General features: G+C 42.5%; 4 protein-coding genes across 5 annotated transcripts; 2 read left to right on the forward strand and 2 right to left on the reverse strand.

Annotated features, from left to right (window-relative positions):
* Positions 1-28,935: 28,935 nt before the first annotated feature.
* LOC133364348 (uncharacterized) lies at positions 28,936-49,037 on the reverse strand. Of its 2 annotated transcripts, XM_061584743.1 has the most exons (3): positions 48,933-49,037; positions 34,142-34,363; positions 28,936-30,718 (listed from the first exon to the last, which is right to left on the reverse strand). In XM_061584743.1, the coding sequence occupies exons 2-3, from the start codon at positions 34,332-34,334 to the stop codon at positions 30,288-30,290; spliced, it is 624 nt and encodes a 207-aa protein (XP_061440727.1). In that variant the 5' UTR covers positions 34,335-34,363; positions 48,933-49,037; the 3' UTR covers positions 28,936-30,287. The 2 variants fall into 2 exon arrangements, with proteins under 2 accessions (XP_061440727.1, XP_061440726.1); XM_061584742.1 differs by lacking the exon at positions 48,933-49,037 and having other exon boundaries at positions 34,142-34,449.
* Positions 49,038-52,430: 3,393 nt separating this feature from the next.
* Positions 52,431-69,375, forward strand: LOC133363745 (uncharacterized). Its single transcript, XM_061583073.1, has 11 exons — positions 52,431-52,483; positions 54,511-54,584; positions 55,845-55,874; positions 57,437-57,496; positions 59,894-59,929; positions 61,730-61,765; positions 63,115-63,153; positions 64,211-64,246; positions 66,522-66,548; positions 67,109-67,135; positions 68,671-69,375. The coding sequence occupies exons 2-10, from the start codon at positions 54,525-54,527 to the stop codon at positions 67,115-67,117; spliced, it is 333 nt and encodes a 110-aa protein (XP_061439057.1). The 5' UTR covers positions 52,431-52,483; positions 54,511-54,524; the 3' UTR covers positions 67,118-67,135; positions 68,671-69,375.
* A 10,349-nt stretch (positions 69,376-79,724) lies between these two features.
* LOC133363743 (estradiol 17-beta-dehydrogenase 11-like) lies at positions 79,725-92,162 on the forward strand. Its single transcript, XM_061583071.1, has 7 exons — positions 79,725-79,991; positions 83,277-83,384; positions 83,776-83,907; positions 86,392-86,498; positions 89,945-90,082; positions 91,650-91,766; positions 91,930-92,162. The coding sequence occupies exons 1-7, from the start codon at positions 79,782-79,784 to the stop codon at positions 92,018-92,020; spliced, it is 903 nt and encodes a 300-aa protein (XP_061439055.1). The 5' UTR covers positions 79,725-79,781; the 3' UTR covers positions 92,021-92,162.
* Positions 89,944-113,181, reverse strand: LOC133363744 (estradiol 17-beta-dehydrogenase 11-like). Its single transcript, XM_061583072.1, has 7 exons — positions 112,907-113,181; positions 107,915-108,022; positions 100,210-100,341; positions 98,135-98,241; positions 97,043-97,180; positions 95,759-95,875; positions 89,944-95,462 (listed from the first exon to the last, which is right to left on the reverse strand). Exons 1-7 carry the CDS (start codon positions 113,114-113,116, stop codon positions 95,372-95,374), a joined length of 903 nt encoding a protein of 300 aa, XP_061439056.1. The 5' UTR covers positions 113,117-113,181; the 3' UTR covers positions 89,944-95,371.
* Between the last annotated feature and the right edge of the window lie 11,416 nt (positions 113,182-124,597).

A 124,597-nucleotide genomic window follows, 5' to 3' on the forward strand; every position in this document is an offset into this window, starting at 1 on the left:
CAGTTTGCCCATTTTTCCAGAAAGTGAGAGTTCAGTAAGTTTGCCTTTAAATGAAAACTGAATCAACTTTCTCCCTCATCCCCAATGCACACTTTACATTTAAAGACTATTTAAAGCACATCCCCCACCCAAGAATCCTAGCAAGTGCAGTTTGTTAAGGGTGCTGAGAATTGGACTTCCGGGAAGGGTGACTTCGCCTGTGCCTGCTTTTGGGACGGGCTCCCGCCTCAAAAGAAGCTTATTCAGATATAAATCAGTCAGAACATTTTTTTTTTTGACTGATGAAATTTCTCCCGGGCAGGGAGAAACGTAGAGATCAACCTCAAAGCCTGTTTTTGTTGGGAGGACTGGATTTCATTAATTTATGAGATAAGGTCCAGCCAACAATGCCGGACGGACTTTCTAACAAGCTCTATCTGCTTAAGCGATACGTTTATCTTTTCTTCAAAGAGAGAACGGACTAACAGGCAAGCACCCTTCTTTCTATTATTTTTTTTACTTGGTTTAAATTGTTGCAGCAAAAGGAGATTTGTCAGATTGATCGGCTTTGGACAACTTCTGGGTGAGATATAGCTCTTCTCTGTTATTCACGAAATTAACAGCTTATCTCTGTTTCTGTCGCAAAAAGCTGTCCTGGAAGTGCATTCTAAAGATAATAAACAGAAGAGGGATTTCTATTCCTGATTTCTATTCCGAGGAATATTATATTGTCTGGGACTATTCTCTTTTTGGTCTATTTTATTTTGACGAATCTGCTTCTTCATGACGCCACTAACTGTTTTGATGCTGGGAACTAAATTTGTTTTGCATTCTTGCACAAGAGAGATAAGGCAGGTTGCTCTGTTTATACTGTGATGTCATCAAGCCTGGAATATTAACCCAATTGTTGCTGAAATAAGAAGTGGTTCTTCTTTATTTTTGTTTTGCTTTGTTTTCGTGGTTTTAAAAATGGCAATCAAGAAAGTGGCTGAGAATCTGGAAGTAATTATGTTTCAGAAAATAATGGATGAGATTGAGATAACGAAACAAACCCTGCGACAGGGTAGTAAGGAGCTGAAAATTGAACTGAGCAAAATGACGCAGGAGCTTAAAGAAATAGGGGACCCTGTGAGAGAGGAGAATGAGATCAGAGATGAGAAAAGAAAAAATAAAGGGAAGATACAAGCCCTGGAGATTGGAACAAATGTGGAATTGGAAAAAGATCTGGAGTTTATGGATTTTAGAAATAAAATCTACTGTTTGGAATTTAACGTTATCTCTGAAGAAATTAATGAAGATATTAGAGATAAAGTTATCAATGGCTTGGATAATCTTCTGGACTGGAATGATGTGATGGAGCTTGATATAGAGAAAATCTATGGAATTAACTGCAGCCATGTGACAATGGAAAAACTCTTAAGAGATGAGCCAGTGCATTTTGTAAAAAAGAAGAACACAGATATGACTTTACAACAGTATTTCAGCAACTTATTCAGAATCGATGGCAAGAAAATATTTGGGATAGAGGAAATTCCCATCAGACTCTTATTATATGACTATGGCTACAACAGCAAGATTATTATGGAATACTGATAATGGAAGATTGGACACTGAAATTACTGGACTTAACAGGATTATTGAAGATGGAAGATGGAACTAATAGGGATAATGGAATAATGGCTATTGAAATTATTGGACCTAACAGATTCTGATGAGATGGATTAATCGAAATGTTTATTTGGACTATGGTTATGACAATAAGATTATTATAATTATTAACGAGATGGATTAATTGACATGTTTATTTGGAGAAAAATTGATAGATATATTTCTTAAAGAATTGAAACCTCTCTTTGACTTTTTGTGGAAAGAATAAAGTAATGTTTATGAGATTTGATGATTAATTAAGATAACTACTGGAGGAAAGTGATTTTATAATATGATTTAAGAGACAGGATTGTTATATATTGTAGACCTATAACTGATTTGATATGTGACAAATGGGAAGTCAACATTTTATTTTATTTTATTTTATTGTTTAATCATTTTTGTTTTGTTTTGTTTTTTGTCTTTGAATGTTTTATGATTTTGTTTTCTATGTTTTATGAAAATTTGAATAAAAATTATTGTAAAAAAAAAAAAGGGTGCTGAGAATTATAGCTCTGTGGTGGTAAACTTTGGTTCCCATGCTGGGAAGGCTTATTTGCAATGACACCTTTTGCCCTAAGTCTCCTAGCCTTGCAATGGGGGGGGTGCAATTTCCATTCCAATCTTCATGGGGGAGTGAAAAGATAAGCCTCCCCATGAGTTGCATTTGGCGTAATAATTGGGTTCCCTAGTTGTTTAACTATTTAAGTGTGCATCTAGTTTGGGCCTTACTAAGAGTGTATGATTTTGAATTTATGTCACAGGAAATCTGATACAAATTTGCAGAATCAACTCGCACGGAAAGAAATTTTGCAAAGATGAACTCACCTGATTTTCACCGAAGCTTCTGTCATTCCTTCGTTCACTCTGTGAGAGCTTTCAGATCAGAAAACAAAGTTGAAAAGGCAATTTAAACAAACTAAAAAAAAATCCACAGAGAAGATACAGAGCAATATTTGTCTGATCTGTAAACAATTTACGTGATGACATAGAAACATCTGTAAAATGGGGGCAGGAAAAGATTTTAAAAGAAGCTGCAGAAAAATTACCAATTTAATTTGGGGATTTCCCAACAAAAATAATTTGCATTTGTACTATGAGTCAATTCTTTTGGCACTTTATTATTTGGTACTTAGGGCATTCATGTTCCCTCTTCCTCATCTAATAGTTTTAATTGACTAATTAGCAACTTTCAAAAACAAATACCCAGAACCAGCAAATAAACAACAAATTGAACAAACAATATTCTACTGGACAATGAATGACCAAATAATTAACTGCTCTTGCACATGAACAAGAAGACCTCTGAACAGATGTGGCATGAAGACATAATCACACCACAATAACGTAGAGTAGCAGCCTTTTGCACATGCTCTGTGAGCTCTACTGCAGCATGAGGGAGTTTCTATGCCACAAAGTGCCTTACATGTGCAGATTTGTATATGCATAATTCTGGCATCTGGCCGAGTCAATGATGCCATTGCCCAGACAACACACTGGAGTCTTCCGTGCATGGGAAGGGCTATAGCTCAGTGGCAGAGCATCTGCTTTGCATGCGGAAGGTCCCAGGATCAATCCTTGGCATTTCCATGCAGGGCAGTGAGAGATTTCCTGTCTGAAACCCTGGAGAGCCTCTGCCCATAAGTGTAGACAATACTGAGCTAGATGGACTGATGGTCTGATTTAGTATAAGGCAGCTTCCTATGTTCTTCAAGGACTTCCATGCACTGTTCCATTCCATCTGTCTTTAAATACAGTGCATGGTGAGTTCTTTCTACATAAGGGCTATTGCTTTTCACAAAAGTATATATTCCTTTCCATTTTTGCATGCACACATTTGAATGCCTGTTTGTGTCAATGAACAGACCTGACATATATGAAAGCCATTAAGAAGGACTTACTGGGGCTGCCCATGCTATGGCAACAATGCAAAGAAACACAATTGTTCTCTTCATCTTCATCAGCAGGCACAGCCTGACCTTACAAATAGGCTGCAAATAAACAGATCATTTAATGAATTATAAATTCAACTGCACAATACTACATACACAAAGGTGTATGCACTGTTCAGTGTCCTGTTCAGGTGTGATTTAATGGGAGTTAGAACACTAAATTATCTTTAAAAAAAATGCACGCCTTACACTGAATCAAATATTGCTTGCTTTAAAATACAGAATAACAGAGCCAGTGTGGTGTAAGGGTTAGAGTGTCACACCAGGACCTGGGAGACTAGAGTTCAAATCCCCACTCAGCCATGAAGCTCACTGGAGATTTATTTATTTATTTATTTATTTATATCCCTCCCTTCTTCCCAGCAGGAGCCCAGGGCAGCAAACAAAAGCATTAAAAACACTTTAAAACATCATAAAAACAGACTTTAAAATACATTAAAATAAAACATCTTTAAAAACATTTTTTTAAAAAGCTTTCAAGACATTCAAGACATCTTTTTTTAAAAAAAGGTTTAAAAGCATATTAAAATGCCGTTCCAACACAGACGCAGACTGGGATAAGGTTTCAACTTAAAAGGCTTGTTGAAAGAGGAAGGTCTTCAATAGGCACCGAAAACAGAGGTGGTGCCTATCTAATATTTAAGGGGAGGGAATTGCAACTGGTAGGTGCCTCTGCACTAAAGGTCTGTTTCCTATGTTGTGCAGAACAGACCTCCTGATAAGACGGTATCTGCAGGAGGCCCTCACCTGCAGAGCACAGTGATTGACTGGGTACTGTATATAAGGGATAAGAAGGTGTTTCAGGTATCCCAGTCCCAAGCTATATAGGGCCTTGTACACCAAAATTAGAACTTTGAACTTGGCCCTGTTTGTTTATTCACACTGGAGTTTAATGTAGATTTCAAGCTGCTTCTGTTCCTTTTGTTTCGCTGTGTTGCGCTATTCACATGCATCCAAGTGGCAGCCAGCACTTTCCCCCCACTAAATATGGATTTTTCCCAATCTGCAAATAATCAAACAAGGGAATAAAGTCCAATATAAAACTGCAAGTTACCCAACTGTGTGGGCAGGTTTTTCACATGGGTGGTAACATTCCACTGGGTATCGCCTATCACCACACCCCCTGCTTCCATTTTGTTTCTACCTGTCCAAAGGAAAGGATGCAGCCTGCCTTTTTCTACAGGCACATTCATGGTATTTTTGTTTTTTAAAACAGTGCTTTTGCACAGAACTGTTCTTGCAGAAAAGGGCTCTGTTAAAAATGAAAATTAAAATGTTCCCTTTTAGGTACAGAAGGTGGGAAAGGAAAAGATGAGGAAAGGAAATGGCAGCCATTTATGCAAGAGACTTCAAATCCTTGCCAAGCTTGGAGTGACACACTTTTAAAAACTTTTGACTGCTCTTTTGTGCAAATCTGGTATATTAAAAACTTGATGATGATTATTTTTTTAAGTAAGTGTATGCAATGCACACAGTTAAACAAATACTTGCATGCATGCCCACAATGAACTTCAGATTTCCTGGCTTAAAATGGCACACTTTTTAAAAAAGTATTTTTGACTGCAAATTTGGTAGATCAAAAAACCTTGCATTTCAAAAATAATAATTTCATTTAAATGGTGTGTGTGCACAGGTAAACAAATAAAAGCACCATCAAGCACCACCCGCTAGTGTGGGCAGGAGACATCGCAATAGATTTCAGAGGAATAATACTGAAAGCGCTTGTGTGTGGATGGAGGTGCACAAGCACACACATGGAAACAGCGGACAACGTCTGCATTAACACTCTAGTGTGAATGCAGCCTGGGTGGCCTTGGATCAACCGCTGCCTCTTAGCTTAAACCACCTCACAAGATTGATGTGAGGATAAAATAGGCAGTGGGAAAACACGTACACCACCTTCAGCTCCTTGGATGAAAGGTGGGATATAAAAGTAACAATAAAACGAATGAATGAATGAATGAATGAATTTTATTTATTTATTTATTATTTGATTTATATCCCGCCCTTCCTCCCAGCAGGAGCCCAGGGCAGCAATGAATGAATGAATGAATGAATGAATGAATGAATGAATGAATGACCATTCAGGAGTGGTTGGTCAAGAAAGCTTAGTATTGTCTAATCTTATTGGCAACCACTCCAGGCAGGGAGTCTTTCCTAGCTCTGTTACCAGATATCTTTTTTTCTGGAGATGCTCAGGACTGAGTATGCAAAGCATCTGCTCTTAACACTGAGCTCCAGTCCTTCCTCCAGAAACTCAAGCGTCCCTATGGCTCTGAAACATCCAACTGGGCTGCTCCAGCCCTCCTTCTCTAACCTCCTTCCAAGAGCAGCTGAAGGCATGACTTACAACAAACTTATAATATTGTTTGACAGATTGATTCTGTTTGGGATTCTAGTCTGGATTACTTTTGAATGACTGCTTTGATTTTAATGTCTGTTTTAACTATAATTGATGTACTTTTTTAAATATATATTCATTCTTGGTACAACTGTTGTTGTTATGTGCCTTCAAGTCGACTATGACTTATGGTGACCCTATGAATCAGCGACCTCCAAGAGCATCTGTCATGAACCACCCTGTTCAGATCTTGTAAGTTCAGGTCTGTGGCTTCCTTTATGGAATCAATCCATCTCTTGGTTGGTCTTCCTCTTTTTCTACTCCCTTCTGTTTTTCCTAGCATTATTATCTTTTCTAATGAATCATGTCTTCTCATTATGTGTCCAAAGTATGATAACCTCAGTTTCATCATTTTAGCTTCTAATGATAGTTCTAATGATTTGTTCTTATTTGTCTTTTATTCTATATTTTTTATGTTTTTATTATTTTCTGAACAAGATATGACATGACTTGGAGACTGGTTGTCCCCAGTGGGCAGGAAGATGCTCAGTTAAAATGGCCTTTTGGTCTGTTTGAACAGGACTCTTCTCACGAGCCAAAAATGTATCTTGACCTGAGCCCCAATACTGCATACATCCCATTCCATTCGTTGGGATGGAAGCAATCTTCCTGCATGCAGGATTTCTGTCTTGGTTTACTGATAAATTTCCCCAGAAACTGCAGAAAGAAAACTTTTGAGATTTGTTCCAGCAAACTGTATGGTGTGGTCAGGGCCAGTGCTATCATTAGGCCAACTAGGCAGCTGCCTAGGTCGCAGACCTCAAAGGGGCGCAATACTGACCTTTGAGGGGCACAGTTTTATACAGATTAGTTTTTTTAACCCTTGGAAAAAATGCAACTAAAATAAATTTAGCAGTTTCAAGTTTTGTGCTTTTCATTCTTTCTACAAGATGTCTGTTTTTGAAAACGGGGGGGTGCAAGTAGTTAGCCTTGCCTAGGGCACAAAATAGCCTGGCACCGGGACTGGGTGTGGTCTACTACATGAGATAAAATGCCACAATGGCACATTCCATCTGAATGGCACCTAATCCAGCCTCCCCTCTGGGTTATGTTTTTAGTAGCTCCACCCTCTGCTCCAAGCAAGACTTGGATGAGTTCCTGGACTGTACTTACTGGGGATGGGCAAATGTGTCAATTTCAGGTTTTATTTATTTATTTATTACATTTATTAATCGCCTATCTGGCTGGCCATCAGCCACTCTAGGCGATGTACAAAGCAAAATGATACAGAAGTGATACAGAATCTAAAAAACTAAACAATAAAATAATACCTAACCAGCATTAAGAATAACATAATACAACCAACCAAAACAATAAGAACAAGGAATCTTCCATTTCTGTTTCTATTTCTCATTTTTCCAACCTTAACTTCAGTTCTCCACAGTTTGCCCTTGTTTGTTTTTAAACTCATGCCAATTCATCAGAATTTTGGTGCAAATTTCTTCTAACATGCACATGTTTGTATGCCTGATACACACATATTTGCAGAGCAATTTTCACTGATGTATGCATTTTATGCACACTTTACCCCCAGTATATGCAGTTTTGTACTCTTTACTTGGTTGGAGAACTGCATTGCAAACTTTGGAGAATTCCAAAGGATGGCTGTGTTTCAGTTCTCATATTTTTTCAAAGCACTCTTCAAGTACTTGAAAGGTTGTCAACAGAGGAGGGCCAGGATATCTTCTTGATCATCCCAGAGTGCAGGACACAGAATAATGGGCTCAAGTTACAGGAAGCCAGATATCAACTGAACATCAGAAAAAACTTCCTAACTGTTAGGAACCAGAGCTTGGAAAAGTTACTTTTTTGAACTACAACTCCCATCAGCCCAATCCAGTGGCCATGCTGGCTGGGGCTGATGGGAGTTGTAGTTCAAAAAAGTAACTTTTCCAAGCTCTGTTAGGAACAACAATGGAACCAATTATTTAGGGAGGTGGTCAGCTCTTCAACACTGGAGGCATTCAAGAGGCAGCTTTAAATTGGATTTCTGCATTTAAGTTGGATTCCTGCATTGAGCAGGACTCAATGGCTTATAGGCTCTTTCCATCTCTACTGTTCTATGATTCTATGAAAATGCAAATTAGGTAGGTTTATCTTTAAATGCAAATTGCATTGAATTTCTCCCCATCCCTAGTTCTTACAAAGCTTTGTGATATAGGCTTGGGCATTGCCTTTCCTAAGCATGGAAAGAGTTGATAATTCAAGACTCTTATCTGTAAGAAAATGAGAGTACACGGCATATTTTGTACTTGTCATTTTAACATGCGCATGGACTGGAAAAGATAAAAGATCTAGAATGTTTTCCCAAGAGGGGGAAGAAGAATATTAATATAATTTAGGAATTTTACATTTAGACTACAATCTGTTACTTGCAATCTTTTGGTTCATGAGTAGTCCCAACTAGGAATGGGCAAATATGTAAGTTTTGTTTTCTCTGTTTCTTCCAATCTTTTCAGTGCTCCACATTTTCATATCAGTTGGATTTTTTTAAAAAAAATTCCTCATGAAAATTCATCAGCATTTTAGTGTGAATTTCTCCCAATATACACATTTTTGCAAAGCAATATTCCCTAATACAATGCATTTTTGTATGTTATTTTCACTTATATGTGCATTTATATATACACTTTACCCTAGAATATGCATTGATGTAGATTTTACTAGCCTAGAGAACTCCACTGCAAAATTCAGAGAAATGCACATTTTGAAGGATAGCTGTGTTTTGGTTCTTGTACTGTTTTGCAAAGTGCAAATTAGGTTAAATTCACCTTTAAATGCAAACTCAATAAAATTTCTCTGCCATCCCTAATCCCACCAAATAGATTGGGGGGGGGAACCCTGCACACTTCAGTGTTGTCTCACGCTTGCAGCCATCCAAATGATTCCAAGCGGTCCTTCATCTTATATTTTAATTCAGGTGGACTCTTGTTCATGAAAGCTGATGTCACAATAAACCTGTTAAGCTTTAATGAACCACAAAACCTATTTTGGTTTCAAGCAGAACAAAGTAGCTGACAGTGAGCTCTTACCTTGACTTCCAAGACAGGCTCTGTCTTCCAGTCTTGAATTCACCACATCAGCTCTGTTTGAAGCTTTGCGTCTCACCTTTGAACCTGCTGAAATTTAAACTCTGCTTGTATAAGATACTAACCAATCATTGCTCTTGGGGCGCTGTAAGATGCAACTTTGGTGGTGAAGTACATATTAACCACCCACGTTTCCTTAACAGGACAACGGGATTTCATGGGCCCAAAAATCAACTTGGTTCCAGTGTGACTAGACTGCTTGCTTTCCACTTAATTAAAAAGCTCACATGAAGCCAGGATAGCCTCTCTTAAATATATAGAATCAGCTGGCTAAAGTAACCAGCAGTGCCTGCGGACACGGTGACCTAGACATTTCTTTTCCCATTGTGGTCATCCAACTTTATAATCTCCAACTTTCTCTGGTGAATAGCCTTTCTCGGTGAATAGCATGCTTTGCTTGGGACGGGCATTAATTACTCCAACAGCTGTGATAAAGCATTGCACCATTGGGGTGCCCTCATGACACACTCAAACTTTCCTTGTGGCAATGGTTTTAAAAGTCGTCAAAAGCATAACAGCAGGTGGCATTCAATTGGTTATCCAGAAAATCTGCTTGTATAGGAAAGTAAATCCCTCTAGCTTGGTAATAAAGTTTCTTCACGGATGGCTCTTTAGAGCAGCCATCCCCACCTCCAACTCCCATCAGCCCCAGCCAATATGGCTAATGGGTCAGGGATGATGGGAGTCGTAGTCCTCAACTTGGGGAAGACTACTCTAGAGGGTTTGACTTTCAATAAAATCAGAGCCCTGCTAGATCAGATGAAAGATCCATCATCCCCTAGTGCAGCACCCCCTTTCCCCCATTCCCAGTCAGTTGGCAGTGGGAAGGACACAAGCAGGTTGTGAAGGCTACAGCCCTCCCCTGTTGTCTCCCTCCAGCAAAGCGTAGTATATCCCCTGTGCTTGTCGCATGAGCCCTATTCAGGTGTTATACGAATGCAATGTAGGAGTGGGGACAAGCCTGTCTGCCGTTACTCATCTTCTCACAGATGAATTCCCCTTAGCTTCTGAGCTGTCCACAGTTTAGTAGAACAAAAATTGACAAGCAGGGTCAGGGCCGGCCCTATGATGCAGATTGAGGCAACTGCCATAGGTGGCACAAGCTGGGGGACCTCCTGAGCTGGAGGACAGAGCTATGCGTGCCATGCAACCTGTCCTGCACTCCTATCATTAACCTGCTGACCTCAGCTGTAGCAGAAGGCACTGTCCTGTTGCCAGCAGTAGTGTAGTGGCACATTCAGAAGTGCAGGGTCCCTTCATTATAGTCGCAGCCACACACCTCCCTTTTTTTGCTGCTGTGTGTAGAATCAGATCCTCATTAATGGTGCACAGCCGCACTTCACGTTTAACTGATACCACTTTAAACAGTCATGGCTTCCCCCAAAGAATCCTATTAGGAAAACAACTCTATTCTCCCTCACAGAGCTACAGTTCTCAGAATGCTTTAACAATCAATCCCTCTTCCCAGGGAGCTCTGGGAAGTGTAGCTCTGTGAGGGGAATAGGTCTCCTAACAACTCTCAGCACCCTTAACAAACTACACTTCCTAGGATTCTTTGGGGGAAGCCATGATTGTTTAGTGTGGTATCATAGCAGTATACAGACATGAGAGTGGCTGTATACTACAGTAGGGCCCCACTCATACGGCGGGTTACGTTCCAGACCCCCGCCTAAAAGCGAAACCTGCTGAAAAGTGGAACTCATTCAATAGCATGCTGCCCAACGCCCAAAAAACACAGTAAAAGCGGAACAAGCACCGTATGAGTGGGGCCTTACTCTAACTGAAAGCCGCTGTATTAGCAGAATGCTGCAAAGTGGGCCACCAAAAAGCGGGCAGCCAAAAAGTGGGGCCCTACTGTACAGTCAGCATGGATTTTTCATATTCCACAATGTTAAATTGAAAATACCCCCATGCCATTGTGATCCTTCCCATAAGCTCATTTCAAAACAAAACCTTACAAAACTTATAGTCCTGAACTCAGAAACGCTTGCTTAACAACCATCTAAATTTTCATGGCGATACACAATACAGTCAGGGAGAATTGAGAGTTCAAAGTGTAAAAAGAGAGAGAGAGAGAAAGATCCCTTTTGGAGTTCTCATAATCTGTTGAAATTAATTAAAAATCAGCCATGTTCACAGAGTACCTGCAATCCTAATACTGACCTTGCCCCATGCTCTGACCTTCATCTTCTGCAGTTTAAAAGTTAAAAAAAATGCCTGGCTGATTTTTAATTAATTTAAGAAATTTAGCATTGAACTCGGTGATAAGGCCGTGCATGCTCAGTAAGAACCAACTGTCAGTGTTCTAAAAGCCAGATTCACAGCTGCTTGGCTTGCCTAATCAAGGGGCCACACCCACACCAGAATTTGATTTCATGTGAGACAGTCATGGCTTCCCCCACAGAATCCTGGGAAGTGTAGTTTGTGAACGGTGCTGACAGGAGACTCCTATTCCCCTGACAGAGCTCCAGTGGCCAGAGTGGTTTAACAGTCAGCCGCTCTGAATGAAGCTCTGTGAGGGGAACAGGGCCTCTCCTAACAACTCTTAGCACCCTTCACTAACTACACTTCCCAGGATTCTTTGGGAGATGCCATGACTATCTAAAGGGAAATAAAGGTGTGGTGTGGATATTGCCGAGAGCCAGTGTGGTGTAGTGGTTAGAGTGTTGGACTACGATCTGGGAGACCAGGGTTCGAATCCCCACACAGCCATGAAGCTCACTGGGTGACCTTGGGCCAGTCACTGCCTCTCAGCCTCAGAGGAAGGCAATGGTAAACCATCTCTGAATACTGCTTACCATGAAAACCCTATTCATAGGGTTGCCATAAGTCAGAATTGACTTGAAGGCATGTCATATGTGGATATGGCCAGGGACAGCTCTGGTTTAAATTTGGGTGGGAGGCTACATGTGCCTGCTGTAGAATAAAAAGGTGGGGAAAACCCTGGAAAAGAATGATACTGTTCACAACATTTTCCTTCTGGAAAGGAAAGGGGCTTCCCCTCTGCCGAGTGCCCACCCATCCAATCTCCTCCCCTCCCCCTTCCTCCCTCCCCCGCCCCTTCCTGCCCTCCTCCTCCCCTTCCTGCCCCTCAGGTCAGTTTCACCTATCCCAAGCATGATTGCACAGGAGTAAATCCCACTGAACTCAAAAAGCATGCAAATGATCAAACCTGCCCTCCCCTCCTCCCCCTCCTATCTCCTCCCTCTTGCCCCTTCCCTCTCACTTCCTTCACCCCTCCCTTCCTCTCCCCATCCCCTTCCAATCCCCTTCTTCCCTCTCCTCCGCCCTCCTCCTCCTCCTTCCCCATGGTCAGTTTTACCTATCCTAAGCATGATTGCATGGGAGTAAATCCCACTGAACTCAATAAGTATGCAAATGATCAAACCTGTCCTCCCCTCCTCCTCCCTCCTATCACCTCTCTATTGCCCCTTTCCTCTCCCTTCCTTCACCCCTCCCCCTCCAATCTCCTCCTTCCCCCTCCCCCTACTTCTGTTCCCCTCTCCCCGTTCCTCGTTCCCTCTACTCTCCCCTCCCCCTCCTCCTCCCCCATTGTCAGTTTTACTTATCCTAGTCATGATTGCATGGGATTAAATCCCACTGAACTCAATAAGCATGCAAATGAGCAGACCTGCCTTTCCCCTCCTTCCCCTTTCCTCTCCCTTCCTCCTCCCTTCTTTTTCTCCTCCCCTCTTCCTTCTTCCTCCTTCCCTGCCCACTCCAGGCCTCCTATCCTAAGCATGATTGCATGGGAGTAAATCCCACTGAACTCAATAAAGAGGCACACGTTACCCAATTCTTCCAAGCTACACAGGAAGTGGATTAGACTGTGAAAGACCAATCCAAATTGTGTTTGCATTTTGACAAATTTGTAGGGCAGTACAATATCTCAGAGAGGAGGTCAGGTCTCCTGTTACCCTGGTGCATTCACTATAGCTGCCCAATTTCCCTGCTTTTTAAAGTTGGATAGAAATATCTGTGGGCTATAGGTATGTTCTTAAACTGCAAGGCTTTTTCGCCTATTAGTGAATGTCTCTGCTTTTTAAGTAAGAAATGGGATCCTCTGCAAGTTTGCTGATAATGGATTGATCATTTGCATGTTTATTGAGTTCAGTGGGATTTACTCCCATGCAATCATGCTTAGGATAGGAAAAACTGACCATGGGGAGGGAGGCTTGGAGTGGGCAGGGAAGCAGGAAGAAGGAAGAGGGGAGAGGAGGAAGAAGGGAGGAGGAAGGGAGAGGAGAGGGAAGGAGGGGAAAGCCAGGTCTGATCATTTGCATGCACCCAAAAAGCAACATCTTGGAGGAACAAAAGGACATGAAACAATGAAACAGCATAGGTGAGATATTCCCCCACCCTCAGTCATTTGTTTGAATATTGCTTTTGAAACAAACTAAAGAATATTTGTCACAGCCTTATATTAAACAGCCTAATCACCAAATGCATAGCACATTTTTCAGACATGAAGATGGCTCTCAAAATTGCAGCAAATCTTCAAAGCATGATATGAGAAACTACGTCTCATCTCTGGAAATCCTTGCAAAAAAGCAGGAGGTGGTGGGAGTTTCAGGTATAAAACATTTGTATGTCATCCACTCTATGGGCACAGTGTGGTCAAGTGCACAACAATTACTGGACCACACAGTTCCTTTACCAGAGGAAACCAAGATCTTGAGGAGCAAACTGGTACATTAGAGCAATGATTCCCAGTTTTCCCCCATAGACCACTTGAAATTTGCTGAGGATCTTGGCAGAACACTTGATAATTCTTCTGCCTGAAGCAGTTGGAACATGCTGTGCTAGAAGCTGTATGATTTTTATTATAATTTTACAGACATGCCACAGATCACCTGAATGCAGCTTGTGGACCACTAGTGGTATGCAGATCACAGTTTGGGAACTCCTGTCTTAGAAAATCTTTGTGTTTTGTTGTACATGGTGCTTGAGATGAGGAGGGTGGCCTGAGGGTTCTCTAGACATCTTCATCAAGGGCTATGATGTCAGTCAGACAAACAATTATTGTCTAACCACTTAGGTCAAGGGTGGGGAAATGGATCCAGTCAGCAGGCCAGATCCTTATCCTCCCCCTCCCATGGGCAAAGTTTGATAGGTGGGTGACTCTTGCAAAAGGGGTTTTCAGGCATTTGGAAGTCTGGATGGGGGATAAATTTGATTCAGTTTACATTTAAAGGCGGACCTACCTAATTCACACTTTTGAAACAATAGTATATATATACTATTGTCATGGCCACTGGATTGGGCTGATGGGAGTTGTAGTTCAAAAAAGTAACTTTTCCAAGCTCTGATATATATATATATATTTGACAGGTGGCTGGGGTTGCCCATCTGTCAGTCGCCTGAGGGAAAGTATGAAGAGGGGAGTTTGTGTGGGTTCCCAGCACATGGAGCCTGTCAACATGATTTAGAACCCCAAATGTCACTAACTTTTTGAATGAAAATCTTCAGAATCGAAATTCAAAATATGAGTGCTTCAGATTTCTTGGCTGTGGTTTGTTTTTACAGTCATCATAATATGAAATATAAATTGTGGGCTGCAAACATTGTCAGAATCTAAATAACACTGCATAGTATTTTGAATGTCAGTGATCCAATACTGACTGATATCAAACATCCTTTAATTTCAACTATAAAATACAATAAAATACTAGATGCAACTGCAAATACTGTCTGCCATATACTAGATACCAGTCTGTACGTGTTCAGTGATCACAAATGGCAAAATCACAGAGTTCCATAAAACGTTTGGTGGGTTTGTGGGTGGATTTTAGAAGAAAGGTGAATCAGAACTAGGGAACCACAACACAAATAATTAAAAACATGAATTATGAGCTTAAAATGGATTGTATCATCTGAAACACAAGCTACGCTATTGCCTGAGAAGGTTGTTGACATTAGGTATACCACTTTCCCAAGCTTTGAAGTGGTGTGTGGTGATACTTCTTGACCTGCTACATGTAGAACTCATATATTTAGACAAATTGGAGGCATAATTATAGCAAACAAAGGGATATTGGTTTCTTTCTATGAGAAAGCTTTTGGGCATTCTATAGACTTGTTCCCTGCCTTCTAAGAATTCCTATGTTTTCTTGCATTTTAGACCTTCTTAATTTTTCCATCTGTTGTGGTCCATCTGTTGGTTCCATTTGTTATGGCAGCTCTTTTGTCAAGACTACACAAACAGATCATATGGCAGAGGTAACCAACATTGTGAAGTTCAAATGCTGTTGGACTACAACTCTCATCTTCTCTAACCATTGGCCATGCACCACGATGGGATGTAGGAAGCTGTCTTATACCGTCAGACCATTGGTCTATCTCAGTATTGTGTAGATTGACCAGTAGTGGCTCTCCAGGATTTCAGACAGTGCCTACATGGAGATGCCAGGGATTGAACATGGGACCATCTGCATGCAAAGCAAATGCTCTACCACTGAGCCACCTCTGTAATATGGTAAAACTGTTCTGGACTGAACCAGTGGCTGGCACTGCCACAGCATCCTCAGTTTGTCTTCAGGCAGCCCCTACGTGCCTGCCTTCTTATTTACAACCAGTCCAGGGAATGGCACTGTCTGTCAGTTCATTCCTTGTCCCTCAACCCAGTGTAGAATACTCCTTGTAGAACTCAGCAAGGAGGAGGATGGAGATAAAACTAAAGTTAGTTGGCTCCCCTTCCAGCAATCCTTAGTGGTACAGACTGGGAACAATTGTACTACATGTTCTGCTGTTTGTGTTGACATGCCCTATGTTGAAGAGTTATTGCTGGAAGTGTACCAATCACATGGCCAAGTAATTCAAGCACTTCTCTAAGTAAGGATGGGCGAATTTGTCACTTTGGTTTCTCACATTTCCCCCCCCCAATCTTAAGTTCAGTTCTCTACATTTCCACATCAGCTGCCTTTTTTTTTTAAGTCAACACAAAAATTCATCAGCATTTTAATGGACATTTCTCCTAATGTACACATTCTTGCAAAACAATTCTCACCAATGTAAAGCATGTTTGTATGTTATTTTCATTAATATATGCATTTTATGCACACTTTATCCTTTCATATGTACACATTATGTGGCTGGAGAACTGCATTGCAAAATTCAGGGAAGTGTGAATTTCAAAAGATGGCTGCATTTTGGTCTGTGTGTTGTTTCTGGAAGTGCAGGGCTGGCGCCAGGCATGACTGGGCCCTTGGGCATGAGCCTGCCTCGGCCCATGGCACCGTAGTCCAACACCCCCCACGCAGGCAGCATGGGGCTAATAAGCCCACCTGCATGCCCCACCTACCTCTCATGTCATGTGAATGACATGTAGCATGCATGCTTGCCAAGGTGGTAGTGGGGGTGTCAGCTCCTTAGGGAAGCCCCTGCCACCATCTTGGATGATGGAGGCATGCACACACAGAGTGCATGACATTCACACTGATGGGAGAGGTAGGTGGGCATGTGGATATGCTTATTAAAGCCCATGCTGTCTATATTTGTGGGGGGGGGTGCCTGTGAGCTTCCTTTCTGTGATCTGTGGCAGGGTCAGGTTGCAAGACCTGGTGCTGCTGTGGATCACAGAATAGGAGCGCCACCCTCCACCCTAAGGAGGAGCCCTTGAGGGGCCCCTCTGGGTCACAGGGTCCCTCAGTCAGGGCCCAACCTGGTCATCCTCTGGCACCAGCCCTGCAGAAGTGCATATTAGGTAGTTAACCCTTAAATGTGAACTGAATCAAATTTCCTCCCCAACCTTAGTTATTTAAAACCTGCTCATTGGTGCATTGAAACTTCCCAGAAGGCGTTACCTTCCCAAAAGAAAGATGGCCATTGTGTCACCAGAGTGAGCTGGTTGCAGCTGAGAAAGATGGGAGCTGGGGAAAAGGGAGCTGCCACACCTGTGTGTGCTTGCGATGTGCTGCTGTGCATGTTTGAAAGTAGACTTGCCATCCAACCCTCCAAGCTTATTCCACTGGCCAATACCACTCCAGCAGTCAATATCATTGCTCCTCCTATGAGAACAGTATCAGAGCTGCACTATTCCACGTTCCTGCTCCACTACACCACTGGACCGTAGATAAACATAGCAGACATAGGAAGGTACCTTATACTGAGTCAGACCATTGGCCCATCTAGCTCAGTATTGTCTACACTGACTGGCAGCAGCTCTCCAGGGTTTCCAACAGGGGTCTCTCCCAGTCCTACCTGGAGATGCTGGGGATTGAACTTGGGACCTTCTGCAGGCAAGGCAGATGCTCTACCGCTTAGCATTTAAACTTGGGTCTCCAACGGTGTAACTCAGAAATGGAAAACCTGTGCCTGTCTAGATTTGTAGGATTATTATCAGGGTTTAGTCTAAGCTTTTTTTCCTACAGCACAAGCAGCCAACACACTGACCGTTCCCAAACCTGCCAAGTAATTAGTCCAATAATATACTAATAATTTAAGGGTATGAAGATGTTAAAGTAGCAGTGTCCAACAATTTTTTCACATTTTGCCAAAAAATGTGGTGAATCTGTTAACATTTTTGCCACATGACAAAAAAAAATAACTGTGTTTTGAGGGCAGAAAAATACACAGTAATGTTTTGAATTATTTATTGATAGAATTAGTGAGAAATCTGACGTATCTTTTCATTACGTACTGCAGGGAAATCGGGCATAAAAGTAGGTAGACTACATCGCAACTCCACCTCCAAATTTTTGTCCAATATCTGTGACCTATATTTTGATTTCACCATTTTTGCCACAGAAAAAGGTGATTCGCAGAGCCAAGTTGAACCAAAAATTGAAAACAGCTTTGGAATAACTGTATTTGGAACCATGAACTCATTTTAATTAAAATATGAGCCTACATCGTAACAATTGAATCATCTTTCAAATGTTGAGTGCTTCAAAGTAAAATCACATCCATCTCAAAAAGGTCACTTTCCAAATAAAGACGCCCCACAAGTTTTGAAGATAGTTGAGAATTGTGGGTGCCCAAGTGAAATGTATCTTGCATGAATTCAAAAACAATTATGTACTTTTAAAAGGCAGAAACATATATAGGACCTAAGGACAAATCTGTGATTGTTAAGGATGGAGAGTGGACACATTTGTGATGTGAAAGCATCAGTTTGCCACAGTCCAATAGCCGTTTTGCCAGATATGATGAATGGTGATCGCGTTAGACACCAAGGTGTTAAAGGAACCAATATTTATCTTCATTTTCTATTTCTTTTTATCTGTTTAGTTTAATTTAATTTAATTTTTAATGTATAGTTTATTTATATACCACTTTTTGGCCAAAAGGCCCCCCAAGTGGTGAACAACATATTAAAACATATTACAAAAAAAAAATTATGTAAGAAATAACCAGTAAAAAGTATACAGTAAAAATACCATGCAACAAGAACAAAGCAAATACAATGCAACACGAACAATGCAACAAGAAGAAAGTAAAAAAAAGTTGCAACACAATGTTTTCTTTGTTTTCAAATGATGCACACAGTTACCACAGCAGACGTGGTCTTAGGACAGACGTTCCTTCTTTTCTCAGAAGTGCATAATGTCATCGGCCAAGTTGTCCCTCTCCACCTCCACGCAGCCCTTGTTGTTGATGAGCTGGTCCACCTGCCTGGGCTGCGTGGAGGATGTCCAACTCCCCAGGTGGTGTGCTGCTCCCTCACGCCTGGCATGGACACGTAAAGGATGGTGTGGAGCTCCTGGGCTGTGAAGTGGTAGCTGGGTGGGCGCTGCTTGCAGTCCTGAGCTCCATCGGGGTTTCTCTTCTTGGGTGAGGCTCCCTGGGGGTTGCGTTTTGGATTGCAGCTTAAGCCTTGGTCCCAGGCTATGGTCTGCAGGCACATGAGGCCACCCCCTTGCTGGGTCTGGGTCTGGTCAGTGCTTGGATGGAAGACCGGCTGGAACCACATGTATGCCCCCGTGAGTTCTTTCATTTCATTTCTCTGGAAACGACGCTAAACCACAGCTCAGAACAGACCTGTTCTCATCTATTTCTATTTTAGAAACTACCTAGATCCTTATTAAATCCCATATATCCAACTGCACAAAAACTTATTTCACACTGTACAAATTTATTTTCTGACACCGCACAAAATGCATCTAGCTACACATCAGAATAAGCCCTTTTATTTATTTATTTAATTTATATCCCACCCTTCCCTCCAGAAGAAGCCCAGAGCAATTACCACCCCTCCTCACTTCACTCTCCAACCCCGCCTACTGTCACCAAAGCTCCCCTGCCCTGCCATGGGTTGCCAAAGTTCCCCCCTCCCCCACACAAAGGTCCCCCTCCCCCCATGGGTCATCAAAGTCATCTCCCTCTTCTCAGTGGGTCACCAGAGCTCCCCCCCAGGTTGACAAAGCTCCCCTTTCTGTATGTGTGACACACACACATATATATAAAGCACAATATAAAATACATTATTAAAAATAGTTTAAAAGAGATTACATTCACAACGAGAGTGAGTCCTCTCCCTCTCTCTTCCTCTTGCTCTCTGTATGTAGGTATGTATCACGTGTCAAAAATCCAGGGGAAGATGAAAGATGTAGAGTGAAGGTGCCAAATGCACCTCTGTTGGGAGGGAGTTCCACAACTTAGGGACTACAATTCCCATCAGCCTTAGCCAGCATGGCTCAGGGTCAGGAATGATGGGAATTGTAGTCCAGCAGCCTCTGGAGGGCCACAGGTTCTCCCATCTGTGCTCTAACCACTATAGTACACTGGATTTAATCCACTGCTTGTGTAAACTGGGCCTAACTGTGTAGGCAGATAAAGGTAAGCTGATGGAAGGCTGAAAACAATGAGTTATTTTATGAAGTTACCTTTTTGGCACTCAGCAGGGTCAAAGAAGGTGTGTAGTCTAAATAACTATGTTCATCCCAGTTATTATCTGTCTGGCAAAACAATATTCTTGTGGGAAGAGTCTGCCTTTAAATAGATAAACCACAGTATATTAAACACAAAAGGGGAAGTTTCTTCTGCAGATCATTTTGGAAACGAGACATAACAGCTCCAGCAACCACAGACGCATGGAAACACACACAAATTGGCTTATCAGAAGACTATGCATGGTTAGTTCTTTCTTCCAGCTAAATTCTCTGTATTAAAACCTGTAGCTATTTTATCTTGTTGTGGCTAAAGTTGGTTATCAGCTCACAAATGTAAGTCTTCTAAAGTTACATTTGACTCAAAAAAGTACCTCTATTCTGTTAATGTTACGTTAAAAGTAATTTTCCAACTAATATCCAACTAAGACAGGGGTAGGGAACTTGCGGCTGTCCTCATATTGCTGGCACTCCTCCATGTTCCTGCCCCACTACATCACTGGGCCAAGGTCACCCACTTAACATTGAACTTGGGCTCCACAGTCTAAGTCCAACACTAACTCAGGCCCCATCTACGCTATAGATTTAAAGTTGTAACATTCCACTTTAAAGGTAATGGCTTCCCCCAAAGGATCCTGAGAGCTGTAGTTTGTGAAGGTTCCTAAGAGCTCTTAGGAGACCCCTATTCCCCTCACAGAGCTACAATTCCTCAGAGTTCCCTGGGAAGTGGGATAGATTGGCAAACCACTCTGAGAATTCTAACTCTGTGAGGGCAGTAGGGCTCTCCTAGCAACTCTCAGTACCCTTAGCGAACCTCAGTTCCCAGGTCTCTGGGGAAAGCCATGACTGTTTAAGGCAGCCTTTCCCAACTAGTGGGTCACCAGATGTTGTTGGACCACAACTCCCATCAGCCTCAGCCAGCATTGCCAATGGTCAGGAAAGATGGGAATTGTGGTCCAACAACATCTGGTGGCCCACTAGTTGGGAAACGCTGGTTTAAGGCAATATGATACTGCTTTAAATGTATAGTGCAAATGGGGCCTCAGAGATGAGAAACCTGAGTCAATGTAGATATTTATTGGACTACTACTCCCATTGGCCCCAGCCAATATGGCCAATGATTAGGAATGATGGGAGAGATAGTCCAGCAACATCTGGAGGGTCATAGGTTTCCCATTCCAGAGTGGGGTCCACTCATGAGGCTCCCTCCCTCCCTCCCTCCCTTACACACACACACACACACACACACACAGAGAGAGAGAGAGAGAGAGAGAGAGAGAGAGAGAGAGTAGTTTTGCCTGGTTGTATTTTTGTTTGTTTTAAATTGTTTTTTCTCACTAAAACATCAAGTGACAGTCATTCCCCTCACTCTTTTCCATTATTTATGTTAGTCTTCTTTTGGGATGGGGAGAAATTAAATTCAGTTTGCATTTAAAGCCAAAGATATCAGATTTCGACTTTCCAAAACAATACAAGAACCAAAACACAGCCATCCTTTGAAATTCACACTTATCCGAATTTCGTGACACAGTCCTGTAACCAAAGAATGTTTATAAAAATGAATATATTAGGGGAAAGTGTGCTTAAAAATGAATATAATAGTCAAAACTACATACATAAATGTGTTTGTTAGGAGAAATTTGCACTGAAATGCTGAAGAATTTTCAACAGTTTTTTTAACGCAAATTGCTGCAGAAATGTGGAGAACTGAATTTAAGATTGGAAAAATGAGAAACTGAGAGACCCAAAAGTGACAGATCCTTCCACCCCTACTCTTATTGCATAGCATTTATTTATTCTATTTATTTATTATTTGATTTATATCACACCCTTCCTCCTAGCAGGAGCCCAGGGCGGCGAACAAAAACACTAAAAACACTTTAAAACATTATAAAAACAGACCTTAAAATACATTAAAACAAAACAACTTTAAAAACATTCTTTTAAAAAAGCTTTAAAAACAACTTAAATAACAAGGGTTAAAAACATATTGTTTGGGGGGGGAAGGTAGCATTCAGCTACTTCTTTTTTTGGGGGGGGTCCTTTAGTTAATTTCAGATTTGGGGAGGCAATTGTTATTTGGACCGCAGTGCAAAGGGTAGGAAAGCTTAACTTTTCCCGCCCCATCCATGACACACACAGCACAAATGATTAGGTCAAATGGGAACTTCTTTTATTAACCCCTGGAGCTGCGGGGGGGGGGGATTTTCGGGTATGTGAACCTTCCCTTTTAGTCACACTCCCATGCCTTTAACTAATGGAGACAAAACTTTATGCTATGCATTAAGTGCAATGTGTACCTTGGCCCTAAGCTACACATGTAGGCAAACACTGATTTTACACTGAGTTGGGCCAGAACCCCAGACCTACCATTGAAGCTGCTATGCACTGCTCAACCCACTGGCACTGGCACTGCTTGCTCTAGGCTCCGCCCCAACCCAGAAGTCGGAGCTTCCAGGCCCCACCCAGCTACCAGAATTCTTCTTTGCAAGAATTGGCAATCCTATCTCTGCGTATATATGTGAGGTTCTTTGAAGAAGGGCTGTAGGTCAATGGTAGAACATCTGCCTTGCATGCAAAAGGCCCCAGGTTCAATCGCTGCCTTTTCCAGGTATAGCTGGGAGAGGCTCCATGTCTGAAACCCTGGCAGTCAGTGTAGAGAATACCAATGGTGGACCAATGGTGTGACTCAGTATCTTATTACTACACAGAAGCATTCACAAGTCGTGTGACACTGCTAAGGGAGGCAACAGTGGCAGTGCTCGAGGTGCCCAGTGGTGGCACTGGCAGTGATGGTGGTGCTTGCGGCATCTGGTGGTGATGGCAGCGGTACACAAGGTGCCTGGCAGCAGTGTGCTACTTACCTGGTGGCAATGCACAAAGAGCCCCGTTGCAGCAGCGAAGGAGGGGCCCAGTGGCAAGTGAGTGAGAGAGAGAGAGAAAGGGGGGTGGAGGCAAGTGAGGTATCTAGCTGTGGCAGCTGGGCTGGCTAGGCCTGGCCCTTTGTCAGTCAGTTGGTTGGTGGGAGGGAGACCCATGGGGAGGGGAGGGGCAGAGGCAATCTGTGGAGAAGGGGAGGGCTGGTAACATGAGGGGGAAGGGAAGGGGAAGGAGGGCTGGTGACCCATGGGGGGAGGAAGGGGAGCACTGGCGACCCTGAGGGAGGGAGGGGGAGCACTTGTGACCTGTGTGCAGGGAAAAAGGGAGGAGTACTGGCAACACTAGGCAGGGTTGGCAAGCAAAGTGAGCAGAGGCGGAGCCCCTAGCAAGGGATATGTTCCTATGAAGATTCCAAAACACTATATACTGATTAGGGTTGCCAGGTTCAATCCCTGAGACTGATCCTGTATCTTTAGGAGAAGAGAAAGTCAGCCAAGTGCAGGTGTTCTTGCAACTCTGTAATGGGAAAAACCACAAGGTGCAATTCTCACTTCTCCCTGCACAACTTTTAAAGATACAGAAGACCTTTTGGTTGCCAGGCCTAGCCTCCAAGAGGTCTTCTGTATCTTTAAAAGTTGTGCAGGGGGAAGGGAGAATTCCACCTTGTGGTTTTTCCCATTACAATGTTGCAAGAACACCTGCACTTGGCTGACTTTCTTTTCTCCTAAAGACACAGGATCAGTCTCAGGCCATGAACCTGGCAACCCTAAGGATGGTGGTGGTTATTTATTGCTTTTGCTCAGGAACAAAAGTCAAACTGCTTTGATATTTGTTGCCTGAGCTTTACGGCAGCCAGTTTTTTAAAAAATCCCTTTAGAAGAAAACTCTGTTCATTCTCCTATAAGGGGGAAAAAAGGGCTACACACCTTTGATTGTCCTTTCACTTTCGTGAACCACCTTTGACAAGCTGCTGGAGCTGTCTGTGCTGTGCTTGAAAATAATGACACAGTACTGGTTGTGGTTGTCTTTAAGGAAACTGAGTAACTACCACTGTCTTTGGACAGACATTCCTTAGGCAACAATAACAGCGGGGAAGGTAGCAACCATATAAGGACTTCCTTTGGGTGCCCAGTGTCGTTCTCCCAGATTAAAATCCAACATTAACTGAGCGCTTTTCATGAAGGAATTGAAGTGAAGCCTTCATAATAACTAGGGATGGACTAATCTGTCCATTTTGGTTTCTCATTTTCCCAATCTTAAATTCGGTTCTTTGCATTTCCACATCAGCATGCAATTATTTTTATTTTAAAAGTCCTCACAAGAAATTTGTCAGCATTTCAGTGCACATTTCTCTTAATATACAGAAGTGTCCAGGAATGGAGAAACTGAGGCTCGATGGCCAAATGCAGCCCTCCAGGCCTTCGTGTCTGGCCCCCTGAACACACACTTCTCACTGGACCTGCTTTGCATCCCGAGTGTATTTGCCTGGCTGGTACGTGCCCTTGAATGCTGAGAATGCCTCTTGCCTGATAGAAGGTGCAGAGGGGCTTGTGAGTGTGTGTACAAAGTAGTCTGTGGTACAAAGGAAAAATATACATATGTTGCTCTGCCCACTTTTGACTCTGGTTCTGCGGCTGCCTACCCCTGGCATGTGACTCTGAGAAAGTTACTCAGAAGAGAATGTGGCCTTCAGGCTGAGGGTGAAGATTTGTTAGCGCTGCCACATAGATGCCCTGTAAAAAGTGACTGGAAAGAAGAACGCTAATGCATACCGTGGGCACACCTGGGATGGTTAAAGCAAAACAGAAGACAAACTATTCACAAAATGGCATGACTGCAGGGGTGGGGCAGCATTTCTGATTGCTACCTAAAAAAAGAAAAAGACACAGGCAAGCGCTCCATTGTAGGGATTGCAATGGAGCATGCAGCCAGCAAACGTTTTCAGGGAGTTCCGTAGGTAGATGTTTCTTGAGAGTTGTTTGAAAGCAGGCTCGCTGAACAGGATCTTGAAGGGCATAGATATTCATTTTATGCCTTGGTTTTCTTCCTTGGAGCCTACGTTGAAGAACAATATTAATGGCCATAGTGGATTGAATTAATCAGTGATCTGTCCAGCAGTCATCGGCACTCGTCATGGCCCTAGTGAGGAGTACATCACAACGATCTCTGGCACGCACAATTACATCATCCAGGAGATGCCAGTGTTTTGACTGAGGGTGCTTCCATGATGTTTTAAATTTATTTTTCTGGTGAAAGAGTGTGTTTGTAATAACAGGATTATGCTCTGAACATTAAGTCAGAAGTAGAATTCCATTCAGGTTGCTGTTGCCAACTCCTTCTTTCCCAATGGTTTCTGGCCATAAATCGAAATCACTCCCAACTCTTGCATTGAAATCGCCCAAGAGGACAATTTTATCCTTCTTGGGTATCTCTGATATGATGGTGTCCAGCTGGTTATAAAAATGTTCCTTGATGTCTTCATCAGCATCTAATGTTGGTGCATAAGCATTTAGAATAGTTGCCTGCTGGTTTTTGGCAAATTTTAACAGGAGAGTTGAGAGTCGTTCATTAATGCCAGTAGGAACTTCTGACAAGATTATTTTTAATAGCAAAGCCTACTCCATGTATTTGTCGTTCTTGTTCAAGCAGTCCTTTTCAGAAGAAGGTGTAACCTCCTTTTTCTTCCTTCAGTTGTCCTTCTCCTGCTCTTCGAGTTTCTTGGAGCGCTGCTGTGTCAATATTAAAATCTCTCAACTCCCTCGCGATGATGACAGTCCTGCGTTCAGAACGTTCACTATCTGTATTGTCCAGCAATGTCCATATATTCCATGTTCCAAAGTTCAATTGTCTTTTGCGACTGCTAAGTAGTGACTCCACTGGACTTGGTAATCCAGTCAGGGAGAGAGATGAGGCAGACTATGTTTAGGGCACTTTTTCTAGCCCCCTCCCCATATGGGGTGAGCAGAGTGGATCCTGAATAGGACTGCTCAGTCATGGATATAGCTGCCGAACTACTCAACTGTCTCAGTCCTTGAGCCAGGACAACTGAGTCTGTATCCACCGCCCATGTGCTGGTCCATGACTAGGGGCTTCCGGATTTCACAGCCCTGCCCCCGTTGCCATTCACCGATGGCCATGGGACTTTTGGTTTGGTTTGGTTTGGTTGGAAGATGCCTGTGCATGAATTTGTTTTATGTGGGGAGATCAGTGCACAACGATCAACACACAATCTTGACAGAAAAAGGCTTTGATCCAATGGCATGGATACCATGACGATTGGAACACTTTTATCTCCTACAGCCTTCATCTGCCTTCACAGCCATTGTAACATACACATTGTTATCCTCCACTTGTTCTGCTGTTGAGGACATTCTTGGATTGTCTGGTTCCTCTCTCTTGACCTTACCGCCATGGGTGACCCTGCTGGGAGTACATGACTCCCGACGGCATTGCTCATAGGGTTCATTGGAACACACAAGGCCACTCACCACTACAAGGTGACGATCCAGCGAGGGGTAAACAACCTCTGAATACTGCTTACCATGAAAACCCTATTCATAGGGTCGACATAAGTCGGAATCGACTTGAAGGCAGTCCATTTCCATTTCAATAACATGATGGGAGCCTTGAAAATAACAGAGATACATCAACTTTCTGGCAGTGTCACTTTTGATTTTTCAGGCATCTCTTGAAGACTTTTTTATGCAAACAGGCCTATGCAGTTAAAGCTTTTTTGACTAGCCAGTCATTTTAATGATGGTTTTGTACTGTTTTTAATGATACGTTTTATTGTTGTACACCACTCTGACATTGCAGAATATAATAGCGGTATATAAATACTTTTATAAATTGTTTTGAAAAGTGTGAATAAAACCTTGTATCACAGAATTTACACACACTTTCCAGGTTGTATAGAAAGGACTATTGCATTCCACATTATTTTGATTCTAGTCACAAGCTGGCCTGAGAAATGTTCCCCTAAATATAGAGTTTTCTTAGTAAAGCCAAGTTGACAGGTGGGTGGGTTTCGTGTGGCTTCAAACTAGGCCATGAACATTCTGCACAGACATCCTGTTGACACAACGGAGAGAGCCTCCCTTGAAGCACATAGTATTTATAATAGGTTGGGATTTTCAGGCAGTAGACCCTAAACGTCTAATTTTCCTTGGGAAGGAAAATAACGCTCACACTGTTTTCTCCACTGTGATACTTATGCATCATGTTCTTTTTTTGATTCTTCCTTCCTTCAGGGCATATAGATATGAAAAATTCTACCCATGCATAAAATAAAAGGGGTGTGTGTGTGTGTGTGTGTGTGTTTCCATCACCTGGTTCCTGTCCGCACTACCACATTCTGAAGTGAAACTATAATTTAATCACAAGTTCATTTCTTTTCCCACAGCTATTTTTAAGGCAATGGGGTTTTTTTTTAGCCATGATTGATCCTCTTTTCTGGAACAGAACAATCTCTCTAACGTGGCTGAATAATTTATTTCTACTTCTGTTATCATCATCATCACCATCACCATCATCATCCTTGATTGTGAGGGAGCTATCTAGTAATCCACTCTGCATAGTCCTGGGGTAGAAATGTGAGATACTCCCTATCCCTAAGAATGGTGAGAAATTAGATTCAGTTCGCATTTAAAGCCAAAGCAATGCAGTTCTCCAATCAAACGTGTTTACAAAACTGCAGCTAAAGTGCATAAAATGAATATATTAGTTAAAATAATGTACAAAATGCATTTATATGAGGAATAATTGCTTGCAAAAATGTGTACAGTAGCCAAACTGCATATAAAAAATGAACTTATTAGGAGAAATTCTCACTAAAATGCTGAAGAATTTTCTGAGGACTTCTAGGGTTGCCATAAGTCGTAATCGACTTAAAGGCACATAACAAAAACAAATTGCTGCAAAAATATGAACAACTGAAGTAAATACTGGGAAAAATTAGGAACTAAGAGAACCAAAATTGATAGATCCCTCCATCCCTACTCCTAGCTAAGTGTCCATAGTAGGGGAGGGGGTGGGTTTTCAGCCCGAGAGCTGCATCCACTCATGTGCAACCTTCCAGGGGCTGCATGGGTTGGAACCGGAGGCAAACATGAGCAGAGCAATGGATGTGCCTCTTGCCTTTATAAGAGTCAGCTACATTCTAGACAAGCAGAAGTTAAAGGTTTCTAAATAGAGTGCTCTTCACCCAGGAAAGCAATTCTCATACCATCCAGGCTGAAAAGCACAGACCAGGGCCGGTGAGGGCTGTAAACTGGGGAGAGGGAATGGGGCTAGTCAGGACTATGGCCTGGTGAGGAAGCATGGCCTGGTAGAATCCTGAGGGCAGTAGTGGCTGGCAGTGGTAGCTTGTGCACACTGGGACTGGTGGGGAGGAAGCCAGAGGTGGAGCCAGAGTAGGTGGAGCCAGAGGCAATGACAGGCAAAGCCATCTAACTCTAGCGTTTGCCCATTCTTCTCTTCCTCCTCCTCCCTGCTGAGTTCCCCAAGAGCAAATCTGAGACTAAAGAGGAGGAAGGTTAGGGGATTTGGACCTGGTGCTCAATGGGGTACAATTGCCCCTGAGAGACCAGGTCCGCAGCCTGGAGGTCATTCTTGACTCCCAACTGTCCATGGAAGCTCAGGTTTCAGCTGTGAACCGGGCTGCGCTGTATCAACTCCATCTGATACGGAGGCTATGCCCCTACCTTCCCAGTCATCTGTTCCCATCGATGGTACATGCCCTGGTCTCCTCTCGCCTAGGCTACTGTAATGCGCTCTATGTGGTGCTACCCTTGAAAACGGCCCGGAAGCTGCAACTGGTACAGAACACAGCGGTGCACCTGATTAAAGGCAGCCGCCAGCGAGATCACATCACTCCAGTGCTAAAAGAGTTGCACTGGTTACCAGTTGCTTGCCGGGCCCAATTCAAGGTGTTGGTTTTGACCTTTAAATCCCTACATGGTTTTGGCCCAGTCTATCTGAAGGAGCACCTCCAGCATCATCAGCTATGCCACCCAACAAGATCAGCCTCAAAAGACCTTCTCTCCATCCCGTCAGTCAAAACAGCCAGACTGGTTGTCCCGTCCAGAGCCGGAACTACAAGGCTGAGACACGGGTGCAATTAAATCTCGTTTTATTAAAGTAATGGATACATCAAAGGCATTGCGCTTCATAGAAAAACCTGCACTAACTCATTAAAAGTCCCTAACTACACTCTAGACATGCTCTGCGGCGTATGAAGGAAGTTGACACAGCAGCTCCCCACTGTAAACGGCAAGCTTAAGTAGGGAACATTTTTGATCGTAATCTCTGACTCCTTCGCAAGTCCTGTCTCTGCCCTGTCTGTTTCTCGTGGCGGCAGGAGTGAGGTGACGGGGGGCGTGTCTCTAATGGCTCATCGGAAGACACCTGCTCCTGAGTAACGGACTCGAGGTCAGGGGACTGCGTCGCGCTGGTGGCATCCTGGGAACTGCTTGGTACGGGAGGAGTTGGCACTTTTGCTGGAGCTTCCCCCAACAGGTCCTCAGCAGCAACTGGGGGCGGCACGCTCTCCTCCTTGGAGATCGCACCATCCGTGGGAACTGGCTGAGATTCAGGCTCGCTTCCCCCCCCCCAAGGTCTCGCTCAGACTCAACAACTCCCAAGTCTTCCGTGTCTTCTGGCAGCAGAGGCACCTGAAACTCATGCCTCCCCCCTTCCTGTCCCTTCTGGGAGAGCTGAGGCTCAACACTGGTGAGGACTAGGGAGAGGGCTTTTTCAATTGTGGCCACCACCCTGTGGAACTCCCTCCCAAATTATCTCTGCCATGCCCCTTCTATGATGAGCTTCCACCGGGCCTTCAAGACCTGGCTCTTCAGGCAGGCTTTTGGGGTGGGCTAGATCTTATTGCCACCCCACAAGGAAGACTCGTGACACAAGATTGGAATAATGTTATATTTATTAAATATAACATGCTAAATCCAAAACCAGACAGCCAAATTCAAATATAAGTACTTCGGGCAGGTGAGGCTAAACCTAACTACGTGGGACTAAACGCCCACCTTCTTAAGGCATCTATTCACCTCATTGCATAACTCCACAGTCAAGGATGCAGGTGAAATCCCCCCTCCTTGCTTTTGGAGCCAGGTGCGTGGTTCCAACCTCCACACCATGGCCCCGCCGTACAGGCGTTCACCATGATGCACAAGCCAGTCCCACAAGGACACCATCCAGATCGCCACCATGCATGAAGCCCTGATGGTTCCCTGGGGAGTGCCCCTTTCTCAGGATGCCTTAACCGCCTAAATATAATCCCCATATACCTCACCTGCCCGAATTCTATGCCACAAGAGGGGATCAGCTTAAGCTTGTTCCCCTCAACCCAATGAAGATAACAAATCCCGTAAACCCTTCATAAGATCCTCCAAAAACAAATCACACCCCTGCTCCGAAAGATGAACCCCATCACCCCGGAACAAATATGGGGCATGGAACTTAATCCTATTATGGGGAATGAATGCCCCACCAAGCGACAGAACTAATGCCCAGATTTTCCTGTTAACCCATTTCCTAGACCTATCGATCCGATTGGGATAACAGCACCCCTCCACACCCTTCTGACTAGCATGTCTGACCAAACAATTATAAGTTGGGTGTACGAGCTAATAAGCCACTTGAGATCGCGCGTAACCTTGAGCAGCAAGTCCAATCCTGGACGCTGCACCAAATCATTTTCCCCCAAATGAACCAACAAGATATGTGGCCGATCGGCTGCCGACATAATCTGACACACAGAAGGTAAAAACGCATCCCATAGCATGCCCCTACGGGCTACCCAATGGACCGTAGCTGTGGCAGAAAGCGGCAGCTGAGTTCCGGGAGCAGACGAAGATGCCCGCCGATGAGCCCAGAACAAAATTGAGTGGCCACACAAGACGATCCTCACAGGAATAGGAAGGCTTAGCAAACCTAAGGAAACAAAAACAAAATTCCTATTATTAAAATCTGACATAGGATTTAAATGCATCGGAACGCCATCGTCCAATCGCCTGTATATCACTGACGCACATGCCCACGAGGGCTGCGGCCGTCGCCGCGCCAATCCGGAAGGAATGCAGCCCATAGACTCCAGCTTCGCGACCACTGGCCAACAAGGCCCGCCGAACAACGGCCCAAAATTGAAATTGAGTCAGGGCAGAACCATCAGCATGTATGAAAAGATAACGCTGGCCCGCTGGCCGAAGAGACAGAAATTGACGTATTGCAGCCACAGGGCATAATTCTGAGACCTGGCAGCTGCGTAAAAACACAAGACAGCCACGGCCTTTTTGATCGGTCTTAGAGACACGCAGGGAAAACCTCACCATATCTGCACCTAATGTGCAATCGCCAAAGCATAAGGCTCTATAGGTCACATCGCGCTTGGAGGGGGCCAATACTTCGCTAGGGCGAAAAGCACCGTAAAACATCATCAGAGTTACTGTGGCGAACAGGTGCGACTCATACACAGATGAGCATAATGAATGAAACAATGCCAGGATCTGGAGGAGTACATCGGGCGTGATTGGCCTCCTCCGGTCAGCGGGCCTGGGAGCGGAACGCGACCAACCCTCAAGGACCTTTCTGACCCTAAAATCTACAGAATGATCCGGCAGCCCCCGAGCCTTAGATATAAAGGCAAGCGCCGAGAGGTGGCCGGCAATAGTGGAAACAGCATTATTTTGCCCTTTTAGAAATATCATAAACTTCAATAGATGATCCACAGGTATAGGCCACGCCAAAGGCAACTCCTTGCTGATGCAAAAAGTCTGGAACTTAGCGAATGAACGCTCATACACATGTCGAGTACTGGGAGCAAGCGCAGCGGCAATTGCAACCCCAACTTCTAGTTGCCAAGGTTCCACAGGAAAGGTGGGATTGGTATAGGATCCAGTACCGCTCCAGGTACAAGTTGCCGAAAACGCGCCATCTGAAAGCGGGAAAGGGCATCAGCAACGGAGTTACGTAAACCTGGAACATGCTTGGCTAGAAATAAAATATTAAATCGCAGACATTGCAAGACAAAAGCCCGCACCAAGCGCATAACACGAGGAGACCTAGAAGTTTGGGCATTAATCACGCAAACTGTGGACCAATTATCGCACCAGAAGCGCACAGTTCGATTCTGAAATGCCAATGGCCAGAGATGCACCGCAACAACTATTGGAAAAAATTCCAAGAATGTCAAATCGAAAATAATTCTGTTAGCACGCCAACTGGAAGGCCATTTCTCAGCGCACCACTGGGATCTAAATATTACTCCGAAACCGATGCTGCCGGCAGCATCAGAATGCACCTGCAATTCCGCTTCCAGCAGTAATTCGTCCCGCCAGAAGGACAGGCCATTGAACTCCTGCAGGAATTCAAGCCACATGTGCAAATCCGCTCTCATACCTGCTGTAATCCTAACGAAATGAAAGCGAGAGCGAACTCCCTTCATGGCGTCACATAAACGCCTAAGGAATGCATGACCGGGGGAAATGACTTTAGAAGCAAAAACTAAATGACCCACGAGCTCCTGCAGCCGAGCCAGTGATAGTTTTTTAAGTCCAATAATGTTGTTAAGCAGTTGTCACAGTACAACCAACTTATCCAGTGGCAAACGGGAAGACTGTGCTACCGTATCCAACTGGATCCCTAAGAAAACTAGAGAAGTAGCAGGGCCCTCAGACTTTTCAGGAGCTAGCGGGACACCCAATTCGTCAGTTAAAGCGGTAAAGGATTGCATCAAATGAAGGCAGTGAGAAGACTCAGCTGGCCCAACAAATAAAAAATCATCAAGATAATGAGCAGAGAAGGAGGAGGAGGCTCTCCTGCGCAGTGCCCATTCAAGAAACGTGCTGAATGCTTCAAAAGCAGCACAAGAAACAGAACAACCCATTGGCATGGCCCTATCTACGTAAAATTGACCCTGAAATTTAAAACCCAGTAAATCTACATCATCCGGATGCACAGGCAGGAGGCGAAAAGTGGATTTTATATCACACTTTGCCATTAAGGCGCCCCTGCCAGCTCTCCTAACTACTCTCACTGCCTCATCAAAAGAAGTATACTTAACTGATGCATGTAAGGGCGAAATGCCATCATTAACAGATGCACCTTTCGGATACGATAAATTATGAATAAGTCGGTATTCACCAACTTGTTTCTTAGGCACAATACCTAACGGAGAAATCCGCAAATTTTCCACAGGAGGACATGGAAAGGGACCTGATATACGGTCGGCAATGATCTCCTTATGAAGCTTAGCTAACACTACGTGCGCCAAGTTACGAATAGGGGGCTGATTAACTGAAGTAGCGATCCTAGGACCGTGAAAAGGGATATGAAAACCCAACGTAAAACCCTGAAGTATGAAACTAGCAGCCTGCCTATTGGGGTAACATGCTAACAACTCAGCCAAAGGAGCCAGCTTGATCGGGCTACTGGCTTTGCGACGTACTGCCGCTGTTGCCAAAACCCCGTTTTTGCTGTTGGCGCTCCCCTGTGCTCTGACGAGGCGTACGTGCCCGCTGGCATGAGGAACTGGGGTGGTTGCCACCACACAGTGCACAGGCGTGTCTAAACCTACAGGGGCGTCTAAGGCATCTGCCAGTACTATTGAATGTCCAGCAGACTTGCTGGGATTGAACCCAGTGCCCGCCTTGGCTAGAACCAGAGGCGGAAATCTGCGCTCGTGCTAGCAAATGCCCGCTATCAGTCCTATCGCCCAGAGTGGGCCTGGCTGGGGTCATGGATCGCAGCCAAAGACCAGGGTGCTCGATATCCTAACGAAGGGTGGGATCCAATGCCGCCCTCTGTCTGAAATTCTCATCGTACTGTAGCCAAGCTGTACCTGAGAATTCGCGGAAGGCACGGTGAACAATGTCCTGATATTTTATCATGGACAAAGCCCGAGACGGGTAAGCCTGAGTCATTACGCCCACATAAATGGTATAGGCGTTCAACCAATTAGGCCACACCCGATCCACTTTCCGTTTAATAGCAGCCTCACGCTCCTTGCCCTCGTGCCCTTCCTTAGGTTTTGTTTCGTTTTCTCGAAACAAGAGAGAAAACAGGTCTATGTACTCTCCTCACCAAATTTTCTCTTTGGTACCTAACAATAAATGGTCCCCAAGAGGAAGCGAGGTATCTCCCTGTGGGTAAATACCTTGAGGTAGGGGCAAATGACCAGGCGCTAGAGAAGAGGAATCAGAAGTCGGTTGCCAAGGGGACACTGCAGCAGCAGGCCAAGGGAGCTGTGGGTGCTGAGGCACCAACACCCCCCCATGAACACCACTGGGTGCCCAGGATCACTATGAAAGGCACTAGAAGCAGGTCCATGTATAGTATGTGGGTGTAGTTGTTGCTCACCTGTATGAGCTGCAGGAGAAGCTACGACCTGCGGCGTTGGGAACCCAGGAGCCCCAGGAGTGAACGTGGTAAAGGCTGAATGAAACAGAGGCTGAACTTGCTGGCGCTCAGTTGCAGGTGAATCAAGAGCCGTGGGAAGCACTGCAGGCAGACCAACCTGAGGCGTATGCCCTGTAGGCTCTTCAATGGGCATAACAGCTTCCAGCACACCAACCCTAGAAGCTAAATCAGCAAGAATACGAGATTTAGTCATTTTGGAAGCCAACCTAGCAGATTTTTTACCTACAGGTCTGGAACTGGGACCCGCTTCGCCATCCGTAGACTGCCTGCGTTCTTTTTCCAGCGCCTCGATTCTAGCCACCAAGGCACGGATGGTCCCCAAATCCTCTTCATCAGAAGATTGAATCTGCAATGGTGGAGGGTGTTTTTCAGCCTGCTTCACAACCTTAACCCCTTTCTTCTGTTGCACCTTCCTGGGCGGCATGGTGAAAACCAGAAAAATAATTACCCAATCAATAAATATGAAAACACCACCAATTTTCTGAAGCAATAAATTTGCAGTAACTGACACACTCAAAATGCCAGATAGAATTAAACCAAATTAAAAATATTCAATTTATTGTATTTGATTTATGTATATTTTAATTTATGAATTATTATTTTTAAATTAATTATTAAATTAATACTATTAATTTATAAACAGTTGTGGGGGGGATAAGGAAAAAGGTAAGGTGGAAGTGGGTCAGGATTCAAACAATTAAAATTGAGTGCAACAAGCTGATAAATATATTCAAAACCAATCCAATACAGAACAATCAATATAGTAAGAAAAACTACTACATATGAACGTATAAACTGTTTAGGGGTGGGGGTGGGGGATAGGGGGTGGGGGTGGGGGATCGAACAAACGAACGCTGGGGCAGGTAGAATAAACAAATTCACCACTAACACGGGAACATATACACCACTGATTGAAAATCCAAACACCAAATTCAAAAGGCAAGTGAATAAAACAAGGCTTATATTCAAGGTAAAAACAAACGGGAATAAAGCGCCGGCTAAAAAGCCGCCCGGGGGCGGGGGAGAACGCCTGCCGCCCAGCTGATTGGCGGGGAACACAACAAGGGAATGATAAGACTAAAACAATACAGGGAAGGTAACCAATCAATAAAAAACTTAGAATAGAGCAAACTGTAACAGCGATACGCCAACGGAGCCGCAGGAAGGTAGATCCAACCGCATGTGCCACGAGGTGAAAAAGGCAAGCGCGGGAAGGAAAGGAGCAGCCTTATATAAGGTGCTCAAATGCCCTTCCCTATTGGGTAAGCGATCTCACGTGGCTTCAAACGTACATAATTCAAACCCTCACGAGTCCTCCCTATAATAATGGCGGCGGCAAATACATCCCCTTTTAATAGGAACGACATTATCATTGTTTTTAGATTTTTAATGTCTAATGTATTTGTATGTCTATTTTGTACGTCGCCCAGAGTGGCTGGATAACCAGCCAGATGGGCGACTAATAAATTCAATAAATAAAGGAAGGAAGCAGATAGGTTGGACAAGTTGTAAATAAGGAGGCAGGCAGGTGGCTGCTAGCTGAGAGCAGACTAAGGTCCATAGGGCAGTGCCCCACTTGCTCTAATGGTGACTGGTGTATAATTAGTTCTTTGCGGCAGATTTACCCTGTCCTCCTTGCAAGGAGCTCAGGGCGGTGTACAAGCTTCACCTCCCATTACATCTTTAAAACAACAAATGTATTAGGCAGGAGGAGAACCTGAACCCTGAAGACATCAATATCACATGGTGTGTATGCACGCTAATGAAGTTAGGGGAGGAAATCCATGGCATCTGTGAACATTTGGAGCTTTTTAGTTAGAAAAAAGGTGAGTAAGAGGAGACATGCTATAAGTGTATAAAATTACACATGGTGTGGAGAAAGTGAATAGAGAAAAGTTTCTCTCATAACACTAGAACTCAAGGACATCTAATGAAAGCTGACCGTTGGAAGATTCAAGACAGACAAAAGAAATTATTTCTTCACACAGCACATAAAACTGTGGAATTCGCTCCTACATCAGTTCGGGTGCCCATCTGGATGGCTTTAAAAGTAGATTAGACAAATTCATGGAGGATAAGGCCATCAGGGGCTACTGGCCACAATGGCTATGTTCTGCCTCCATTGCCAAAGGCAGTTGCTGGGAATCACAAGTAGGGAGTCCTGCTTTTGGGCTTTCCATAGTCACCTGATTGGCCACTGTGGGAGCAGGATGTTGGACTAGATGTCCTTTGGTGTGATCCAGCAGGGCTGTTCTTATGTTCTTCTCTACCAAGAGAAAATAGGAACAGTGGTTTACCTGGGACAGACACAAGAAAATAGACGTTGTCCCCTTAAATTGCTTGGAAAGTTTAAGTATATGGAATAAGGACTTCCTTTTTGCATCTTCCCCATTTTTAAAAGGCTCACAATTGCCTTGAAATGAGGCCGGGGGATGTAGCATTATCCCACATCACAGTTTCTTCCAGAAACATTCACTGTGTGAGGCCTGAGAGAGGATGCTGACTGATCAAGGGCTTTTGTGTACTTGGCCCATTTCCAAATTGGTGGAAACTTCTATCTTTTTAGCCTGTCCTTGTTAGTTTTGTATGTTCCCAAGTATGATATAATATAATTTTCCAAATTATAACCTACAAGAACATTATATGGTTAAAATATTTTTCAGGCAATTTTTGAAGAAAAATAAAGGATAATTTAAGGCACACACACACATACAAGAATGCGTACAGAAATAAATGCCGTGGAGTTTATTGCAATAAAAATATAGAAACTGGACAATATATATATGCAACAGTGAAGAAACATGCTAAAACCGTTCTTTTAAGTCATTTGGGTTTCCTTTCAAGTTTGGGGTACCTATTATTGTTGTTGTTGTTGTTATTTAGAAGTTTGCTATCCAAAAAAGTCTCCAAGTGACTTACATTTAAAAACATATACATAAATAAATACATTATACCATGGAAAGGAAGGGAATCATATAAAGCATTAATTAAGCCTGGAGCTGTATTGGGGTTGGAAAAAATAAATTGGTCAGATCATATAAAAATCACAAGTTGATATAAGGTCAGGAGAAAATGAATGGTTCAAAGTTTAAACATGAACTATGGACCTCTGCATATGTGGATCTGGCTCCAAACATCCCTCTAGTGGTCTTACACTGTAGCACATCCAGTAGTGTTGTGTGTTTGACTGGCTTGATCCTTGCAAATGAAGGTAGCAGGACCTTCGCAAAAAAGAATGCTAATATTTCCTAATGACTGTAGATGTTTCCCGAATGGGCAATTCACGTGTAAGAAAAAGAACAACTACAGGTGTGTGTGTGTGTGTGTGTGTGTGTGTGTGTGTGTGTGTGTGTGTGTGTGTGTGTGTGTGTGTGTGTGTGTGTGTGTGTGTGTGTGTGTGTGTGTGTGTGTGTGTGTGTGTGTGGAGAGAGAGAGAGAGAGAGAGAGAGTACTAATAATGTCCATATTTTCCAACTTTCCCTGTTTACTGGACAGTTGTACAGAACCTCTCTTATCTTTTGGTACCTGCCAAGGGGCAACAGAAGGAGTTTGCATCATCAGGCATCTGCTGAGTCCCACATCTCAGCAGGGGGATAGGTGCCAGCCTCCAGGGTTTCCATCCCAGTCCTGATGCTCCCCCTCCTCTTTGATTTTGCTCTTTGCTTACATGCCTTCTTCAAATGAGTGAGCACTGAGAAGAGTAAAGAGTAGAAAAAGAAGCCTCTCCTTGCCTTGACCTTTGTATGGGCGGTGGAGTGGACTGGAACTAGGGCAAGCAAATGGGCAGCAGGGAGGGAGCCCATCCCTGAAGTCCTCTACCTCAAGAGCCTTCCAAAACCTGGAGTCAGCATTCTCCTTGTGCCTGGTAAATCACTATTTTTATCTTCTCCCAATTGTTATTGGTGATGCCGTGTCAACTTTTTTAGTGTGCGTTGCTAGTATTGTTATTCTTCAGGGCTCCCTTCCCTCTCTAGAGTCTCTAGAACAGGAGTGGGGAATCTTTGGCCCTCCAGGCAGGCCTGTAGCAGGAGGGGGGCAAATGGGGGCACCACCCCACCAGAGCTGTGCTCCCCCCCCGAATATTGGGGGGAAATTGCCTTGTTTTAAGAACAGGAGCAATTGAAGGATAGGACCTTCTGAAAAATTCAGTGAATAAGGCAGGCAAGTGCACAAGAAAAGCATCATCTGGAAGAGCTCCCAAAAGTCTGCTCACTCAAGGCTTTCCCTGACTGAGGGTGGGTTTTTCATGATCACAATCACCCTATAATTACGTAAGTGATCCTGGGGGGAAAACAGCCTGTGTAATGAATGACATGACCCTTAAAAGTTAGAACTTTGTATTATGGGCTAGAGTTAGACTCCACCCCTTAGACTTGCCTTTGCTCAGCTTTTCCGTTTCAGTTGTGTTTCCTACCCAGCCAGTAATAAACAAGCATGTTAGCTTTCCTGCATCAAGAAGTAAAAGTTTGTTTATTCTGCTGTTATTATCATGAGTAGAGCAGGATTGGGTGCTTATTGCTAAAGGGTGAAATAAAGAGATATCTTAAAATGATCTGAAAAAGTTACTCTTTATTCTTTTAAAGCAATCAGTATACTCACAATCATGCTGGCTAATTTTTTTCATCTTTTTCTTGATTAATTGATTAAAAAGGATGAAAACAGCCCTAGAGGAATAGGAATGTACGCTACAGTTAGCTCACTGGCTGGCTGGATACCTAGGCTGTAACTCATGCCTGATATATGATTTTCCCAATATGTGTAATCCAGCATGAGGCTTTTTCAGGGTCTCTGGACAGAAAAATCAATCCAGCACCCAGTAAAAAAATTCCAATTGCTTTCCACAATTAATTTCCGATTGCTTATTTCATCTTTTATATAGCAGCCAGTTTAAAAGTTTTCCCTTAATTGTCCAACAGGAAGGAAAATCTAAAGGCCAGGAAGAAGACTAGCAGGAGGGACTCTCAAGGAGGAAGTAACAAACACACCCCATAGCATTTATTTTCTCTCTGCCCCTCCCTAATCTTGTAGTATGGGCAAGTTTGTTTTTCAGGTGGAATCTAAAACTGAGATACCTAATGCAGCATCAAAGCCAAGCTCATGAGCTCATTGTCTTTACCAAAGTAATTAAGTTCTTGAAGAATCAGAACACAAGGACAGATCACAGGTGAAAGGGGACTGTAGCTATAGGCAAAGTCACACTTTTGAGTCTGGTATTCCTGGGGATCTCTCAAAAACGGGTGAGACAATTCAACAGATTAAGCTTCATTAATGTAAATTAACACACTCTCTGGATGGAGAAGGAATGACGAGGAAAGTCACTGCTTTTCCCTTCCTTTGGTCTTACCCTCACATCCCCTCCACCAGTGGGGGGGAGATTGGCTGGCACTATGCGCCTCTCCCCAATGAATGAGCAACTCCCTTATGAGGAAAGGTTGCAGCATTTGGGGCGTTTTAGTTTAGAGAAAAGGCGGGTCAGAGGAGACATGATAGAAGTGTATAAAATTATGCATGGCATTGAGAAAAGTGGATAGAGAAAAGTTTTTCTCATAATACTAGAACTCGTGGACATTCAAAGAAGCTGAATGTTGGAAGATTCAGGACAAACAAAAGGAAGTACTTCTTTACTCAGCGCATAGTTAAACTATGGAATTTGCTCCCACAAGACGCAGTAATGGCCACCAGCTTGGATGGGTTTAAAAGAAGATTAGACAAATTCATGGAGGACAGGGCTATCAATGGCTACTAGCCATGATGGCTGTGCTGTGCCACCCTAGTCAGAGGCAGCATGCTTCTGAAAACCAGTTGCCGGAAGCCTCAGGAGGGGAGAGTGTTCTTGCACTCGGGTCCTGCTTGCGGGCTTCCCCCAGGCACCTGGTTGGCCACTGTGAGAACAGGATGCTGGACTAGATGGGCCACTGGCCTGATCCAGCAGGCTCTTCTTATGTTCTTGTGTTCTTAATGCATCACCTAGAAATGTGGCTGCCCCACCTAACATGGAAAGCTGGCTACAGGGCTGCCTCCAAGTGTTGTTGGACTACAGTTCCCATAATCCCTGACTACTGGCCGTGATGGTTGGGACTGATTGGACCTGGAGTCCAGCAACATCTGGCCACAGGATTTCCCATCTGTGCTCTAGAAATTAAATCTCTGTCTGTGGGTGTATGGAGTGGGCTAATGCACATGCATATAAATATAAGCACATGGATGCTGAGAGAACAAGAAGCACCAGCTGCTCTTTCAACATATTTCAGCTGTTGAGGCATATTTTGAATAATTGATAACCAGTTTTAATTAGAATATTCCAAAGATACTATTGGTCAGAAAGGAAATGAGAGGCCCATAGACAGCCATCTCCTTGACGGTAACAATAAGATGGCATGAGAGTGCTACCATTTTGGATAAGGGAAGGCACATACAGTATTGGGAGAACAATAGATGGTGATGATCACAGCAAGCAGTATAGACACACTCCCTGCTTGCTTTCAGTTCAATATGTCATATTTTGTATTCAAGGAAGCCAACATGGTATCCCTGTTTGTAAGACTCATCAATCTTTTGTGGATATTTGTAAGGATCAAAATTGAGGTGCCGCTGATCTTAAATTTGAATTGTAGACAAAATCCATATAATATGCATCACTTTTGAATAGAGCCCCACATCATTGAAACGAGAATAGTAATGCTCTAACGTGAATATGAGCAAGATATTTGTTTTTGTTTGTTTGTGTATTTATTTTATTACACAGCATAAATCACCCGGCAAGTGAGAAGATGTTCTATACATCCTTTCAAAAAAAAAAAGCGCTACACTTGTTTTGCCCTTTTCCTTCTTTGAGAAAACAACACAAGCTATTGCAGTTATCATAGTGCTGATGATGAGACAAGTTCTTAAGTATTTTTGTGGGAATGTGGGCATTGCTGTCTAATCCAGAGGATGCTGATGTCAATGGAAAAACTCCCAGTGGTTTCCATGGGTTTGCCCCGGGAAAGCATTTAAGTATATGCAGCTTAACTTCACTTCTTCTTTAGGCTGTTGTTCTGTCTGTGCCATCTGGGGTGATAAGAAAGGAGTTATACAACCCTTGTGGCTGGGGTAGGCGTCTGATGAACTGGGTTTGAGGTTTGTGTTTGGAAGGCAGGGGGGTTGGAGACTACCTGGACTGTTAAGGTACGTGGGAGGGAGGAGTTTACAGGACTATGGAATGACAGGTGAGGTGATGGTGGGAATTTTGTTAGCTAGCAGTTGGGAGAGGGGAAAGGGTGGAGGGTAGGTTGGGTTAGCAGAAGAAGAAGGGGTTTTGGACACATGTTCTCAAACTGTGGTCTGCGATACTTAGGGATGGGTGAACCCATCCATTTTGGTTTCTCTCCTTTGTCATTTTTCCATTCTTAAGTTCAGTTCTCCCCCCCCATGATGAAAACATGTTTTCTAAAATTAAAAAAATGTATGAACTCCCTTATGAGGAAAGGTTGCAGCATTTGGGGCTTTTTAGTTTAGAGAAAAGGCGAGTCAGAGGAGACATGATAGAAGTGTATAAAATTATGCATGGCATTGAGAAAGTGGATAGGGAAAAGTTCTTCTCCCTCTCTCATAATACTAGAACTCGGGGACATTCAAAGAAGCTGAATGTTGGAAGATTGAGGACAAACAAAAGGAAGTACTTCTTTACTCAGCGCATAGTTAAACTATGGAATTTGCTCCCACAAGACGCAGTAATGGTCACCAGCTTGGATGGCTTTAAAAGAAGATTGGACAAATTCATGGAGGACAGGGCTATCAATGGCTACTAGCCATGATGGCTGTGCTCTGCCACCCTAGTCAGAGGCAGCATGCTTCTGAAAACCAGTTGCCGGAAGCCTCAGGAGGGGAGAGTGTTCTTGCACTCGGGTCCTGCTTGCGGGCTTCCCCCAGGCACCTGGTTGGCCACTGTGAGAACAGGATGCTGGACTAGATGGGCCACTGGCCTGATCCAGCAGGCTCTTCTTATGTTCTTATGTTCTTATAAATATTGTTTTATTCTATTCATTCCATTCAGTTCCATTCATCCAGTATGCATTTCATAGGGATAAGTCAGAGGGTATTACCGGTGACTAGTCATAGGGAAGAAATTTGATTCAGTTCACATTTAAAGGCAAATTTGCCTAATTCATACTTGCCTAAACAATACATGAGCTGAAACATACCCATCCTTCCGAAATTCACGCTTCTCTGAATTTTGCAGTGCAGTCTGCAGCCAAATAATGTGAAATTACAAAATGCATATACTAGGGTAAATTTCACATGTATGTTTATGGGGTCTGAAGTGGTGGTAACTGATCAAAAAGGGGGCCTTGGAGTTGTAGTGAATAGCTCTATGAAGATGTTGACCAAGTGTGCAGCAGCATGAAAAAGGCAACTTCTATGCTAAGGTTATTAGGAAAGGGATTGAACATAAAACTGCCAGTATCATAATGCCATTACACCAATCTATGGTGTGGCAGCACTTGGAATACTGTTTAGAGAAAAGATGAGCAAGAGATGACGTGATAGAAGTATAAAATATTAAAAAGTATAAAATTATGTATAATGTGGAGAGAGTGGAGAGAGAGGCTTTTTTCTCTCACTCTCTCATATAACACTGGGACTCAGGGACATCCAGTGAAGCTAAATGAAGATGCAGGACAGACAAAAGAAAGTACTTCTTCACGTAGTGCATGGTTAAACTATGGAATTTGCTCCCACAACATCTTGGATGGCTTTAAAAGAGGATTAGACAAACTCATGGAGGATAAAGTTATCAATGGTTATAAACCCTGACAGCTATGTTCTACCTGCACTTTTGGGAATACCAGTTGCTGGAAACAACAGAAGGGAAGACTGCTGTTGCCCTCAGGTCCTGCTTCTGGACTTTCCAAGGGAATCTGGTTGGCCACTGTGAGAACAGAATGCTGGACTAGATGCGCCACTGGCCTGATCTAGCAGGTTCTTATATTCTTTAAGACTAGAAAAATGAGACACTGAGAGAAACCAAAACTGACAGTCACCCAGCCCTGCTGGTGAGTAACTCTGTTGGTTTCTCCCTTGTCTCAGAAGATTGACCACACTGAAGACAAAGTATGATGAAAGTCCAGAATGGAAAAGGTTTCAGAAGCACATTGATGTACCAGCTTCTTAATCCTACAGAAATAGAATAAATCCCATGTGGTTATTACACATAACAAAGTGAAACTCTGGAGTTAGTAGTCTGTGATTGAGATTAGTGTAAGGGGCATTCACAAAAGCCTGGTGGAGACATCATGCGAACTCCTTGCTTAACTCTATTATTTATTTATTTATTTTATATTTTATTGCATTTATATACCGCCCCATAGCCGAAGCTCTCTGGGCAGTTTACAACGATTAAAAACATTAAAAACAAATATACAATTTTAAAAACACATTTTTAAAAAGCAATTTATAAACACATGCTAACATTATTATTTATTTCAGGCATTCAGTTTTTATCCATGATGAAAATCACACAAGAGAGAGAATGGGGGAATCCTGCCGAGTCCCCACCAGCATGTCACCTTCTCCTTTTTCCCCATCCCTCTACTGGCGAGAGAACTTGGGGACAAAGTTTGGTATGAGACCCCCAAAAAAGGATATTGAAGAGCTGGAAAAAGTGTTAGAAAAGGGCATCCAAAATGATCAGGGGACTGGATCAATTCCCCTATGAGGAAAGGTTACAAGGTTCATTTGGGTTTTTGCTTGCTTGCTTGCTTGCTTGTTTTTTAGATTAGAGAAAAAAGTGAGTACAGAGAGAATGGATAGAGGTGTATAAAATGGTGCATGGTGCAGAGTCCTCCCCCACCTCATAATACCAGAATCTGGGGTCATCCAATGTTGATGAACAGCTGGAGATTCAGAACACACAAAAGAAAGTACATGTACACAAAGCACACAGTTAATAACGTGTTATACAAATGTGTGGGGTGGCCACATTTGGAATACTGTGTACAGTTGTGGTCATTGCACCTCAAAAAAAGATATTGTAGAGCTTGAAAAGGTTCAGAAAATGGTAACCAAAATGATCAAGGGGATGGAGCAATTCCCCTGTGAGGAAAGGTTACAAGATTTGGGGCTTTTTGGTTTAGTAAAAAGATAAGAGGGAACATGATAGAAGTGTATAAACGTATGCAAGGTGTGAAAAAAATGGATACAGAAAAGTTTCTCTCCCTCCCTCTCTGTCTCTCATAATACAAGAACTTAAGATCATTCAATGAAGCTGAACGCTGGAAGATTCAGTACAGACAAAAGGAAATACTTCTTCACAAAGCAGATAATTCAACTCTAGAATTCATTACCACAAGATGTAATGGCCACCAACTTGGATGGCTTTAGAAGGGATTTATTCACATTCATGAAGATATCAATGGCTAATAGCCATGATGTCTGTTTACTACCTCCAATGTTGAAGGCAGTACGCCTCTCAATATGTTGATGGAAATCTCAAGTGGGAAGAGTTCTTTGAGAGCCACTGTGAGAACAAGGTGCTGGACTAGATGGGCCATCAGCCTGACCCAGCAGGGCTCTTATGTTGTTACTTAGGCTATGGAATTTGCTACCACAAGATGTGGTGACAGCTACTAATTTTGATGGCTTAAAAAAGGGATTCAACAACGTCATGGATAAGGTATCAATGCCTAGAAGACATTATGGAGGCAGCATGCCTCCAAATGCCATTGCTGAGGAATACAAGTAAGGAGAGTGCTGTGGGCTTCCCATAGTCATCTAGTCGACCTCTGTAACAACAGAATGCTAGACTAAACAGGCAGAGCTGTTCTTACATTCCTAATTGAAATGTACAAATGTGCCCCTATTTTTGTCTGTACTGCCTTCACTATTCTACCTGTCTGCCAAGGTAAATGTTAGATATAAGCCAGGAGCTGAACCAAAAAGTCCCAGCCAAGGGGCCAGGCCTGGTAGCCAGAGTTAAGGGAGACACAGAAACATTTGATGACCTTGTTGATCAGGCAAGTTCTCAACCCCACCAGTAAGCATTTTATAGCCCTTCCTGTCCTACTCAGTGGGCAGAGCCAGTCCACAGCCTACTTTATTGTTAAGATGATGATGTTCCAAGCCGCAGTAATGAGAGCTTGCCACATAGGGCAGCTGCACGTGGAACTGAAGGGTCTTGGGTCTGTACCAGTGGTAGCTGGTTCCCATTGGGACTGGTAGGGTGGGAAAGGCAGAGAGGCAACAGTAGGTGGAGCCAGAGTCAAGTTTAGGTGGCGCCAACTAATTTTAGCTTTGTCCCCATCCTCCTTCCTGCTGAGTTTTCAAGGGCAATTCTGACGCTGAGGAGAAGGCTAACTGCCAGTGCCATCCACTGGATTGATTGGTAGGAAAGTATAGGCAGGCTAAGGGCAAACTGAGGTTGGTGGGGCAGTGTCCCATTCATCCTAATGGACTAGCCTCCACTGATATGTACCTAGCAAGTCCTGACACTGACTCTAGAGCTGTTAACCTGGTGCTCTTCAGATGTTTTAGACTACAGCTCCCATCACCTCAACCAACATGGCCAACAGTCAGTGATTATAGGAGTTGTACTCCAAAACATCTGTAGGATGCCAGGTTGGGGGAAGATTGGTCAGATCCTTAATAGGCCTTGTCTCTCTCCACCATTGTCGAATGCATACACAGTGTTTGTGTTTGTTTGTTTTTACAGCAATTTGGATGACACAATGGCAATTCTACTCAGAGGGACTCAGAGGGATATGGAAGACTGAATTAAGGAGATAATTACCTGTGGTGAGTGATGTTACAGATGTATCATTGTGGGGTTTTGTGCTGTTCATGTATTTAAAAGAGGGAAGATTACTGAATGAAAAAAATTAAGAGAGTAAGGTTTCAAAATAAGCAGGCTACTTAACAACAGACTGGGTCTTTGACTGGGTGGATCTTGACTGTGAGCTGGTTATAAGTTTTGTTGTTGTTGTTTTATATAGCAGGATTGGGTAAGTGCCTACTTTCCTGAACTTTGTAAAGAAATGAATACTACTGGCTCGACATAATTTATTAATGAATTATAAGCCTATTTGTGTGATCCAGTGGACTAAAGGGTGGACAGACAAAAGGAAGTACTTCTTTACTCAGCGCATAGTTAAACTATGGAATTTGCTCCCACAAGATGCAGTGATGGCCACCAGCTTGGATGGCTTTAAAAGAAGATTAGACAAATTCATGGAGGACAGGGCTATCAATGGCTACTAGCCATGATGGCTGTGCTCTGCCACCCTAGTCAGAGGCAGCATGCTTCTGAAAACCAGTTGCCGGAAGCCTCAGGAGGGGAGAGTGTTCTTGCACTCGGATCCTGCTTGCGGGCTTCCCCCAGGCACCTGGTTAAGAACATAAGAAGAGCCTGCTGGATCAGGCCAGTGGCCCATCTAGTCCAGCATCCTGTTCTCACAGTGGCCAACCAGGTGCCTGGGGGAAGCCCGCAAGCAGGACCCGAGTGCAAGAACACTCTCCCCTCCTGAGGCTTCCGGCAACTCGTTTTCAGAAGCATGCTGCCTCTGACTAGGGTGGCAGAGCACAGCCATCATGGCTAGTAGCCATTGATAGCCCTGTCCTCCATGAATTTGTCTAATCTTCTTTTAAAGCCATCCAAGCTGGTGGCCATTACTGCATCTTGTGGGAGCAAATTCCATAGTTTAACTGTGCGCTGAGTAAAGAAGTACTTCCTTTTGTTTGTCCTGAATCTTCCAACATTCAGCTTCTTTGAATGTCCACGAGTTCTAGTATTATGAGAGAGGGAGAAGAACTTTTCTCTATCCACTTTCTCAATGCCATGCATAATTTTATACACTTCTATCATGTCTCCTCAGACCCGCCTTTTCTCTAAACTAAAAAGCCCCAAATGCTGCAACCTTTCCTCGTAAGGGAGTCGCTCCATCCCCTTGATCATTCTGGTTGCCCTCTTCTGAACCTTTTCCAACTCTATAATATCCTATATTGGCCACTGTGAGAACAGGATGCTGGACTAGATGGGCCACTGGCCTGATCCAGCAGGCTCTTCTTATGTTGTTATGTTCTTACTTGAATTAAAGGGACCTGATATCAGACCTTGCATCACAGATGAAATGGTGGTCACATGGTAAGGCCATCACATGGAAACTGAACCACAACAGCCTAGAGTGGGGCAGTCATACTCATGGTACCATCCCCAACCATCACTAACAGTGTAGTCCTATGCATATATATAGTCAGAAGTAAGTCCGCTGTGCTCAAATGCACTTACTCCCATGTAAGTGGGTCTAGAATTGCAGCCTACTTGAATTTACCTTCATTGACCTTTGACCTGCCAGCACAACATTCCAATGGGTTGGTTTGCTGTGGATGTGGAAAGTGAGGCCAGAGGGTTGCCACCCAATTCTGTCAAAATTGGCCCACCAGGGTGAGGGAGATAAAGATCTGGCTGACTGGGCCAAAAGGTTTCCTCACTCCAGATGTAAGGGGAATAAGAAGTTTTTATAACATTTGTAGAACTCCCTGGAGAACCCATCCAGTCCAGGGGATTTCTTACTTTTTGACTTAGTGATTACTGCTTTTATTTCTTCCAGAGGAATTGGTGCATTAAGGACTTCCGTATCATTATCAGAAATGGGAGTAATTTGAGTCTTGCCTAAGACACACTGGATTTTGTCTTCTGTTATTTGTGTGTTCCTATAAAGTTCCTCATAATATTTATTTGTTTGTTTGTTTGTTTGTTTGTTTGTTTGTTTATTGCACTTGTATACCACCCCACAGCTGAAGCTCTCTGGGCGGTTTACAGCAATCAATAATACCGTGCAAAATGTTCACAAATATATGTATATACATTTTCTTGCTGTCCACCTTTTGTAACACTCTTACTTCACCGTTTTGTCTTCTACGTTTAAGTTTGTAGCTTAATCATTTGGAGTTTTTATTATCAAGTTTATAATATCTTTGCCTAAAGTAATTTTTTGGATTTTTTCTGTGTTTCTAATAATTCAATTTCTTTTATGTTGTTTGATAAATCCTTTGTGAACCTGAATGTTTATATTCTGGCAATAAAGTTTTGATCTCTGTTTCCAAGAAGCACATGTGTGTTTTATTGCATCTTCTATGGGTACTTATTTAATGCATATGGCATGAACTACTGCCTTTGTGGTTTTCCATTTCACGGTAGGATTTATTTCTTCTGATGCATTGTTTTTAAAGTATTTAGACTCTCTCCAGTGTTTTGTCTGCAGATTTGATTCACTAATAGCAGTGGACTAAATCTCTATAGTTTAGTTGTTGGAGGGATTGCTGTGATAATATTGCACATACTGGGCATGATTGGTAATTTTTATTAATCCACTGTCTGCTTCCACTTAAATCCCTCTGATACAATTATGCTGTTCATTCTGGAGTGTGATTTGGGTGGAGCAGAGTAAAAAGTGAAAGTGTAATCAGAAGAGTTTCTTTCGCCCCCAACCTCATATATCACATGTTCTAACATTTTTATAAATTTTGAATTATGTAAAATTATAATAGGTTAGATAGTTGGATGTGCATAGTTTTGCTCCCTTTTTGGACCAATCGTGTCATATTTATTCCTGACAGGTTCCAGTTTAGATCTCATCCAATGGTTATTTCCCCTGATGTGAATTTCTTTAATTTGTGAAACATTTGGAGTATTCCAATTGCCTCGTATTAGAAACTTACAAAATGGGTTACATGGGCTGAAAATGTTACCACTTACCATGTTCATGATTACAGGCTTTTCATCATCATGACAACATACCAGATAGCATTGTCCTTGGATAAAATGTGGCTTTCTAAGTTGCGATGTCAGAGAATTAGCCAGACAGCATACCTAAAAAGAAAGGGAGGGAGTTTCCTAACCTTGCCTTTGCATGAAATGAAGGCACTTTCCACTCACTCAGGTAACCTTTGAGCCCTTCTGTTTACTGTTTGCTCACTGGGAGAACAACAGAAAGGCTGAAACCCACAAGAGCCACTGGCTGGCAAGTTTGTGGGTTTTGCTCTTTCTTTTTTATTCATAATCTGAGACAGTCCAAATCAAATTTACTGGAATATTAAGGAATGATATACAGGAGATGGAGGCAAAAGCATAACTCACAGATCAGGATACATCACCCATCACTGATGGTGAGAAAGCATCCTTGGGGTAAAAACAGAACAAATTCTAGATTGAAGAATTGAATAGTACTCTGGAAAATGAAAGGGAAAGTGGAGGGATAAGATGTATTACACAGAGTGGTTGGAAAAGAGTTCACCAACTTTTCATTCACCAACTTTTATAAAAAGACTAGCTCTCTGGCTGAAAGAAGGTAGGGAGGACTGGCAACACTGTATATATGATCTATATCTTTCTTTTTTGTTTTTACATTGGCCAGTGGTTGTTACATGAGACAGGAGTGTGGAACCTCAGCCCTGAGCTCAAAAGTGGCCCTCCAAGCCTCTCTACCTGGCCCTTGGGACTCTTATCAGGTCACCACCACCCTGTACCTAGTTCCACCGTCCAGGCTGGAATGTGTCCTTCAGTTCTGAAATATCTCTTGGGTGCCTGGGTGGAGGATAGAGAGAGGTATGTAAGTGTGTAGTAAGTGTACCTACTGCATAAAGGTAACATTTATATTCATTTCTCCACCCACTTTTGCCTCTGGCTCTGCCCACCACTAGCAAATGGCCCCTGGAATATGGCCCAGAAGAAATGCAGCCCTTGAGCTGAAAAGTTGCCCCGTCCCCTGATATAAGCCATGAGCTAAGCCTTCCAGGTAGGATTTATGGGAGTCTTTCAACCCACATCATGTTCTGTTTATTCTGTGGGCCAGATGCTTCCACCATCAAGAATCGTACATGCACTCGCACACAACCACTGGGAAATCTTGCGGAGATTCTATGCAGAGTTGGGATGGTTTAAAATCACAGGCAGGGGCCACAGCTCAGTGGAAGAGCACATGCTTTCCATGCAAATGATCCTAAACTGAATCTTTGGCTTCTCGTGTTGGAAAAAAAAAAGATCAGGTAGCAGGTGATAAAAAAGACCTCTGCCTGAGAGCTGCTGCCTGCTGCCAATCAATAGTTGACTAGATGGATAAATAGTCTGAGGCATCTTCCTTTGTTAAATGATGGACAGGAAAATGCAATCTATACAAGCATACTCAGAAACAACTCCAACTGAATTTCCCAAGGCTCATTTCCAGCAGTGGCAGCTGGGGCTCGATGCCAGTTGAAGCACCTTGGACAGCTCCTTGAAAGTTCAGTCTAAAATCCAGAATGGAGTCCACTGCGCCACTGATATGCAGCCACTGGCCAGCACTGATTTCCAGGCAAATGTGTTTAGGATTGCATCCTTAATCCTAAATACAAGACGTTGAAATAAATCCCATTGAGTTTAATGGGGCTTGTGTGTTCCAATGAACCCTATGAGCGATGCTGTCGGGAGTCATGTACTCCCAGCAGGGTCACCCATGGCGGTAAGGTCAAGGGGGAGGAACCAGACAAAGAATCCAAGAAAGTCCTCAATGGCAGAACAGGCAGAGGATAACAATGTGTGTGTTACAACGGCTGTGAAGGCAGATGAAGGCTGCAGCAGATAAAGGACTTCCAATCATCATGGTACCCATGCCATTGGATCACAGCCTTTTTCTGTCAAGATTGTGTGTTAATCATGGTGCACCGATCTCCCCACATGAAACAAACAACCACACACAGGCGTCTTCCATAACAAAAGTCCCATGGCAATTGGCAAATGGTGATGCGGGCAGGACTGTGAAATCCAGAAGCCCCTAGTCATGGTCTGGTACATCGGTGGTAGATACAGATTCAGATGGATCCATTGTTAAAGACTGTATTTCGGAAGACAATCTTACTCAGTCACGAGTGATCGCCAAGAAGAAGAGAAGAAGAAGGTATGCAACATGGGCTGCTTCCACTTCAAACTGTTGTTTTGTGGATGGCATTCAGTTACATACCGGCAAATTCAGATTGTGCAATTAAAGAGAATTTGGCACTCTTGAGCAAGAAACCTGCTCCCCCTGCCCTAAATGGGATTGTCTCTGGTGAGGAAGTGAAATGGGGAAATGCAATAGAAAGTGTGGGATGACTATTGCTTGACACAAAGTCAAATAACCTCCCTGCAAACAAATGAGATTGAATGTTCACTAACAGTGGATATCATATATATAACCTGGCTGCCATTAGCTACTGGACTAAGGTCAAGGTGCTGATTTTGGTGTATAAAGCCCTATACAGCTTGTGACCAGGATAGCAAAAAGATCGTCCCACCCCTTTTTTGCCCAGTCAGTTACTGTGCTCTGCAGGTGAGAGCTTCCTGCAGATACAATCTTATCAGGAGGTCCCTTCCACACAACTTAGGAAGCGGACCTTTAGTGTTCCGGCACTGACTCTTTGGAATTCCCTCCCCTTAAATATTAGACAGGCACCATCTGTATTTTTTTTTGGGGTGCCTACTGAAGACCTTCTTCTTTCAATAAGCCTTTTAAGTAGAGACCTTATCCCAGTCTGCATCTGTGTTGGAACTGCTTTTTAAGAGATTTTTAATTTTTTTTAAAAAAAAGATGTTTGTTGTTAAACATGTTTTTACAGATGTTTTGTTTTTAAAATGTTTTATGGATTTGTGTGTGTGTGTGTGTTTTATTGCTTGTTTGCCACCCTGGGCTCCTTTTGGTAAATAAATAAATAACTTCCCTGAAAACTTTGTGCAAACAGATCAGGATGAATGCTGAATTAACAAGCTGTATGGAAGTGATCATGGTTACAGTCCTTATTTCAAGCATTCTCATAATTGTTCTCGTAAGTATGGTAATTTGTAGATAAACAAATCTAATTACCAAGAGAGATGAACAGAAAAGATTCCAAGGAGTCTTTGAATGAAAAAATAATAAAAAAGGTAGGGCTCTGTCTCACCTTGCCTTAGTGATCAGCCTCCATTGTTACCTTCAGGCTATACGTTGGATACTTGGCGTTGACTAAAAGTACATAGTTCATCAGTTAGATGCAGTTCCTTTGACAATACCTTCTTGTCACAAGAAAGGGTTATTTAGTCCAGGGGTTTCTGCAGATAAACCACAGATACAAAACCAAAACTAATCCATTGGGTATTAATGAGCTGTGACTCATGAAGACCTGGGTTGTTTTTTAAAAAAAAATTGTTAAAGCCAAATCATTGCACCATGACTATGATATAAATACTTACTCACATAGAGTTGCTAGATCAAGCTGACTTCTTGATTCTTCTTCAGACAGTCTTGAAGCAAAGCAAAGGTAAGGCAAGTTTCCAGGCGGGGGATTAATGTTGCAAATGGGTTACTGGCAACAGGCTTTTTTCAATTTAGTGGATTTTCCCTGGAATGGGAAAATCTGGATTGGGAAAGGTGGTTAGGAAAGAATACAGGCTGGCCTTTTGATGCCAGTGACGTACTGTGGATGCTGCAAAAACTGCATGAATGAAGAGCATCAATCCCATAATAAACACCCACCGGGAAGCACCCAAAGATTCCACTGTAATTTAGAGTACCTAAACTATTTGGATGTTCTATAATTGTACTCTACAGGTAGTTACATATATTAGTTATGTCTTATCAGGGCTGGCATCAAGATTAGGCATCTTTGGGCACCTTTCAAGGCCCACACCCCTGAAGGGGGCTCTTTCCACATTCTCACTGCTATTGGTGCCTGTGGTCACCTGCCATATACAAGCATGCAACCAATGACAAGAGTGAAGGGACAGAACAGCAGCTGAAAGTAAAGCTTGTATAAATGCCCTGAAATGGTAGTTGTGTTTGTATTTTTCTGTTGCAGACAAAAACTTATTGGTATCTGATTCTTAAATCAGTCAATGCAGATCATGAAAAAAAGATTTCTATGCTGGGTTCCTCCTCCAAGGTTTTGGGTAATTATGGTCTAAAGAAGGCTCAGTTCCTTATTAACCTAGAATTACACCATCTGATCATTTGCAGCTGATACATTTTGCTCTCCACTATTCTTATAGGATTGCCAGGGCTTCGTCCTTGCAAAAATTAACTATATACAAATATAGGAAAGATGTTTCCTTTGCTAACTGGCAATTTAATAAGATTCTGCATAATGAACATCCTTGTCCCTGTGGGATCTGATACAATCGGTGTGAGTCATGTCCACTTATACCGCAATTTGAATGAAGAGTCCAGAGAGTCTAATTCTTTCTTTATTAACAATTGTATTTTTAAAAAATTATATCCCACCTTTCTTTCAAGGAACCCAAGACAGCATACATGTGGTTTCCTATCCAGACACTTACCAGACCTAGACCTGCTTAGCTTCAGCAAAGTGGTGGCCTCGTGTGCCTTCTCATGTGCCTTACCTCTTTTCTGCTTCTTAGGACCTTTATTTGTTGTCCATTGTTTATTTTTTATTTGTTTATTTTTGAAATATTTTTTTTTAAAAAAAGACCATATTCTCGGACTGTAACTGGAAGGCCCACTAAAACTCTAATACTTTTCTGTTTATGTGATGTCTTTGCAATGTTTGCTTTATTTATGGATATTCAAACAGCGCATAAGAGGAAAGAAGTGGGCACTCCTACAGGGCAGCAAATCCACTAGCCCTGCATGAGAGTCCGAGGGAGGAACTTGAGCAGCCCCTCTGATGCCAGCTAGAAACCAGTGCTAAATCAAAATGCATATCTAGTTGTCTCAATGAGTAATTCCAACAGCTGCTTCCTCCAAAATGTCTTAATGGTGCTAAAATATATTTCTTTGCTAGAAGTAACTAATTAATTTCAGTGAAATTTGTATTCAAGTAAACTGTCTATACAAAAATTGCCCTCTAAGGATGCATGGAGGGGAGAGCGAGGCTGCACACTGACCATGCCCACAATATCATCGTCCTTGCCAGCTCTGCTTGCAGACCTTCCTTCGTTAGGTAGACATTCTGAAGGGGTAAACTGCATGCAATCAGGAGTCTGCATATGTTCTGGCCAGATACACATAGGTGTCCTTTCAGACATAAAGGTCTGGGGGTGCAGCCAGTGGAGACTGGGATGCTGGGGCAGTGACAGCCCATGTGCCTTTCCTTCGCTTTCCACACATTCTTGGATAACTTCTGTACAGAGATTAATTGTGCTAACAATCCCATCTTCAGCAACCTGGAAAAGCATGACATCAATTGCTTCTCAACTATTTGAGAGGTGGCTGGACAGCCACCTTCAGGGTATGCTTTAAACTAGATTCCTGCATTGAGCAAGGCGTTGGACTCAATGGCCTTTCAGGCTCCTTCCAATTCTACTATTATATTATTCTATTTTGCTTCAGGTTCCTCTCTCACAATGAAACTGCTGATTCTTCTTTCCTGCATTCTGGGCATAACAGTTGCTGTCCCAGTCCGTGTAAGTAGCATTGAACAGAAATATGGGGCATCTGCTGGGCCATCTACAGCGTGTGTTACAGCTAGAACCCCTTCATAATATGACTCTCACACATGAACCAACATGGCAATGATTTTTTTTTAAAAAGTAACCAGATTAATTGTGGCTGCTTGCAGGCAATTGAGAAGATGGATATATATATATATTTGCAGTAGTTGATCTTTATTTTTACTGTATTTTAATGGTTTTTGCTGTGCAGTATTTATTTGTTGCTAACCTCTTTGATATTTTTTTTAAAAATGCAATAGCGGTATATAAATAAAGATACATTTCCTACACTGATTATCACTTCTGCATAAAAGGTGAAAGCATACTATGACATGTGCATTTTGCTCAGTGCACATGTAATGGGAAACCCTGACTGGCAGGCTCCCGCCTAGCCGCTTTGTCGTCACACTTGAGCTGAGTTCACAGCTGATGAGATGTGCATGGCCAAAGCTAGCATTCTCAAAATAACCAGCTCTCCAGAAACAAGTCCCAGCTAGTATGCACTTCCTTCCTTTCTTAGATTAATAATAATATTTAGGCTGCAGTCCTATGCACACTGACCTGGGAGCAAATTCCAGTGAACAAATGGGGATTGCTTTTGGGTAGACATACATATTGCATGGTAAATCATTGCCGCTTCCCTTGCCTTTTTGCCTGCCTTTGCTTTGTCTCCCCAGCCTCACCTCAGTTACTGTAGGTTCAAGCCTAAGCAAGACTGCCAAAGCTGTGCCAATATGTCTCACTGCAAAGCTGAGAATCAGGAAATCCATAGACATGGTGCCAAACCAGGGGTCTACAACCTTTTGGGGCCCAGGCACACATTTGGAAATCTAAGCAAATTTTGTGGACAGCACCTTAAAATGCATATCATGGGAGGCACAAAATGTCTGTCGAGGGGACATTTATTTTTCCTTGTCACAAAGGGGAAATAACCTCCCAAGAAACTGAGTCCCATATCCCAAACTATATATTTGCCTTCAAAAAAACCCCCAAACACCTCATTTCACAGAAAGGAAACCTGAGGTTGCTCAGAGAAACATGCCCAACAGATACACACCCTTGCAACTGGCCAGGAAATGAGGAGTATAGGGTAGACAGGACCTTTACTTGGGTTCCAGAGTGATACTTTGCTGGGAAAAAACAAAACACCTCTTAATGCCTTTCTGTGAGGTTAAAAGAGCATTCCAGATAAAAATGAACTCTAACCTGTTTTTCTTTTATTTGCTTTGACAGCGGTCAGCAAGTGGGAGTTCCAGCGGTGAGGTAAACCACCTCATTATCAATAACCTCATGTGTGCAAGAGCCTTAGTGCCATGGAAGCCGTTTAGAGAACCCATTCTGGAATATGTTTTTAGTCTCTAGAAGGTGTTTTTAAAGCGATGTGAATATGTTCACTTGTTTGTTTATTAATTTTTTTATTATCTAATATTTGTACTTCAGCTTTGAGGTCAAACTTTGCCAAGGCAGCTTGCCAAAGTCAGTAAACTTTTAAATGTCAAACAGCACAAAATTAAAAGCAAAACGAATACGTTGTTAAATAATAATAATAATAATAATAATAAATTTAATTTATGTGTCGCCTATCTGGCCAGTGGCCACTCTAGGCGACGTACATACAATAAATATGGCAGAATACAATATAAAAATACAGTGAAATATATAAATTATAAGAGCAAACAATACATAATAGGAGGCATTTAAAACAGAAGAATATTAAGCCTCCCCAGAAGTCCCGAAAGCCTGCTGAAAAAGCCAGGTCTTTAAGGCCTTGCGGAACATATTCAGGGAAGAGATGTGCCGAAGATCTTGTGGGAGGGAGTTCCAGAGGGTGGGGGCCGCCACTGAAAAGGCCTTCTCTCTAGTGCCCGCCAACCTAGCTGCTTTAAAGTTAAGCACAAAATCACTGATCAAATGCCAAGAGGAACCAATATCTGTGTAAAATCCACTTGATTTTGATCAGCCTCTGATGGTGAATGATCTTAGGTTCATATGGATGCAGATAGCCTTCCACGTAACCTGGACCCAAATTGGTCATGGCTTTAAATGGTCAAAAAAAGCACTTTCATTCAGCCTCACTGGAGCTGGTGGGAGTGGTAGTCTCAAAGACATGGAAAGCACCAGATTAGCAAAGGCTGCTTTTAGGCTAGTCTGGAAACACCCAGGCAACCAATGCAACTGGAACAGAACTGATGTTGCATGTAGGGATGCATGAAGGCATTGTTTTCCATTCTGCCCTTCATTCATTGCAGGCAGCAGTGTTTCCATTCCACTACAATTCATAACTCACCAAAACCTGTATTATTCATCTCACTGTCTGCTGTGACCAAACTCCCTAACTAAATTTAAGTAATTAATTATGTAAATTATGTTGTCATTGTGTCATTCTACCCCATTCATTTCAATGCAAAGGAAACACAATGCAAATGGGGGAGATGTAATCAATTGCATGTTGTTTGCGGACTGAAAGCAACAAGAACAGCTACTATCAATCCTATTCGCTGGGTTGATTTCCATTCTGGACATGGGACAAATAAGCGAACATTGGCAATTTCCAATCCCACTTCTGTCCTCATCAGAATTCTGACATCCCAAAAGCTTACTGGCAGCTGCATTCTGTCCCAGCTGAGATTTCTGAAACATAGCACCACATAGAGAGCATTACAGTAATCTAGTTCAGATATGACCAAGTTGTGTTCAAGCCATTTCCACCACACTTGCAGTGTTACATCTGTCTTCACCTTTTACATCTGCACAATTCTCAAATTGTTCTACTCATCCCAGTTCATTCATAAGCACAAGCATGATGTTCTTTGCTATTTCCACAGCATTTTCAGGTTCCTCCTCAGCTACTACCACTGCCAAACCAACCTCAGCTACCCCCACAGGTAATACTAGCATGACATTAAAAGAGGGGAGTGACTTGAAGGTGTGTGTTTATGGCAAGTATTGACTTAATTTCTTCAATGACCCATTTACTGAAATGAACAGCTATGCTCCTGCATGCATGGGTGCCTCACTTCCTGAACGGGAAGAGATCAAAGGTGGTGAGTTGCTGCAGAATGTTTTGTGATGACATACAGCCTCATTTATAGGCCATTTTAAAGATATTGTCAGAGTGGGTTTGGGTATTACCTGGGACCAACAAGCGATAGCGTGTAAGTAACATCTTAATTAGGGGCCCTTCGGACTGCTGTTTCATTGTGGGTATATTCTGCAACATGTTCTTGACACAGTAATGGTGCATTAGTGGTGGATTTCTTCTGCTTTTAGTTTGTTCTGTGATGCTTCTCCATTGCTACGAAATTATTGCTGTGGGGAGGGACCACCGTGCAACAAAAGCCAGACAAAAATAAACCAGAACATGTATGATATAAAAAGTTATCGGGTTTCAGTGGGAAGTTATAGGATGTGCACTGATTGGAAATGAAGCAGTGTAACTGCCCCAAACCTTTTGCAGAGAGTACTGAAATAGTATTGAAAGCTGGTTCATGTATAACCACCCGCATAGCATCAGAGACTAAATGACGAATACACAATAAAAAGGATGTTTGGGCCTTAGTAACTCCACATGTTTTCCTAGGTTTATATATTATATTCATTTCTATATTTAACTTATTTACATAGGACCAATTAAACAACATCAAGGCAGTTCACAATGCAATAACATGGCATCCAAGCATGGCATATTTTAAAACTCATATTTTTTAGTATGGGCTTTATCTTTGATGTCCTGTCATGTGTCATTTCAGTTTTGAAAGTTCTAAGCTATAGTTATTAATATTATATTATGGTTTTAACTATGGCTGTATACACACCATGCATTTAAAGAACATGGAAAGCACATAACTTCCCTCAAAGAATCCTGGGAACTGCGTTAAGGGTCCTGAGAATTGTAGCTCTGTGAGGGGTAAACTACAGTTCCCAAGATTCTTTCTTTGGAAGTCATGTGCTTTAAATGTGTGGTGTGTATGCAGCCTTAGCAAAACTATGGGTGGGATATTAATCCTTAAAATAATGAATGACAGAAAATGTCCCTCTATGACATGGGGCCATGAATGAGCTAAGTGTGCTTCTAGAATTTGTGTATGCAGTGTGGTATAGTGGCTAAGATGTTGGACTACGACCTGGGAGACCAGGGTTCGAATCCCCATATGGCCATGAAGCTCACTGGGTGACCTTGGGCCAGTCACTGCCTCTCAGCCTCATGAAAACCCTATTCATAGGGTCGCCATAAGTCGGAATCAACTTGAAGGCAGTACATACATACATACATACCTGTGGCCATTTGGGATTCACCTAGAGCATGGAAAGTGTTTATGAATGTCACTTAGGCATCCTCTTTTTGGTATTTCTGGTGCTGCCTTCATGGAATTATAGTACAGAAGACCATTTTGTGGAACTTGCAGCCCCCACAAAAATGAGCAGAGCCAATGTTGCTAGTCCTTCAACTGGAGCGAAGACAGGATTAGGGATGGGCGAGAATATCAATTCACTTCTCATTTAAAGCTGAATTTATCAAATTCTCACTTTCTGAAACAATATGAGGACTGAAATACAGTCATCCTTTGAAATTCGCACTTATTCCAATTTTGTGATGCAGTTTCCCAACCAATGTTTACAAAAATGCACATATTAGGGGAAAGTATGCATAAAAATGAATATATGAGTGAAAATAACATGCAAAAAAGCATTCTATGACAAAAAATGGCATACATTAGTCAAAACTGCCTACAAAAATGTGTTTATTAGGAGAAATTCACACTAAAATGCTGGAGAATTTTCATTAACGTTTTTTTTTTTTAATTGCAAATTGCTGCAGAAATGTGGAGAACTGAATTTAAGATCAGGAAAAATGAGAAACTGAGGGAACCGAAACTGATAGATCATTCCACCCTTACTTAGGATTGAGCTGTAAGCACCCTAAAATCCTTATGGCATTGCTACCACTAGATGGCACTATAGTGTTGAGCAACTATAGCTTCCAATCAGAATCATCATTTTCTTCCCCAAACTCGGTCTACTCTGTGCAGTAGTATTATACCACAGAAGAGTAACATTTCATGTGGCTGACCGTTTTGTTGAGGGCATGCCTAAGTAACAGGAATGTAATAATTACAACTGTAATCATAAGACACATCACTCTTGAGTGCCTCCATTAGCCAACACTTTTGTGGGGACAGGGACATTTAATGAAGGGGATATGAGTAACAAGGTCATTAAAGATGATTAGGTGAATGTATTAGTAGTAGTACCATTGTTTCAGGGTCTTGTTCTTTTTACAGGTGATACCTTTCTATGTTGCCTATGATCCAGCTCAGGTAACCTTTTAATCTCTATGTCTGAGAGAATCCTAGCAGAGAAAGAAAAGCAAGAATGTGATCTGTAGGTCACATGCACACCAGACATTTATTCCACTTTAAACAGCCATGGCTTCCCCCAAAGAATCCTGGGAAGTGCAGTTTGTGAAGGGTGCTGAGAGTTGCTAGGAGATGTCCTGTTCCCCTCACAGAGAGCTACAATTCCCAGAATGGTCTGTTAAACCAGTCTGGCCACTGGAGCTCTGTGAGGGGAATAGGAGTCTCCTAATAACAGTCAGCACCCTTCACAAACTACACTTCCCAGGATTCTTTGGGAGAAGCCATGGTTGTTTAAAGTGGAAAAAAATGTCTGGTGTGTATGTGGCTGTAGAGGCTTAGGAGGAAAATGTTTATTTTATTTATTATTTTATTTATATCCTGTCCTTCCTCCCAGCAGGAGTCTAGGTGGGATGTTCTCTTATCCATATCTATGCCTGAGTTCATATAGCTCCATGGTGGAGGGATGATCTCATCCTCCCTGTAGATGTCAATCAAACCAGGGCTCCCACCTATTTTTCACCTGCATCATACAGAAATTGGCTATCAGCATTCAGTGTCCTGATGTTTGGCTAGACACCCAGTGCCCAAAAATGGCTGTAGAAAGGTGCAGATGGGTTAGGCAGTCCCCCCCCTTCCCCATCCTGCTTTGTCCAGCCCCCCTCTGAAATTACTTGACTCGTCTTTAGCACAATTCATGTTTATGCTGCTGATTTCTGGAGAGAAGTAGGCAGATTGGTTAGTGCTGTGTTTTTTCTTCTCTGTTCCCAGCTTCTGCAGGCTCTTGGCTCATCCAGGGCTTGGGCTCATGCTGGTCCTGGGTCCGCACCATACATTTAAAGCACTCTTAGATCTCTTTTAATAGTCATGGCTTCCCTCAAAGAATCCTGGGAACTATAGTTTGTTAAGAGTCTCCTATCAATTCTCTGCTCCCCAACAAACTACAGTGCCCAGGATCCTTTGTGGGAAACCATGGCTGTTAAAGTTGAATAAGAGTGCTTTAAATGTATGATGTGAACGTGAGAGTGACAGAACTATACTAGTGTGAGCCTTGAGGGAGTCAGGACCAAAGAAGATGCAACACTAATGCGTGACTTGGAATGAAACAAGGTGACTTTCAATTTACAAAAGCTTCCTTTATGTGTTGCCCAGACCATTTTTTTTTGACACAGGCAACCAGGCTGTTAGGGATGATAGCTCAGACAGAGTGCATGGTTTGGATGCAGAAAGTCCTTGGTTTAGCCTCTGGCATTTCCAGTTATTTCTTAACTGTTACTCTGGAGAATTGCTGCCAGTCATAGTAGACCAGGAGTAGCCAACATGGCACTCTCCAGATATTATTGAACTACAATTCCCATCAGCCCTGGTCTCCATGGCCAGTGGGATCTGCAGTCCAGCAACATCTGAAGAGCACCACATTGGCTATGCCTGGAGTACACAGTGCTGGGATGGATAGAAAACAGTCTGATCTAGTTAATATAGGGCAGTTTTCTATGTTTCAGAGGCCTTAAGCTCCCAATCTAGCAATTGCATTTACGAAAACATCGCCTATTTGCAGTCCTTGCGATAGATATGGGTCTTTACTAGGTAGTAGCTGAAGGTCAGCTGCTGGCCATGAGAACCTATCTATGGGTTAATAATTAAGTAGAGCCAATACTAATTTACTATGCCATAAGGAGACAACCTGAATAATGTAATTCACCAGAATGAGAGATATTGAACCAAAACCAACTATCTTCCTTATTTTCTTCTTTTTTTTCTTAGGGCTTGCTACCTTTCCCCCCCAATCTTCCAAGTCCGGTAATTGCAAAATTCTACTTGCTTTCTATATCGCCACTCCATCACTACTTTGACATTTTGCTCAGGCTTTCATAAGCAACATATAACGTACAGTTCACTCGTGGGATTGCCTGACCCCATATGTGCCCACTCAGCCGCTTCAGTCGGAAGAACTGGCACTGGTACAGGTGCCACATAATACTTATTCCAAACTTGTAAAGAATTATTTTAGTGTGGCAGCACCTATACTTTAGAACCCCCTGCCTTTTGGCATCAGGTAGGCATCTCCTCTGTATTCTTTTCAGTGCCTGCTTAAAACATTTATGTTTCAGCAAGCCTATCCAGACACATAGATGTTGATGTGTTTTAATATTTTTTTAGTTTATTGCCTTGTTTCTGAATTCAGGTTTTCTGTGCTAGAGCCAGTGTGGTGTAGTGGTTAAGGTGTTGGACCACGACCTGGGAGACCAGGATTCGAATCCCCATATAGCCACAAAGCTCACTGGGTGACCTTGGGCCAGTCACTGCCTCTCAGCCTCATGAAAACCCTATTCATAGGGTCGCATAAGTCGGAATCAACTTGAAGGCAGTACATTTACATTTTTTATGGTTAGTGCCTGGACTGAGTAAGAAATGAGTAAAAATCATCCCCTGCCATCTCACCAGATCCCAAGGTTTCATCTGTCTGCATCACAAAAGGTTACATTTTTGAACATCTGCTCCCAGCTTCACCAACCTGGTTCTCTCCATTCAGATGTCCTGGACTCCTACTAGCACCAGCTTGCATAAGAAGATAAGAAGAGCCTGCTGGATCAGGCCAGTGGCCCATCTAGTCCAGCATCCTGTTCTCACAGTGGCCAACCAGGTGCCTAGGGAAAGTCCACAAGTAGGACCTGAGTGCAAGAACACTCTCCCTTCCTGAGGCTTCCGGCAACTGGTTTTCAGAAGCATACTGCCTCTGACTAGGGTGGCACAGCACAGCCATCATGGCTAGTAGCCATTGATAGCCCTGTCCTCCAAGAATTTGTCTAATCTTCTTTTAAAGCCATCCAAACTGGTGGCCATTATTGTGTCTTGTGGGAGCAAATTCCATAGTTTAACTATGCGCTGAGTAAAGAAGTACTTCCTTTTGTCTGTCCTGAATCTTCCAACATTCAACTTCTTTGAATGTCCCCAAGTTCTAGTATTATGAGAGAGGGAGAAGAACTTTTCTCTATCCACTCTCTCAATGCCATGCATAATGGTTGTCCTGGCTGTAATCCGGAACATATGGAGGGCATCAGGCTGGCAAAGGCTAGAATGCAATGCAACTCCATAAAAAAGTTCATGCATAATATATTATACGATTGAATGGAGTCCCTTCTCTTTAGGTGAATCCTGTATCTCCAGCTCCTGGTGGCCCAGTTCTGGTAAGACAATTGTCAATGCTTTTTTAAAATCATTGCTTCCAGATTGTAGCAGGACAGATGAGGGGCATATCTACACTGCAAACATGTATTGGTTTTAGTTCAACTATTATAAAACCATCTGCAAGTGTAGTTGGTTCCCATGTGCAGGAATTAGATGTAGTTTGTTCCAAATGGGTTTACACTCTCCCTAAAAGTGCAGATATATAGCAAGGCGTACTCCTGGATTCAGCATTGTCGCTAGGATGCTCAATGGCCTCGGTGACACTGAGGGCCTTTGACCAGCTTTTGATGGTCTGCCAGCTGCAATTGTTCCTGGACAGAGAGAGAGTCTTGCCACAGTGATCCATGCTCTGGTTACCTCCTGATTGTAATATCTAATGAGTTGTATGTGGGGCTGTCCTTGAGGATGACCTGAAGACTTCCATTAGTGCAAAATGCAGCTGCTGGATTAGGAATTGGTTCAACCACAGAAATATTGCACCAATTTGTCACCAGGGTTGAGGAGGCTCTGAATACCAAGGCCCCATACTTTAAAATATCTATATTCTATATCTCAAGGGGGAAATCATAAAAGGTTTAATTTACAAGCCAGAAGAGGCAAGCAAAATCATAAAAGGGGGGAAAGATTACAAATTTTAACTCTGCTTCAAATTCCAAAGAACTCTAAAAGGCTCCCATTCTTCTTCAGATTTATCGACATTCAGTCATTCTTGTCACAGATACATACACCAACTAGTAATGTTGTTCCATTTTGCAAGATCCCAGAGTTTTATGCACCAACGACATAGGCTTTTTGTCATGTGTAATGGGGCAGAACAGAATTAAGAAAGCCTACTGATCATGTCTTACTCAAGGCTTCAGAAAACCTGCAGCCCGCTCTGGCACAAATTGTGCCCACATGTAGCACACATCACATATATTGTGGGCTGCAGAAAGGCCTCGTGGTCCCCTACCATATTCTGCTAAATGTGGGAATGTTCACAAAGTGGCCCTGCAACTGACCTCTACTATTAGAATTAAGTGTACTGGTTTTTTTTTTGCCTCGTTCTGTCTCTAGTTCCCATTTCCTGGATTTCCTGGATTTCCTGCTCCTGTAAGTTAATTGTTCTTATATATTTCCATTACCAGAGACCCAAGGGCAAACTCAAACCCTATAATGGCTATCTGAGGCTCCATCTGCACTATACATTTAAAGCAGTATCATACCACTTTTAACAGTTATGGGTTCCCCCAAAGCATCCTGGGAACTGTAGCAGTGCTGAATATTGTTAGGAGACCCCTATTCCTCTTACAGAGCTACAACTCCCAGAGTTCCCTGGGAAGAGGGATTGATTGTTAAACCACTTTGGGAATTGTTTGTGTATGTGTGTGTGTGTGTGTTTGTGTGTATAACATATCTATATATGGAATTTATATCTGTATGTTTTACATTTAGCGAGTATGATATTTTTTAAAGACAAAATGTTAAGGTGAAGTCAGAAATGAGCAATGAAAACTTTAGAAATGAGAACACACAACCTTGTGCATATGCACACATATGGAGTGGCTACATGTATTTCTTATATTTATATAGTTGCCCCATAACAAGAGTTGTCTGGGCAGTTCACAAAGCAAACAGCAGGAACATTAAAATACAATATAAAACAAATGCTAACAAATACATGAAAACAAAAGTGCAATTAAATCACAGTTTTAAATGCTATTTGAAACTAAAATGGTTTAAAAGGCCTGGGTGAACAGAAAGAGATTCAGCTTGGGCTGAAAACATCATGAAGGCTATTCCATAACCAGGGTGCCAGTACCAAAAAAAGGCTCTCTTCTTGTAAGTGACCTGCCTTAGGTACATCTGCACTATACATTTAAAGCACAATGATACCACTTTAAGAGTCATGGCTTCCCCCCATCCTGGGAACTATGGTTTGTTAAGGATGCTGAGAGTTGTTAGGAGACTCCTATTCCCCTCACAGAGCTACAGTTCTCAGAGTTGCTTAACAATCAATGTGTCTTCCCAGGGAACTCTGGGAATTGTAGCTCTGTAAGAGGAATAGGGGTCTCCTAACAACTCTCAACACCTTCAACAAACTACAGTCCTCAGGATTGTTTGGGAGAAGCCATGACCTTTTAAAGTGGTATGAAGTGGTGCTTCTTTAAATGTATACTGCAGATGAGGCCTGATTGTATGAGTGGGATTGGACTATTATCATGGAAAATGAAAGATATCCAACAAGAGGGAATGAGAGTGGGAAAGGGGAGAGGATTAAGCTGTAGAGCAGGAGCCCCCAAGCTTTGGGGCCCCATAGGCACATTTGGAATTCTGAAAAGGTGTTGTGGATATCATCAAAAATGGCTTCCATGGGGCAAGGCCAGTTAGACCAGTTAGAACTGGTATATCAAAAGTGGATCATTATGAATCTGCATGCTTTTTAAGACATATAATTTCATTATTAGCCACATTTAACGTATTAATGATCTCAAGAAAAAATGATAAACAAATATTTAATTTAAAAAACAAAAGGCAAACAAAATCTTAAATGGGAGATTTGCCATTATAATGCTCTGTTTAGAATGCCAAAACACTCTAAAAGATTCCCATTCTTCAGATTTATTGGCATACAATCTTGTCTCAGATATAGGCATACCCCGTTTTAACGTATGCAATGGAACCAGAGAGTATACTTTAAGCGAAAATAACCTTTAAGTGAAGCAATTGTCTTCACTTGTACTGCACACAATCACCACTAGATGGCAGCGGCATCATGCCAATAAAGTATACGTTATTGCGAAGCGTGCGAACGTTAAGCAGGGTATGGAGACGAATGGAGCATGTACGTTATAGCGAGGCAATGTTAAGCAGGGCAACGTTAAGCGGGGTATGTCTGTATACACCAAACACAGTGTTGAAAGATCCTAGAGTCCAATATACCAAAGGCGTAGCTTTCTTTTTGTTATGTGTAGAGGGGCAAAATGGAATTAAGAAGGCCCACTGATGTCTCTTTTACCCATGAACTCAGAAAACCTGGAGCCAGCTCTGGTGTAAAGTGTGGGTGCATCACACCTTATGTTGTAGGTAGGGGGCAGGGATGGGCAACCTGTGACCCTCCAGATGTTTTTCGACTGCAGGTGCCACCACCCTGACCTTTGGACATGCTGGCTGGGGCTGATGGGAGTTGGAGTCCATCAACATCTGGTGGTCACAGTCTCACCATCCCTGCTAAAAGGGAAAGGAGTTCATACTCCCGTCACACACCTACCATTACCTTGTTCCACTCCTTGTGGGAATCCAGCCATAACGTCCATGGAACTCTATTGGCAGACCTCTAGTACAGGAGTTCAAAGCACCGATATTTCTTCTTCCTGTCTCTCTCTAGGTTCCTTATCCTGGAAATCCTGTTGCTGTAAGTTAAATTGTTCTTTTATACATCATTTTCCCCTAGCCAAAGATCTGAAACCAAACTCAGGCCCTATGATGATTATCTGACTGTACGAGTAGGGGACATGAATATTTTATCTATGAGACTTTTATATATGGGGAATGAAAGATAGCCAGCAAGAACAGGGGGAATGAGAATTGGACACAAAAGTTCCGAGATTCAATCTCTGGCATATCCAGGTAAGGGCTGGGAAAGACTTCTGTCTGAAACCCTGGCGTGTTGGTGTCAGTCAGCGTTTGGACATGGGAACCTGTGGCCCTCCAGATGTCATTGGACTCAGATGCCCATCAGGCCTGTATGGCCAAAGGTTAGGGATGATGGGAACAGCGTCACATAAGGAGGGTCATGGGCTACCCACCCCTTGTGCAGTCAAAACTGAGCTAGGTGAGCCAAAGTATGGAATGATCTCTTACCTTGTTCCACTCCTTGTGGGAATCCAGCCATAACGTCCATGGAACTCTATTGGCAGACCTCTAGTACAGGAGTTCAAAGCACCGATATTTCTTCTTCCTTTCTCTCTCTAGGTTCCTTAACCTGGAAATCCTGTTGCTGTAAGTTAAATTGTTCTTTTATACATCATTTTCCCCTAGCCAAAGATCTGAAACCAAACTCAGGCCCTATGATGATTATCTGACTGTATGAGTAGGGGACTTGAATATTTTATGTATGAGACTTTTATATTTGGGGAATGAAAGATAGCCAGCAAGAACAGGGGGAATGAGAATTGGACACAAAAGTTCCGAGATTCAATCTCTGGCATATCCAGGTAAGGACTGGGAAAGACTTCTGTCTGAAACCCTGGCAAGTTGGTGTCAGTCAGCATTTGGACATGGGAACCTGTGGCCCTCCAGATGTCATTGGACTCAGATGCCCATCAGGCCTGTATGGCCAAAGGTTAGGGATGATGGGAACAGCGTCACATAAGGAGGGTCATGGGCTACCCACCCCTTGTGCAGTCAAAACTGAGCTAGCTTTATGAAATGTTTACTATCCACAAGCCATGGCACATGGTTTATATTGTTTGATACTAGTATAGCCAAAGCTGTGAAGCAACCTGTATAGTGTTCCATGTTAAATTATGCTCCAAATTCCCTCAAATGTTTCATTTATTGAGGACACATGCCAATGAATGTTTAAAAGCGCTCAAAGATGCAATCTTATTCACGTTTACTTGGGAGCAGATTTCATTGAATCTTACCAAGTAAACATGCATAGGACTGAGCTGTATTTTCCATCATTTTCAATTAGAGGCAGTTAAACACATGCTTACCTCTCTCAACTGAAACCGTTGGGATTTTTAAGGACATACTTTGGTCAAATCACACCCTTAGATAGCAAATATTATCTGTTATCTTTTCGGCGCCTATTGAAGACCCTCTTTCAACAAGCCTTTTAAGTTGAGACCTTATCCCAGTCTGCTTCTGTGTTGGAATTGCTTTTTAATATGCTTTTAAACCTTTTTAAAAAACACAATATGTTTAACCTTTAAAAAAAATGTCTTCAAAGCTTTTTCTAAAAAAGTTTTTAAAGTTGTTTTGTGTTAATGTATTTTAATGTCTGTTTTTATGATGTTTTAAAGTGTTTTTAGTGCTTTTGTTTGCCATCCTGGGCTCCTGCTGGGAGGAAGGGCAGGATATAAATCAAATAAATAAATATCCAGGAGCTCCTTCTGAGAGGAAGGGCAAGATATAAAATCAATTAATAGTAATAATAATAAATAAATATGTTACACAATGTGACAAGTGACACACAAGCTCATAGCACCCTGTCACAGGAACACATGTTAAATCAGACAATTGGCCCATTAAGCTCAATATTATCTTCACTGACCAGCAGTGGGATTTTCAGATAGGCTTCCCCACACCCCAGCCCTACCAAGGACCTTCTGCACACAAAGTGTATGCTCTACCACTCCCCTATGGCCCTTTCCCTATTATCACTGTCGCATGGAGTCAATAGACTAGTGACACAGAGCAGATTGATGTGATGCTCCTAGCAAAAAAAAAAAATGCCCATCATTGTCTTTCTTGTTAAACACAGTTGCAAGATATGCATTCAGCTGCAAATCTGATCTTGTGTTCTAAAGGTGACAGCAAGATCCTGAGAGATGTCCTCCCACCCTGCTTTTAATTTCTCTGCTGCAGTCTTCAAACCACATGTTCATGTACCTGGAATGGAAGTTGTTTACTCCAAATGACTATAAGCAACAGTAATTTCTTTCTTTGACAACATTACACATCCACCATCTTGCGAAGAATTGTTTCCACCTGTAAAAGTGTCAGTTTCAAAACTAAGTAATGCTTATATTAAATTTGGCATTGACACTTCCATTTTAAAATGTTGGAACTTTAAAAAACTAGACCACCCTTGTATTAACTATGGATATAATTTCATTAACACCAAAGAAAAAAGTGTTATAATGCTGTATTGTATAACATGTAGATAGAAATGCATAAATTTTGGTTTATTGATCTGACTCAGCCATTGAAATGTCTTGCTTAACAAATTTTAATTGAATAGGTTTGACAAACTATGTTCGCCATGCTTTAGTTCCATTCCATCCAATGGGACAAGTTCGTCATGACTAACTGAAGCCCCACTGATTTCAATGGAACTGAAGTGTAACTAATGCAGTCTGGACCCAACCCTGTGCCTTTTATGTTTCTTGCTGGAAAGCAGGGTTTTTTTTCCTTTAAAAGATCTCATAAATAAAGAATACAAATAAGTATATCATATTTATGTTTATGCATCTGTTACTATTAAAATGATATTAGCACTAATGCTCATGTTTGCCTCCCCCCTTTCCAATGTGAAGCAGAACTAATGTATTGCCATTTTTCACTTACGCCTTGATACTTTTGTTCCCCCTTCAGTAGCTTCTGACAAAGGTTAACCACAATGCTGGTCTAGTTTGCACATAGCACTAAGCCACAGTTTGCTTAACAAATCACAAGAGAACCACGAGTTATCCCACAATTGATCAAACAAACAATGGCTTGTTCCTCCAGACTTTGGCCTCTTTTTCAGCTTCTCTTGCCTCATATGATCTGGGATGGCCAAACAAACTATGGTTAAGGAAGGGTGCTCAGTTTGTACCTAGCACCAAGCCATAATTAAAACAAACCAAGGGTCATATGCCGATAACAAAGCATGGCTTCATATTTTAGTTTGCTGGCATTGAACAAACCATAGTGAAGCAGTCGAGCAAGGTTCATACATAACACTAAGCCATGGCTTAATAAAACAAAGTTTGATAAACCATAGCATAATGTGCAAACCAGACTATTGTATTATATCAGTATTTCCCAAGTATTTGATAGCTGGAAAATAGTTTTTGTTCTGGAACAAAATTGGGAGTCCATTTCACACTCAAAAAGATATATACCAGCTCTCAGAAAAATGGGCACACATTCTCTTTACAATGGCAAGATGGTTCAATGAATATTGTCTCCCAGCATTTGCCCTCCCATCTATCCAGTAAGGTAGGACTCAGAGATGGCAGCACACTTCCTGGCAATGGTGCTTCTCAGCCTGTCAGACCAAAACAAAATCAGGTGACATACACAGAAGGCAAGACATGCCACAATCAGTGACCTCAGTGTACGTTACTCAGAAGAGAACAGTTAGAGAAAAAAATCACTTTGTGTGTGTTTTAGAAAATATCTGCAGGTTGACATAACAGCAGGGTACATAATGAACAGCCATCAGTGAAATTTCCAGGATAGCTTCGAAGGACAGTGACCTTCAGGCATGCCATGAAACCCATATTCTATTACAAACATCACTGATGATCTACCAGGATAGATTTTAGGGTTTTCGTGGGGAAGGTTTTTATGATTTCCAGCATAACAATGTACAAATAAATATGCCAACAAGCAGGTGTCCAAATATTACTTAAATTTCTCTGTCATTCCCCAATTTCCCATAATCAAGAATGTGTAAAACGTGGACAGAAGTTGAAAAAAATCTTATCTTCTCTCAAATCATCTAACACAGGGATGAGGAACATGTGGTCCTCTAAATGTTGTTGGATTACAACTTCCATCACCCCTGCCCATTGGCCAGGCTGACTGGGGCTGATAAGAGTTGTAGTACAAAACATGTGGAGGCCGCTGGTGCATCATCCCTGTTCTGACATCATGAGGACAGGTGCCACCACTAAACAAGGTAAGTGGCACACTTACTCACCAGTTTCATCATGGTAGTTGACTGCTTCTGTCTCCATCCAAGCATTGTCTGTGTTACGAGGATCATCCACATAACTCTTATATACCTGGAAAGCCAAGATACAATGTGACATAGGTCATGATTACCATTTGGACTGTCCCCTGCTTAACGGGATCTTAAGAGGCTAATCATATATGAGTGTTAGTCAACTAAGGCTGCAATCCAATACCTGTCTAATCAGAAGGAAGCTCCATTGGGTTCAATGGGACGTAATCTCAGGTATGTATGTATTGCATTGCTAAATAAGTCAATTAAATCTGCACACATTTTCATATCACACAAATGGTTTTTAAATGATGCATGCATGAGTCACACCAGTATCATCTTAAAGCAAGCAGAATGCTGCTTCAGATGTGCTTGTCAATGAAAGCTTTTGTAAGTACTTTTCTTTAAAAAGCACTAAAAATAAAACTAGTCAGCTGATGGTTTTAATTGGTCTATTAAATGTTGTCATCCTACCTGCTACTGAAAGCTTATTACTAAGAAGCTATTACCATTCTCCATGTAATTGAAAAGAGTTTCATTGACCTTTAAGTGTAATATTTAATGGGCTCACCAAATTGTTACAGAAGAGAAGTCACTCACCACAAGGAGATCTTGACTGAACACCCTGTTCAGTTGTTTCTCCAGCTCTTTCTTCTCAACCTCATTTTTCTGTAAGGAGTCCAAGGCCTCCACACTAAATTCTCTTTTTAGCGCAGCTGGCAATTTTCCCCTGGGTCTACTATTCCCTTAAAGAAAAGAATGTAACCTGTTACATTTTCTTTCAGATAATGTATATTTTACCCTGTGGGGCTAATTGCAACTTTGTAGGAGAGGGGGATTATCACTGGAAAACAACACGGGGGGGGGAGGCAGAGATCATATTAAATATGATATAATGGCAAATGATATTTTTAAAATTAAGATGATATTTGAAAACTTAAAAACAGAGGGAGATCAGATGGCAGATCTGTTGACATCATGTCTGTTGCACCCCTACTTACAGCATAATATATCATGTAAGAATTAATAGCCAGCTGCTGATTTTTATATTAGTTTCTCGGGATATATAATAGTCTTTCAAATGCTTAGCAAGAAAGTAAACTGTGGAACACAAGAGCACACGCACACACACTTTGGAAGTGCAGCACATTTTTCTCTTAAGCCAATTCTGTCAATGTTCTCCTTTCACAGCTGGAATGGCCCACTCCCCACAATCCTTCCTTTTGATTGCAATGAACTGCAATATGTTTTTGCCAGATACTGCGTGGGCTATTTAATTGCCACTGCTCTCTCCCTTCCTCCTGCAAGGAGTAACGGGGGGGGGGGAGAGAGAAGATAGTTCCACAGTTTAGCTCAAGACTTTCAGGAAAATTCAGCAATGAAAACAGGCAGAAGTAATCTGTGATTGCTTCAAATGTAAAGTCAAAACATGGCTATGAGCCCAATGTCTGCATATCTCTATGCCACCTATGCAGTACTAAGCTACAAGCTAAGCCATATAAGCAAATATAAGCAAATGTAAATGATTTCAGCACATTTTACACACATTTTAAGCCAATATCTAGGCTGGCCCATTACACTGTAATCCTGCCACCCAATCCTCCAAACTACCTGCCATATTTTTCACTCTGTATGTAAATCTTTTCCATTCGTTCTTGTGCTCTGTCGGCTTGTTCATGTCATCTGTGCTTCTCCATAATATCCATTTAAGAATGTAACACAAGAACATAAGATCAGGCCAGTGGTCTGTCTAGTCCAGCATCTTGTTCTCACAGTGCCCAATGGGAAGCCTGCAAGCAGGACCTGAGTGCAAGAGTACTCCCCCCCCTTCACGGTTTCCAGCAATATGATTTACCATCATGTGTCCATGCCTTGGCATGAGTTTGTGTGCCAACAACTCTCAGGAAAAGCTTGTGTGTTCTGCAGATGTGTGGTGAAATGGAGCATATGTTGGGGTGCCCTGTTTGGGATGACTGTCTGCAGGGAAAGGAGAAGGTGTCTTAAATGGGGTGTGTTAGGCATTTTGTGTTTTTGTGGGTATATTTCAGTATGTGTGCATATGATGTTTATCCTATGGAGCTCTGCACTGATGTGTGCCTTGTGCTTTCCATTAAAGCTCTTTTGTTTTAGCACAGCCTGGCACCTTGGCTTGGATACTAGTACCCACTCCTGTGTCACACTCCATCCTTGCCCAGTTGGGACCTATATGTTGCAATGATGCAGAACAGACTTCTTGTTGTCGTTGGACTGATGAAAGGTAGGGATCACTTAGTTAAAAAGTTGTATTTAAAGCTTAGGATGGGTAGCCTTCTTATTAGCAGATGTTTTCACAACAAACTAGCAAATGATAAGGATTCAACTTTCATGTCTTACATTTTATAGCCTATATTGCACATATTCCAAAACTGGGGGGGGGGAGAGGAGAAGAGAAACCATACTTCCAACATGCTGGGCAGGCCAGAGGAGGAGGAAAGTGAGTGGAAGCTGCAGACACTTTAAAGCAAAGGTTGCTGCTACTTTGCTCTGGAGATGACTCTCCCATCTCTGGTTGCTTGGTTGGGAGCTGCAGTCTGCCAAGGCACGGAGCTCAGTGCGCAAGTGCGTGCACACACACACACACACACTGGGAAGGATGTTTACTCCCTGTGGAGTATTGCTAAAGCTAAGAGAGAAGGGATGGGGACTTTTTTGTCAGTTTCATTGTTTCCTATCAATTGCAAACCTCTCCAGCTAGAGCCTCTGAGTGTAATTGACATGAAACTGATTAGAGGCAAACAGAACTCCCATGTGCTTTTCCCATCAGCGAATTGGGTTGATACAGATTTAAAGGCATAGTAGCTCCCTCTCTGCGGCTTGGCACCTGCCCAGAAAATCCAGGCCACCTAATGGGTTAAGCAGGTACCAGGTAGCAGGGTATAATCCGGGTAAAATCCAGCTAACCGAGCAATATGACAACCCTAATTTTAATCATGTTTTTCAATTTTTATATCACAGGGTCAATTTATATATCACCACCCCCAAACTAAAATCTATTGCTGTTTTTATGTGATTAAATTGTGTTGGTTTATAACCGGGCAGAAGAACCCTTACACTTATATTTGTTCGGGTACTTTATAGATACATGAATATAATTCTACCTTGAAATTTTCATACAGGATACCAGGGCAACAGGGGAGAAGGGCAAAAGATCTTGCAATTTAAATAGTTGTGAAGACATGTCAGCAGGTTTAGCTGCTCTTGTGCGTCCATGAAAAGCTGCATCTGCCAGATTTTCCTCTCCCTTGCAACTATTAAGGCCACAGATGTCGCTATTCCTTGCACCCTGTTGAGTGTTCAATAACATTTGATTTTATGATAGAAGCCATAAACAAGCAAGACTACTACTAGGGTTGCCAGGCTCAGGGCCTGAGTGCAGGTTTTCTTGCAACACTGTAATGGAAAAAGCCACAAGGTGAAATTCTCCCTTCCCCCTGCACAACCTTTAAAGATACAAAAGACCTCTTGGTTGCCAGGCTCAGCCTCCAAGAGGTCTTTTGTATCTTTAAAAGTTGTGCAGGGGGAAGAGAGAATTCCACCTTGTGGTTTTTCCCATTACAGGGTGGCAGGAACACCTGCACTTGGCTGACTTTCTTTTATTTATTTATTTTATTTATTTTATTTAATTTATATACCACCCTAAGCCAAAAAGGCTCTCTGGGCTGTGTACATAAGAGATAAAACAAGCACAATATATAAATACAATAAGTATGACAAAATCAAAGATCAAAACAAACAATAACAAAGAACCAACAATGTCAAAATACAACAATAATGAAAATACTGATAAAATACACTATAAAATACAATTTAAAATACACTTTAAAATGCCTGGGAGTATAAAAAGGTTTTCACCTGGCACCAAAAGGATAGCAGCGTCGGCGCCAGGCGTACCTCATCGGGGAGACTATTTCACAGTTCGGGGGCCACTACCGAAAAGGCCCTAGTTCTAGTCACAACCCTCTGGGCTTCTCGATGGGATGGCACCCGGAGGAGGGCCTTAGATGTTGAGCACAGTGTACGGGTAGTTTCATAGTGGGACAGGCGTTCCACCAGGTATTGCGGTCCCATGCCGTGTAGGGCTTTATAGGTCAAAACCAGCACTTTGAATTTAGCCCGGAAACAAATAGGAAGCCAGTGCAGACGAGCCAGAACAGGTGTTATATGAGCAGACCTTCTGGTCCGCGTCAGTAATCTGGCCGCTGCATTCTGGACTAGCTGTAGTTTCCAAACTATCTTCAAGGGCAGCCCAACATAGAGCGCATTGCAGTAGTCCAGCCTAGAAGTTACCAGAGCATGAACAACTGAGGCAAGGTCGTCACTGTCCAGGTAGGGACGTAGCTGGGCTACCAGTCGAAGATGGTAGAAAGCATTCCGTGCCACCGAGGCCACCTGGGTCTCAAGAGACAAGGAAGGATCTTCCAAGCTATGGACCTGTTCCTTCAAGGGGAGTGTAACCCCATCAAGAACAGGATGAACATCCTCCATCTGGGCAGTGAAGGCACTCACCAACAGCGTCTCGGTCTTGTCAGGATTGAGCTTCAGTTTGTTAGCCCCCATCCAGTCCATTATCGTGGCCAGGCAACGGTTTAGCACGTTAACAGCCTCACCTGAAGAGGATGAAAAGGAGAAATAGAGTTGCGTGTCATCAGCATACTGATGACAACGCACCCCAAAACTCCTGATGACCGCACCCAGCGGCTTCATGTAGATGTTAAAAAGCATGGGGGACAGTACCGATCCCTGCGGGACTCCACAATGGAGAGTCCAGGGTGTCGAGCAATGTTCCCCAAGCACTACCTTCTGGTGACGACCCACCAAGTAGGAGCGGAGCCACTGCCAAGCAGTACCCCCAACTCCCCAACTTTTCTCCTAAAGATACAGGATCAGTCTCAGGGATTGAACCTGGCAACCCTCAGATTAGATAATAAAAGGGGAGGGTGGAAATTGGCTGATGAAAGTTGGCTGATGAAGTGCAATCCTACTCTTCGCATGCGCACACAGACACACACACACACACACACACACACACACACACAGGTTGGTGGACGGGAGGGAGGAATAGGATTGCACTTAATTTGTTGTGTGCCAGCCTCTTATCAGTGGAGGGCTCCCCCAATCTATTTCTTGAGCATTCATTCTCTGAAATCATGACCCTTCTTCCCCTTAACATCCCCTCTCTGTAGCTCCCGCCCCCATTTGCTGATCAGCTGAAACAGCTAAGCAGTAGGAAAACACGCCTAGTCAAAAGAGGACACCTCCTTCTGCAGGCCAAAGCATGCTCACCAGCCCTATCTGCACTATACATTTAAAGCATCATAATTCCCCCAAAGAATCCTGGGAACTGTAGTTTCTGAAGGGTGCTGAGAGTTGTGGGGAGACCCCTATTCCCCTCACAGACCTACAGTTCCCAGAGTCATTTAACAATCCCTCTTCCCAGGCAACTCTGAGAATTGTAGGTCTATGAATATTTGCTCTAGCTGCGGGAAAAGTCAGAGTTACATTCTCAAAAGACCTTGTGGGGTGAGTGGGACGTGCCCCAGGCCTATTATGACTGTAGTATTTATACACTAAGACATGAGGTGGATCAGGGTATCTTTCGCTCAGGAGAGGAACTTTTATTTGAAATGTATTGTTCTTTTACTGTATATTGTTGAACTGTGTTTTGTTGAAATATGACTTGTATTTTAATATGTATTTTGTATTTTCCTTTTACATGTGTTTAATTGTGGTAGCCTATAGCTCTGAGCAATAAAGATTAATTTAAACAGGGGAAGGGGATTTGATTCAGTTTGCATTTAAAGCTGAATCTCTCAAATTTGCATTTTCCAAAAGAATTTCAGAATTGAAACACAGCCATCCTTCAGAATTCACATTGGTCTAAATTTTGCAATACTGTTCTTCACCCAATGTTTTAAAAATGCATATATTATGGGAATGAATGCATTACAATGAATATATTAGTGAAAATAACACACTAAAATGCATTCGAAGAAATTGCTTGCAAAATGTGTACAATAATCAAAACTGCAAACAAAACATGTGTTTATTAGGATAAATTCTTACTAAAATGCTGAAGTATTTTCATGGGGAATTTTTTTAAAATTGCAGATTCCTACAAAATTGTGGAGAACTGAATTTCAGATTGGAAACATGAGAAAATGAGAGAACCAAAACTGACAGTCCTTCCATCCCTATTGCCAGGGCCAGTTCTAAAGGGCGGCCAGGTGGGGCACTGGCCTGACGCCCCCTGGAGCTACAGGGGCCTCCTCAGCTGCCCCTCCGCTCCCCTTCCGCGATCCACGCCCCCCCATGCCCCTGTACTGAAGCCCCTGCCGCCATCTTAGTTGATGGCAGAGATGGCGGCAGAGGTGTCATCCCCTTAGGGAAACCACGGCCGCCATCTTTGTTAAGGGCAATGGTAAAAGACAGCAGACAGGTAGATGGGGGGCATGGGGGCCCCGTGTGCATGTGTGCATGTGTGTGCAAGCAGGCACACATGCACACACACATGCCGGGGCCCAGGGCAAGCTGATGCCCAAAGGCCCCGGCATTCCTGGAGCTAGCCCTGCCTATTGCCATGTGAAGGGGCACTTTTGTATTATAAAGTGGGACAAAAACAACAACAACCAGAACATTTGTGGTATAAAACATTAACAGGATTTCAGCAGAAAGTTACAGCACGTGCACTGGCTGGAAACAAAGCAGTATGCCCATCCTGAAACATATGCAGATGCAAACAGTATTGAAAGTGGGATTGCATATAACCACCCTGATACCATCATAAGTGCAAATCATGAATGCACGATATAAAAAAATGTCTGGAAGGGCCCACATAGACCATTTTAAACCAACTCTGTTCAGACTCCTTTCTATTCCAAGAGGTGCGCCTGGCGCCAACACTGTTACCTTTCCGGTGCCAGGTCAAGACTTTCCTCTTCTCCTAGGCATTTTAGCACGTGCTTTTGAATTTTTTTTTTTAATTTTAAATTGTGTTTTTAAATTGTTTTTTGTGTTTTAAAATTTGTGTATTTGTTTTTATTGTTTTAATTGCTGTAAACCGCCCAGAGAACGTTGGCAATGGGGTGGTATATAAATGTAATAAATAAATAAATAAATAAAATTATCTTTACTAGGGACTATGGAGTGAATGCAAAGGGCTCCGGAGCTTGCAAAGGTCATTTTTCAAATGCAGTTCCTCCATTGCTCAAGAAACTGCTCCAAAATCTGGGTGACTTTCAGAAGAAGCAACTCAAGGAGCTTTAGTGAGAGAAAAATACTAAATTATTTCATGAGAAAAAAAGATATGTTTTCTCTAATAAGAAAAAACACTGCTACGCTATTCCTCCAAGATTTTTCTCCCACCTCTCTTTTCTTCATAACAACAACCCTGTTAAGTAGGTTAAAAGAGTGATGGCTTCAAAGTCATCCAGTGAACTTCACAGCCAAGTAGCGCTCTACAAGCCCATATGTGCAAAAAGAAGCACTTGCACAAACTTTTCTTTGGAGCGTGGTTTAGTGCTTCCCTATAATTTGAGCATCAAGCATAATAATACTAGAGAACAGATCCGTTTAATTTAATTTGCCTTTAAATGAATTAGCGAGCAAGGGAGCATATCATTCGTTTATTATTTTACCTGGGAGAAAATGTCACACCTTCATAACTGGTGATTTCCATTTATCAGAAACCACATGATAAGAGAGGGTAAAAGGGCAATACACTAGGTAATTTTCAAAGTTCTTTGTACAGTGAAGAGTGCTACACAACTGCAAATATTACTAAAAAACTTTCAAACTGTTAAATAAAGTATTTTAAAAATAATAATACTGGTGGCATGAACATAAATGATTGTGATACCAACATAAAAATGATATTTGCTCTGTAGATATAACATTTGTACAGTGTTTATAGCGGCACTGAATCTGGAAACAGTGTTTATGATATATAAATTTCACATACATCACCTCAGTGTGGTACAGTGGCTAAAGTGTTGGACTAGCACCTGGGGGACCAGGGTCCACATCTCCACACAGCCATGAAGCTCACTGGGTTACCTTGGGCCAGTCACTGTGGGTAGAGATACACTTACTGTTGTGCAGGTTCCAGTACGTCTCTAGCTCTCTTTTCTCAAATCAGGGGTACACATGACACTAGTCAAACTCCACCCCTCTTTACTCTTAAAACCTCACTGGATCAGCTCCAGTGTTATTTATTTATTTATTTATTCAGCTTCAGGGAGGTTTTACAACCAATTGATAGATCAACCCCTTTGTGTTCCAAGTGTGGACAATGGAAACAGTTTGTTGCAGGCTCAGGCAGACACAGTGATTCGTCCAATGCTTTGCTGTAGGAGGTCCTGAAAGGCAGCAGTGGGGAAGGGAGGTACAGCCAGCAGAGGGCAGAGTCACTTCAAAACACAGCCAGAAAAACCATTCTGGCTGCTTTTAAAGTGGCTAATGTGCCCACAGCCTCTCTCTCAGCCTTGCCTACCTCATAGGGTTGCTGTGAGGATAAAATGGGGAGAGGTAGAGCCATGTACATCACCTTAGAGGAAAGGGGGATTTAAATGTAATATTACATAAATAAATATAACATTACATATAAAATATATAAGATTTATGACAATGTACTACTTAATTTTGTAAGCAGGTTTGCTTAGAAAGGAGTGCAAAATATTACTTTGCAGAATCGCACAGGGAAATTCTCAGTATTGATCCCCACGTATCAGTGTACTTTAGTGCTTGTTGTTATGTGCCTTCAAGTCGATTACGACTTATGGAGACCCTATGAATCAGTGATCTCCAAGAGCATCTGTCATGAACCACCCTGTTCAGATCTTGTAAGGTCAGGTCTGTTTAAAAAATCTAGTAAATGAATAGCCTATTGTATTACAAAGTCCTTCCAACTGTCAGTTGAGTCACAGGTTAGAGTGTGGCGGCAGAAGAAAAATGAATCTCCTACTGGATCTCCTCTGGCTTGTAGTCATCATAATCTATTCATATTTGGAAGCTCTGGGTAAACTTTTTATTCCTGTGAAAAGAAAATCTGTCAACGGTGAAATTGTGCTTATCACTGGAGCAGGACATGGCATTGGAAGACTCACTGCCTATGAATTTGCCAAACGTCAAAGCAAACTGGTTCTCTGGGATCTAAACAAGGTACAGATCATTTGAATGGGACAATTAACAGGAAGGCAGGGGTGTAGTCATCCAGGGTCTCAGGGAGTCTTAGACGCCTGACTTTTTTGGGAGCAGAGTCCCAGCAGGGTCCCTACATCTTCAGCATCTTATGAGCCAATCAGCATGATTGTGTGTTGGCCATTGAAAAGTGTGTTCTAACATGCTTCCTTGTCCTTTCCTGCTGATTGGAGCCAAGTAGAGTGAAAGGAGGTGAGTCAGCCACTGAGAAGACTCTTTTCAGTAGCTAACACTCTTCCCTTTCATGCTTGTTGGCTCCCAGGGATGTCTGTTGTTGTGGGAGAAGGTATTAACAAGGATCTTATTCTCAACTCAGCAGCAAAAATGGGGGGGCATGGCTGTGACCATCATGAAGGAACCCTGCACTTCTAAATTTGCCACAACACTACTGCGGGAAGGAGAAAAACTGCTGTATGGAAATAATGACAGGGTGTGCATGAGAAATTCCCAGATATTCCTGCATGATGATGGTCTTTTACAGCCAGCCCTATCCTTGTTTAACAGGAAAGAAAGCCCTTTGATTTCAATGGATGTGCTCCAGCATTAAATATGCTTAGAGTCACACCCTGTGTCTGTTTTGGATAGGGAGAACTTCTGTTCTTTGTCTGGGAAGAGCAAAGAGTAAAATCTGCCCAACTTGTGGCATAAACATGTGCATCTTTATGCTGTGGTTCATGGGGTTTGTTGTTGTTGTATGCCTTCAAGTCTATTACGACTTATGGCGACCCTATGCATCTTTTTTGGATATATTCATAGGGTTTTCATGGTAAGAGGTATTCAGAGGTGGTTTACCATTGCCTTCTTCTAAGCCTACGGCACCCAGTATTCTGAGATGGTCTCCCATCCAAATACTAACCAGGCCTGACCCTGCTTAGCTTCTGAGATCAGACAAGCTGGGGCGTGTTCAAGGTAGTATGGTCGTTCATGGGGTTTACTCTCTAATTAAAAATGCCCATAATGTTTGCTCTTTGGCAGTATTTGGGAAATCTTTCTTTGTAACCAAACTGTGCATTGCATGCTTGCCTTTCTTTTATAAGAAGCGTTACAGAATACGGATGATAAAAAGAACGTTTTCTGGCCACTTGGAGTCCAGCCAGTTTTGGAATAGGTCTTCAAATGGTTTGGATTTATGTTGACGATAAAGCCTCTCTTGTAGATGCAGTGCAATGACAACACGGCCCTCATTTTTTTGTTAGTGAAATTGTTTGCGATGAGAGTGAAATATTTGAATACTGCCCTTGTCAATCATCAGAGATTTTTTTAGACAGAGCAACCCTAACTGTGGTGAAAGGAGTGAGTGTGGATGATCTGCCACTTCCAAAATCCTGCCAGTTTGTGCAGTTTCTCTCCTCCCTTTTTTTGAGCTGTTTCCCTCCTCTCTTTTTTGCCTCCTGATTCAGGTGAAGGGAAGAATACAAATACTGCAAGTAAATAAATAAACATACTCCCAACCCACACCCCATTTCTTCAGGCAGATGGGGGAGGATTTCAGTGCACTGCAAAATCGGAAGCGAACCTCCCTAGCCAGTATGTGATGGATTATGTTCAGATCAGAATGCATATATGAGGGTTAGACGGTTCACTCTAATTTACATTTTATGATTATTTTTATGAGGTGGTTCAAGGAGCAGAGATTTTCACAATTCACATGTTTGCTCAAGATAAGGACAGAAATCATGCAAGCAAAGATGAGTGGTATTCACTATCATTGTTTTTGTTTGTTTTTTTTAGTCCATAAATGTTACATAAATAATTATGTTGCTTTCTGCATTGCTTTTGACATTTTCCTTCCACTGAAGTTTTGGGCACAGCAGATAGTGAGATGAATAATGCTGATTTTAGCAGAAGCTGAACTGTAGCAGAAGGGAAACAGCACTGATTGCAACGAGCACACGATGGAGTGGAAATTGCTGCCTCCTTATATCCGTAGTTCAAGGGCTTCCCTAGTTCTTTCTTTCTTTCTTTCTTTCTTTCTTTTAAACCACTGTTCTTCAACCTTGGGTCTCCCAGACGTTATTGGACTACAATTCCCATATCCCCAGCCATCTTAGCCAATGGCCAAGGATGATGGGAGTTGTAGTCCAACAACATCTGGAGACCCAAGGCTGAAGAACAGTATAATAGTTAAACCTTTTCTAGCTGCTTTAGAAAACATGGCGCTTCCCATGCTTTTTGAAACCTTTTAAGTAACAAGCCCCTAGATGTAGCAGAATATTATGACATACCGCTCCTTCCTACCTAGACGGAGCAGAATATGGCTGCCTCCATGTACCAGGTACAAAAGGGCAATCTACTTTTTTCCATATAATGTGCCTGTAAGGCCCTGGTCAGAGTGGTCCCTGTGGGGCCCATTTTACACTGATGCCACCCCTCAGAGTTACTAGGTAGCAGCAGTAGCACTCCAAAGGTGGTTGGGACCTGCCATATAAATTTACCAAAATGTCCAGGAGCACCTGGCATAGTGTCACTCTGGGGCACTGTGAGAAATTAAAATGGAGGCTTGCAGACCCATTCATGTGGGGATAGGCCATCCAAATGGGACCTTATGCCTGTCCAATTCTATGTGCAGAATCCAAAACCCGAAACTCAAAACCGTGTGACAAAGCAGCAGGAGCTGGGTGCAATTTTTGCCCCTTTGACCACTGCTAGTGGTAATGTGAGAGTCATCCAATCTCTGATGTGCATGTCTGGATTGTGGTTACTTGGTACCAAAAGGAAAGCTCTCTGCACATGCTCCTCTTTTTTTGCTGTTTCCTGTGTTTCAAGGTTGAGCACTGACGTTGAAAAATAGGGTCTGGGGTTAAGACCTCGCTCATATTAAACCAGAGGTGAGGAACCTGTGCCCCCTCCCAGCTATTTTTGGGACTCCAGTTCCCATCTTTCCCAGAGAGCATAGCTAGTGATGAGGAATGGTGGGAGTTACAGCCTACCAACATCTGAAAGGCCACAGGTTCTCCATCCAGATATTAAACCATCCCCTTTTGTATTTATTTATGCTTACATTTATATCCCACTATTACTCCAAGAATCTCAAGGTGGCATACATGGTTCTATCCCTGCCCGTTTATCCTTGCAACAACCCTGCGAGGTAGGTTAGGATGAAAGTCAGTGAGTTGCCTAAAGTCACCCAGTAAGCTGACTGAAGCTTTGAAGCCTGGTTTCCCAGGTCCTAGTCTGGCACCTGTCACATACAGCTGACAGAAGGGAAAGAAATGAGCAATATTTCTACCTTTCCACATGTTGTAGCATGGTGTTGAGGAAACAGCAGAAAGGTGCAGAGGTCTGGGAGCCACCGCTCATGCCTTTGTCGTGGACTGCAGCCTCAAGGAGGAGATCTACAGCGCTGCAGAGAAGGTAAGGTCTCCTGCTTGTGTAGCATCGAGCTACTTAATTTTGCTCTTCATGATCTCTCTCCCCCCTCACCGCCCACTCCCTTCTTTATCTAATGTTCAATTAATAATTATATTTTATAGACTGTGTTGGTTTTTTTGCATTTGCTCTTTAAGATGTGTTAACTTATGCTGTACACCACTTAGAGTTTTATTTAAATGTAAGCGGTATATAAATTGTCTAAATATATAATATAATTTCCAGTCTGATGAAGAGTTCTGAGAACTCAAAGACTTGCCGACTATTCTGTGACCTTTTGTTTAGTGCTAATAAAGATATTGCCCAATTGTGGCTTCTGTGACTGTACCTTTAATCACTGCTGCGTTTTCTTAATTTCTGTTCCTTTTTTTAAAAGGTGAAAAGAGACATAGGAGATGTTAGCATCTTAGTGAATAACGCCGGAGTAGTAGCAACAGCAGATCTCCTTTCCACCCAGGACAAGCAGATACAAAAAACATTTGAGGTCAACGTTCTCGCTCACCACTGGGTAAATATTGCTGAGGCATCCAAGCTTTAACTACAAGATAAAATCTGCCAATACACTGTTATAGTTATAAATGAAAATAAGAAATGAACCATGCCCGATACACTGTTCCCAATTAAGTATATACATGGTTGATATACAATAAGAATAATACGCAATCCCAAACTGTATTTTCCAAATGTGAGATGAGAATACTGGCTGTCCCTCATTTTATGATATAACTAGGATAGAAGAAGCAGTTTGAGTTTTGCTATGTTAACAATATAGTTGCTAGGGGCAAGAAGTGAGAGGGACTTAACTCGCGTTGTTGGGAATTTTGTGCTACTTCTAGTACTGCCTGTGTACTTGCTTTTGTGTACGTGCATTGTAACACCTGATTACAATGCACGTAAATAAGTAGATGGTTGCAAAGCCTCCTTAGTGCTATCTCTCAAAAGGAAACTGCCTGTAAAGCTTGCTCTGAATGTCCTACAACCCAAGGAAGGAAAGCAGGGATATTGCAGAGGAATAACCCTAGAATTACAAGATAGAAGATGAATTATAAATAGATTGTATTTAAAACAGGTCATTTCTAAATTTAAGAACATAGAATGCTTATTTCTCTTTTTTTGGAGGCTACCATCAGCTGAGAAAAGAAGCAGGTAGCAGTAACTGGACTGTTGCAGGCTGGAAGCTAGATACCAACTTTAGCCTTCTCAGTCCTTTTCTGCTGCACCTGGAGAACAGTAGTCAGTTGGACGTTTGGCCAACCCACCCTGCCTATGAAGAGCACTTTGCCACAGCTGCAGCTGGTTTCCAAGGGGAAAACTGATTTATTCGGAGGCCACTGTTGTTAGTGTGGTTCCCCAGTGGGCCAGCCACCGGGGGGGGGGGCTGTTTGAGTCACTCCCTCAGGGTGTGATGAAGTTGAGGGAAGTCCCTATGGACGATTGGCTGTGGATGAGTTTATCCCTAGATGAGAGACTGGAGCAACCGGATTTGGTGTGTGAGTTAACCTGGCCAGGTGTGTATGTGTGTGTGAGAGAAAGTTAACCTGGTTTCCAAGAGAGAGATGGAATGCTGGGGAGCTGTGTTTAGTGAGAGCATGAATGTAGACTATTGTTGTTATGTGCCTTCAAGTCGATTATGACTTATGGAGACCCCATGAATCAGCGACCTCCAAGAGCATCTGGCATGAACCACCCTGTTCAGATCTTGTAAGTTCAGGTCTGTGGCTTCCTTTATGGAATCAATCCATCTCTTGTTTGGTACTATTACATTAGTATTAGTATTAGTAGTATCATTAGTCACTTGTTACCCAAAGATCTCCAAGCAACTTACAACACTGTAAGTTACAGAAGTAAATATATCATATTATAAAATAGAATAATCAAACAATAACCCACCCACCCCCCATATAGCCACAAAAAGCTTTGGTAGTACACTAAATCAAAACAGCATAATCTCAGTGTATCAAATGACTGGGGGAAAAGATAAGCTTTTACCTGGCACAGAAAAGATGTCAAATGAAGGCACTAGGTAGACCTCACTGGGGAGTGTATTCCATAGATGCTTTCACGTTAAATTTTTTATTATTATTATTTTATTAAGCTTATATACCGCCCGACTAGCAACAGCTCTCTGGGCGGTGAACATTAAAAATACAATAAAAATAACACAGTACAGTATATCACAATACAAAACTGTACAAAAAACTGTACAGTCTAAAATCAAAATATAATAAATTAGAATTAACAGGAATTAAAATGCCTCAGAGAAGAGAAAGGTTTTAACCTGGCGCCGAAAAGATGATAGTGTCGGCGCCAGGCGCACCTCCTCGGCGAGACCATTCCATAGTTCGGGGGCCACCACTGAGAAGGCCCTAGATCTTGTCACCACTCTCCGGGCTTCCCTATGAGTCGGAACCCGGAGGAGGGCCTTCGTAGTAGACCGTAGTGTACGGGCCGGTTCATACCTACTGAAAACCTTTCTGTTCCACCAGGTTTATGCAGGCAAATAAGAAGATGCCGTTTTGCAACAGTTGACCTTTGTTTTTACCATATTATTGATGTTTTTATTGTATGGTTGTTTGATTGTTTGTTTTAACTTTTTGTAAACAAAATAGCTGTATTCGAATATATTTATAAATAAACAAATGTAAATAATAAATGGATGGGGAGCCACAACTGAAAAAGCCCTCTCCCTTGTCATCACGCTGCAAGCCTCCCTCAGAGCAGGGACCTGGAGAAGGGGTTCAGAAAAACACATATCCAGTGTGATTGGTGGGTATTTGGTGATTTTGCTACTTTATATTGTTCTGGTTGATTTGATTTCTCTTCGACTTCTGTTGCATATTTCTTTTGTGTTAATACACTGTTAGTGTCTTTGGGAGCCTTTGGGCCAAATGCGGTATATAAATAAACCATAATGTAACATAAAATATTAAAAAACAGCTGCAACATGGGCCTCTAAAGATGTTTCTTTTCCTCTTTTCAAACTTACTTCAAGACAACAAAAGCCTTCCTCCCAGCAATGATGAAAAATAACCACGGCCATATTGTCACAGTTGCATCGGCTGGCGGACACATAGCAGTTCCTTTCCTGGTGTCTTATTGGTAAGTGTAATAGAGACTCTTTTCTTGTGGTGGTTGTCAACACTGAAGTTTGCTTTGATGGGACTAGAATGAAATTATGGGTGATATCCCACAAAGTCATACTCTGAGTAGACCCATTGAAATCAATGGGCTTAATTTATGTTGCATTTTAGTCAACAGATGTGTTTGAACGTTTGATAGTTTATTTTATAATGATTTTAAAATGCTACGTCCATATTATCAAAATGAATTATTCATTTTCACTGTCATACTATACTTTGAAAATTAATACATATTAGACCATTATTGTAATGATGGATTGATATGTATATCTCCTGTTGTGTTGTGAGCTGTTTTGGACACATTAATCAATTTGTTTATTAAGGCATTCATATACAACTTAATCATTAGCATTTCTGGGGGAAAGTGGCATTCAAATTAAATAAATACCCAAATACCATTGATTTCAGTGGGTCTTCTCTGAGTATCTCTGCATATCACCCTATGTTTTTAAATAACAGCACATCCCTCTGACTAATAATTTGAGCTCAGTATCAATATAAACACTACATTGGCCCCATTTGCACTATACATTCAGAGCAGTATTATCCCATTTTATACAGTCATGGCTTCCCCTAAAGAATCCTGGGAACTGTAGTTTATGAAGGGTGCTCAGAGTTGTTAGGAGACTCCTGTTCCCCTCGCAGAGCTACAATGCCCAGAGTGGTTTAACAATCAGTACGTCTTTCCAGGGAACTCTGGGACTTGTCACTCTGTGAGGGCCCTACTCCTAACTGGGTTGCTAAAATCCAGGCCGGCATTCTGCAGGTGGAAATGAGTGAATGGAGGCACATTTGTATTGTCTGAGCCTCTGGAAACAAAATGGCTGGGTTGTGCTCAGGCAAGGAACAAACAGAAGCGGGAGTGTGGCTGTCCTCACCATAAGGTCCTCATACACATGACAATCCAACATCCCCCCCCAAAAAGTGCTAACAAGCTTTCACACCAGCAGTGATTACAGATGTGGAATGGTAACTGACGCACGCACTCCAAGAAATGCTGGCAGGGTAAAATACAGCGGAGTTGCTCAATGAAAGGGCATTTCAGTTGAACATATGCCAGTGAGGAGAACAGATCTGTGTTCGTGATTGCACAAAGCAGCAAGAGGCTTCTGGGAGCCAAACTACATATTGCAACAGAGACCATGAATGCTGCATCTCCGCCTCTTTTTGCAAATAGCAACTACAGGGAAGGGATCAAGATCAGGACCAGAGTACGGGGATAGGGGTGGGGAAATCTGTGAGTTTCAGTCCTCTCAGTTTCTCATTTTCCAACATGAAATCCAGTTCTCCACATTTCTGCAGCCATTTAAAAACATGCTCATGAAAATTCTTCAACATTTTAGCGCAAATTTCTCCTAATGAACACATTTTTATATGCAGTTGGCACTAATACACACATTTTTGCAAGCAATTTCTCCTAATATAACACGTGTGCTATTTTCTCTAATATAGTCATTTTTATTCACACTTTCCCCTAATGTATACTTTTTTGTAAACTTTGGTTGGAGAAATTTGGGTTAAGTGAGAATTTCGAAGGATGGCCGTGTTTCAGGTCTCATCGTGTTTTGGAAAGTGTACATTTGATAGATTCAGCTTTAAATGCAAACTAAATTGATTTTCTCCCCCATCCCTCCATGGGAGAGGTGTTACCTTTTCCTTCTGGTGCTATTTTCTCATTGAAATGCCTCCCAAAGCTGCTATATGCCCCACTGGTAAAAAAACAACAACATACAGGTACAGTCTGTGTGCCCTTATGCTTTGGGGGCTGTTATGGTATCTCCGCCATATTGTTTGGCTCTGGGAGATAGTTGCTAAAATTAGCAGTAGAATAATGGCCCCAAAAAGAATCAAAAGAACTCTGTGGAGGCTTTATGGCTTACAAGGCAGGGAGTTGATTAGAGTCGCAAAGGATTGTTCTCTCTCTCCCACCCACTCGCCAGAGCTTGGAAAAGTTACTTTTTTGAACTACAGCTCCCATCAGCCTAATCCAGTGGCCATGTTGCCTAGGGCTGATGGGAGTTGTAGTTCAAAAAAGTAACTTTTCCAAGCTCTGCCCACTCCTACATCACACATCATACATTTATTCCACTATTATTCCACTTTAAACAGTCAGGGCTTCCCCCAAAGAATCCTGGGAAGTGTAGTTTGTGAAGAGTGCTGAGAGCTGCTATTCCCCTGACAGAGCTACAATTCCTAGAGTCCTCTGGAAAGAGGGACTGTTAAACTACTCTGACAATTTTAGCTCTGTGAGGAGAACAGAAGTCTCCTGATAATAACTCACTAAGGCCCGCCTCTGTGACATCACTAAAGCCCACCCCTGTGACATCACTCTGGCCTGCCTCTGAAATCTCAGGGCTTGGGATGCTTCTGACCTGGCAATCCTACAGGTGGTCATGGATTGGGGGAAACGGCCTCACTGGACAAATTAAGACTCCCACTGGGCATAATTTGGCCCATTGGCTGGAGGTTCCCCATGCCTGTACCAAGACAATAATAGTACACACATATAGCAACTATGTTCAGCACCCTTTATCTGTTTAATACCAGTTTAAGTAATGGCCAGCATGTACATATTCTTAATAAATAGTAAATAAAAGTAATAGGGTAGCTCTTCATACCCTTAAAATCACTGCTGAAAAATATTATTTTCACATGTTTATTGGTTATAAACTTGCCCTGCACATATCCACTACCATTCCACAGTCTACAGTCTATCAGACAGTCCATCACTTTCTTCTATATACTGTGTGATCTTTAATAAGCGATTCATACAGCTCCCCAAATTGGTACTAATGAGTTTTAAATTAGCCATTCGCACTGTGGTCTGTGCTTTTTCACACTTGAGTTCTAGCAAAAAAAAAGGGTGACTTTCAGCACAGCTAACTTCCCACCCCCAGCTGCACAATTTGCTTCACATAAATGAATCAAAACTTGAGGGGGTTTTCTGCATTGCCATTGGACTGAAAAAGAAGGAAATACCTCTCGTGCATCTTCATCTGACCCTCTTTTTTTTTGTATCGTGGGTGTGAAGATGAAATTGGATTTTTTATTTTTTGTAGCAGGCCCCCAACTGGCTTTGGTTGGTTCTGCATATATCTTAGCAATAGGCCTATTCTGCTAAACGCGGGCGCTAAGAGTCCCCTTCCTTGAAGTTGGCATACATGAGAAGAAAAAGGCATCCGTTTCAGAGTTGTGGAGAACTTTGGTCAAATATAAGTGATTTTCTGCTGTAAGTTTCTTTATTAATTTTCTAATCTTATATATTTTAGAAATTCACTGATAGTGGTTATATTTTAAAAGCCTGCATATTGTGCATATATTAGGTAAACCTAGTATTAGATTAGTTGAGAAATATTTTCAAAGATCTCCCAAATCTACTCTCCCCCCACCCCCGCCGCCCTTTAGTTCAAGCAAGTTTGCTGCTGTTGGGTTTCATAAAAGTCTCACTCAAGAACTGTCTGCTTTGGGAAAGAATGGGATCAAAACGTCATGCCTTTGTCCAGTTTTTATCAACACCGGCTTTATAAAACATCCAAGTTCAAGGTACGTGATGAGAAGGCTCTTGTATCGTCTTGTCAACTCAGTTTGAAACTCCTTTTTGAAATTCCCCTTTTGAAACAGCTGCTCCTGCTCAAGAAAGATGTGTCTAATAGCACAGCCCTGTGCATGTCTACCCAGGGCCAGAAATAAGCCCCACTAAATTCAGTGGGGCTTACTCCCAGGTAAGCATGTAAGGCAGGGGTGGAAAAGGGGCAAAAGCAGGGATTTCTACACATGCACACTCACCTATACATATCACTCCATCCCGTTGAGCAAGAGAGATTAGATTGGATCCAAAGTAGAGCTAAGTCTCAGTAGTATTAGCAGAAGGGTTTCCACACATGCACCGGGACTTCCCTACCTGCACACCCTCTAAATCTGTTTTAGGGGTTCCCCAAACCCTCCAGAGCAGATTTGGGGAGAGTGCAGAGTGCATGCAGGGGGAGCGTCCTAGCTCCCACGGACAGATTTGGAGTTGGGCCTTTCAGCTCAATTATTGCCAATGTCTTTAATCCACAGGCTAGCACAGGATTTGGAACACAGATCAGAATACAGCGCACATAGGGTTGAGATCAATGCAAGGCACTATGCAGCATGGCTACACAAGCAAAGATGTTGCTGCAACACTTGACATGCCCCCTGGGTTTCCCTTATAAATGATAGGGTGGGCACGGCTACTTGCCTATAACTTGTCTCTTCGCTTGCTTACCCATTCCCAAGCCACCATTCCTACAGGTAGGCTGGTTAGCGGGCTCAGCCTGTTCGTGCCTGCGCATCTGACAGCAGGTCTGTGATGATGGAGGCGGAGACAACTCAGCCATATCATATCCCGGTTCCACCTCCAGCACCCTTCCTGGGCTTGGGGTGGGTTGACAACAGGAGACTGGCTTGGTGGTGAAATGGCTGCTGGAGGCTGCGCAAGGGGATGGACTGATAGTTCAACCCCTTCATCTCCATTGGCCGACAGCTCGAGGCAAGGTCTGTCAGTCAGCAGATCACTCGGCCCTTCCCCAACTTCCTCACCCAACACTCCTAGATCACTGGGCCCCTTCCCCGGGTCCCAGATCTCCTCCCCAGACCAGTTCTGCCAAGAATTCTCCACGAGGCCCATGACAGAGAGGAAGAGGGGAGCCATGTTGTACAAGTGGATATCCTTGTGCTGATGGATTGCATTAGTTGAATGCTGCCCATTATTATAGTTCAGGGACACATTCCAACCAAGCAAAAACATTCAAGGAGAGAGCAAAGTAGGGTCAATGAGGAGAATGGTGGGGAGGAGAAGGTGGCTGGAGCGGAGTCTCAGGGGCTGAATACAGAGGCCTAGAGAGCTAGTATTGCGGTCTACATCCCTCTTTGGGCACATGTAATTCGTTTCATGGCTTAGCCCCAAAGGAAAGTGTCAGTTCCTTCTTTAAAAAAAATTGAAGGATTGAAGTAAGTTAAAAATATTTAACAAGCATTCTGGCAATTTATTACAACTATGTTGTTAGAGCTAAGCTTCAGCAGCCATGTTCCCACAATGGCTGGTTCTGTCAACAATACTTCAATGAGCGTTTTCATTTAACTCCAGCCTGGTGCCTGTTCTGGAGCCTGACAAAGTTGCAAATAAACTCATCGATGGAATACTTTGCAACCAAAAAATGATTTTTCTTCCACCGTTTGTGAAGTGCAGCCTTCTGCTGGAAAGGTAGGTGTGGTTCACTTAGGAATGGTGTGATGGATTTTTGAGTTGTTATTTAGAATAAAAATACGCCTTGGTCAAAATGAAAGACAAGCAACCAAGTCAAGTCTTAACAGATTCTGAGCTTTTGAGATGGTTATAATTTGATATCTCTCTCTCTTCCTTACAGAATTCTACCAGAGCGTGCCTTGGTGGCTTTGGACAAGGCCATTAAAGTAAAATTTGATGCAACTGTTAGACATGAAGGAAAAGAACGTTAAATTAATAAATGCCTTCACTCAGGGTGTATATTGGGATCAGTTCTTCAGAGGTGTGATGCATAACGCCTTGTCAGTAACCTACAAATGGAATCCTATGAACTTTTCATCTCAAATATGTATTAAAAGTACAATATCATAAAAAGCATATTACTTACTGATATACAAATAGGCCATAGTCATGTACTTTCCTCCTTTCCTTACATTTATTTCCCACCTTTCTTCCAGGAGCAGCTCACCCAGTGGGGCAGAGTCATAGTAATAACCTCCCAGAAGTGGCATTGCTGCTGCTTACAAGGAGGAAAGGTGGTAAGGCTGGGGCGGCACTGATGCACTGACAGCCAATCCCACTGGGTGCCCCCATGTGGCTCCTCCTTGCTGCCCCCTTGCCTCCCCTCCTCCCAGTAGGTGGCAGCAACACCACACCTAGGTGGCTATTGCTGTGTTTTCTCCATCCTACCAGATGAGCCGCTTTTGCTTTCGTCCATCACAGAACCCAAAATGGCACATATTGCTCTCAGGTGGTTCTCCCCTCCAGGCGTAGTTAAGCCCACTGATTTTTCAATGCACTTTTCCCAGTTGCCCTGGCACCTGGCACACTGCCACAGCAGCAACAGGCACCAGTGATGGAGGTGGCAAACAGAAAGACCTCCCTCCTTCCCTCACCACCACAATCAGATCAACAGCAAATTAAGCAGGTGGGCAAGAGGGTGGTTGGAGGGAGTGGGTGGGTGGAAAGTAACAAATGAGTTTTTCTTTGGCTTAAATTAAAATCCAAGTCAGAGAATAAGGCTTGCCTTGTATGACACTCATATAACAAAACACTGTTTTGCATTCTAAGCCAAGGAATTCAAATGTCAGTGACAGCTCCAAATAGCAGTGCTATGTGGCCATGACACAATACCATCATGTGTCTCTTAATTTTTAAAAAAAACCTGCCAGGGCAGTATTGTCTTCATACACAAGAAGATCTTGTTTGTCATTGGGGAAACTTCTGTTGGTCACCCTCCAGATGATGTTAGGCTCCAGGTCCCATCATCCCTAACTGTTGGTCATGCTGACTAGGCCTCATGGGAATTGGGTGTCCAACAACATCTAGAGGGCCAAAGCTTACTTGCCCCTCTTACAGGTCTTAGTACAGTTTCAGAGCTAGTTCATGCCTGAGACATCTCTTTTACTCAGTCTGTTCTCTTGTACCTGCGGCAGAGTTCACAAAAGAAACATTGATCTGCTTTTTGGAGTCAATGTCAGGACCATCAACAGCAAATCTATACCTGTAGGATTTTCCAGGTCAGCTCAAGGTCTCTGGGATCAGTGAATGAAGTGTATGTAGGAAGCAGAAAGTACTGGAGCAAAAAATCTTAATTTCACATATACATTCATGGGGTCTGAACTGTCAATGACTGATCAGGAACAAGACCTTGGGGTCGTAGTGGATAGCTCGATGATGATGTCAACCCAGTGTTGGGGCAGCTATGAAAAAAGCAAATTCCATGCTAGGGATCATATGGAAAGGTATTAAAAATAAAACTGCTGATATCATAATGCCGTTATATAAATCTATGGTGCTACCGCATTTTGAATACTGTGTACAGTTCTGGTCGCCTCACCTCAAAATGGATATTATAGAATTGGAAAAGGTTCAGAAAAGAGTAACCAAAATTATCAAGTGGATGAAGTGACTGCCTTATGGGGAAAGGTTACAGTATTTGGGGCTTTTTGTTTAGAGAAAAAGCGAGTAAGAGGCAACATGATAGAAGTGTATAAAATTATGTGTGGCAAGAAGAAAGGGGATACAGAAAAGTTTTTCTCCCTCATAACACTAGAACACTGGACATTCAATGAAGCTGAATGTTAGAAGATTCAGGACAGACAAAAGAAACTACTTCTTCAGGCAATGCTTTTTAAGCTATGGAATTCACTCCCAGAAGAGACACTGATGGCCACCAACTTGGATGGCTTTGAAAGAGGATTAGACAAATTCATGGAGGAAAAGGCAGTCGATGGCTACCAGCCATAATGGCTGTACACTGCCTCCATAGGCAGAGGCAGTATGCTTCCAAATACCAATTGCTGGAAACCACTCTTTGCACTCAGGTCCTGCTTGTGGGCTTCCCATGGGCATCTGGTTGGCCACTCTGACAACAGGATACTGGATTGGATGGGCCATTGACCTGATCCAGCAGGCTCTTACGTTCTTATTTATTCACTGACAAAGGCACTAATTGCTAGAAGAGGAACAAGTGATGTAATGCAAATAGAAATACTAGTGGCAAAGGTTGGCTTCAAAAGCTTTGATAGGAGAGACGTCATCCAGATGTTGTTTTGGCCCAGCTTATCTGAAGGAACGCCTCCAGTATCACCAAATATGCCGCCAAACAAGATCAGCCTCACAAGACCTTCTCTCGGTCCCACCGGTAAAAACAGCTAGTCTGGTGCGGACCAGAGAGAGGGCTTTTTCGATCGTGGCCCCCACCCTCTGGAACTTGCTTCCATTTGACCTTCGACATGCCTCCTCCCTGATGGCTTTTCGCCGAGCCTTAAAGACCTGGCTATTCAGGCAGGCCTATGGGATCTCTGGGGTGGGTTGCTATTATGCTGTATTATTGAAGGATGGTTTAGATGAACTGATGTTAATATTATGATTGTTGTATGCATATGTTTTATATTGTATTTTATATTGTGTAAGTCGCCCAGAGTGTCCGTTAAGTCGGACAGATGGGCGACTAACAAATAAAATATTATTATTATTATTATTGTTGTTGTTAACATCAGCCAGGCACACTACGTGAGATCTGTGCCTGGACACTCAGCGGAGAACATTAAATCAATTGCAAGCACGAATGAAACATCACGCATTTTACAGGCACAAAACAAAGGATCACATGAGTGAAAAAATGAAGGCAACCAGATGTTATTAACGTAGCATGAAGTTTGATCCTAATGTCCTTCTACCACAGTTTCCAATCTATAATATGAGGGAGGCATACCTCCCTATCTCCCTCTAACATTATATCTTTGGGATTTGTTGAGTTATTTAATACTTCAAGGGGAAAATTGTAGAAGGGGAACCCTCAGCCACTGTTCAGTGACATCCTGCATTTCTCCCTGAGAGAATCAGATTAGGGACTTCATTCATTTCATAAAGTAAAAGACTGCAATTTCTTTGTTAAGAGAGGGATGAAACTAAGTGTGGATTCCACAATTCTTGAGTAAGAGATAGGACATTATTGCAACTGCAAGAAAAGTCGTGTTCACCATTCCATCTATATATTGATATGTTCATGGAGCTACTTCCTACAGGTTTCTTAATGGAAAGAGTTAATAATGAACGAAAACAAGAATCCCATTTCCTTAGTTTTCTTTATCCTTGTATCCAATGGTAAAATCAAATTTAAGTTCATTCAGCCTCCACAAAGCTGCAGCTCCACGAACTGGAAGAAACCTGGGTGGGGGGGAAGATGAAGAGAATATATTAGTGTCGCCTTATTGATTGCCTACTTCAATTGTGGGCCTCCTGTGGCTCTCCAGATGTTGGACTTCAACTCCCATTAGCCCCAGACAGTGGTCAAGGATGGCTGGAGTAATAGCCCAGCAACATCTGGAAGGCTACATGTTCCCTGTCACTGCGCTTCCTAGAAGTAATACTCTGAAAGCAACAGGCAACCCACTGGACACATTAATTAGACCAAAAGATAAAAAAAATGGAGCAAGTTGGCTTTAATGGTTCACCATACTTACCTATCCAGCATTACACTGACTTTCAGGAATGGTGGGATGAAAATCATTCTCTTGTTGGTTAGTATTCCCTTGATTGATTGCTTTGCAACTTCTTCAGGCTCCAAAGCGGGCATTAATCTGAAGGTAAAGAAAACCATGACATTATAGTTGTAGATTCTTTGCAAGATCAAGGCTTGGAACCAAGCTAGGTACTGAGCCTATGGTCACATATAGGCCTGGACCAAATCCAGAAATGTTTATAAGGTATAAAGGTAATTAAAGTCAAAATACAAGAGAAGAGGGTATAGTTAACCAAATAAGCTTGTATAAGAGAGCACAACCCGCTCCAGGACATTATCCACAAAATAAAGGTGCATTATCCCAGGGCCAGTTCTTTATATTTTCTATGGGAAAGCTTTGGAAGCAGCATCCCAGTGATGAGTAATCCCTGACCTAGCTATAATGTTGAAAAGCTCTTATGTGTAGGCTGACCACCTTCATTATGAGGATGGCTACACTCCTACTCCAGCTGCCACCAGGAAAGTCAATATAGCAGTCTTAATGGCACACTTTTCTAAATGTTATTGAAACATCATGGATCACTCACCACAGGGAGAGTACTGGGGTGGCATCCTTGTAACAAATGTATAAGTGTATTCCTTGACACACTAAAGGACAAACTACATGTGATGATCAGATCTCCTGAAGTCTCTTTTAAAGCTGAAAAGGAACTAATGAAAGTTGGAGTGGGGAAAGGGGCAGACTGAGCTTTCAAAACTATTATTTTTAAACAACACTGGGCCCTTCCAGACTGTTATTTTATTGCAGGTGTATCCTGCAACATGTTTTTGGCATCAAAATAGTGCATTAATGGATCTATTCTGCTCTATTAGTTGTTCACCAATGCTTCCCCAATGCTGTCACATTATTGCTGTCCAGAGGGGGCTACAGCACAATAAATTGGGACAAAAAACAAAAACCACCACACAGAATATTTGTGGTATAAAAGTTACACGATTTTGGCAGGAAGTTAAGGGACATCCACTGATTGGAAATGAAGTAGTATGACCACCCCAAAACTTTTGTAGATACAAATAGTACTGAAAGTGTGATCACATATGACTTCCTTGTTAGCATCATGAGCACAGATAATCACGAATACGCAGTGAAAAGGATGTCACTCTGGAGGGGCTCTCTGAAGTGGCCATTAGAAGAAAGGGGAAAGAATAAAGGACTGACACTACAGAGAGGCAGTTTTAACGACAGGGTTTCTAAAGGCCAATGTCCCACTTCCTTATACAGTACCTTGAAGAAGGATTTTTGACAAAGTCAGTATTTATAAACATAGGACAGATGCATGACGTTTTGACCCCATTCTTCCTCAATGCAGACAACTCTTCTGTCAGAGCTCTATGAAACCCGACAGCAGCAAATTTGGATGAGCTATGAGAAATTTCAGACATGGATTAGTGGTTGCATGATCATTTACAACATCACAAATATTCATACATCACATACAGTAATTTATAGAGCTGACAGCTCTCACCACCACAGATCCACATATGGATTGATTGAATGTACTCTAAGATCGATTGTAGGGTTCCTTCACTTCATGCCCACATGTTAATTTTATAGTATGTGCTGATGTTTTGTCATCCAACTGCTGACCAGCTATTGGAAGCACACTTTGGTAAATGGGGAGCTGGATATTCAGTGAAATCATCATCCATTCAGCAATCTCAGGGGTCATGGGAATTTTCTTTAGACTACCTGTCAAGTCCACAATGAGAACACCACTTAATTCTTATAGTTGAGGTTTGTTTGGTTTTCGTATCTCTTGTTGTCTGTTCAAGTTTCTCGTCCCTATGTGTGTGGGATGTAGACTTGGTGAGAGCACTCGGGAAGGCATTCTTTTTGTCATGACCTTCTGTGTCAAGGATGGGCATCTGGTGGCCTTCCAGATGTTGCTGGACTACAACTCCCATCATCTCTTTCCATTGGCCAGGCTGGCTGGGGTTGATGAGAGTCAAACAATATCTGGAGAGCCACAGGTTCTCCATCCCCACCCTATGTTTCTATATCTCTGTCTTATACTGTTGTTTTGACTGATGCGGCTGCTCCCTACACACCCTCAAAATCTACTCTAGAGGTTAGGGGATCCTCTAGAGCAGATTTAGGGACACACAGGGAGAGGAGAGGAGAGGAAGGGGAAGTTGAATACAACCTAAAGTATTCTAATTTTAAGGTGTATTTCTCAAAAGGTAAGATTCCATATAATCAATTGGCTTTATATTGGTACATTTACTTAAATTTACCCACAAATTTAGTTCAAATGAAGCATTATTTTTAATTACTTATCTTATTTCTGCTGACTAGCAACATCTCTGCCATACGCACCAATAAGCCACAAGAAAAGGAGCCACTATGTGGCCTCCAGCAGAAGCCACGGTGATAATATGGCCATGGTTATTCTTCATCATTGTTGGCAGGAACGCTTTTGTGGTCTGAAAGTAAACAGAGAGGGGGAAATTAGCTTTCTGTAGAAGTCCGCCGTTTAATGTTTTACTAACGTGACAACTATTTGACCTGCTCTGCTGCTGCTGTTTTGGTTTGTTTGATTGTAGCTGCCTTTACTTATTTTGACGTGGGTTTTATTGTTTTATCATTTTATGTTATACTTTGTTCATACTGGGTGATATCTAGTGCTAGTCACACTCAGAGTAGACCCAATAAAATCAATGACCTTAAGTAATTTGTATCATTGACATTATATCTCACCCAGTATGCATTGTACCAACCCATCCTTGTGTCTACAAAGATGAAGGGTGGGTTGTAAATATTTTAAATAAATAATACAACCAAATAAAGTATAACAGAAATAGAAATCAGCTCTATTTACCTAGAATGGTGGCTCCTTTGAGGTCTAGGGAGTAGGAGGCTTTGTTTGTTTGTTTATTATATTTATGAGATGCCTAATATATTGTGGTAGCGTGAAAATCTGGTGAGCTGGGGAAAGAGTTCCTCCCCTACCCACATCTTTGAAGAAGGCAGAACAAGGTACCATCATTAGATTGCATTGACAGCACCTGCAATTCTAGATACATCACCGTGAGCCCGACATGATCCACTAATAATAACCACTTGTAAAGTAATCTTATTATTGTGAACTACTTTGAAAACCATTATGACTGGAAGGCAGTAGACAAATATTGTAAAAAATGGAAGAAAATAATATCTAAACCCTCTGCCAACATTCAGTCACATAGTCTAGAGAACGGCCAATAAACAGAATTGAGAAAGCAGATCAGGGACAAGGACCCTATGGCTCTCTGCTCCTGCTGGACTACAACTCCCATCAAATCTGACCATTGGCTATGCTGTTTGGAGCCTAATGGGAAATGGAGTCCAAGAAAATCAGGCATTTAAGACAGCCACCTGTCGGGTATGCTTTAACTTGGATTCCTGCATTGAGCAGGGGGTTGGACTCGATGGGCTTAAAGGCCCCTTCCAACTCTACGATTCTATGATCAAAGGCCACAGGGACCCCATCCCTGATGTGGAAGAATGGGGAGAACTGTGCAGATTCTTAAATATTACTGGGATCATCACGGGAAGGAGGAGGGCAGGTTTAGCCCTCACCGCCCTTGTTTTATCCAAGTGTAACTCTTTACTTTTTCCCATAGTTATTTATTTAAATATTTAATTTAATACTCCACTCCTTCAACCCAGAGGATTAACAGCATGATTTACAGCATAACTTTTAAAACTATATAAAACCAAGCACAAATTAAAAATAAAGCACTCTTGACTGAAGGCACAATGGCTGTTCTGTGTTACAGCTTTGCATTGAGGTATAATGTCACATCAGATGACAGCAGCCTATTCCAACCCACCCTGTAGCACTCATGGGAAATGTCCAAGTCGATACAGTAGACTGGCCTTTGACACACTGATGACCTCCAGATATTTTTAACTTCAACTCTCATTAGCCCCTGCCAGCACTTCCATGAAAGCTGTAGTATAAAACATATGAAAGGCACCAAGTTGGTTGCAATAGATTAAGGCCACATTCACAGCATGCATTCATTCCACTATTATTCTACTTTAACAGTCGTGGCTTCTCCCAAAGGATCCTGGGAAGTTCAGTTTGTGAAGGGTGCTAAGAGTTGTTAGGAGACCCCTATCCCCCTCATAGAATTACAATTTTCAGAGTGGTTTAACGGCCAGTCTCTCTTCTCAGACAACTCTGAAAATTGTAGCTCTATGGGGGTCACTTACCACTCTCAGCACCCTTCACAAACCACACTTCCCAGGATTCTTTGGGGGAAGCCATGACTGTAATGTATAGTGTGAATGTGGTCCAACAAGATACCATATTGGCAGCCATTGGCAGTATATCTTATTACACACTCAAGTACTTGTAAAGTTGGTCTTAAAATAGGCCTATACTGTGATTCTTTGATTACTATTACCCAGTAGTGAGCAAGAATGTTGACTTCAAACATTTTTTGAATCTCATGGTCCTCAGTCGACAGCACATCCGTTGGGGCTATCACCCCAGCGTTGTTCATCAAGATATCCACATCGCCAATCTCTCCTTTCACCTGTTAAGAAGTGAAGAATAGAGATTAAAGAAAGTTCTATTTAGGGGTTTTGTTAGGAGGTGACCCAGGGGGCTGAGCCCCCTAGGTCTTGTGAGGGAGGTCATGCATTTTCTATTTTACTTACAGGGCGGTTGGGTGAACTGCAAAGTGCAGTGTTGGTGACACCCTAGTCACCAACCACCTCAATTTCCCTGAGGTATCTATACATATAAATGAGCACAAATGTTATGCAAATTTGAGTCCATTGCCTATGCCCCAAGTCCTTTGCACTTGTAACAGGAATACTGCCCAAGTTCAACAAACTGTTGGCTGTAACATTCTGAGAAGCAAGGCCAGAAGTGAAGGGATATGTTGCGTAAGGGCCTGGGTAGGGGGCATTGCAGAACACTAGTGCCTAGGATTTGTTTCAAATATGAAAAGAGAAAAGCCAGAGAAGTTTGAGGATATCTGGTGGAGCTTCCTCATCTCACTGGAGATTCAGAAGGAATGTGGAGACTCTAAGCACCACCACCAACAGTCGTCCTTTTAATTGTGCATTGATTATGATTTGTGCTCACAATGATATCGAGGCAGTTATACATGATCCCACTTTCAATGGTGAGGTGGACATGCTGCTTCGCTTCTAGTCAGTGCATATCCCGCTGCTTCCTGCTGAAATCCTGTACCTTGTCATACCAGAAATGTTCTGGGGCGTGGGGGGATTGTCCCCTCCAGGCAGCAATAATGTAATAAAATTGAGGAAACACCGCAGAACAACCAATGAACATAAGAACATAAAAACATAAGAACATAAGAAGAGCCTGCTGGATCAGGCCAGTGGCCCATCTAGTCCAGCATCCTGTTCTCACAGTGGCCAACCAGGTGCCTGGGGGAAGCCCGTAAGCAGGACCCGAGTGCAAGAACACTCTCCCCTCCTGAGGCTTCCGGCAACTGGTTTTTAGAAGCATGCTGCCTCTGACTAGGGTGGCACAGCACAGCCATCACGGCTAGTAGCCATTGATAGCCCTGTCCTCCATGAATTGGTCTAATCTTCTTTTAAAGCCATCCAAGCTGGTGGCCATTACTGCATCTTGTGGGAGCAAATTCCATAGTTTAACTATGCGCTGAGTAAAGAAGTACTTCCTTTTGTCTGTCCTGAATCTTCCAACATTCAGCTTCTTTGAATGTCCACGAGTTCTAGTATTATGAGAGAGGGAGAAGAACTTTTCTCTATCCACTTTCTCAATGCCATGCATAATTTTATACACTTCTATCATGTCTCCTCTGACCCGCCTTTTCTCTAAACTAAAAAGCCCCAAATGCTGCAACCTTTCCTCGTAAGGGAGTCGCTCCATCCTCTTGATCATTCTGGTTGCCCTCTTCTGAACCTTTTCCAACTCTATAGTATCCTTTTTGAGATGAGGCGACCAGAACTGTACACAGTATTCCAAATGCGGCCGCACCATAGATTTATACAACAGCATTATGGTATCTGCTGTTTTATTTTCAATACCTTTCCTAATTATCGCTAGCATGGAATTTGCCTTTTTCACAGCTGCCGCACACTGGGTCGACATTTTCATTGTGCTGTCCACTACAACCCCGAGGTCTCTCTCCTGGTTGGTCACTGCCAGTTCAGACCCCATGAGCGTATATGTGAAATTCAGATTTTTTGCTCCAATATGCATAATTTTACGCTTGTTTATACTGAATTGCATTTGCCATTTTTCCGCCCATTCACTCAGTTTGGAGAGGTCTTTTTGGAGCTCTTCGCAATCCCTTTTTGTTTTAACAACCCTGAACAATTTAGTATCGTCAGCAAACTTTGCCATTTCACTGCTCACTCCTAATTCTAGGTCATTAATGAACAAGTTCAAGAGTACATGTCCCAATACTGATCCTTGAGGGACTCCACTTTCTACAGCCCTCCATTGGGAGAACTGTCCGTTTATTCCTACTCTCTGCTTTCTGCTTCTTAACCAATTCCTTATCCACAAGAGGACCTCTCCTCTTATTCCATGACTGCCAAGCTTCCTCAGAAGTCTTTGGTGAGGTACCTTGTCAAAAGCTTTTTGAAAGTCTAAGTACACTATGTCCACTGGATCACCTCTGTCTATATGCTTGTTGACACTCTCAAAGAATTCTAATAGGTTACTGAGACAGGACTTTCCCTTGCAGAAGCCATGCTGGCTCTGCTTCAGCAAGGCTTGTTCTTCTATGTGCTTAGTTAATCTAGCTTTAATAATACTTTCTACCAGTTTTCCAGGGACAGAAGTTTAGCTAACTGGTCTGTAATTTCCAGGATCCCCCCTGGATCCCTTTTTGAAGATTGGCATTACATTTGCCACTTTCCAGTCCTCAGGCACGGAGGAGGACCCAAGGGACAAGTTACATATTTTAGTTAGCAGATCAGCAATTTCACATTTGAGTTCTTTGAGAACTCTCGGGTGGATGCCATCCGGGCCCGGTGATTTCTCAGTTTTTATATTGTCCATTAAGCCTAGAACTTCATCTCTCGTTACCACTATTTGTCTCCGTTCCTCAGAATCCCTTCCTGCAAATGTTAGTTCAGGTTCAGGGATCTGCCCTATATCTTCCACTGTGAAGACAGATGCAAAAAATTCATTTAGCTTCTCTGCAATCTCCTTATCGTTCTTTAGTACACCTTTGACTCCCTTATCATCCAAGGGTCCAATCACTTCTCTAGACGGTCTCCTGCTTTAAATGTATTTATAAAAATTTTTGTTGTTGGTTTTTATGTTCTTAGCAATGTGCTCCTCAAATTCTTTTTTGGCATCCCTTATTGTATTCTTGCATTTCTTTTCCCAGAGCTTGTGTTCCTTTTTATTTTCTTCATTCGGACAAGACTTCCATTTTCTGAAGGAAGACTTTTTGCCTCTAAGAGCTTCCTTGACTTTGCTCGTTAACCATGCTGGCATCTTCTTGGCCCTGGCGGTACCTTTTCTGATCTGCGGTATGCACTCCAGTTGAGCTTCTAATATAGTGTTTTTAAACAACTTCCAAGCATTTTCGAGTTATGTGACCCTCTGGATTTTGTTTTTCAGCTTTCTTTTTACCAATCCCCTCATTTTTGTGAAGTTTCCTCTTTGGAAGTCAAATGTGACCGTGTTGAATTTTCTTGGCAATTGGCCAGTTACATGTATGTTTAATTTAATAGCACTATGGTCACTACTCCCAATCGGTTTGGCAACACTTACATCTCGCACCAGGTCCAAGTCCCCACTGAGGATTAAGTCCAGGGTTGCTGTCCCTCTGGTCGGTTCCATGACCAACTGGTCTAGGGCATAGTCATTTAGACTATCTAGAAATTTTGCTTCTTTGTTGTGACTGGAACACATATGCGGCCAGTCTATGTCTGGGTAGTTGAAGTCACCCATTACTACCACATTTCCTAGTTTTGATGCTTCCTCAATTTCATATCTCATCTCACGGTCTTCCTGAGCATTTTGATCAGGGGGACAATAGATCGTTCCCAGTATTAAATCCCTCCTGGGGCATGGTATCACCACCCACAACGATTCTGTGGAGGAGTCCACCTCTTTCGGGGTTTCGAGCTTGCTGGATTCAATGCCTTCTTTCACGTATAGAGCGACACCACCACCAATACATCCTTCCCTGTCCTTCCGATATAGTTTATATCCAGGGATAACTGTATCCCACAGGTTTTCTCCATTCTACCAGGTCTCTGTTATGCTCACTATATCAATGCTCTCCTCTAAGACCAAGCACTCCAGTTCTCCCATCCTGGTTCGGAGGCTCCTAGCATTAGTGTACAGACACTTGTAAGCAGTGTCTCTCTTCAAGTGTCTTTGACACTTTTGGTTTGGCCTGTGGTAATTTTGCCCTTGTGAATTGATGTCCTGTGCCCCTGCTCTCACAATGCCTACTTCTAGGCCTACCCCTTTTAAAATTTCCTCACTTCTTTGGTCTTTATCCCAGGAGGGAAGTTTATTCCAAACCGGACCTTCCTCAGCTCCTGTCGGGTTTCCCCCCTCAGTCAGTTTAAAAACTGCTCTGCCACCTTTTTAATTTTAAGTGCCAGCAGTCTGGTTCCATTCTGGTTCAAGTGGAGCCCGTCCCTTTTGTACAGGCCCGGCTTGTCCCAAAATGTTCCCCAGTACCTAACAAATCCAAACCCCTCCTCCTAACACCATTGTCTCATCCACGTATTGAGACTACAAAGCTGTGCCTGTCTGGCTGGTCCTGCACGTGGAACCGGTAGCATTTCAGAGAAAGCCACCTTGGAGGTCCTGGCTTTCAGCATCCTACCTAGCAACCTAAATTTAGCTTCCAGGACCTCACGGCTGCATTTCCCCAATAAAGCAGAATGATGTGTCGACGGTCCGGGATAAATTTATTGCTAATGGACTATTACTATGATCATGATCATGATCAATAATAATAATAATAATAATAATAATTACATTTGTATACCGCCCCATAGCCGAAGCTCTCTGGGCGGTTTACAACAATTCTTGCGTCAATGACATGTTGCAGAACACACCTGCAAAAAACACCTCAGAAAATGTCTCCCCTTTTTTTCCTTTCTGTTTTTCACCTCTGTTCTTTCTTTCACACCATTATTTCTTAAATCTGTCTGGAGTCTGGGACTTTGAGAGAGCAGAAAGACATTTGAAGGGCAGGTAATTTTATGAGAAAGAGCTGGATGGAGAGGGGAAGGAGTAGGTTACATTTATTCAGTAGATACTCAGTGCTTTGGAAGACCTTTTATTATACCCTCATATTTCAAATTTTAAAAGGTAAATAAAACATTCTCACATGCCCACACACAATACTGAAAGCTGCCCACATAGTCACTGGTGGTTAGTTTGCCTGCAACAGGACCATCACAATGAGCCAGCATGTGTGATGCCAGGAGACAGAGTTGTAAATTAAGAACATCCCACATGTTCGATTCTTTGTTATATGGGCTCCTGGGGCCTCTGCACAGGACCGGCTCTACCAAGAGGCGGCTGCCTCAAGCAGCTGATTGTAGTGATGAAAGGATAGCAAACTGTTAGTTCTTTGTTGTTATTGTACTTTTACTGACAGGGAAAGAGATAGGGATTTTCTGCCTCAGGTGCACCCATGCCCAGTTTGCTGCTTGCCTCAGGCAGTTGAATGTTAGGACAGCCTAGTGCCTCTGGCTATGTACACACTCCTGCTTGCTGGTTTGAGAAGCAGTGTACGCACAGTGTTAACCACAGTCTATATCTGTCCTGTTGCTTCTTATGAAATATTGCATTTTGATACATTTTCCCCCCAAACCAGCTTTAATCTGAATTTTTTTAAAAAGAACAACCAAGCTGCATTTTAAGCTAGTCATGTTTATGCAGCCTGGTCTGTACGAGCACATGTGCTGTGACTGCAACTTTCTGCAGTTCCTCAGATCAATTTCTAAATTGCCAGCATGTATGCGGAGGTCGGACGTCTCGGGTGTGTTCATCATAAACTCTGCTGAGTGGTTAAATAAGTTTTTGTGCATGCAGTCCTATATGTGTCTACGTGGAAGTAAATCCCATGGAGCAATAGGGCTTACTCCCAGGTAAGTCAGGAAAGGATTGCAACCAAAAGCTATTTTTAATTGTTAAATGTCTCTCCTGTTGAGGTCAATGGAACTAAAAAGTGCTTAATTTTTTGATAGGCATTTGATATAGACTGAGATGATGCTGTTTTGCTATTCGTGTGCTGCAAAGCTTCCTGTGGTTGTTATGGAGGTTGTTTGTTCTGTTTTTATGGCATTAATTTTTCTATTTATGTTTTTAATATGTTGTAAACTGCTTGGAAATTTTCAGGTAAATAACAATTAACTTTGACAGGATTGTGCCCTAAACCCCTAACTAAAATGAAAGGCCTAAGAAGCTGAGTTGGTCCATTTTCTCAAAAAATAAAATAAAATCCATAGCCAGGCAATACTCTTATTAGGAACAAGCAAAATTTCACAAAACTATGAACAACTTTTTGAGCTCTCCAGAGCTTTTCGTCAGGGGGGGACCTCTTGGCCGTAGCAATAGTTTTGACTGAGCAACGTAGATAGCTGATTGGGCAGAGAACAGGAGACTGACAGAAATGTTTCCAGGGATCTCTGACAGCTGAAATGGAAGGATATTTGTGTGCGCCTCCCCCAATCTCAGAGCGGTGAGATTTTGGGGGTCCCTGCGCCTCTCCAGGGTTTGGTTTCCTTTGGGAAGAAGGTCAGCGGAGACTGTGGTGTCTTTATGAAATATGGTTTATTTATTTACACACATTCCAACCTAAGCTCAAGAATGGAGGGGTTCAAGGCATCAGCAGTCTAATATCCAGCTTTTCCATCTGGGTGCAGGGGCATCCTATAGCCATGATGCAGAGGGATAGCCTCTGTGCGTGTCTGCAGTCCCAGCCATTCTCTGGAACACACTCAAAACTACCAGCACAAAAACTCTCTTAGGCTTGGGGGGGGGGGGGAATGCTCTCCTGAAGAGTTTCAATAACAAAAGGATCTTCCTGGCCCATTTCACCAGTTGCCGGGGCAACCGAAAGACCCATCATCTTACCTGGCCACTCCATTTGATTAACAAAGGAGATTCATCTGGCTAGCAGAGCCAGCCCCCAGGGCATAGGATTCCAAATCAGAGGCTGGAAAGGTGACCCATAAAAATAATCCATTCCAACCCCCCCCCATGCTCATAACACTATGTTTGGGGCAGAAAAGGTGTGGTTTTGAGTTATTGGGGGACAACTTTTTAAATGTTTACTTCTAAATTTTTACTGGGCCTCTGCCTCAGCAGACCTAATGCAAAAGCTTCCCACTGGGAATATGGGCACCTGGGACAGCTAGCTGGCAATCAGCAGCAAACACCTCTCTTGATGAAATTGATTACTGCATACAAAATAAATCAAGTGAGGACAGGAAAATACCTTGCTCAAGGTGACTATGCTGTGGGCATTTCTTCTTTGGGAGTTTTGGGAATAAAATTCCGTGCAGCCTTCAGCTCAACCCGCCATTTTTTATGCAACATCCTGCACCTACATATATGTGTTTTAAGGTTTTTATTGGTTTATTTGTTTTAACTGGTTTTAATGAAAGTTGCTTTGGGTCACTTCTGTGAGGAAAAGCAACCAACAAATATAAATCATGATGATAAGTCTTTAACCAAGCATAAGCATGTGTAACTGTTATGGGGCAAGGGTCATAGCTTAGTGGTAGGTACAGCCTCTGCCTTGCATGCAAATGGTCCCAGGTTCAGTCCCCAACATCTCTAGGCAGGGCTGGGAAAAGCTCCTGTCTTGAATCCTGGACAGCCACTGCCAGTCAGTATGGACAAACTGAGCTAGACAGACCAATGGTCTGCCTCTGTATAAGGCAGGTTCTGATGCTCTCTGTTTACTTCTACTTCCCCTCCCCTTCCTTTGTTGTTTCCCATATTACCTTTTAGATTGAAAGGTCTATGGGGCAGAGACCTGCCCTCTTGTGTATGCACACTAATGGTGCTATATAAGTAATGAATGAGAATACTGAATCATTTACTTCACTTTGGCATACTGGCATCCTAGCAGGTTTGGGCAATCTTTGGGAACGGATATAAGGTCTCACCTTCTCTGCAGTGCTGTAGATATCTTCTTTCTTGCTACAGTCCACCACGAATGCATGTGCTGGGGCTCCCAGTCTTCTGCATTCTTCAGCCGTTTGTTCAACACCATGCTGTAAATGGAAAGGGAACAGATTGGGAAGGCCCATGGATCAGTGGTAGAGCATCTGCTCTGCATGCAGAAGGTCCCTGGTTCAACCCCCAACATCTCCAGGCAGAACTGAGAAAGCCCTCTGGCTGAAACCCTGAAGAGCTGCTGTCAGTTACGGTGCACATTCAGTACTGAGCTGGATGGACCAATAGTCTCGTTATAAGGCAGCCTTCTATGTTCCATTCCCTCTCCTCATCCACAACATAAGTAAAAAGTATCATACTTGTTAGAATAATTTCTCTCCTGCCTTTCCACTAGGCAGAACAGTGCCCCCAAGGCAGCTAATCACATTAAAAATGAAACAACCTAGCTTAAAATATCAAGGGTCATAATGTTTTTAAACTGTTTTTAGAATGCTTTTATTTTTGTTGTTTGTTAAATCATTTTGTTATGTTTGCTGCCCAGGGCTCCTTCAGGAGGAAAGGCAAGTTATACATTCAATAAACAAATAAATAAAGCCCAGTCTTTGTCTTCAGCTGGTGGCAGATGCTAAAAAGGAGTCAGATTACTCATCTTCAGGGGATGAAAGAGTGGACTCTGGAGCCGAAGGGAAAGAGCACACAGGACAAGCCCTGGAAGCACTTCCACTGGATGAGCCCGTGGTGCCAGAGCTCCTTCCGGCCTGAGGATGCAACACTGCCATTCTTAGACTCAGAGGACTCCATTGCAGAGGCCTCAGGGAGACCAGAGTGGGGCTATTAAACTGAAAAAATACCTTCCGGTGAGGGTGTGGATGCAGTTGCCACTGTTATATAGGGCTTAGTCGCAGTTTGATGCTTGCTGAAGCAACGTCAGAGCTCTGTTCTCCAACAGCCCTACCTAGGCCGAATCGTACACTGAGCCAGAGCCCAGTTCTTGCCTCACAACAAGGGAGGCAAACAAACCTTCTGTGGGAGACAATACCACAACTGGGAAGCAGCCACAGAAAAGGCCCTGTTTTTCTAATTCCATATAGATTATTTATTTTTATTTATTATTTGATTTATATCCCTCCCAGGGCCAGCCCCAGACATGCTGGGCCTCTGGGCACAAGCCTGCCCCAGGTCCCGGTGCTCCCCTTCCATGATTCGTGGCAGGATCGCTGCTGCGGAATGCACATCCCACCATTTCTTTGCTTAACCTACCTTTCTCAGCTATTCTGCGTTTGCACATGCAGCGCTGCCCTTAACAAAGATGGCGGCCAAGGTTTCCCTAAGAGGCTGAAGCCTCTGCCGCCATCTTGGTTCATGGCAGGGATGAGCACACGCAGCACACATGCGTGCCATCAGCCAAGATGGCAACAGAGGCTTCAGCCCCTTAGGGAAACCTTGGCCACCATCTTTGTTAAGGGCAGCGCTGCGCGCTCAGCAGCAGAACAAGGTAGGTTAAGCAAGGGAATGGCAAAGCCCCAAAGCTCTTGCCGTGCGATCCGCGGCAGCAATCCTGCCACGAATCACGGAAGAGGAGCATAGCCCCAGGGGCCCTTGGGCCAGTGCCCCACCTGACCACCCTTTGGAACTGGCCCTGATCCCTCCCTTCCTCCCAGCAGGAGCCCAGGGCAGTAAACAAAAGCACTAAAAACACTTCAAACATCATAAAAACAGACTTTAAAATACATTAAAACAAAACATCTTTAAAAACATTTTTTAAAAGCTTTCAAGACTTTTTTTAAAAAAAGATTAAAAACATTGGTTTGTTTTTTTAAAAAAGTTTAAAAAACATTAAAAAGAAATTCCAACACAAAAGCAGACTTCTTGTTTTTTAACAGCTGTCACATCCTGAGTAAAGTAGATCACAGCATTGGTGCCATTGCATCTTTGTGTGTGCATGTGTGTTTTCTAAGAGGGGTGAGAGAAGAAAAGGAGAAAGATGAAGAGAGATGGATTTTAAAGGACTGAGTATAGAAAGAGGTTGCATCCATACTGGGTTTTTTTTGTTTTATTTTAGATTACTGGACTTCTGGTTCCAAATAAAACATTTCATTACTTAACAGAGGTAGAACACTGTTAGACATAAAACCACAAGTTCAGGATTTGTTTCTTTCTACTCAGTGACCAAGATCTGCTGACCGGTTTCAGCCAGTTCTGGCTAACAACCTTTGCTCTCCAATTCTTAAAGAGACAGTGAACTCTCTCTCTCTCTCAAACCACATGGCTTCCCCCAAATAATTCTGGGAACTGTAATTTATCCCTCATAGAGCTATAATTCCCATTATCCTTAATAAACTATAGTTCCCAGGATTCTTTAGGGGAAGCCATACGTATGGTGTGGATGTGGCCAAAGAAAGAAAGACAGAAAGAGATGGACACTTGTGGTAAAATATTAACGGGAAGTCGCATAGTTCTGAAGTCTGAAGGTTACTGGACATAAAGGCAGATGTCTTGCCACAAATGTTTAGCTCTTGAAACACATGTAATATATTAGACATTAACCTGCAGCAGTATAGATATAGTATCTCAGCAAAAGCAATCTAATAAAAAGATGACGAACACACATTAGTTCCTGATGGCTTTCCAATTCACAGCCATGGAATGTGCATAGAATTATCTCCAACATGAGCATATGAATGCATAAGATATAAGATCTATGTGCACAGAATTATAGAATTTGAGTTGGCTGTCATAGAATCATAGAATTTTTGGAATGCAAGAACCTTGTAACTACGGATGCTTCTAGATGGGTGTTTATTGTGGGATAGGAACTGCCCATTCATGCAAGTTTTTTTGCAGAGTCCACACAATGTCATTAGCAGCAGTCTGGCAGTGCAGTCCCTACCCCCTCCACTGAATCCAGATTTACCTCTTCTGAATAAAATCTGATAAGTTAAAAAAACTTGTTGCCAATTATATTATTTATTAATTTATTAATTTATTTATACCCCGCCCCTCCTTCCAGCAGGAGCCCAGGGCGGCAAACGGAAACACTAAAAACACTTTAAAACATCATAAAAAGACCTTAAAATACATTAAAACAAAACATCGTTAAAAACATTTAAAAAACTTTAAAAACATATTTTAAAAAAGGGTTAAAAGACATATTAAAAGCAATTCTAACACAGATGCAGACTGAGATAGGTCTCAACTTAAAAGGCTTGTTGAAAGAGGAAAGTCTTTAAAAGGCGCCGAAAAGATAGCAGAGATGGCACCTGCCTAATATTTAAGGGGAGGGAATTCCACAGGGTAGGTGCCGCCACACTAAAGGTCCGTTTCCTATATTGTACAGAACGAACCTCCTGATAAGATGGTACCTGCAGGAGGCCCTCACCTGCAGAGTGCAGTGATCAGCTGGGTATATAAAGGGTTACTCATTTGCAATATCTGAATGGCTCATTTGCAATATTAAGCTTATTTCTAGAAGCACCCTAGAACACCTGGGGCGGATGCTGTCCAGCCTCTGCTTAAATGCTCCCACCGAGGTGGGAGTCCACCTCTTCCCAAAGCAGTTTGTTCCACTGTTAAACACCTCTTATCATTAGGAAGTTCCATATACTAGTGGGTCCCTCCAGACTAGGGATGGGATCCATTGGCCGGTGCCAGTTTGCAAGCATCCCATCAACCTAACAGGATGGCATCGATTTGAATTCATTCTATATCTGCTAGCTGCTTTTACTGATCTGTGTGGGTTTTTCCGCTTGGAAAAAATATTGACATTAATATCGATATATGTTGAAATATTGATATTAATATCAATATTTTAAAGGAAATATCAATATTTTGAAGGGAATGTCAATATTTCCTATAAATTATCATTCTTACGATCAATGTTTTAGAAGCTGATTTTTTTGTTAAAAGTCCTTTTTCAAAAATAGCCGTGTAAATTCACTGCATTAAAATCCAATCCTCAGTTATTAAGAATAAGCAAATTAATGGAAAATTAGGTACCAAATCTGAATTGGATGGAATTCTAGCACATCTCTACTCCAGACACCCTTTCTATTGTGCATTCATTTGTGCTCATGATGGTATCAGAGCAGGTTATACACAATCCCGCTTTCAACACTACTTGTGCCTACCAGAGTTTCAGGGCGGGTATACTTCTATCAGTTTCCTGTCAGTGCATGTCCCATATCTTCCTGCTGAAATCTTAAACCATATACTGTATATTCCATGGGTGGTGGTGGTTCTGCTTTTGATGTACTATAGAGCAACAGCACTCCTCCTGACAGCAGCGATGTCAGAACATTGGGGAAACATTACAGAACAACTAATAAAACAGAATGATATGTGGACGGCCCAGTACAAATCCACTACTAACGCACTACTATTGTGTCAGTGACACATTACAGAATAAACCCACAAAGGGGGGGGGGAGACCAGTCTGGCAAGGCCCTTAGCCTGCCATATAAATCATAACCTAGGGTGCTGCCTTTAAATGGAAGACCCTCTCCTGTTGACAGCACTGAAGTAAAACTGAAGTTAAAAAGAACAACAGCACCAGTCTGGAGGGGCCCCAAGCCAGATCAGTGTTTGCTCTCTCCTTTTCCAAGGCCTTAGACTTAGGCAGAATCTTCCCTGCATAGTTACCTGGAGTCCAACTGCAAATATAGCTAAAGAATGAACCCAGGACCTTCCACACACTCAAAACATTTGCTTTAACAAGTTGTGTGCACAATACGGCCTTGCATCAGGGATGACGATTTAAAGAATTGTTAGACTTTACAACTTAGATTTTGGAAATATGAGCTATTGCAGTTTTCCTCCCTCATCCTCCAGGGAACCAAAACATAGCTATTTTTCATTTGTACCTCATCATAATCATTTACCTGCCCTTCACTGTAAGATGCAATTATTTTATAGGATAATATTGAAAAAGGCTCACATCGGCATAACCTAACTGGGCAATCATCCTAGGAATAATGTGGCCATACCTTGTTGATATCCCACAGAACTAAATTGCACTGACGCCTCGCAAATTCATAAGCAGCAGCTCTCCCAAGTCCGTGCCCGGATCCAGTGATCAGAACAATCTGTCCGCTGACACTCTTTTCCTTCACAGGAATGAAAAGCTTGACAAAAGCCTCTAAATAGGAGTAGAGGATTATAAGGAAAAACAAAGGAATCTCAAGCAAAAGATGCATTTTCTTCAACAAGCGTTCTGCAACTGTGACTGATCCCCAGCTGTTTGCACACTGTTATTAATTCATCAGAGACAGAAGCTCAGGGCGTGCCCCACCTGACATCATGAAACTTGGGCAAGATATGACTTTCCACACAAACCTTTGACAGGTTTATGGCCTTCCTAATCACTCACACTGTGTACACGTGACCGTAGCAGCAAGATCATTATTTTCTCAATCTGGATCAAAGCTGTTTTTTAGGGGGTAAAAAAAGAATCAAAATGGCAGGATTTCATAAGAAACCACAGGTGAGGTACAAGGTAGAATGCATTGTGGCTGCTATCGTGTGGGTACATGGCTTCCAAGCCAGCAGTGGGAACACACTGGATGAGGAGTACATGGGAGCATGTAGTACACAGCCTCAGCCTACTGCTTCTCCCTTCAGCCTCCTAGTTCCTCTTTCAGTCCTTAAACTGGTCCGTCTGTCCCAGCCAATATTTCTTGTAACCCAGCACTCAGATTGGGGCAGGTAAGGGGGCCCTTAATGAAGTCCACACATCCCATCCTTGACTCCCATCCCTTGTCATTTTAGTTAAATCATGGCTCCTAGTAGCCTTCTAAGTGCAGGACTTAAGGACACTGTCACAAAAGGGAAGAAACTTGGGCCCCTGTCCACCCTACCACCTTCACTGGCCCCTAGAACTGCTAGCACTGACACAGCTTATGGATTAATGGAACAAGTGTGTCTGTTGTGAAATACAAATGGGGCCTGCAATAAAATGTCATTATGTGGAGTGTTTCTATTAAGGGTTCTGGCCAGCCAGCCAGCCAGCCAGCCATCACTTCTTCAAGGTTACTCAATTCCATCTTGCCCTCCCAATTTTCCATTTCCCACTTCCTTCAAAAGTCATTCACAGCATTCTATGAGCACTGAGTATCCTCAGTCCTCGTTGAAAGATCCCCCCCCCCAACACACACAAAAACACATTTAGGATTGTATCCAATACTCTGCAATCAGAATTCTGCTTTCACAATGGCAGAATTCTGCTTTTTCCTCTCCTCTACCTGCATGCCCCCAAATCTGCTCCAGAGGGTCCCCCCCAATCCTCATTGTGCCTCATTTGCCTAAATTAATGCCTCAGTTGGTAAAAACAAAGAAGACAATCATTTCAAGCCAGACATTATTCTACTAATATACAATGCTGGCAAGATGGAAAGACCACCAATCACTACTAGTGTAGAAGTAAACACCAATGTAAAACCAAGCCCTGCTTTGTAGGGAAAAAAATCATATGGTTTCTGGCATGCATCAGGCAGCTGGACAGCATTCAACATGGACCTATACTACAAGACAATATTGACTATTTGCCCACAATGCATGCTACTGCAACTGAAATGTCAATTGCATATGAAGTACTAAACTAGTCTATGAGCATCATGCAGTCTCTGCAATTGTCCAAGACTGTGTGTGTTTGACCAGGTACTTTATGCCAAAGTTGTAGAAATCACATAGGAACATCCAGAGAAATTCAGATATACCATCATAATTAGAATGGGTGTGTTTCACACCAAATGCACTATTCAGCCATCATTGGTAAGCGATTTCAGGATGCAGAATTGCATGATTTGTGCATTGAGTCAGGCACAATTGCAGAAGGTTCAATAGCAGGGGTAATAGAAGGTCACAAGTATAAACATCAGATTTCACAAGCTGATTTATGAAGCACTCATGCAGTTAGCATGTCATGGTTTCCAGTCATGGTTGAAAGACATGCATGCAGAAGACACTGTATATTTGAGTGACATGCTAAACAGCATAAGCAGCCTCTGCCAAGATGCATGCACAGCTTCACTGAATAAAATCCTTGGAAAGGATTCATGTTCAAGAATTATGAAGTGCTTTGATTACTACAGTAATTACCTTAGATGTGAAGATATTCAACCCCTTTGAACAAATACATGTAGACCAAACAATAGAGAAAGCAGTCAACAAAGTTACTCAAACACCAGGAGGAACAAAGGAAGTTAGCCTCAATCAAGGAGATGTCAATAAGGACTATGACATCAGAATACAGGAGAGTGTTTCTGAAGTAGTTGATAACATGATTGGTCAGTGCACCTGTAGGATGAGAGATCCAGTTTTCCATGAAAACAAAATAAAAAAAGATGAGGCAGATGTTCAAGCTTTAGTTGATTTAATGATGAACAGCTGGTTGAATCCAACAAGCCATAATCAGGCATATTTGACTAGTTTGTCCATTGGTGTAGCAGCACATTCTGATGTGGCCAATGATCTTCTCACAGCTCATGGAATTGGAGAAGTAGCATATTTGGATTTCAAGAAAATGTGTTTGGAAGAAAGTTCTACAACTACCAACTTCTATAACAACATGTCCAAAAAGAACACTAAAACTTTTTCCACTGTTAAAAGACAATATTCAGTTATGGTAAAGCTAAAGAATTTGAGGCTGACAGAAACCTCTATGGTCCTTGTTGCCCAAAGTAGACAGCTGAACATGAGGGAGACCTCTGGGACCTTTGCCTTGGGCACTTGCAAATGCCGATGGATCATTCCGAAAGACCAACACAGCTGAGCTTGTTAGAGAGTTGAAAAAAATGTATCTCCAGCAGAAAACACACCAGGCCTGTCTACCTCCATTATTGATTGAATGAATTTGGTGCAGAAGATAAATAGCAATAAGACTTTTGAACAGCTAACAGAATCTATATTCTGTGTTATACTTCATGACAGTATGCAGAGTGAAAGGATCAATGTTGTATTTGATGTTTACCTGGAAACTTCTATGAAAGATGACAGTGACCCACAAATGCTAGTCTGCAGTTGAAGAACATTGCACCCGCTCACAAAATCAATATCAAACTAGGAGACAGTCTCACCTGGAATAAAAACTCATCATTCCTCCCTAACTCCCACCCAGGAAGGCAAGGCTGTCACCAAAATGCAATGGGCCCCCACCACCTGCATGAACACATGGGCATGCTTCAATACACCTGGTTGCTCCATCTCTTGCTTTGCCACGGCAGCATGCATGCCTGCCATCACCCAATATGGTGGCAGGGGTGATTTGATGCCTCCCCTGCCATGTTGGGTAATAGCAGGCATGCATGCACAGTGTGCTGATGTGGCAATGCAAGAGGTGGCACAATTGGCCATAACTAACCATGTGCTGGCTGTATGTGCATGTGGCAGTGGTGTTGCCTGGGAGAGTGGAGCTCCCGCTCCATGATCCATACCACTGTCTGATTGCAATTTGCAATCACTCCCTGCGACCTGATGTTGGCAGGGATTGTGGAGTGGGAGCTGCATCCTCCCAGACCAAGCCGCAGGGGTCCTCGGTCAATGCCCAACCTGGCCGCCCACTGGTGCTGGGCCTGCAGGAAGGGCACAGTTTCATGTTGGATTGGACTCTCACTCCAGGGGCATGAAATCACTTTTCACCAACACACACCACTCCAGATCACATCCAGCCTCTCGTCGTCTGTTACTAAATTTTGCTTTATTATATTTTATATGGTCTGAAAACTCCTTCAATAAAATCTCATTGATTGATTGATTTGCTACAGCTCTTCACGTCCCCACAAAATCTGCTCCAGGGGGTTGGGGGACTCTTTAGAACAGATTGGAGGATGTGGGGGGGCTGCAGGGGGTAAAAGGAAGGGAGACTCTGCTTGTGCAATGTTGGATGTCACCCATAATGAGAAAAGAGAAGAAAAAAGCCATCAGTTATATTTAATAATTTAAAAGGATGTATATACTGCTTAATTATGAAAAACTTCTAACCGGTTTTCATAAAACAATCCAAAATAGTCATTAAAAAATACTGATAAGATCAAATAATTTTTTAAAAGTGGACCTAATATTTTTCAAAATATAAGTAAAATCAGCTGTTTTAAAAAAAAAACAGGTCAAAATTGCATGTCTTGGTAGGTTTGCCTCAACAAAAAAGTTTTTAGCAAGTGCCGAAAACAATACAGTGAGCAGGGAGTCAATGGGCAGGAGCGTGAGTGCTGCCACACCAAGGGATCAGTTCCTTGCAAGTGCAGAACATTACACGGCACTTGTAGAAATGCCAGTTCCGCAGATCAAAGTGGTTAAGTGAACACATATGGCGTAAGGCGATTCTTCAAGTAAACTAGCCCCAAGCAGTTGAGGGCTTTATATACTAACACCTTGGATTTGGCCCAGTAACAAATTAGTTGCCAGTGTAGATCTCTGAGCAGGGGTGTTATACGCTGACCGGGTCTCACTCCTGCCAGCAATCATGCTGCAGCATTCTGCACCAACTGCAGCCATGGCTACTTCCTGCCCCCCTGAAAATGCCCAGATTTTCTTTCTGCCTTTCAAACCTCCCACCCAACTCAGTGTTTGTTTTTTAAGTTCCTAGGTGGAATTTTTGGCTCAGTTCTGTTCTGGAACCCTGGTGTGCTTAGGCAAGTCCCCAAAATCTCAGGAAGTGGTGGAAAACATAAGCCAAAGGCCAATCAGAAGCGTGAAGGGATGGAAAGTTTCTTCGCCTACATGCCAAAGGCAAGGTGAAATAATGAAGCAAGAGACAGTTTACTAATTTGTGGTTTTTAAACTGGCCCAGAAGTATGAAGTACATTCTTATAGGGGTCTATTTCGTAATGAATTACCTAGGGAGAAGGGGAACTAGGCACCATTTTTAATTGAGTAGGTTTATCCTGGGCCAAAAGTAAAGATAAGACATGAGTGTTTTAAAAGATCACATAGGAAGACAATTAGAATTGCAAACCTTGCTCAATCTTTTGCCCTAACCTTTGTCAATCCTGTCACAATGAGAAGTGACTCCTGAACACACTTAGACACAGGCAAATGGAAGTTTCTTGCTTTGAAGATACACAGCTTGGAATGGAGCCAGCTCATGTTTCTCAATGGGGAACAACATGTTTTGAAGAAGCTCTTTATCAAGGGAATGTCTGCAAGAATTACAGAGAATTACACACTCATAAAAGGCAACACCCAATATAAAAGCCCCATGAAAATAAATTCCAAACACATGCCCAGCCATATTCTACACAGTGCATGCTACACTTAATAATTAAATATTTAACCCTCATTGCAATAAGCTACGTGCCAAAAACATACATTGTGGACAGAAAGAAGGACTGACATCCCAGGATAGAGAACGAAGTGGTTAGAGAACACTAGCTACTTTAAAAGGGTCCGGCTATCCAGATCCAGATGAAATAGATCCCAGGGTACTGAAGAAGCATATGGAGAGTTGTATGCTTTAATTTGGATTCCTGCATTGAGCAGCGGTTAGACTCAATGGCCTTATGGGCCCCTTCCAACTCTATGATTGTATGATTTGAGAACCACTGTCTGTAATCTTTGAGAATTCTTGGAGAATGGGTGAGATGGGGGAAAAATGCGGAGGAGCAAATGCAAAGGAAGAAAAGGTGGATCTGGGGATCTATAAACTGGTGGTCAAGCTTATATCACTAGTTCTACCTTTCCTGGGCTGAGCTCCTCCTGCAAGGGGAATTGTGTACAAGGTCAGTGTAAAATAGAAGTTGACACAGATGTTGGCAAATTCCAACAGAAATGGGAGCAAAAGTTGCTGATGTTTGCTTATTCATTGCATGTCCAGAGTAGAAATCAATCTAGTGCAGTTGTTTTCAGTCTGCAAATGATATGTAATTGACAAGTTCCCCCCCCATTTACATTGTGTCTCCTCTGGATTGAAATGAATGGTGTGGAATGTAATGAAAACATAATTACCTAATTATTAAAAAAATCTGCCACAACGGACAGCAAGAAGAATAACATTTTTGTCAGAAGCTGAACTGTGACAGAACAGAAACAGCGCTGCATATGAGAAACACAGGGCAGAACACATATCTATCCCTTCTTACAATTCCTGCCTTCTCTCAGTAAACTGTTAACACTTTGCCACCTTCTTCAAGCAGTGGACCCACTGGATCTTTGTTATTCCATTTGTTCTGGAAAAATGTTTTTAACATTCCTTGCAAACCTCAGCTCATTATGGGCTTTAACCTTCCTGACACCATTCTCACAGGTTCAGCCTACTTTGTTGTACACATCCTTGGTTACATCCCCCCACCTTTCCATCTCCTATACATCTTGTTTTTAAGACTCTGCCCATCAGAGAGATCTCTGCGCAGCCACACTGGCTTCTTCAGGGGTAGAGACACACTCACTGTTCTGCTGGTTCCAGTGCATGGAGATTATACTGAGCAATGAAATGCCCAATCGATTCTTGCCTGACTGAAACCGACTTTCTCAGAAAGTGGTAGAAGGAACAAGAGGATCTATGACCCTGGATTAAACAGGGAAGAACGGGTTAAAGTGGAAGGAACCTGGAGGGAAAGGGACCCATGGAGTTTGTAATAGGAAGGGATGTGAAAACAAAGCATAGTCAGATAGGTATTCTGCACTTTACGAAAGCTGATTTCAGTGAGCTCAGAGAAAATTTGGACAGGATGCCATGGCTAGAAATTCAGAATGAGAAAAGAGTTCAAGAGGGATGGGGGGATCTGAAAACTGAAATACTGAAGGCACCATCACAAACTATTTCAGTACGATGGAAAAATGGGAGCCGTCTAGGCTGTGAACATATTAGTTGCCAAATCAAAGTGTTTCTATTGGCCACACCTGGACAGGGAATGGTTTGATCTCCCAATCAGTTGTGAAATCTCTTTGAAGCTAATTAAAAAAAAAAAAAAACACTCAAAAGGCTCCCACCAGATTTTATAGTAAAAAGGGGTGGGGTTTAACTAGCGTTGTATGCCCCGTTGTCAGAAGAGGGAGGTGGAGATGCACTTACTGGACATTACATTGTTAGGAACATAGGAAGCCACCTTCGTCTACTTTGCTCAGTATTGTCTCTACTGACTGGCAGCGGCTCTCCAGGATTTCAGACAGGACTCTCTCCCAGTCCTACTTGGAGATGCTGGGAAATGAACCTGGGACCTTCCTCGTGCAAAGCAGACACTCTACCACTGAGCTATGGTCCTTCCCCAGATATCATCATGCATTATTATTAGCAGAGTTTGACTTCCAGCAAATGTCAGGAGAGTTGAATTCTTCCATTACTGCTATGGCTAGCCTCTGAAAATTTTGCAATGTGTTTTAGGAAAGCATCCCCCAGATCTTCTGGTTGGCTGGTGGGTTGTAGTGCATGGCCATATAATTATTATACAGCCACAAGAGTGGCTGTATACTATAGCCAGCATGGATTTTTCACATTCTGCAATGTTAAATTGAAAATACCCCTATGCCATTCTGATGCTTCCCATAAGCTCATTTCAAAATAAAACCTTACCAGACCTACAGTCCTGAACTCAAAAATGCTTGCTTAACAACCCTCTCAATTTTCATGGCAATACACAAAACAGTCAGAGAGAATAGAGAGTTCAAAGTCTAAAAAGAGAGAGAGAAAACTCAGAGCCCTTTTGGACTTTTTTCTCTGAGAGTTCTCATAATCTGTTGAAATTCATTAAAAATCAGCCATGTTCACCTGTAATCCTAATACTGACCTTGCCCCATACTCTGACCTTCATCTTCTGCAGTTTAAAAGTGAAAAAAATGCCTGGCTGATTTTTAATTAATTTAACAAATTTTGGCTTGAAACCAATGATAACGCAGGGCATGCTCAGTAAGAACCAACTGTCAGTGTTCTAAAAGCCTCACAGCTGCTTGGCTTGGCTAATCAGGGGGCCACACCAGACCTGATTTCACTTGAGACAGTCATGGCTTCCCTCAGAGAATCCTGGGAAGTGTAATTTGTGAAGGGTGCTGAGAGGAGACTCCTCTTCCCGAGAGAATTGTTTAACAGTCAGCCACTCTGATTGAAGGTCTGTGAGAGGAACAGGGCATCTCCTAGCAACTCTCAGCACCCTTCACTAACTACACTTCCCAGGATTCTTTGAGAGAAGCCATGATTGGCTTTGAGCCATGACTTTGAGAGAAGCTATGATAAATTGTTTTAAATTGTGTTTTAAATTGTTTTTAAAAGATGTGTTTTTAAATTTGTATATTTGTTTTTAATGTTTTTAGTTATTGTAAACCACCCAGAGAGCTTCGGCTATGGGGTGGTATATAAATAAATAAATAAATGATTGCCCAAAGTGTAATAAAGGCCTGGTGTGGGTATGGCCAGGGACGGTTTGTTTTAAATTTGGGTGGGAGGTAGGGTTGCCAGGTTCAGGGCCTGAGACTGATCTTGTATCTTTAGAAGAGAAAGTCAGCCAAGTGCAGGTGCTCTTGAAACATTGTAATGGGAAAAACCACAAGGTGGAATTCTCCCTCCCCCCTGCACAACTTTTAAAGATACAGAAGACCTCTTGGTTGCCAGGCCCAGCCTCTCAGCCTGACCATATGCTCAGAGGCACGTTACCAAATTCTTCCAAGCTACACAGCAAGTGGATTGGACTGTGAAAGACCAACCCAAATTGTGTTTGCATTTTGACAAATTTGTAGGGCAGTACAATATCTCAGAGAGGAGGTCAGGTGTCCTGCTCCCCTGGTGCATTCACTATAGCCGCCCAATTTCCCTGCTTTTTAAAGTTTGATAGAAATATCTGTGGGCTATAGGTACGTTCTTAAACCGCAAGTTTTTTTGCCTGTTAGTGAATATTACTCTTGTTTCTCTTTCCTTCTGTCTTTACAGCGACGTGTTCTCTCCCCCCCCCTTTTCCATAGGATCCATGGACAAGGACACAAAGACTTAGGTTCAGTTACAAGCTTTTATTTGTTTTCATCCTGTTACTTCACACGGCTAGGCTACAGTCTAGCTGTATGCTAAAGCTGTGAACATATTAGTCGGCAGAGCAAAGTGTTTCCGTTAGCGACACCTGGATCTGCCAATCAGTTGCGAAATCTTGTTGAAGCTGATTTTTTAAAAAAACCCCACACACACACTCAAGCTGCTCCCACCAGGTTTCATTTGCAGAGTTTGACTAGCGTTTTGTGTCCCCATTTTCAGAAGAGAGAGGTGGAAATGCACTGGAACCAACACAGCAGTGAATGTGTTTCTACCCTACATTTCAGTTACAGAATGTCATCTTGTTCCACTAGCAAGGTGTTCATAATCAGTGGCTTCTCCCTTGCTTCAGAAGCTTTCTTTGACTCTGGGCAAGCTCCTTCTATGAAGCTTCTACTGCTGATTTCTCCTGGCTTGTGTTGTCTATCTAAGGAGAAGTGTCCAACGTTTGCCACTCTGACTCAGCTCCTCCTTCCATTGCCTGTTGCAGTTACAGTTTGTTTAACTCATCGGGCTGGTCAGTCATCAAGCAGTAAGAAGACTCCTGAGACATTGTGAAGGATTGCCTTCACATAGTGAAAGGGGCAGTGTTCCCCCCCTATATGAAAGCAGGATCAGGGCTCCCATCAGCAGAGCTGGGAGGTGGAGAAATGCTGGGTGCCTGCAGCCAGATGAGACATGCCATTTCTTCTCCCTGCAGTGGGGCCTGATGTGCAGATAAAAAACAGCTAGAGAGAAACACAGGTTTTTGTTTCCTTAAGGTTTTTCCCAGAGCTTGGAAAAGTTACTTTTTTTGAACTACAACTCCCATCAGCCCAATCCAGTAGCCATGCTGGCTGGGGCTGATGGGAGTTGTAGTTTTAAAAAAGTAACTTTTCCAAGCTCTGGTTTTTCCATGCTTCTGCAAGCATTTGGGTTCCCTCAGACCTGCAGAAAACTGCCTCTTGTGTGAAAATTACTGTATGCCATTTTGTTTACATAAGAACTGAGATTGCTACTAGTATATAGAATATTTTTCCCTTTGTGCCTTTGAACTTGGATTGCTGATCAAGAGACACGAACAAAAATATCTTGACACCATTCTGAAACATTTTACTCCAGTTCAAGTCTGGACTACCTTTGCGATTCAGCTAACACATCTGACTGCACCAAATATGGATTTATGAACAGCCAAACATTAAGTTACATATTTACGAAGAGGCAGTAAACATTGTGTAACAGGTAAATATATACCTAAATAGATTTTTAGAAGTGATTTAGTGTGTGTGTGTGTTTGTTCATTTTTATACACCATTTCCTCTAATATACACATTTTTGTATATTGTATATTTTGAAGTTTATATACAATTCCCCTCACATTATATATAATTCCCAGCGTAATTTAATGCTCAATCCCTCTTCCCAGGGAACTCTGGGAGTGGTAGCTTTGTAGCTCCTTCTGGGAGCTTTAATAAATAAAGAAATAAATAATAGCTTTGTGAGAACAATACGGGCAGGAGTGTAGTCATCCAGGGACTTGGAGGGTCTTAGACCCCTTATTTTTTGGGGAGCAGAATCCCAGCTGGGTCCCTATGTCTCCAGCATCCTGCGAGCCAATCAGCATGAAAGGGGATTGTGTTAGCCATTGAGAAGAGTCTACTAACATGCTTCCTTGTCCTTGCCTGTTGATTGGAGCCAATCAGAGTAAAAGAAGGTGAGTCAGCCATTGAGAAGATTCTTCTTAGTAGCTAAAACTCTCCACTTTTGTGCTATTGCCTCCTAGGAATACCTGTTTTTGTGGGAGAAGGCATTAATCTCATTCTCTTTTTTTTTTTACAATAATTTTTATTCAAATTTTCATAAAACATACAAAACAAAATCATAAAACATTCAAAGACAAAAAACAAAACAAAACAAAAATAATTAAACAAAAAAAATAAAATATTGACTTCCCATTTGTCACAGATCAAATCAGTTATAGGTCTACAATATATAACAATCCTGTCTCTTAAATCATATTATAAAATCACTTTCCTCCGGTAGTTATCTTAATTAATCATCAAATCTCATAAACATTACTTTATTCTTTCCACAAAACGTCAAAGAGAGGTTTCAATTCTTTAAGAAATATATCTATCAATTTTTCTCCAAATAAACATGTCAATTAATCTATCTCGTTAATAATTATAATAATCTTATTGTCATAACCATAGTCCAAATAAACATTTCGATTAATCCATCTCATCAGAATCTGTTAGGTCCAATAATTTCAATAGCCATTGTTCCATTATCCATATTAATTCCATCTTCCATCTTCAATAGTCCTGTTAAGTCCAGTAATTTCAGTGTCCAATCTTCCATTATCAGTATTCCATAATAATCTTGCTGTCGTAGCCATAGTCATATAATAAGAGTCTGATGGGAATTTCCTCTATCCCAAATATTTTCTTGCCATCCATTCTGAATAAGTTGCTGAAATACTGTTGTAAAGTCATATCTCTGTTCTTCTTTTTTACAAAATGCACTGGCTCATCTCTTGAGAGTTTTTCCATTGTCACATGGCTGCAGTTAATTCCATAGATTTTCTCTATATCAAACTCCATCATGTCATTCCAGTCCAAAAGATTATCCAAGCCATTGATAACTTTATCTCTAATATCTTCATTAATTTCTTCAGAGATAACGTTAAATTCCAAACAGTAGATTTTATTTCTAAAATCCATAAACTCCAGATCTTTTTCCAATTCCACATTTG

This window comes from Rhineura floridana, chromosome 9 (assembly GCF_030035675.1).
Source record: "Rhineura floridana isolate rRhiFlo1 chromosome 9, rRhiFlo1.hap2, whole genome shotgun sequence".
NCBI classification, from domain to species: Eukaryota; Metazoa; Chordata; class Lepidosauria; order Squamata; family Rhineuridae; genus Rhineura; species Rhineura floridana.

Bases quoted from the DNA above. Each gene is read 5' to 3' on its own strand.
- LOC133363743 (XM_061583071.1), top strand. From the start codon at position 79,782: ATGAATCTCCTACTGGATCTCCTCTGGCTTGTAGTCATCATAATCTAT. The intron at 90,083-91,649 runs GTACGTGATGAG...ATTTAACTCCAG, and splicing joins ATAAAACATCCAAGTTCAAG to CCTGGTGCCTGTTCTGGAGC. The intron at 91,767-91,929 runs GTAGGTGTGGTT...TCTTCCTTACAG, and splicing joins TGCAGCCTTCTGCTGGAAAG to AATTCTACCAGAGCGTGCCT.
- LOC133363744 (XM_061583072.1), bottom strand. From the start codon at position 113,116: ATGCATCTTTTGCTTGAGATTCCTTTGTTTTTCCTTATAATCCTCTAC. The intron at 97,181-98,134 runs GTGCGTATGGCA...AATTTCTCATAG, and splicing joins CCTTTTCTTGTGGCTTATTG to CTCATCCAAATTTGCTGCTG. The intron at 95,463-95,758 runs GTAAGTATGGTG...CCCCCCACCCAG, and splicing joins GTCAGTGTAATGCTGGATAG to GTTTCTTCCAGTTCGTGGAG.
- LOC133364348 (XM_061584742.1), bottom strand. From the start codon at position 34,394: ATGACTAAATCTCGTATTCTTGCTGATTTAGCTTCTAGGGTTGGTGTG. The intron at 30,719-34,141 runs GTGAGCAACAAC...TTGTTTCCTTAG, and splicing joins TTCTCCTGCAGCTCATACAG to GTTTGCTAAGCCTTCCTATT.
- LOC133363745 (XM_061583073.1), top strand. From the start codon at position 54,525: ATGAAACTGCTGATTCTTCTTTCCTGCATTCTGGGCATAACAGTTGCT. The intron at 59,930-61,729 runs GTAACCTTTTAA...TTTTTTTCTTAG, and splicing joins TTGCCTATGATCCAGCTCAG to GGCTTGCTACCTTTCCCCCC. The intron at 63,154-64,210 runs GTAAGACAATTG...TTCTGTCTCTAG, and splicing joins CTCCTGGTGGCCCAGTTCTG to TTCCCATTTCCTGGATTTCC.